Source organism: Neopelma chrysocephalum, unplaced genomic scaffold (genome assembly GCF_003984885.1).
Source record: "Neopelma chrysocephalum unplaced genomic scaffold, ASM398488v2 Primary Assembly neopelma1_59, whole genome shotgun sequence".
Lineage (NCBI taxonomy): Eukaryota > Metazoa > Chordata > Aves > Passeriformes > Pipridae > Neopelma > Neopelma chrysocephalum.
Genome location: NW_020897714.1, coordinates 9,933,418 through 10,077,596, shown reverse-complemented (window position 1 = coordinate 10,077,596; position 144,179 = coordinate 9,933,418). Strand labels below are relative to the sequence as shown.

At 38.2% G+C, this 144,179-nt stretch overlaps 1 protein-coding gene and 1 long non-coding RNA gene across 3 annotated transcripts; one reads left to right on the top strand and one right to left on the bottom strand.

Annotated features, from left to right (window-relative positions):
- Nucleotides 1–67,142: 67,142 nt before the first annotated feature.
- On the top strand, nt 67,143–123,982 carry KITLG (KIT ligand). Of its 2 annotated transcripts, none has more exons than XM_027680395.1 (10): nt 67,143–67,392; nt 92,364–92,477; nt 103,458–103,520; nt 108,064–108,243; nt 110,172–110,334; nt 111,219–111,314; nt 117,982–118,091; nt 118,584–118,660; nt 121,136–121,219; nt 122,405–123,982. In XM_027680395.1, the coding sequence occupies exons 1-9, from the start codon at nt 67,378–67,380 to the stop codon at nt 121,173–121,175; spliced, it is 858 nt and encodes a 285-aa protein (XP_027536196.1). In that variant the 5' UTR covers nt 67,143–67,377; the 3' UTR covers nt 121,176–121,219; nt 122,405–123,982. The 2 variants fall into 2 exon arrangements, with proteins under 2 accessions (XP_027536196.1, XP_027536195.1); XM_027680394.1 differs by having other exon boundaries at nt 122,402–123,982.
- A 6,220-nt stretch (nt 123,983–130,202) lies between these two features.
- LOC113965757 lies at nt 130,203–136,318 on the bottom strand. Its single transcript, XR_003533628.1, has 3 exons — nt 136,267–136,318; nt 133,430–133,608; nt 130,203–130,350 (listed from the first exon to the last, which is right to left on the bottom strand). It is a non-coding gene; the product is annotated as an uncharacterized LOC113965757 (long non-coding RNA).
- Between the last annotated feature and the right edge of the window lie 7,861 nt (nt 136,319–144,179).

The following is a 144,179-nucleotide window of genomic DNA, read 5'->3' as shown; positions in this document are numbered from 1 at the left end:
TTACACATAGGCTACGGCATCGAGATTAGTAGTATTAAAGCATGTCTAAATAAGAAATGGAAGCAATTAATTTCAAAACACTAAAGACAAACCACCATACCAAATGTTTCTCTCTATATATTTCTCTTGTGCTGTATCCAATTGCAGTTGAAACTATTATACTTTTAAAAAAACATTTTATAGGCAAGTAGAAATTATAGAATTCCTGAGTTTTGTAATCTTTCCTATAAAATATGTAAACACAAATAGTACTTTTCACTGGTCATTGTTTGCTAAAAAAAGCAAAAAGCAAATAACAAATACAGGCTTTCAAATCTGATTTTTAATACTTACCCTTCAAATCACGTTGAGCACACTAATGGAAATCTAATAAAGACATTGAAACAAACGAAATACAAACCCAAGGCCTCACTAAAGGTATCCATAGGTTTTTGACAGATTTGAATTAAATCTAAATGCAACTTAATACAAATCTTTCCTCAGTTAAGCAGCTGTATAGTTATGAAACTGCTGCTCTGCTGCAACAGCAACATATAGTAACACATGTAAAGTTTTATAACCATAAATATAAATACAGAAATATAAATTCATCCTACTTAATTTCAGGTGTTTTAATATGTCTCAGGTGAGTGTGCTTATCTCTTTCCATTAACTGTTGGGAATTTCTAGGAAGCCTAGAAATTTTGCTTAGAGTAGGTTTAAGCATTAATATTAGGTGAGATGTAAAAATGTAAAAATTTCCATCTCTATCCTACAAAAACCTTGATACAGGAAGTAATTTAAGGTGCAGGAACCAAAACTATTTTTTTTTTTATTTGTAATTTTTCTTACCCACTGATTGTAATATTGTTATAAAATATAAAATGACAATATGTGCTACAAAATAACAGTAAAGGAATGTTAATGTGTAGAAGAAATGAGAATGAAAATTCTAACTACTACCATCATACTCCTTTTGTGTATATATTTTATATTGTTATTATCATAATAGATCTCCAGTTTTTGAACCTAACATATTCTACTATTAAATATTCTCATGGTCTGTAAAAATATATTTTATTAAGTAAACCAGTGAATTACTCTCATTGCATATACCATTTGTTTCATATGCAATGAAATACATCTATTTCTTGTGCCTAATAAATTCAACTAGGGAAATGTAAATACAAAATACTTCATTTTTTCCCAGAAGTGGTACATGACTGGCAACTATAATTTAGTACAAGCTATGGGACTTAAATTTCACATTATCTATTCTTCAACTATTAGAATTCATTGCACTGGGCTTAGAGCTTGATGCAAATACTTAAGAATGAATAGCATTATAAATTGCTACTATAACTAGAATTTAAGATACATTTACTTAAAATAAATAACACTTATCCAAAGTCCAAGTTGACTAGCTTATTAATTAATGTTATTACAGAAAATAACGTCCACATCAATTTAATTGGAAACTCAGCAAATAGGAAACATACAGACACTCTTTTCCAACCTCTCATCTTTATAAGATGTACAGTTTCCAACACTTTTATTTGTGCTTTCTCAAAATTATGTCCTTTGCAACCTGAAAAAGAAGATTATTGTCGTCAGGAAGTTACAGACTCAGGTGGTGCTAGAGGCAATGTTTACAGTCCTAGAGCAGTTATAGAGAACACATATGTGTACAGGGAGAAGGGAAAAGAAAAGGAGTAAAGGAGGGGAGAATGTAAAGAAGTCAGCATTGAGGTCTCTCCTAGCAGCAGATGTGGTAATATGAAATTTGATAATACAATATTTTGTAGGTTTACATGATTTACAACATCCTAAACAGCTTCTGGAAACAATTAAGCAATCAATACAGACCTTAGAAGATGTGATGCTGCCTGCCTCACACAAATTGATGGCTCACTAATTTGGGTGCTTTTATTCCTTATCAGTTTCAGTCCTTGACTGCTTATATCAGCTTGATGCAATAGTGTAATTTCAAAACAGCAATAGAATAAAAAACAGTAGCAAAAAGCTGCTCTCAAAAGATGGCCAGTTACTAAGCAAACACAGATCATAATATTCTTACTGGGTAAGGATCACCAAATAGTAGTTAGGAAGCCTAAAATTGTCCTAAATTCCCATTTTCATGAATTTTAGCAAGCAATGGCAGATTAATTCTCAGTCATCTTCTGTTTCCTTTTTCTGTATCTGTTTCCATAACTCATTATTTGACATCTGCGTTCTGACAATCTCAGTCATGGTCTCAGTTTCAGACAAGTCACTCCCTTTCATGCCTCTAGTTCAGGTAGATGTACAGTCCCTTGTTGCAATGTCCAAGCCTCAGACACAGGACTGCATACAAGCAGTTCCCTGGTAATATCATTTCCTCTGCCTCCTAACATCTCCCCTAACAACCAACATACACACTAAAGACAAAAAGTGGAATCTATACTTGAGACCTCTCTTTGGATAGACTATTAACTGAGATTTCATTTAAGGGCAAGAATGAAGAATTATTCTGTTTGCTTCTGTCAAGGTCTTCAGGTGTATCCTAAAGTTAATCAGCAGAACACATCAGCAGACTTCATGAAGCATCAGTGTGGATATCTGATCGTTATCTGTTTTCCAGAGGAAAACTTCAATTGTCTATCTGACTTACATGTCTATCTGACACATTTTACTTGGAAATCAATTTTATAATTTCTGAGCAAGGAAACTACTCTTCTAAAATAACAACCAAACTTTAAGTATGTTTGGTTGATGTTGAGTCAATGTGACCTTGAGAGCTATGGGTATACTCTGAGAGCCACAATTTATAGCTGACAAGTTAATAATGGGGGCTAAGGCAGTTTTAAAAAAGATCAAGGCTCTTTTAAAACATAATTTATTGTTTAACAATACTGCCACAGGTAAAATAATAAATTGTTTGTGAGTGAAGCTATGATGAGTGATTGTTTGGTAGTCTGGCTGGATACCAAAATTTTTTTTTTTTACAGAGTATGATTAGATGAATAAAGGGTGAAGTGTCAACACATTTAATTTCTAAAATATCATGAAAAAAATGTAAGACTAATAATACAACACGGCATCAGTGGAGCCATAACTATTCTTACTATAGTCCTTGAGGACATGTAATAATTGCCTTTTGAGTTTTAATATTCATTCGCTCATTCATTTTCACAATGTATAACTATACTTTTCTTGCCAGGTTTAAATATCTAGGGTTGAACTAAACTTAACTGAATCAGTGGCTAAAGCCTTACCCAGAAATCTGGGAAAACACATGCCTCTTTTTGGAATCACAAAGAAAGCCATAAATCCTCTCTTAAAAACATTGCATCTGAAGATAACTACAAACAACAACAGGAGAATACAAAACCAAGCTGGAACACACAAGAACAAATCTACTACTTGTCTGTCTTACAAATAAAATAACTTCTTTGGTGATGTCATGATCCACTGCATCTGGTACCCAACCTTCCAGATTCCACGTCCAGTAGACCATTGTTTCTTTGAACATTCCTCACTCTTCTAACATATCACATTCAGAGTATACTTAATGTCTCAGAGATGCAGTGTATGTATGTCTGGCTACATCATCATGCTGCATGTGTTGATGTAGAAACATTTCAGATGAGGTACACTGTAGCCAATACTTCCTGAAGCAGAATGAGGGATCCTAGGAGTGCTGGTTTTTTTAAGTTTTGGCACATCATCCCATCACTCATCACTGGCAAGCCTGGTTTTGTTCCTTTCCCCCTTCCAAGCTAATTTAACACTCTATCAACAAGTCTCACTAGCTCCTGCACTAGAACTCTTTTTTTCCCTTCTGAGATAGGTGCATGCCATCAGGTATCAGTAGACCAGGTGTTGAGTAGATGATCCCATGGTCAAAAAACCTCAAATTTTTCTGATCACACCAACCTCAGAGCCACTCACTGACATGATAGATCTGCCTATTCTTATCCATATTATTCCTCATTACTGAAAGAATCGAGGAAATTACTACCTCTTCTCCAGATCCCTCTACTAACCGTCTCAGGGTCCTGAAGTCTCTTTTGATTGGCCTCATATTTCTCTTTGTTGTTTCATTGCTGTCAGTTTGAACAACAAATAGCAGACAATAATCACACCAACCTGGAGAGTTTTCCAGTAATGTTTCTTACTCGAGCCCCTGGGACACAGCAGACCCTTCCCTGTAGTTTGAGTCTGGCCTGCATATCCAGCCCTCGATTCCCCTAAGAAGGGAACCTCTTATTACAACTGCCCTTCTTTTCCTGTTAACAGAGGAGGTCTTGATGCAGGGTACAGGTGGTGTTGTTTTAGGAGGCCTGACAATCCCAGAAGGACCTTTGCCCACCTCATCAGTTGTCTGGTCTTCTACTTCCAGAGCCTCATACCTGTTGTAGAAGGTGCCAGTCCTACTGTGGTGAGGAAAAAAGTGGTTTTTCCCCCTGGAGTTGAAAAAAATGGTAACCCCCTAGGGGGTGGTGTCTCTCTTGGTGTTGACCCAATCAGTGCCCCTGCAAAATTTAAACATATCACACCAGACCAGAAAAGAAGGATGATGAGGTAGTTGGAGAAGAAGTGGCCATGTTCTGAGGCCATGAGGGGAAAAGGGGCAGGAGCCCCGCTGGGGGCCACGGCCCCCCAGCCCCCAGCTGGCAGTTGCAGAAACTCGGAAACAGTGTTAAACTGGACCGAGGTGTGTGACTGAGAAGCTGGGAGTTTTTCTCCACTGTGAGTGGGCAGCAGGAGCGGCGGCAGAGACAGCACTGAGCAGAGGCTATGGTAGAAAGCCAAGGAGATAAGAAACAAGCATGCAGCTAAGCAGAGAGACAGAGAGATGCCTGAAGGAGAGAGAGAGCCGGCAACAGAGCAGGACTAAGCTCTACAGAGAGAGTTTTGGGGTAAGAACTGGATCAATAACTCCCCAAAACCTCTTTGAGACCCCTCCTAGGAGGAGGGGTGGACTTTCAAACTCTCAGGGATTCCCAAAATGCAACATGCACCGGAGAGAGGAGCTGAGAAGCTCAGGCGTCCTGGAAGCTGGACCGGGACAATCAGATGGAATGCAGAGGGGGTGACCTCACCCCTGCTGCTGCTGCCAGGCTGGCAGCCTGAGACAGAGCACAGGAGCTCTGGTAGAAGTCTTGAGGGAAAGACTTTCAACTGAAAGCTGCCCTAGACGTTCTGACTCAGGGGTAAATCCCCTGAGGAAAGGGACCATCACGAAGACCCCTGCACTTTGTGATATGACGTGGTGAAGCGAACCTGTCCCTGCTTTCTCAGTCCACGGGAGGAGAGACCTTCAATTGGACTCGAAGGGCCAAGAGGGGTGAGAGGAGACCCCCCCCTTGTGTGTAATGGAAGGAGATCCAGCTACAACTTCAGCTATGACTGCTGCATGGAGGAGACACTGCTGCTCTGAAAGTGGAAAGGATGTTTTCCTTCTTCCCTTCTGGACTTTTATTGGAGGGAAAAGAGATTTGATCCAATGTAAATACTGATTTATCATAGGAGAAACAGTTAAGATTGTATATATAATGTATTATAATATTTATTTGTGTAGTGATTGTAATATAATTCCCTTCCCCCCATATTGAGGCTTGTGTTGTGTCTGGAAAACCCCTCTTACACTGGGGTGAATTGCGAGAGGGGGGCTTGGACTCAGGAATTGGATTTTGGGGGTCTCAAACCACCACATCTACCTGTCGAATTCTGAGAAGGAGGAAGAACCTTCCTCCTGGTACATGACTCAATTCTGGCCTTCATCTTTAACAGACTCTTGAGTAACAGTACTTTGACTAATTACCCTGCAGGGTTCTGAGTTCACCTGCTTCTCCACTGCAATGGAGGTTTGAGACTCCCAAGAGTCTTGAGGCTGTAGCATCTCTGAAAATAATTGGTCCTCTCTCTTGCTTGTTCGCCTGAATACTACAAAGCCTGTTCACTTCCTCCCGTAGCTCCTCCACCTGGTGACACAGCTCTTCATCCACAGCACACCTTCTGCAAAAGAATAGTTTGTTGGCCCCAGCCTCATGAAGAGGCTTCAGGCACTCCTCTGATCTGGAGAGCTGTGTCTACCATCAGCAGGTCTGTCTGTCTGGAGGCTGTGACACAGCTAGTTCAGTGCCTCCTGCAGCTACCAGGGACAGAGCTTTATGGTACGTCAACACTGTAACTGAGGAAGCTTAAACTAATATGTTTATAAGACTGGGGCTGAAAGGATCTCTTTGTTCTTCCTTACCAGCTACTGAGTCTGTTTGCTGTCTTTGTTGGCTGCTCCCAGATGGTCAGAGAAGAGCCCTTCCTGCTCACCCCGCCTGTATGAACTGTTATGCCACACTCTCCCTGCTGTGCTGTGCCCATTTGCCCACTCCTGTTTGCTGCACTCTGGGTTGCTTGAGCTCCCTGGAACCCTTTAAAAGTGTCCCAATTGCTCTCAGCACTGTCCCCTCCTCACCTGGTCAGCAGCCAAGGTCTGCAAACTAGTATTATCTCCAGGTTGCCTTTTTACAAGAAAAATGAAGGTATTAGGGATTCACGAACATTCAGAAGATGAGCAAAAGGCTGTGTTTAAAAAACTAAAGCATTAGCTAACCAAAATTTGTTAGCAGAAGGCAGAAGATATTTTTATTCAGTTCAGTGAAACCGATTCAGTAAATCAGCTATGCCACGTTTGCCCTCAGTTTAACTAAGGAAATATAGAGAAACGTCAGTTAACAAGACAACATTTCTGTTCCACTGAATCGCTGCTGCCCAAAGGTACAACAGCTCAGCTCCTACAGTAAAGCAACATAGGAATTAGATTTAATGTAATTGATTAATTCCATCCACATTGCTTTGACCATTGCAGACAGCTGATTTAGCCAAAGTTCCAAGAATTTAATGGTAGCTTTTACACTGAGCTTCAGGAATGGAAGTGGTTTCTTCATCTTCTTCCATGACTCTCATCAAACTAATCTTTTCATCCTTTTAGGCATTTTTCTATCTGTTCTGTGAAGCTTCAGATGTTCAAAGCAAAAAAAGATGAGTCCATTAACTCATGTCTTTAATTTTTTTTTTGCTTACAGCCTGTTCAAACAAGAGCCTCAGAAACAAAGGTACTGTTGTGAATGTTTTCTGTGCTTCTGCTCATTTTGTTAAAGCTTGCAAAACTCCCAGGTATCTTCTCTGAGACAAATAGGTAATAAAAACCAGGGGATTTGACTTGAAAATAGATAGATGTATAGGAAGAAGAAGAATGACTATGTTCAAAAAGAATCTTTCAGACAGGTATGTATGCCTAAAGATAAAAATAACATTAAAAATAACATCACCCCTTAATTAAAATATAATAAACACCACAAAAATATGACACATAAAATTACAAATTTGTTATTTGTTATATATAACATTTATTGACCTTGAAGTTGGCTTGATTCATCACTATTTTGCTTTTTAAATACCTCTTTTTTTAAAAAAAACATATTTTTTTTCCTGGAGTTTTGAAATCTGGACCATGTCACACTAACAATATCATATATGTATCTACAGTAAAAATAGAAAAGACTCTTGAGAGGCCAAAGCCCATATCCTGTCACCTCTAAGTGATCTCTGTCTAAACTCTACTTACATGGTTTTAAGAATCCTGATTTTATGCTTCTCCAATATTTCACTCTCTTTAGCGATAAAAATTTTGCTCCAAATGCAAACCAGACCTTTTCTTGGTGATTATACCCTCATTTTTTCTTCCATCCACCACGGATACAGAGAACAGACTGTGCTCTTTTTCTGAAGACACTTTGTATTTAAGTGAAACTCAGTGACTTATGAAAGCCCTACTGCACATTGCACAAGTTACACATTTTCTCGAGCACAGAAGTTCAAGGTACCATACTATGGCAACTTCTAGGACCTAGAAGTGACATAGGAATACATTTCAGTTCACTAGGGACTGGGTAGACTATAGAGGTGGGCAATCACTAACAATATGAAATTTAGAAAGAACTAATACCAGATTCTGCACCTGGGATGGGGTAATCCTGGTTATACATACAAATTGGGGGTGAGAGACTGGAGAGCAGTACTGTGGAATGAGATCTGAGGATCTGGTTAGATGACAAGTTGAGTATGAGCCAACAGTGTGAGCTGGAAACAAAAACAGCCAGTTGTGATCAGGGATCTACCAAGCACAACATAGTTGGTCAGTCTAAGGAGGTGCACTGGAGTGACCCCACCTTGGGCACTGTGTGCATTTTTGGGTGCCTCAATATAAGAAGGAAATCATACTACTAGAGTATGTGTAGAGGAGAGGAAACAAGATAGAGAAAGGCCTTAAGGGCAACGTTCCTGAGGAGTGGTTGAGTCACTTAGCTTGTTCAGCTTGGAGAAGAGAAGGCTGAGGTGTACCCTCATCACACTCTAAACCTTTCTCAAGGGGATCAGCATATGAGGACATACAAATCTCCTCTTTCTGCTGACCAGCTATGGGACACAAACTGCATCAGGGGAAGTTCAGAATGGACATCATTCTTCACTGAGAGGGTGGTCAGTCACAAGAAGAGGCTTTACAGGGAAGTGGTCACTACATCAAGCATTCCAGAATTCAAGAAGCATCTGAATGATTGTCTTAGTCACACCATTTAGTTTTAGGTATTCCTGAAAGGGTCAGGGAGTTGGACTCAATGATCCTTATGGGTCTCTTCAAACTCAAGTTATTTTATCATTCTATGATTAAAAGTGGGAAAAAGCTGCAGTACTGGATGACTTAAAGTGGCAAATGATATTTTGTATTAATGAAAGCTGAAGAATGGGATAAAAGCAATAGTAGTTTTGAGAGTAAACCCAAGTATCATATTTTGGTAAAGGAGACTGGGTTTTGGGCTACAAAGCAATGTGTGACATAGGCAGGGGTATATTCTTTACAACAGCACCCAATAAATGCAAGCAATATTTATACAAGCACACAGTTTTATATTAGTCAATGTCAGAAAAAGAGATGCAACAAGTCTTACTTGAAATTACACAATTTTTGACTGTATGGTTGCATAGAAAAGGTCTTGCAGGAAAAACTTCAAGTATTTTATAGTATGGGAGACAACTTGGGAATAATATTGACCACAGTGGGGATCCTTTCAGTTAATACAAATAACTTAAGGGTGGATATCAAGAAAATGGGGCCAGACTCTTTTCACAGAACCACAGAATGGATAAAGTTGGACAGGACCACAGTGGTTCATCTAGTCCAACCTCCCTGCTCAAGTAGGTTCATTCTAGAGCACATTGCACAGGATTGTGTCCAGATGACTCTTTAATATTTCCAGAGAAGGAAACTCCACAACTTCTCTGGGCAATCTATTCCAGTGTGCAGTCACCTGCACAGTAAAGTTCTTCCCCATATCCAGGTGGAACTTCCTGTGCGTCAGTTTGTGCCTGTTGCATCTTGTCCTGTTGCTTAGCACCACAGAGGAGGGCCTGGTTCCATCCTCTTGACACCCTCCCTTCAGATCTTATACACATTGATGAGGTCATGTCTCAGTCATCTCTTCTTGAGGCTGAACAGACCCAGCTCTGTCAGCCGTTCTTCATGAAAAAGATGCTCCAGTTGCCCAATCACTTTCATGGCCCTCTTCTGGACCTGATCCAGGAGCTCAGTATCTCTCTTGTTCTGAGGACACCAGAACTGGACACAGCACTCCCTGTGTGGCCTCTCAGTGGCACCCAGTGAAAGGTCAAGGGTCAATGGACACAAACTGAAACACAAGAATTTCCATCAGAATATGAGGGAAAACTTTCTTACTTTGACAATGACAAAGCACTGGAACAGACTGCCCAGAGAGGCTGTGGAATCTCCTTCTCTGTAGATATTCAGAACCCACCTGGACATGATCCTGTGCAACCTGCTCCAGATGAACCTGCTTCAAGGTGGGGGTTGGACTAAATTATCTCCAGAGACCTCTTCCAACCCCAACCATTCTGTGATTCTGTGATTCTGTGATTCTGTGATTCTGTGACTCTATTATTATTCAGCAACTCACAGTGGAATTCCTAACAAATAGCTGCAAGATCATGACCACATTTTTTTGATTTGGCAGAGTAACTTTAATTTCATTCAAATCACTAGCAAATGTACCTAACAAAAGCAATTCTTTTCCTTGTTATGTTGTTGGGTTTCATTCTTCCTATGCTACAGCATCCAGCACCCCAGAAAATTTTTCTATACAAATATGTGGAAAAAGACGATGAAGAATTAAAAGGTCATTCTATCTCTTCTGTTTACTCTCCATTTATTTGTGACTCATACACAAGTAATAACTTTTGCTAAACAGAAGAGTGGTAATATTTTCCCACGTAATATTTACCTAAGTGTTAGCAGAAATCCTTCTTGACACCACCAGATGCCTATCTTCCAAACTGGAAGGATATGCTTGTCCGGCTTTTTGATTCAAAGTAATTAGCACCAGACTTCCTGAATGAGAACATGTCCTGTGGAAACAGAAGGTGGGTTCACAACATTACTTAAAACGTTTGAGCTTTTTGCATCCTGGAAGGTCATCTTGCATAGAGAAGCTTTCTGAGAGGATTTCTATGCTTTTTCTTCTGAAATTCTTTAAAAGATACCTTTAGAGTTGTTCTTGGAATTAGAATCCAGTGTTCACCAGTAAAAGCTGAGTATGACATGTTCCAGTAAAATGACATTATCTTACTCTCCATATCTCTCCTCAATCATTAAAAAGATTTTTTTCTCTAGATACCATATTAGAATTTGGATTTCATAATGCATCTGCCCAGCGTTTTCCACAAACAGAGTATGAAGGCATGATAGACTAAAACATTTTCATTAATTAAATGTGAAAAACATGTTAGATGTATTTTCATTAAAAATTTTGGTTTGCTTCTGCTAGGTCACAATTATTACTTTATTTCTTTTACAGTACATGGATCAGTTTCAGAAAGTTGCTGGATAGAAATATCCGAAAAATATAAGAATTAGTTGGACAGGCCAAGCAACATAGTTTATTTGTGTATTGTTAGGAGGGAGTTGTAGAAGGACACATGGTACTTCTCGAATTTTTACTTACTGGGTGTGATGCTTTGTTTGCAGCTTCTATGATGCAATTCAATTTGTGTATAGTATCCCCAAATAACACATACAGAGAATTAGGTGTTCGACACTGCTGTCTGTAAAAGCAGTGCATTCAGCAAGGAGAAGCCTTCAGAAAACTTGAAACTAAAGGGTGTACTACGAATCTTTCCTCTTCTCCAGAATAATTACTAATAGAAGGCAAAGGTTCATAAGGTTCATAAGGTAATTCATGATGGAAGGGCTGATATCTGCCTCTTCGATCAGGGGGGAGAAAAAGACTTACATTTTCAAATAAGAAGAAATTGATCACTTGGACACCAAACCAGGCTAGTTTGAATTGCTGGACCCCCACAGAAGAGTCAGTTGTTCTAGTTTATACTTCCGCAGTGTAGCACTGATATTTAAAAGCTATTGTGTCACTCAGCAAATGCAAGCGCAACATGAACTGTCTCGAGGCATTCAAGAATCTGGAGGCATTCCATGTGAGCTTTGGAAAAAGACAGAGAGCTTGGAAGGATCACGAAATCACAGGACAGCCCAGATAGGAGGGGACCTTAAAGGATCACTTTGTCCAACCCTTCCTGGGAAAGGGAGTCTGGATGAGATTATTTAGCAGCCTGTCCAATCACATCTTGAAAACCTCCAACAAAGGGAGAATCTTCAGCCTTTCCTCATAAGACAGGTGTAGTGGACTGATTACGAGATGGAGCCTGCTTCGCCATTGTCTTGAGCACCGAGTTAAAAAGCCTTGATCCCACAGCTGGGCTGCTGCAGGAACCGAGCTACTTGCAAAAGTTCCAGGAGGCACCTACTAAGCCAGGAGAGGCAGGCAGATGAGCAAAAAAGATAAAAAGTTGTTACAATAAAAAAACATGGCAAGGACTTTCCCAAATAAGGTATGCCAGGCAGATCTGGCTTGGAGACTAGGCAACCAGCCAATGGACACTCAGGGCCCATCTTGGTACTAGACGACCTTTCCTAGGATAGTGGTGAACTGGCCAGTGGGTATACAGGGGCTACCACAGCAAGGGTATTTAGGGTCATGCCTGGGGCTGTTTGGGGACTGCTGCGGGAGCTGCTGCCACCCTGTTACCCTGCTGGTTCAGCTGGTTCCTTGGAGTATACAAGGTGACCAGGGAAGAAGCCCAGCAGAGATCTACCAGCTTGCAAGCCAGCGGCACTTCATGGTGGTAACTCCTGTCCTGTGCTTTTAACAGTTACCCTTAGCTTTTCCCACTTTTCTGTCTTCCTTCTTTCTCTCTGCTCTTTTGTGTTACAAAATAAAGTTGAATTATCATTTTGGGATCCAGCATCTAGCCTCATTTGTGTCTTAATCTCGCTTATGGGAATGTTTTTAGAACCTGGTTTCCCTCTGCATCTAAGCGGATTGGAACACAGGCTCTCTACCTTGCAGCAGAGCTGATTGGGCTTGGTGGTACAGTTTGTGCCACAGTGCCATAGTCTCCTAGTTTTGCTTCCTTTGGAACACAATCAGGGTGAGCTTGTGTCTATTGAAGTGGCTGTAGTAAGTATGCCCTACAGAGTAAAAGCAAAGGATTAGTTCCTCCAGGAGCCCTGAAAACCACAGTGCTCTGTAGAGAGTTCCCTGATGTAGGTTTTTGGTGCTCTAGAATTTTATTAGGACCTGAGGGAGATTTCTAGAATGTCAGGCTTAAGCACATACATAAATCAAGTTCTGGAACCCTGACTTCCTTTCTAGAAAAGAATCTAGATGTAGTCCCTTTTACTGTAATGAAGCATATACTGAATAAAATACTGGGTGGCCAGTTTTAGAGATATCAGCCATCCTACCTACTGAAGGAACATTAAAAATACGGAAAAAAGCTGTTTAAGCAGCTAATTTGAGACTACATCATCTGATATATGTTCATAGAGGAGGAAGAGAGGATGAATTAAATTTGTACTTGATCTGATGTTCTCTGTTTTCCCTGTATAATAAAGAACAAGTGAGATTCTAAAAGACGTTGTAGGAATAGGGAGAGAACTTGCAGCTGAGAAGCTGCACTGTTCAAGGTAAAACATTTAAAAAAAAATGCAAGGAAAGTCCAATACAGAAGGAATAAGGAAAAGAAGTTTAAAGCAGAAAATTATAAAAGCAGGAAATGATAAAAGAGGGGAAAGTGCCAACAGCTGAATAAAGAAGAAAGGTATATCTTTTTACTCTTCTCCATTTGAGTTGATAATTAATTACTGAAACCACATCTTATATGTGTAAAATTATGCTATATTTTGGGTTTACATATTTTATTATTTCAATATCTATCTGAAGAAAATAATAATAATGTCAACACTGTGGAAAATGTTTTCACAACTAGAGAAATGTTAGGATATCAAACGGTAAGTCTATTGTTTTAAGCACATATATATCACATAAACCTAATGTCATCTAAAAATAATAATAATAAAAATTAGCATTAAAAAGACATTTAATGATCAACTCTACATGTAATTTCTCAGGATTTTTTTACTGACTCAAATTTAGATGTCCCAACAATTATGCAGGTTCCCTCTATTAACACATTACATACTTCTGCAGACATCATAATGACTCATTAGTCATTATTGTTCCTCGGTAAATTTTATGCTATCTATCATCATGACTAGGCTTCGCGAACGAAGATTTGGGAAGGGCTCTACCCACATTTCTTGCAAGCGCGTTGGTGGCTAAAAAGGCCAATACAAGAAAGGCATGTCCGGTTGCAAAAGACACAGCAGAAAGACTCCTGAGGTGGTATGTTCTACAAGGCTTGATTCTTTCTGCATTGTCTTTTCTCCTCAAGGGTGATCCTGTGTGCTTTCTCAAAAGCATCAGCAGCGTTATAAATGGTCTGTCTCCAGGCCTCCCGATTGGAGGCCAGAGTAGACCAGTTATGGTGATCAATATGCCTGAGGCTGAGTTGTTGCTTCAGGGAGTCCTTGTATCTTTTCTTTGGGGCTCCTCTCTTGCGGCAGCCAGTGGCAAGTTCACCATAAAGCAAGATCTTAGGGAGGCGGTGGTCCTTCATCCTGGAGATGTGCCCTGCCCAGCGCAGCTGCGTTCTCAGTAACATGGCCTCAATACTTGTGATTGCTGCCTGTTCAAGAACAGATGTATTGGTCACATAATCTGACCAGTGGATGTTTAGGATTGTGCGGAGGCAGCGTTGATGGAAGCGTTCTCGGAGACGCAGGTGGTGGCGGTAGATGACCCATGATTCGGAACCATATAAAAGAGTAGACAGCACTATGGCTCTGTAAACACTGATCTTGGTACTTTTCTTCAAGTGTTTGTTATGCCATACTCTTTTATGGAGTTTTCCAAAAGCACTATATGCCTTTGCTAACCTGTTGTCTATCTCTCCGTCAGTCTTACCATCCGAGGAGATGAGGCTGCCTAGGTAATTAAACTGTTGGACTGATTTGAGCTCTGATTGGCCGATGGTGATATGGGGATGATGGAGGACTTCCTGAGGTGCAGGTTGATAGAGAACTTCAGTCTTCTTTAAGCTGACTTCCAGCCCAAAGAGCTCAGCAGCATCTGCAAAGCAGGATGTTAAATGCTGCAGGGCTGCTTCTGTGTGAGCAACAAGGGCGGTGTCATCAGCTCCTGGACAAGATGGTTTAGGGTCTTGGTGTTGGCCTCCAGTCCTCCTAGGTTGAATAGGCTTCCATCAGTACGATATCGAATGTAGATACCGTCCTGATCATCGAGGTCTGCCGTGGCCCTTTGGAGCATCATGCTGAAAAAGACTGTGAATAGGGTAGGAGCAAGAACACAGTCTTGTTTCACACCATTCTTTATTAGAAAGGGCTCAGAAAGTGCATTGCCATATCTGACTTGGCCGTGCTGATCCTCATGAAGTGAGATGATCATTTTAAGGAACTTGAGGGGACAACCTAAACATTCCAAAATCTACCAAAGACCTTTTCTGCTCACAGTATCGAAAGCCTTGGTGAGGTCGACAAAGGAACAGACCTCTGTTCTGTTCCCTACACTTCTCTTGCAGTTGTCTGAGAACAAATATCATGTCTGTGGTGCCCCTGTTGGCTCTGAAGCCACACTGACTTTCAGGTAGAATTCCTTCTGCTATAGCAGGTATTAGTCCGTTCAGGAGTATTCTTGCCAGGATTTTGCCAGCAATGGAGAGCAGAGTAATACCATGGTAATTTGAGCAGTCTGATTTAGTACCTTTCTTCTTACTATCTATAAAGAGATACAGATGAATGCAGTAATAATCTCTCTTTTGTAAAACATTAACGGCATCTCATTCTGAGAAGCCACCCATTCACACATCACAAAGGTTTTGCAAGAGCAACCTGTCAAATCAAAGGATTGTACCATTAAAGAGTATATTTTTACTGCTCACTCTTTTTGTAGAATGAGGTAAAGGTATTTAAGGGAAGCCAAAAACTGCAGGGTGCTTCTGCACTAATACATCCTCTTGAACAAGGAGCAGTAATGATGGCTAAACTTTTGGGCAATTTAGGCAATCAATAATTCAGATATTGTCATGTTCAACAACCATTTGACTTGCCTGCAATATACCAACACTGTCAAATTCATGTATAAGTACATCCAGCAGTTCTTAAATATGAGAATAATATACTTGTGGAGAATTCTTCACAGAATGAGAGATCTGAATCTATTGCTAGGAGATAATTATCTTAACAGAATTAAAAAATGGAAACCTTTGATCTTCTTTATTTGACTTCTGATCTTAGTCCAAAAACTTGTTATAAACATACGAAGCAGTTAATTTCTTCTAGAATATCTTTGAAACATCATGCCATCATCTATTCAATATAATTTTGAAAAGTGATTTACTCAGAGGGTTCAATATATTTAATGATGATCATTTAATAATTCAATAATTATAAGAAACACTTTCATATATGCTTCCAAATATTTTTGGAATATTCTTTCAGACATGTAGCTGTAATTTTTGAATACTGGGTCTATTTTTCCCTGCAGTAAATGAACTGTTTTGGAAACAGCTCTGTTTTTTTTCGTGTTGATATAATAAACTTAAATATTAAGAATGCACATTTCTGTTGGTTTGGATTTTCTAATAAACAACTTTGTCCCACACAATTGCAGTGTAACATGGGATATAGAGAAACAGAAAGAAGTCATAAGAGAAAGGAGTTATAATCCCTATTATAAATTTTCAAATTATTATAAGCTCATAAATGAGCCAAAGAGGAAGAGAAAAGTTTTACAAAAATGCGTGGTGACAAAACATTTTCAAAGCATAATGATGTGTCTTTCTTAAATATTTGAAGATTTTCCAACTTTTTCTAGGACATTGCTAAAAGCACTCCCTTAAAAGTGCAAAGGTGTTATATCACACCAAAATGAAGTCCTGCAGAGTGTTAGTGGTTCCATATAAAATATAAAACTGTGACATGCAAGTTCTTAAAGTAATTGGACAGATAAAAGTGGATTATTAGGTGTATGATTTTTTTTCTATTCCAATAATAATTAATGAAATCACTTACAAAAGGCTGTCTGAATTATTAGTAAACAATACAGTGTGATGCTGGGTTTTTTAGATAGTTTTTTCAAGGCAGAAATGTCTTGTCAATTAGATCAATATTAGATAGAAAATTAACTTCTTTCCCAAAAAGTAATGGTGTTATTTCATGAAAAAAGGCCCTTTTTTTTGTTTACATATTCCAAAACTTACGAAATATTTGTGAAAACTTTCTGTAAGGTGGTCCTGCTAGCTGACCTGTACCAAAAAGCACAGAATTTATATACATGCCCCTCTGCAGTTTCAGGATAATTTACAAACACACATTATACGTGTCTTCCAACATTCCAGAGATACATATCTTGATTTCTGAAAAAATACATAAAAAAATACATAAAATTGCTTAAATAGGATTTAACAGCAAGTGAGTTTTACAGCCTGGGTAAAACTAAGGAGAACATGGCTGCTGGATAGGGGTTCAAACTACTACACACTATAATCTCTCTTCCAATCACAGAGAAATTACTATCGAGCAAAAGGTGAGTCCACAGGCTAAACAGATTAAGGGAATTTCATCCTTGTGTCACCTGTTCTGACAAGTTTCTTACTCTTTTGTATCTACCAGCTGCTAAAATAAGTGTTGAAATTACTGGGAGCTAATTCTTGAGGGCTCTTCCTGCAAATAGAAAGAATGATTGCAAACTATATCTGGTTTTTTGGGGTTTTTTTGAATAGGTGTTTTCAAAGAAGATGGGGGGTCATGTTGAATGAATGATCTCATTCAATTCTGTTTGAAAAGAGGAATTTGAAACATGGCATCAACTCTGGAACTTTTTGGGATATTGCTTCAGTACTGTTTTAGTGAAATAAAGCTGTCCAACAAAATGCCCAGGTTTGGTGGTTTGGGATTTTTAAATTTTTTCTTCCCCCACAAGAAGTATCACAGTAATACTTGGGGTAGCATCCACCTAGATTGGAACCAGTGTGTAAAAGTCTACTATAATCACACACAATCAAATGAGCTTTGATACTTCTTTCTCAAAAGGGTATTCGTTGGGCTGCTCTGTTTAGGTCCTGGCCCACTAAAGACCCTTGAACAGTGCTAGATCTGATGAATCCTTTTTTCCATACACCACGATAGGATTATGAAACACTGTCTTCATCACTACACAGAGCAAAGACCACACAATCTCACAGCACTGCTACTGTTAGACTAGGATTGACTACCCAGAGGGGAAAAAAAAAAAAAAGAAAACCCATGAGGGATAATTCATTTCTTCAAGACAAATGATAACTACAGCAAACAGCCTTACAGGCTCTATGAGGATACCAAATCTCTACACCTCCGACATTAGGGTAAGTATACAAATCTAGATAAAACACCTACATGCTTTCCCTTGTCTGAGTTTCCTCAGCAGTTTGAAACACTTCTTTGATCTCAGATTAGAATCCCCTAGGGTGTTTTTGATCTCTGCCCCTGTAGCTCATGATTCCTGATCTGATCCCGTCTCACTTGTGTATCCAGTTTTCTGCTTTTGATACTTTCCCCTTCTTTTCTCTTAAGCATACGTTAGTCAGTAAAAGACTACTTCACACTGTCTTAATCAGCTTTCAAAATCATAGCTATCTTCCCTTGTAGCTTGATCTTAAAAACTGGCAACCATCTCCAAATGTCAAGAGGATTATGCAAGCAGGGGCCTTCTTCTGAAGACAGTGGCCCACTGTACAAAAGTGAAGAGGAAAAAAGAACACAAATAGACCCCAGTCAAAACAACTTCATTTTGTGTTCAACTTGGAAGCCTTCTGTATCTCATTCAGTTCATAGAAGTGATTACTTAGGCATTCATGGGCAGACATTTGAGATATGAAATACTCATCTTAAACTTGGGTGATTTTGAAGAGTTCACTTTCTTGATGAAAAGCTGCAAATTTCTAGGAATAGCAAAGTATGTTTTATGTTTTGGGGTTTTTTAGACAAAATTGTATTTCTACCAAAACCCACTTCCAATGAAATGCCCTAATAATTGGGAGAATTAGTTTCATAGACTTTGTTTGACAGAGTTGTAAGCTTATTTTTGAAGATATGGGCAAACATATAATGCTAAAAAGCAGGATAATCTTTGGTGTGAAGCACAGTATCATAACTTTTTGAGTAACCTTGTGAGGTAATTGTAAGGAAACTGAGGTAAAATGAGTAATGAAGAGTCAAAGTTATAATGTTTGTGGAGTAGGGTGGCTGGGAAACCTGATGAGATGTAAGATTTATTGTTTATTAATTAAGATAAAAATTTTGAAACGCATTCAGAATAAGAATGGTAAGCTTATTCCTGATGCTGTACAGTATGATGAGTTAATAATGGTACTCACTCACAGAAGAATTAAAAAGGCAAAACCAGTAAGCTTTGAGAATAACATTAACCGTATTTTTAACACATTTATATAGGGCCAAGAAGCAACTGCAGGGATAACAGCAAAATAAGAGTCAGGCAGTTAGACAGGTAAATTTAGATACTGGAAATAAATTATTGAAAAAATCACTAAAATTTCTATAAAGATTGTATACATAGGTGTATAGCAAATAAATAAATACCTTAACTAAAAATATTTGTGAATCCAAGAACAGTAGTATTGCCAAGAGATACAGAGAAAAAATAATGCGAAAAGGCTTGGAAAGAAATATAAATATCTACCTTTTGTTAACTTACTTTAAATTTGAGCAAGCTGACATTAAAAAAGAGAAGAAATCAGCATTATCACTGATAGAACAGAGACCACAGAACAAGAAAGATGAATTCAAGACTGTGTTCATACTGAACTAGAAAGAAAAAATGGGGAGAGGAAATCTGGCAAATTAAAAATACTCAGAAGTTTAGTTTCTGGTTGATCTGATTTCTTTTTCTTCCTTAAGACACTTAAGTGATGCTTTAAGTGATTCTTCCTTAGATGAGGTCAGTTTTGAAATGAAAGACACTATTTAACACAGGTTTTCCATATGCAGATTTCAAATCAGACTTCTGTTTTCTCTTGCTATGTGTGAGATTTAGGTGCCAAACAGTTTTCCTTATGAGGTCAAAAGAGGTATGATACAACCCTTCTTTGATGAGCTAGATCTAACTAATACTAAAACTGGTATAATTCCCACAATAACCCAACATTTTTTATAAAGTTCTTAATACTGAACAAGTAGAATTTCCTTCCTAGTTACCACAGGCATGTATTTATAAAAGACTTTTCTTTAAAAGACTTTTCTTTAAAAGTTGTGCAAGAATTTTATCCATTATATTTGTCTACATAAGTACATTTCAAAAGGCCAATTAAAGATTTTACCTAGATAGGCACAATTCCTTCTTTATTAAATTTCGAGAGGTAATCACTGCCTCTTAAGGTTTTTGTTCACTTCACAGATGTGTAAACTCTTGTAAGTGTGTAAACATTTGTACTAGCTGGTGGCTGCAGTAGTTAGCAGCAGATACTCCCATACTAGGGCTAAGGATGGGATACCCATTGGAGTAGATGGAATAAGAATTATTACTGGCACAGCATAAAATAATTTAAAGGCAGAGGTTTGAAAAATGGTTTCTAAGGCCATTTGCAAAATGCATTGACAGACACAGGTCTAATGGTATCTAAGGTAAATAAGAACATTCCTCGATGGGAATGTGATGACAGTGCTTCTAGTATGTGTGGGAATACAGACACAGGACTATTGGCTAACAGAAATATTTTAATGTCCTTTGATCAAAATGAAAAAGAAAAACAGTTAAATAATTTTTGAATTTAAAATACTAATAAAGCTGAAGTATAACAAAGATGTGGGGTGAGAATTCCCTGTGCAACAAAATGGATTATTACCTTGTTATCCATAATCATAAGCAACTGTTCACTACTTTGCCAGTCTGAACTCTTAATTTGGTTGAAAGAGTCTGAGATTTTGCATTTATACCCTGGAGAGCTAATTTTCTCTCCAGGATGCCCCTAAAGTTTTGGCAGTTGCTAGTGCTTTTCCTGCCCCTCCAGAAAATGAATAAGTTGATGAGGACTGATAAGAGGAACTATTTGCTGTTCCCTTGAAGACTGACTGGGCTGAAAGCTAGTTGTTTTCCTGGATGGGATAGGAAGATGAACCATTTTATGTATCAGTGTCTTTCCCACAACTATCTCATTAGACCTCCACAGCAAAATCTTTTTGGAAAAGCTTTAAACTCCCTTCTGACTTCACATCCAAGCCAGAACTAGCATGCCTCCTTTAAAGTGACAAACTGCCCCCAAATTCAGCAGTTGTTTCTCTTCAAGTCTTTCCTCAAGTCTCTGCAATCCAGACAGTTCTTCTCAACTGACAAGAAAACAAATTGTATTTGGTTTTATTTATGAATTTTAGAGTTGTTTAACTGACTCATCTTCATCATGGGAGACAGATTAGGCAGTTGAGAGCTCTTAAAGAGCACACCATATCTGTTCAGCCATTACTATTCCTGCTACAGTTATCTAAAGGTCAGTTGATTTCCCACAGCTATATTAGAAAAAATACTGCTTACACAGTGGTGCGAACAGTAGTAGAGTATTTGCATTTGAAACACTTGAAAACCGACATCATCAAAGAAGCTCAGATCCTTTTAGACATTTGAACAATTAACACTAAAAAGCTAACATCTGAAAACAGAATTGTTACCTAAATGCAAAAAAAAAAAATTAAAAGGAAAGAAAAATTAGACAATATACATATTGGCAATTACTACATTACTGCAAAATATTTTAAACAGTAATATTTCTAAAATGATCCATAAGACCATATTAAATGTTTTTTTTTAAAATCACAATGAAAGAAGCTAGTCTTGGATTGCCTTAATGAACCAAGTCTTCCCTTTCAGATCACAAAAAAATATTCTTAGTGGCTTTTAAAATCACTCCTGCTGATTTGAAACAATTGCTAAAATCAATTATTTTCATTCCTTGCCTATAAATAGCAATTCCAATGCCAACAAAACACTTTATCATACACCAAGTTCTTTAAAAATTAAGAATTATATAGATGTTTCTTAGACAGTATAAAGTTAAGCAGATTGTTAAAACACAGCATCTTTATAAAAGGGTTCTCTAAAACTGTTCAGTGGACTGTGAGAGATACGTCTCTCTTAAACTATCAAAATAATAATTTTTTTCCCCCACCTCTTTACAAACTAGAAAGAAAGTTTATGAAGAAACCTATAAGCTCTCAACTCTTGCAACATCTGTAGAATTTTTCCAGGAACTTTTTTATGTTTGAAAGGCCATTGCTACACCAAAAATCTGAAGCAAGGTCACAGAAATATGCTTTCCAACTTAGACCTTGGCTTTACTCCTTCTCAATACTGTTGACATTCCCTTGGCACTAGGAATAACAACACAATTATTGTATTATGCTGAAAATTGTGAGATCAATGTTGAATTTTAAAATCAGTTTTAGAAATTTCTGTTTTCTGAATTATTAATGCCTAAAACCCCTAAGATATAATACCTTGTGCAAATTAGTACACCAGTGGTTATAATTTTAGAGATAAAAATTCTACAGGAGACACAGCTGGAAAAATATCTCCTGGACACGAATTAATGAAAATATTGAAATGAATGATATAAACAATTTCAGTGGAGACCTTAATGTTATCTAAAAGCACAATCGTGAGCAAAAGCAACCACTCTTTTAAAATGAAGATTCACTTAACATCCTGAATATGTAGTACATAAGTCTGTTACAAGGGAAAGAAACCTGAAGGAAATTGCTTAGCCATGAAAGAAGGATGTAAGGTACTCTAGTTAAAAAATCAAAATTAAAAGGATTTTTTTTTAAATTAGGCAGACAGATGAAATATAAGGATTGAGTAGTCCAGATGCCAAAACAGGATGTATTTCTCAAAAACAAAAACCATCAAGGAAATTTACACTAGTCTGATTTCAAGGTGAATAGCTAATTATTAATTCCACCTCAGTTAAACACTTCAAGATATCAGCATAAATTTTAAATTAATAAATAGAAATTAAGATGCTTCTGTTTACCAGAAATACCATAGGAACAAGAGGAGATTGAAGAGCAAATCTTGCTCTCACACTTACTTTTGCATTGATTTTATTAAGATTAAATGGGGATAAGCAGAAAGTTCTTTTTTCTTTTCTGTTTTACAAAAAAAATTGGCATCTTAGATTAGTTGATACCAACTCATGAAAATGTACTGTTCTCTCATTTTATAAAAAATATTTTTCATACTATATATCCTCTACAGAAGCGTAGTAGCCATCATACTGCTTGTGAATAAATGCATTTGAAAACATTCCTGACATTAGAAAATTAAAGACATGAGCAAACAAACAAGTTATTCCAAGGTACGCTAATGTTTGAATCTTTGCCACATCAATTTCTCTTCAGGAACTACCCATATGCAATGTTCTTACCCTGAGGCGCATGTAGGTAAATGATAGGGAGGTTATTCCTCTCTCCAAAGGATAAGCTCTCTCATGTTTCCACAGAGTGGGAATATGCAGACTGCTCCCGTGGAAAGGCCCTGTTGTAAATTAGTACATAGTTTCACTTGGAAAAAAAAAAAGCCCACCCATAGTCTTAGAATTAAAGGAATTAATGCATCAAAGCATTAGCAGAGAAAAAAGAGAATGTAGAAAAACACAATGGCAGATGAATTAATGTCTGATACCTTGACTATTGTGTCACATTGGAAATAATTGGGATGCAAAGAATGAAGTAATCAGTAAAAAATACTTGAGATCCTTGTACATTTCCTACAGAAGTGTTTACTTTAGTTACAAAAATTAACTAAATGATACAATTTTATTAGATCAATGAGTCCTACAAGCTGCACAACTAGTCACTCCATTACAGGTATAATAATTGGCATTTATCTAGAGGATAATTGATAAAGGCATTCAGTTTTGGCAATAAGAACTCCAAGAGTTGGAAGCAGTAATAGTTTGCTACATTGTCTTCTAAAAACTTGAGCCTTATTCTTCCTTGAAAAATACCTCACCTCACATTTCAGTTAGGCACAGCATGAACCAGTCTCTTCCATGTGAGGAAAGTTTTATCAAGTCATTGTATCACCTCATTTTTAATAATGTAAACAGACTGAGCTTCTCAGTATAGAGCAGTTTTCTGATATTAGAGCATTTTTTTTTGTTTTGCTGCTATACCCTTCTCCAATTTTTACAGTACTTTAAAATTACCAAATATGATACTCCATCATGGGGCACAACTATGCTGTAAGCATAACTCCAACTCATTACTGCTTTTTTATATACTCTCTACATCTAAATAGAGATTTTTTCCTCTAACATTCATACTGGCAACACATTCCAGAACATCTGCCTAGCTTTTTTTGCAAAGGAGACTTTGGAGGACAACTGAGAAGAGGAAGAATTAGTTGAACATTCAGAAATTTCAGAGAAACAATCCACGCGTGCGTGACTGGCCAAGAAAAATAGACGTACTTCTTAAAAAGTTGAGAAACCATGAAATGGAGGCTGGCAGCAAAAGCTTAGCAGCGTCAAGAACCATCTATCAATATGATGTAGGAGGAGAAAACTCTGAAATGTACAGATAGGAAAAATAAATACAATCAAAGAGGCTGGAAAAATAGTTTTCACATGTGCTTAGAACAAAAAATGGTTCCACAAAGACCAAGCTAGGAGAAGATGGGAGGATAGATGGAGTGGAATACAAAAGTAGCATCAATGGTCTGTGCAAAAGCGAGTTGTTACCTTTTTCCAGTTTCTCATTCCACAGCTGAAAATATCAGAACATCAAAATTCTTTCCTCAATGCTTCTATGGTTTCACAGAAAAAGGTCAGCTGGATAGATGCAGAGCAAGCACTGTGACTCTCTGACAAGGATGAAGGATTAGACAAAGTTGTGGAACATTGATAACAAGTTAGAGCTACATACTATGTGCTGTCTCCTTTCTAAAGTTATTAAGCCTTTGATCTACAAGTTCATTAAACTTTCCAACACACTTAATATCCAGTCAAAGGTGAAAAGAAGTTTTATTCTGAATAATAAACATAAAATTAGACACCCTGCAATGTAATTAATACCATCCCATTTAGCCTCCCACCTCACAGAGAGCATGTTATTGCTCACAAGGTGGATTCATTTTTTTAACTCATTCTTTTCATGAGAAAGACTGATGGTAGACCCTTCCTTTCTTACATTGCTATGTACTTGAAGACTTACAGTTTTATTAAGTTCAAATAGGCAAGACAGCTATGCAAAATATGGTCTTCAAATACCAGAGATATTTTCACTTCACTTTTTCTGTAAAAATACTTTTGATCTGCTGCATTAAAATCACAATAAGCACAAATTGAGACACTGTATACTTTATGTAGCTAAGTCTACATACAATGAAGTCTCTAGGTTTAGTTTAACGAATTTCCATATAGAAGAATTTTCAGTATTATACTTACTTGCTATAAAACAAATTATATTACAAATTAATTGCATTTTTATACTGTGTTATTTATTACAACAGGTAGATTTTTTTAAAAACCTGGTGTTGACAGTCTTCTGAAAGCCATTGTACATTGCTTAAAACTCTTCTACATTAAATTGTGTAGTGATTTCTCTAGCCTATTTACTTTTTAATCCTACATTTAATTGTGCTCCCTTCATGAATTCAGGACAGTCTAGAGCCTCGGTAGATGATCTCAGATATGAACATGACAAGGTACTTAGATTTCCATTGTAGCTATACAGAAATATAATTTTCTACAGTTATGAGAGTCTGGCAATCAATAATGTACTTCAAAATTGACTAGGTCATTTGTCCTCTCTGTCTAAAAGCATTGAATACAGGGCTAATGATTTAGTGAGAGGAAACTATTAAAATGATGGGAAATCTTATTTTATAAAAGCAATAAGGAGATGCTTTCTAGATTCCTACTGCAGTTAATTTCTTTTAATTCTAAAACAAAACTTTTAATAAATTATTTAATTATTAATCTCAGTATTTTCATTTTTGGGCAGCATTGGTTTGGTTTAGGGGTTTTTTTGTTTGGTTTTTAAATACCTTCATGCAACTGTCCTGATAGGAAAGGACATTAAAAAAAAAATCCATGAAGATGTGCATCAAATTTTTTTCTGCAGGAGAAAATTTCTAATCTGTGGCATTTGAGTAAAGAGGTGAAGAGGGGGGGCTGATCTAGTGTTTTTATTTTAAACGACAGAATATATTTCCTGTTTCCTTTTTAAAATCAAATTATCAATAGACAAAAAATGCAATTCACTGAGCATCTGCTGTTCTTCTCTTAGATCAAATTGCTTAAAGAGAGAAAGTTATTCTGTATGTGGCAAAACAGAGGGAGCAGATGCCAATCAGCAGGAATGGCTTTTCAAGAAAATGTGTTTCAAGATGGGCAACAATTGTTGTCTCATTCTCCTCTGTTTGTCATCTTTGACAGGAGAACAGACAGAGAGCAGAGTCAATCTTGTATTAAATTTTGGTTAAATTTAATTTTAAAGCATTGGTCAGGACTTTGCACCTCAGAAATATCTTGCTAAGGACTGTGTCAGAACTCTGTACACAGTAGTTATTGTAACTAAAAACCAATTTAGCACATTTTAAACCAAATATATTGAAATTATACTTTATGAATACTCATTCACAAGTATGAAAAGAACCTAATATTGTAGGCCTGTTTGTTCTATCTTCTCACAGGAGCTTAAACTGGAGATATTTCCATTGTTGACCTTTAAATACCTGACCCTAATAACTTATTTCAGAGGCTCATTTCTCTGAGCTATTTGTCTAGCAAACCAAAAGGATGTGTATGGGAGCTTTAGCTTAAAAATCACAGAATCACAGAATATGTTGAGTTGGAAGGGACCTATAAGTACCACTGAGTCCAACCCTTAGTCCTGCACAGGACTGTCCCCAAGAATCACACCATGTGCCTGAGAGTATCATCCAAATGCTTCTTGAACTCTGGCAGGCTTGATGCTGTGACCACTTCCCTGGGGAGCCTGTTCCAGTACCCAACAACCCTCTGAGTGAAGAACCTTCTCCTAACATCCAACCTAAACCTTCCCTGACACAACATCAAGCCACTTCCTCGGGTCCTGTCACTGGTCACCACAGAGAAGAGATCAGCACCTGCCCCTGGAAGTTGCAGACTGAAGTGAGGTCCTCCCTCAGTCTTCTCCAGACTGAACTGTCCAAAACTGCACACAATATTCCAGGTGAGGCTGCACCAGTGCAGAGCAGAGCAGAGCAGGACAATCCCCTCCCTCGACTGGCTGGCAATGCTTTGCTTGGTGCCCTCCAGGACATGGTTGGCCTTCCTGGCTGCCAGGGCACTGTTGACTGAGATTCAGCTTGCCATCCCTAACTTAATCCAGTCATGGTGCCCAGTTTGGAGAGATTACTGTAGTCCAGGCATACTGTGGAAGACGAAGAGAATGGAACCCCAGGCCAACATCGTTGTTCTACATTTTCTGGTGCGACATGAGAAAGCAGCTGCATGTACCAGACTTCCAAGGTCATTCTGTCTCCAGATCTATCTTATTGTTCATATTTGGAGTGTTTTGATTTACTTTGTTCCTAGCAGAAGGAGAACCATCTACTTTCCATCATGGTAATACTCCTTGGCAGAGTAGTAGACAACGCGTTATTTCAGTTCATTAATATTTATGTTTGAGGGTCCTATTTAAAGTATGTTTTTGTGAACACTGTTCAGACTTGCATTCAGAAAATATTTTTAATTTAAATCCAGTTCTTTCTTAGAATATAAACACTCTTCTTTCTACAATGTACATAAGCTACATAAATAAAAGGCCTTTTCCCCCTTTCATATTTCTTGTTTTAATACATTTTTCATCATTATGATGAAAATGAAATATGGCTTACCATATGCTAGTTGCTAGCTATAGGCTGAGAAATGCCCTCATGTTCACAGAGACATATTTTTAAAAAAAATGTAAGGGAGAACCTTGCAGGTTGTAGATCTGAGGCTCACAGTGTTTATGACTAAACTTTCCAGTGGAAAGCTAGATCTGTCTTTACTTAACACCATAAATGAGGCCCTGATCTTGCTTTACATCATTTTCATCCAATTCACAAAATTTATTCCCAGATTAATGATGGGCTTGTTCTCATCAAATAAGCAAGAATTAGTTAAAAATGAAAAGAAGGTTGCTGCAGGTCAGGTTACAGACTGTGTTGTATTAAACAAGGGAGACGAAGCTTTTGCAGTGCCCATGCATATCATACTTCCATGAAACTTGAATTACAAGTCTTTTACTCCTTCAGTTATTAAAGCCAAAGAACTTGAAAAATGATTTTTCAAATAAAAATGCCTTTTAGTTTATGTGCTCCTTGCTCCAGACTGTATTTGCAGAGGCTAATAAATGCTGTTATGTTTAAGTATTTTCTTCTTGGTTAGATATATGATAACAGTAATAGTCTAGCATCAAAAGTGTATAGTAAATAAACACAGAGTTGATTTTCAAACACATAAAAATACTTTCAATTTTTTGTCCCTCATTAGGTATTTCATCTTTGGTTTAGCTAATTGTAGATGTCCAGAGGCTTATACAGGCTTATTGACTTCTTTCTTTATCAAAGGTTCTGTAAGAACTTGTTTTAAAAGGGTGTTGGTACTATATACTTGAAAGCTTTTTCTCATTTAATAATCCTGAACATGACAGTCAGCTTTGGTTATGCAAACAAAACTCTGAGCTTTGTTTCATAATATTTTCTTCTGGTTATTATTGGTAGCAAATAGCAACTGCTTCTCAAATAATTTTTCTACCCTTTATTTTCCTATGTGTTTCAATACTAAATCATTCTTTTGCATCTTTTCATATTGCTGTCACACGAGGATTTAGTCTGGAAGTTGATGTGGAAGGAGTCAGTGTTCTCAGCTGCTCCCTGATAGTACTTTTTTGAACTGTATAAATAAAAAAATGCCCAAATAAAGACCAAAACTATGGTTTTTTCCTTGCATTTTATTTAGAATAGGACAGCAGATATCAGAGAAAGAAGGAACCCTGAAATATCTTCTAATTCAAACTGTTGTCCCAAGGCCAAACCAACCATCCTTAAAAACATTTGTGATATATATTCTTCCAACCTGTTTTGGAGAATCATCAATGACATAAATTTTTCCATTGCTAGTAAACAGTCTCATTTTTTAGGTATTTATAAAAATTAACAAAATCTTTCTGCTTCCTGACGTTCTGCTCTTAATTCCTGCGCACTGGTCCCTGGGATCAAGTAAGGACTGTGACCTGTTTGTAGTGGAAGTGCAGATGAAGTATGGAACCTCACTTTTTTTTTAGAAAACCAAAGACATAAACCCCAAACAAATTTTATGCCCCTACTTGCAGTGGGGCAGGCCACAACAACATAACTGCCCCTTTTACTGACAACTTGATAAAATTCCAATTTGTCCTCCCTCATCCATCCACTCCACAGTAAGAACAGTAGACATGACATGAAAAAGACTGAGGACACTGGGGATGGGCCTTCTTCACCACCTGCAGACTGAGATGACTGGAAGCCCAGCATGTGGCTATTTCCTTACTACATTCTTCTCAGGATGGGCTCAGGGTAAGTAGGACAGTGCAGATCTATGGAACTCTTGCAAAATGAGTTGTGGTGAGCGCATGGCAGTATATGCTCTTGTACTGGGGTAAAAAGGTATTGGAAGCCGAAAAGTTAGTGGCGTGCAAGCTTGGCTTCAGAGACACCCACTAAATGAGTCTTTGAACAGGACTGGCAGCCAGGACATGAAAAGCAGCAACATCCTGCCAGAGGGAGAAGGCTTCAGGATCCTGTCCTCCCTCTCTTTCTCCCCATCACCCCCTTATCTCTGTTGGCTCCAAAGGGGCCTGATTAGAGAGGGCTTGGGGCACAAGTATCTCCTGATAATGAAACATGCCACATCCTGTCACTGTGAACTATTCTGTCCACACATGACAGATAACATTAAAGTGCACCTGGGCAGCTATCAGCAATTCATCCTGGAAATGGCCACCCACATCCAATGGTGTTTCCTGATGACTGTTGGATGTAACCATACTGAGTGTTCTCCAAAACAGCAGCCTTGACAGAATTGTTATTTAGTACAGTGATGCTACACCCCAGTGATTGCAGACCCAATTCTCCCTCATCATGGTCCTTGTGAGTGCCTTCTCCTTTTCATCCCTTCCCTCACCAGGAAATGTTTGCCTGTTGTTCTGGCTATCCTCTGGGGGTTTTCCCACTCCGCATAGGTCTGTTAGAGGATTAAGAACTGGGGTGACTTGTGTCATGAAACGGCTGCCACTCCAATGGGTATCAAGAGTACTTCACAAAATGACAGAATATGTTGAGTTGGAAGGGACCTATAAGTATCATTGAGTCCAACCCTTAGCCCTGCACAGGACTGTCCCCAAGAATCACACCATGTGCCTGAGAGTATCATCCAAATGCTTCTTGAACTCTGGCAGGCTTGATGCTGTGACCACTTCTCTGGGGAGCCTGTTCCAGTACCCAACAACCCTCTGAGTGAAGAACCTTTTCCTAATATCCAACCTAAACCTTCCCTGACACAACATCAAGCCATTTCCTCGGGTCCTGTCACTGGTCACCACAGAGAAGAGATCAGCGCCTGCCCCTTCTCTTCCCCTCACAAGGAAGATGCAGACTGAATTGAGGTCCTCCCTCACTCTCCTCCAGACTGAACAGACCAAGTGACCTCAGCTGCTCCTCATATGGCTTCCCCTCAAAGCCCTTCACCATCTTCATTTCCCTCCTTTGGACAATCTCTAATAGTTTAATATCTTTCTTAATTGTGGTGCCCAAAACTGCCACAATACTCAAGGTGAGGCCACACCAGTGCAGAGCAGAGAGGGACAATCACCTCCCTCAACCGGCTGGTGATGCTTTGCCTGATGCCCCCCAGACACAGTTGGCCCTCCTGGCTGCCAGGACACAGCTGACTCATCTTCAACTTGCCATTGACCAGGACCCCAAGGTCCCTTTCCACGCAACTGCTTGCCAGCATCTCATTCCCCAGTCTGTAGAAACATCGGGGGTTGCCCCATCACAGGTGTAGAAAGCAGCACTTCCCCTTGTTGAACTTCATATGGTTGGTAATTACCCAGTCCTCTAATTTGTTGAGGTCTGTCTGTAGGGCCTCCCTGCCTTTGAGGGAGTCAACAGCTCCTCCTAGTTTTGTGTCATCTGCAAATTTGCTTCATATCCCTTTCAGTCCTGCATCCAAGACATTTATGAAGAAGCTGAAGAGCACAGGGCCTAAGATGAAACCCTGTGAAACCCCACTAGTGACAGATTGCCAGTCTGATGTCACCCCATTCACCCTCTGTGCTCGACCCATGAGCCAATTGCTCACCCACCACATGATGTGTTTATCCAGCTGTGTGCTAGACATTTTGTCCAGAAGGATCCTGTGGGAGACAGTATCTATAGCTTTACTGAAATCCAAAGAAGATTACATTAACTGGCTTTCCTTGATCAAGTAGGTGGATTACCTTTGTCATAAAAGGAAATTAGGTTAAATGAGCAGGACTTTCCTCTCATGAAGCCGTGCTGGCTGTGACCACTGACTGTGTTGTCTTTCGGGTATTTTCCAATATTTCCTAGAATAATCTTCTCCATAAATTTACCAGGCACTGAAGATGAGACTGACAGCCTTTAGTTTCCAGGGTCCGCCTTCCTACCCTTCTTGAAAATAGGGACAACATTCTCCAGCTTCTAGTCAGCTGGGACCTCTCTGGATTCCCACGACTTCTCAACAATCATCAAGAGAGGTTTCATGATGACATCAGCTAGCTCTTTGAGGATTCTGGGATGAATTCCATCAAGCTCCATAGATTTGCAGGGACCCAGCTGAAGCAGCAGATCCCGCACCATTTCACGGTCAGCTGGGAGTTGATAATTCTTGCAGTCATGGTCCTCCAGCTCAGGGCACTGAGACCCCCTTGGTCCGTCATCTGTGTTGAAGACAGAGGCAAAGAAAGCATTAAACAACTGTTGTCTCTGTCCCTGTTTGTGAGGTGACCATCCCCACCCTGTAACAGGCTGATGATATTTCTATACTGGCTATTGCCATTAATGTATTTGAAAAAATTCTTTTTATTGGCCCCCCTCTTTTTTCTGGCCAGTTTCAACTCCAGCTGAGTATTGGCCACGTGAATTTTCTCCCTACAGTGCCAAGCAACACCTCTGCATTCTTCCCATGTCACTTGACTTGGCTTCCACTGGGCATAGATTTTTCTTTACCTTATTTCCAAGAGTAGGTCCCTACTCAGCCAAGCTGGCCTTCTGCCTCTCCTGCTTGACTTCTGACATTTGGGAATTGCCTGCTCCTGTGCCCTTAGGAGATGATGTTTGAAAAGTGACCAGCACTGGTGGACACCAGCATCTGCAAAAAATTTTCCCAGGGGACCTTACTTACTAATTCCCTGAGCAGCCTGAAATTTGCTTTCCTCATGTCCGGAGTTGAGGTTTTGCTGGCACTTTTCCTCCTGTCAATAGAGATTTTAAACTCTATCACCTCATAGTCACTGTGGCCAAGATGACCACCTATCTCCACTTAGCTTACGAGATCCACTCTGTTGACAAGCAGCAGATCAAGGAGAGCACCTTTCTGAGTTGGTTCCGTTAGGACCTGTTCCATAAAGTTGTCATCCATGTCTTTTAGGAATCTTCTGGCCTGGGTTGTACCAGCTCTATGATGTTCCCAGTTAATTTCTGGCAAGCTGAAGTCCCCCATAAGGACAAGGGCAGTTGCCTTGAAAGTGTCCCTTAATTCCTCAGAGAATAATTTGTTGGCATCATTTTCCTGGCTGGGAGGTCTATGGCATAGTGTCAGAGGCTGATTTTACAGAAATTACTTTTTCCAAAGCAAATGTCTTTAAGTGTAAATAATGAAAATTATAAAGAAAATAAATAATGCATCAAGATCTCCAAGTCTTCTTGTTTACTCACTGTGCTGCTTGAACACTGAGGATATTTCAGATTATCATACTGTTTTCCTGTTTGTGTCTTCTAGGACCTTATTATAAGTATCTAAATCTCTCCTAATTCTTAGTCCTGTTTATGCATTTGCCTTGTTAATATTGATGATGTGGTGTTATTTGAAACCACTAATCTTAGCTTAATGCCATTCTCACAAGTCTAGCTAATCTGTGGTCAAAGGTATTCTTCCTATTCTTCATGGTATGAACTCTGCTCTCTTTTTTAGAATTTGACTCTTGATTAAGGAAACCAAAACATTTCCCAGTACCATAATCTAAGAAGGCATTCCTGTTCTAAGTTGTCCTTGTCTTCTCCTAGGCCTTTTTCATCTGCCACCAGGGGTGGTGACTAGCAAATGACAAATATCGTCCAGTTGGTCCACGTAGAGAAGCTAGTCCACCTTCCAAGGTTCTGCAGCATTGCTCCTTCTAGCCAATTTATCCTTGGTGCTGCTTTGCCATCATCAACACTTGGCTGATTATGCCAACTATTCTCAAATGCTTTCCAATCGAACTTGTCCTATTGGTATTTTTATCCCTGTTTCCTGAGAGATTTGAGTTGGAGGCATGCCAGACAGTTTCCAATTCCCAGCTTTCACTAATAGAAACCTTTGGTTGTAGTGTTGAAAAGCAGATAAAAGACCAGGACTGGAATAGGTGAGGAGAAAGGGGGAGGAAACACTCATGATCTTCGTGTGGATGGAGTATTCGTATTAAGAAAATCTTTGTAATCATTGCTTGTAATAAACATAAGCTTTGACTTTTTTTTCCTCTCTGCAGACTTTTCTTTACATTCTCTCTCAAAGCTCCCTGATTGCTCATGGTTTATCTTCCACTATCTGTAAATCTGATATATATTGAGCTCTTTTTTGCTTACATCATATCCCATCCTTTTGCTAGGTATCACCAGTAACCAAAACCTGCAATGACAAGACAGCTAGTTACACCTTTTTGTTCTCCGCCTCCACGTGATACTCACTCAAGCAGGAGGCCTGATATTGCCAATCACACACATTCTTCAATATCTCTTTGTCCTCAACTTCTAAAAGAGGGTAAAGTGGGTAGATTTAGATTAGATATATGGAAGAAATTTATTGTGGAGGTGGTGAGACACTGGAACAGGTTGCCCAGAGAAGCTGTGGATGCCCCATCCCTGGAAGTGTTCCAGGCCTGGTAGGATGGGGCTCTGAGCAACCTGGTCTAGCAGAAGGTATGCCTGCCTATGGCAGGGCGTTGGAACAAGATGATCTTTAAGGTCCCTTCCAACTAAATCTATTCTATGACTCTTATGATTCTACCTTTGCAACAAAAATTACAATTTCTTACAGGACTCCATGAAAATTAAGAATGCTAATAGTACTTTAGTTTTTCATTTCCTCAGTAAATGACGGTTTTCTGCCTTGGCCAGGAAGTTATACTGTTCTACAAATGAATATTATGCCATAACATGCAGTCATAAGGGGAGAAAACAGTGAATTAAATTTCACAGAAACTCTTGAATCTATAATTTCACACCTTTTGAATACTACCTTTGTCACCTTAGATATTCTTAAAATTATTTATTAGCCCAGTTGAAATCATGGCTCTCTATTAAAAAAGTGCTGTTCTTTTACTGCAGAGTGGCTTCAATTACCTTGGAGGAGACGTTTTTTATTTCTTCATGAATGCACAGAGATTTTTTCAAATCTTCATCTCTGAACTTTACTCAAACAAGTATTTTGACACCTACTTTGCTCTAACTACTTTAAACACAAACACATTTTTTCCTTATCATTGTGATCTTTCTATGCCTACTCTGAATTCTCCATTGAATAAAATTCAAGTTGCTGTTTCTCAGCATCAAAGGTTTTATTCTCTCTGCCAATCTAGTGCCCTCAAATTTATTCAGCCATACCTCAAGCCACTTTCTACTCTTCCAGAAATGCAACATTTGATTATAGGTGTCTTTCCATTTTCTGCAATTCCACTTATAAAAACTGAATTGTTTTAAAATTCATTTAAATCATTAAAATACTTGAATATTCTTTAAAGAATCAATCAATGTTTTCCTTAAGACTACTCGTGATATCTTTAAAAAAGTGAACAACTCCAAAGTGGTTAAAGAATAGTCGTGTAATATTTTTTCATGTGCCTATAAATACAACATATAAAAATATGCCATCATATATCTAATTGTATATCTATTATTTTATCTGAATTCTCTAACTTTTCTCTATTACATCCTTAGTCTTTTGAGCTTTTGGAAAATACCATATACTGGAATATCAGCAATATAAAAAAAGTTAAAATGCAAATGTCACAGGTTATAATCACTTAGGAATTCCAACATATTTGAAAGTAATAGATTACTACAAAGACCTGAGTAAGAGTAGAAACATGGGCAGAATATATCAAGAAACAGACTATTAGACTTTCTGACACTGAATATCATCTTATATTCCTATCATCTTATATCTTATATATCCTAATCTGCTGAAATAAAATGCCAATTGTACCAGCTTTATAAGAACTATCAGAATCGTATTCAAATGCAAGTAACTGCAATAAATTTTGGAGAAGAAAATATAGAGACAAGATACTTGTTGAGATGTGTTATATGACTGAAAGATACTATGTTCAACAAATTAAATGTGAGAGATTTGGCAGCAAAAATACTAGTACCATCTAAGCTTCACACAGGGAAGAATTAGCACACTACAAGAAAGTATCCTCTATTACTGTGGAGACACATGGTGACACTACATGTGAAATAAAGGGTACGTCAGAAAAATAAAAGCATGGACAAACTGATAAGTGTTCAGAGAACCACAAATTTTTAAAGTGCTTAAAGAAGGAAGACTTACAAGAAGAAATTGATAAAACTTTTATTTTTTTTCTTTATTATAATATGATTAGAGAAAAAGACTATTATTCACAGTTATTATTTATGTCCAAATGCTTAGAACTAAAACCTCAGCTTGTATAAATCTGTGCAGTTTATTTGAGAACACAATAGCTATACTGAATTTTTAGTGGAGTGTAAGGCACTAAGAATAGAAGGAAAATTTAAGTTGATATGGGTATACAGTAAGAGAATTTTAGTAGTGTAAAATAAGAAAAAAATCTACTCTGAAAAGTACCATTGCATTTTAGAGCAGACTCACAAAATGATTGGAACAATGGAGACCGTTATGACTAAGAAAGTGAAAGGTGTCATAAACTTCATGATACAGTTTAGTGGGTATGGTGGTATTCAGTCAAAGGTTGGATTTGGTGATCTTGGGGGTCTTTTCCAACCTTTATGATTCTATGTTAAGTCTGGCATTGGGACAGGTTGAGATCCACAGCAACAATCAGGGGCATGTAGGACAGAGAAATGGGAACAACTGGGAGTTTAGAAATAGAAGACAACTCTCAAAGTGGTGGGGACAAGACAAGATGTGGTGGTGATTAGGAAGGTAAACTGAGGAGCTGAAGAAGGGTTGATGAGGTGGAGTGTAGAGTCCAAAAAGAAAGATTATAAGCAGAAGACAGTTGAAAGGAAGAGATACGTAGGTTAGAAGAAAGCCAGAAAGAAGTAAATAGAGTTGTCTGTGCCAGAAAAATGGGACCGGGAAGAAATCAAGGGTGGGAAAGAGATAGGAATGATCCTGGCTTCAAGTTAGAGAACACACAAAAAAGAAAGAAAAACAGGCTTTGAATGAATGGGCAGAAACATATGTATTCACAAGAGACATCTTTTCTGCAGAAAGCCTGTAGTGGAGCTGGCATGGCCTGAGTCTCACTCAGCTTAATTCTGGTAGTGTTTAGAATTAGAACGTTCAGGTTTAATCTTGCAAGTTTCCCATAATCAGAATTTCTAAAAGTCACTAACAAACCAGACGTATAACTCTCTGTTTGTTATTAATGAATTACTGTATCATGAAGTTCTTATGAAAAATCTATTTAATATGCTTAAAGAGAAACTGTAAAAACAAAATGTTGCACAATCTGCTTTGCTATATTCTTGACCAGAGTTAAATAAAATCCCATAATGAAATTATTCAGTTCTAGCAACGGAGCTCTAGTGGCTACACAGTAAATGCATCTTAAAGGTTTCCTTTAGTTTTGCTACAAAATGCACTGTTCTATGTGAGCAACATGGTAACAGAGGTAGAACTAAACATGGTTTTAATCTCTCAGGTGGCCAAAGGAGAGATCCACAGAGTCATAAATACTTTTACAGTTTTCTGTCTCTGAAGTCATATCCAGAGCGGAAAAACCAAAGGTGATTATATTATTCTTCCCACTACTAATAGGTGTAACTTCCTCCTCTGATATCTGGAGGTTATATATAATATTTTTGCCATTACTGTCCTAGGAGGAAGGAAATGAAGTAATTCCCTACATTGACATCATCAGGAATCTTAATTTACCCTTCCCAAAAGAAACTTAAGGACAGAAGCTCTTAAAATCACCTCAAACTCCTGCACAGAAAGATTGATTTTGTTCCTATCTATTCATAAAGGTGCATCTTTGGTCTTAAAATTATTATTCTGTTCTTGAAAAGTAAATTGTGGAACTGGCATCATGCTTCAAATTTTTTGTGTTGTATCAGTTCAGTTTACAAACAATAAATGTTCTTGTGATTGTGCCAACCTTGCATACTCATTCTGAAATGTCACATTTTCTCATGTGTATGTCAAAGAACTGGCACAAACACAACTTAAATATACTGAAATATATTCAACAGGCATAAGACCAGATCTAGAGATTCCAGTGACAAAATTTTAATATAAATTCCAGCATTTTCAGAGGCACATATAAATTTGAATAATCCCAGAATTTCACAGTGCAACATGAATTAAATTTTTTGGTCATGATACACAAGATAAATATCAAATATTGTGTATATCTGCTTAGGATACAATTAGTTCTCAATGAGCTGTCCAAGTGTCCAGAATAAACACAGAAAAATAGCAAATAGCCTGATGTACAAAACAGATGGCAGTGTATTGATGTGACACATGAGCCAGCTGTAAGCAAGAATCAGAGCATACTTAGTCACAAGGTCCAGTACAAACCAATATACTTTGTAAGTCAGAGATTTAACCATCCTGAGTGTCATGCCAGACTGTTGCTGATAGTCCTTAGAGCTATCTTAGTTATCCTCACACAGCACTACAGCCTGGGGTGCAATCCAATCCATAGCCCCTGTATAGAAGTGCTTATAATCATAGGAAAACAACATGTGAAAGGACAGAGGAGATGTTAATATATGATACGATTTTATCTTCAAATTTCCATCACTGAATCTACAAGCAAGATACTTAGTATGCACAGCAAGACTTATAAAAACACATTAAAAATGGCTTTGGCATTGAAATAAACGTTAGTTTCTAATATGCAGAAGTCAGATGCGTAGAGTGAGTGTGCTGCTCTTAACAATCTAATTTTAATTACAAATCTCTCCAACACCAGGTTCCAGGACTCTGTATTTCCAATATGATTACCAATACCCTAAACATGGTTAGGTAAGACAACATAACTATTACCAGTGTAATCCTACAGTAACATTAGGAAATCCAGAATTGAAATGTAAGAATAAACTTTCAAGCTTAATTAGAAAACCCCCCACAATGACCTGTTTGTAGTGACACAACTCATTAACCATTTATTGTTAATTAAATTTTTAGTACTCTCTATCTCTCTCTGTCTATGATGACCGACATCACAGAGAGAGATGGGTCTCCAGCTCAACTTAAAGACCAAGCCCAGTTCACTAGGAAGGTTGGTCATACAATTTGCAGGCTGTAAAATTGCTTCTCACAAGAACCAAGCCCTCCTCTTTCACCTCTTTTTCTCTCCTTACAATATCAGGAGTCACACTCCTAATCTACCAGGCTTCCACTCTCAGGTCTGCCCCAAGCTCTATGCACTAGCACTGTAGTCCCCCTCCTCCCAGGCTGTTTCCTCAAAATCACCATGGCCTTTTCCAAATTCTTCCTGCCTGCCACATAAATCCCAGTCACTATACACTTGCCTGGGAAGGTCTCCACTTGTCCTTGGCTCCAGCAGAAATCTCTGAAATTCACTCAGGAATCCAGTGAAACCTCTGAAACCAAGTGTTCAGCTCCCAGCAGCAGAAGACAACGGCTTCTTAGAACAGCAGCCACCTCCACCCCTGCTGACAGGTGTGGGTGCTGTGGACCAGCCTGCTCCTTCCTGCAGAATGCTTGGCCAAGCCAGAGAATTGCAAGATGCCAAAACAATTCTTTATTTTCAGAGGAATTAGGCAAAGAAATTCTTTGTGACCTTACCAATACTAATGTAACATGAGAGAAAAAATTTAAAAAAATATTCCTTTTTTTTACTGATTGAAATTCAAGCTGTTATGTTTGTCAGAATTTAGAATTAATTCATGTGGTTTTTAAAATATTGTGCCTTTATTGTCCATTTTGCCCTGCTTCCAAAATGAAACTAAATCTAATCTTGTTAAGAGATTTGAAGTATTCTAATGCATCTCCCCATTAGCTTCCTTCATTTAACACCTTCCAACTCCTTGCATTGCAATCATTAAAGTAGTACCAGGAAGGTAGTTTAGCTCAAAACTAAAAAGCTTTTCTTTTCTGGCACCATATCGCAAACTATCATTGTAGAAGATCATAATATCTTTGGACTAAACAGTCAAGCTAATCAAATTAAAATATTTCAAATGTTTCCCATAGACATCTTGGCAGCAAATTGGTCTCTAATGTGAATTTCCAATCCTAAAAACAAGAGGTTAAAGCAAAATGTTTAAAGACAAGGAGGGAAGATATCAATGAGTCAATGATATATATTCTCTCTTCACTGCACATGAAGATCCAATCCAAAACATTTGGGAGAGAAAGCAGCCAAAACAGAGCAGTCATCCAGATACGCGTGCTACAAACCAACAGGTAATAACCTTGGACATAGGTTTATTATTTCATGGCTCCATGCTTCAACTAGAGACACTGTACATCGAACAGTGCTTTTAATGCAACCAGTTTATGTCCTTTTTTTCAATCACTACTGTTCTTCAGCTGAAGCCTTATTCACCAAGAAAGACAAAGAAATCATCCACTAGGAGCAGGGGCAACATGCACTATTTCTCCTTAAGTGTTGACCCTCGTGAGGGAATAGTGGGAAGATGGAATTTTTTTGGTCAACTGTTCTCTCAAACACTATCTGTTGTTGGTAAGTAGCTGCAGCTGCAGTAGTCTCTGATCCAATGTGGTCCAGCCACTGAAACTGGGAACATAAAAAAATTAACCTTTTTTAATTTGTGTATATATATATATATATATATATAAAGAGAAGGGATAGGTTAAATAGGCAATAAGTTGAAGTGATACTGAGGAAACTGTCACACGCAATAACAAAGATAATGCATGATGAGAAATAAGAGGCATCTGATATTTACTCTCTGAGCTTTCCATCTTAGTCTACAGTCTCCATTTTCTGAAGGAGGATAGTTTCATCACAGGATAGTTTCTGTGGTAAATAGAAAACAAAAAGACATAAGTTCCAGACTTGGCAGCTAAATGCATCTCATCCTGGACAAAAATGTGAAGATTTCATAATCATCTGAATTGCACAACTTCTGGTGTGCAATTTTCTCATAGCTTGCCCTTTCATTGAAAGAAAATGTTTTTATTTTTTCTTTCCTAAAAATACAACATGCAGTGTAAACCATGGGTAGTGCCAATCCCTTCACCCAGATTTGTTCTAAAATGTCTTCTGCCAAGTGCAGCTACAGGGAAAATAACTGTGGTGTCTCAGTGAATGTAGCAGTTCTTACAAGGTTGTGAGAAAATGTAGAAATTGGCAAAAATTACAGTTTTATTAAGCAGGTGAGAAAAACCATAACTGAAGGCAAGGTAGTTTTGAATGTTCACTTACTCCTCTCTTCTTTTTGTAAAAAAATATATCTCTTTACCCTTCAAAATATTATTTTCTACCAGTCACTATGACAAATCAGGGTTTTTTTGTAGTTTCAGGTTCTCTTCCTTTGTAGTGGCTGCCGTAAGGATGGGTAGATGGTGTCTTGGAAGATGACAGTAAACAATTTCAAATGTTCTGCTAATGTCCCTTGCCACAAAGATCTAGCTAACAGTGAAGTCAAAGTCTTTATATGTTGGATATATAGCTTTAGAAACTTCTTTTGCTGTTTCCTCCTCTGACCTTACTACCAGTTCCCATTATTTTCGATCTCCATGGTGATCTGGGAGCTAACTCAGCATAAAATTAATTGCTCTAAATTAAAAAAAATAATAAAAAAATTTGAACTAACTTTCATCTTTCTTTTTTTTCCATAGAGTCAGATGACTGTAAGGGCTGACATGAAATGTGTGGAGTATGAAGAGGACAAATTAGCTTAAAAATCATCTTGCTGCCTTATGCTCCTCCTTGAAGTCCTGTGAATGAAATGCTTAAAACAGTAACTTAGACTAAACCCTCTATCATTTGTCCCTTCCTGGGGCTATATAGGGTTATCTAAGCAAGGGCTCCAACTGGGCTGAAGAAGACTCGCTAAAAATATGCAGTCATAGTTTGATTAGCTGAAGAAGAAACTTATAGCAACAGGACTAGGAAAGTATTAACATACCTACAGGGATTTATTTTGCTGTGTTATGCACTTAGAACATATTTGGGGAAAAAATGAAGCTATGCAGTTTATTTTTTAAATAAAAATAATAGAGGTTATTAATTCTGTAAGAAACAACAAGCAAAATAAGCTGATGTATGTTCAATCACCAGTGAATCACATCCCATACTAATAAAAATAGTCAGAGGTGGCCAGCACTACTAACACAATTGATTTTGGGTTAATAAGAGACAACGGCGAAAACTGCTATTATGGGGGATATCACAGTGCTTGCTAGAGTAAATTCAGCTGGTTATTTCATCAAATCAATTATTGGAGATAAGAGAAGATTTATAAAGAGAGGGTAACGGTAGATATAGTCAATCCATTTGAAAAATGTTCATTCTATTTTACATACTCTGAATATATGTTGCTAATTATATTAAAATAATAATTTTGAGATTGAATGCAGTGAGAGCAAAGGCCTGTAACTGTGTTTCAAAGAGTCTTATGAAAATTGTTCCAGATTCGGTGAATCCCTAGGGTCCGAGCAGCCTGTTTTATTCTGCTCTTCTGACATTTATTAGCATATGACTGTGCCAAGACAGGCGGGATGCTTCAGCAACAGAGTCTAACCAGATATACTAAAACATTTTAAAAATAATTGCCTGTATGTTTCACTTATGCTCTTAAACAGATAGACACTGATGCAGTAGATTGCACTACACAGAATTGTTTAGCCTGTTTCCAGCCTGGATTTTAAAGGGAGGTTTGAGTCCAAAATGAAGAATTCTAGGAAAACTTTTAGGAGAAGGAGATCCTTCAGGCCTCGTTTCAGTCCATTACCTTGAAGGAGTATGCCCTTCCACCCTGCCCCCCACCACGTGGCCCTGAGACCCCACAATGGAGCACTCACCGGACCACCAGGGGAGAGAGGACGAAAGAGAGTTTATTGTGGGAGGGGGCTTATATAGCCCTTGGGGACCAATCACAGGTGAGGGGGTGTTACAACCAGGTAAGGAGTTTACAGCCAAATAAGGAAAGGGTCAACAAAGGACCAATGGGAGCACCCTGGGACATCCTCCCAGGACACTCCTACCTGAGAGGTAGGGGGTTACACAGAAGGTATGGGAAAAGCAGCGACTCCGCAAAGAGCCATCTTAACACATGTTTAAACAACATTAAAAACTTCTGATTCACCAGCCCATCTTTGGCAGGACTTTTTCCATACACCCATTGCCACATTGTTTAGCCTGTTTCCAGCCTGGATTTTAAAGGGAGGTTTGAGTCCAAAATGAAGAATTCTTGGAAAACTTTTAGGAGAAATAATTGTACTTAAGAAACTGGACAAAAATTTGTTGTGTTTTTACCTTCTAAAGGTATGTTCTATTTCAATTCCACTCAGTTCTATTAATTATTTACTGACAAAGAACAACTCTATGAAAGTGATCACAATATGCTTTAAAACATTGGCAACAGCAACAAAACAATAGCAACAAAAGTAAAAAAATAATAACAATTGCAGACAACTCCAAAAAGAGTTATCTAAGAATTACGAAGCTTGTTAAAAATATGCTAAAGAGGGTAGCTAAAAGACGATAAAAAGTTGACTAAGTGAGTTAAATCCCTGACAGCAGTAGGAGCACAATTTAGTGACTACGCTGAAGGTAAAAAGGATATGCATGCTTCCTGTCATGAAAGATTTGAGAAAAGCTAAAGGAAGCCAGCATGGCTAAACAGTACAAGAAAGATTAGCAAATACAAGAAGGCAAGTTCAAAAATGTTGCAGTAGTGTCCAAATATGGAAACTAGAGAGGATGAAAATTTGGCAGATTAAATATAAAAACAGAATAAGACAAACCAGAAGACCACTTGAAGAAAGTTTGCAAAAAACCAACAATAAATATTTTTTCAAATATATCAGGCAAAGGAAGTCGGTCAGGGAGTCCAAAGACCCAGCCGATATTCAGAAGATAAAAGAAGCACTCAGGGAAGACAGGGCCATAAAAAAAGAAACAAAATTAAACTTGTGGGTTTTGTTTACTGTGGATGCAAATGAAAAGGCTTTCAGGCCAGAAACCTTCTTTACTTAGAACTCATTACAGGAGCTGACTCAAATTTAAGTTACGGAAGAAATAGATAAAAAGAATGATAACAGCCAGGACTAGATGTCATTCACCAAGGAACTCAAGGATAAAATAGCTTAGCCAGTAAGTGTGATGTACAACCTTTGAATTAGAAGTGCCTGAGTGCCCATGGACTGGAAGGGGACAGATGAGATGCCATTTTTTAAAATGGGTTCCAGGACAGAGCTAACGAGCTAAGGACTATTAAGCTTATTGTCTACACTGGACAAATTGGACTAGTGTGGTTGACACACCTGAGGGATGGGATGCCATCCAGAGGGACATGGACAAGCTCAAGAAGTAGGCCCATGGGAATCTCATGAGACTTAACAAGACCAAGAGCAAGGTGCTGCACCTGGGTTGGGGTAAACCCTGGTATCAATACAGGCTGGGAGATGAATACATGGAGAGCAGCTTTGCCAAGAAGGATTTGGGGGTGCTGGTGGATGAGAGACTGGACATGAACCAGCAATGTGCACTTGCAGCCCAGAAAGCCAGTTGTGTCCTGGGCTGCATAAAAAGCAGCGTGGCCAGCAGGGCGAGGGAGGTGATTTTGTTCCTCCGCTCCGCTCTGGTGAGACCCCACCTGGAGTGCTGCATTCTGGAGTGCTGGGGTCCCCACTCTTTCCAGCACAGGAAAGACATTGAACTGTTGGAGCAAGTCCAGAGGAGGGCCACTAAGTTGATTAGAGGGATGGAGCACCTCTCCTACGAAGAAAGGCTGAGAGAATTATAACTGTTCAGCCTGGAAAAGAGAAGGCTTCTGAGTGACCTAACTAAGGCCTTTCAGGACCTGAAAGGAGCCTACAAGAAAGATGGAGAGAGACTATTTACAAGGGCATGTAGTGACAGGACAAGGAGGAATGGCTTAAAATTGAAAGAGAGTAGGTTTAGATTAGATATTAGGAAGAAATTCTTTGCTGTGTGGATGGTGACACACTGGAACATGTTGCATAGAGAAGCTGTGGATGCCCCATCCCTGGAAGTATCAAGGCCAGGTTGGATGGGGCTCTGAGAACCCTGGTCTAGTGAAAGGTGTCCCTGCTTATGGCAGGGGGGTTGGAAATAGCTGATCTTTACAGTTCTTTTCAACCTAAGCCATTCTATGAAATTGGTGGTAAATACAGCAGTGAACCCACCATCAAGGAGGCTGGGGAGATTACAAGGCAGGGGCTACACAGCTGACACAATGGGCCACATCGACTAGAGGGATATTCCATACCGTATTGCATCATGCTCAGAATATAGAACTGAGAAAAGGATGGCCAAGAGGCTCCTGCTCAGGGAATGAATGGGCATTGGTTGTTTGGTGGTGAGCAATTGTTTTCATTTGTATCTCTTGTGTGTCTTGGGGTTTGCTTCTCTCTCTTTGTTATTTTCCTATTGTTGCTGTTGTTATTATTATGATTATTTTGTTATCCTGACCCATGAGTTTTCTCACTTTTACCCTTCCAGTTCTCTTCCCCCCCCATCCTGCTGGGGGTGGGGAGTGAGTGAATGTTTTCATGGTGCTTAAGTGCCAGTTCGGGTTAAACCACGACACAGCTGCTGCAGTCTACCTGAATTTCCAAAAAGCATTGAACGAGGTGCTTCATCTAAAGTTTTTGTAGGGACTTAGAATAAGAGAGAACATTTACCCATGAATTAAAGATATAATAAGGATAGACAACACAGTGTAGGATTAATTTGATCCCTGGGAGAGGGTCTGTGTGTATGCATACTGAGATTGTGCTGCTGAAAATTTTGGAAAATAGCCAGAGTACAGTGTTTCCTATGACTACTACATTATTGAAGGACAGTGAAGATAAGCATTATCAATGAAGTGTAGAAGGATAGCATGAGACATAGTGACTGGATGTTAAAATGGCAGATAAAATTCAGTGAAGACAAAGCTCTGCACAAGAGAAAACAAAAAGTGCTAATGGATCAGTACCCCACAGGAATGAGTTCAAGGATAGTGGATGTTTCTGTGCTCAGTACTCAGTAACTGTCAGGGAAAACAAACAATGTCGAAAAGTATTAAGAAGAAAACAGAGAACATTAAAATGTCACTGAATAGACTGTACCCTTCTTTCAATAAAAGGAGTCAACAAATACAACTAGTAATTGGCTGGGTCAGAAACAAGATAATGTATCTGAGCTAAGAAGCTTTATGCCAAAAAATTTCAAAGAGTTAATAAAAGACAAAATGATCAAGGGCAATCAAAAAATATCCTCCCTGACACAAAGAAATTTAGTCATCAAGCTACAAATTCTTGAAAGTCCAGAGAGTGTTCCAGGGTAGTAATACCGTAGGCTCTCTTTACTTTTGTATTTGTTGTCCTGGAGACAAGAAGACTTAGGACAGACCTAGTAACAGTCTTCCAATACCTAAGAAAAGGCTACTGAGAAGACACAGGTTGGACTAGAGGTCTCCTGATGTTCCCTCCAATCTAAATGATTTTGTATTTCTATGATGTATTAAGTTTCAGCAATGCTGGAAATATGCTACTAGGCTATCTGGGCTTTGGTCCAACGGAGTATACCAGTTGTATTAGACACACTGTTAAAAACCCATGGTCACACTCAAGCTCAGTAGCAACTCATCATCTCTGCAAGCTGAATGCATCACTTATATTTTCAGCTTCAAGAAATAAGACTCAACTTCTGAGTTTTACCTTTATGCTTTCAAGAAGAAATAATATTTAAGTCCTCACAAATAATATAGATTCAAATATCCTATTTGAGTCCTTTGAGAAAATTAGAGATAAACTCATCAACTGAATTTTTACCATTTTTTTGGTAAATAGCGAAGACAGAGGTTTGATTGGCAATTTAAAAGTCAGTCACAGGAGTGACATATTGCTGCCAAAAATGTGACATGTTCAGGAAGACCAAACAAGGAAATGTGGGAGAAGGTACTCTACTCTAAATTTAGGCTGCTATATGTTTTATAGAAATACAACATGTAAAGATGTATAAAATACATTACCTGGTATACAGGAAGAGCTGAAAAGCTGAATGAAAGAATGTCCACAAATGAAAATAAAAGAGAAAAAAGAATATGTGTATTATCAGTACATGAGACTCCTATAGCTACTTTCATTTGAAAGAAGTTTTTTTCTCCAGACTCTCCAACAAGATATTGAAAAACACTCTGGCTCACTTTTTTATCTTGGAGGTAGAGGAAACTATTAGGGGGCTACTACCTTAAAGATGACTATTAGATAAATGAAATAGTTGAGAATATGAAAATGGACAACAATTTGCATGCAACTGAACAGAAAATACTGCAGTACCGCTTCAAAAAGAGCAAGGAAGGGAAGGACTGAAAGCAACAAAATAAGGACAACAAAACAGATGTTATAAAATCTAACTCAGGAATGTGTGGGCTTGATCTCCTGGGAAGGTACAGGAAGGGGAAAGTAAAGCATAGAAGCAAGTAGTTACTGAAAGAAAGCTTATCAAACACACAACTAATCTGATACACAAAGAAGAGAGGAGGAATGGCTTTTGCTTCATTAGGCTCAACTGAAGCAGAAATGAATCATACAGGAGGTGAAACACAACAAAATGCACATCAGAAAGAATCAGTATAAAGGAACAGCAGAAGTGCATGGGGTAAATCAAGTGCTATTGTTAAGTTACTGAGAAGTAGCAGGTGAAGAGAGTTGGATAAGAGTAGAAAATTAGCAGGGGTGCTAAAAGACAAAGCAGCATGGTGCTAAAGGAAGGCCAACAGAGGAACACCCTAGCTCACAGCCCTTAACTCCCAATCCTACAGAAAATTGACTAAGGAGAATATGAGCTGGGATGGGAAATACTGAGGAGCTGTGTAGAAACTGCAGTCCTGGGCCATATTAAGGATATGCCATTTTTCTACCATTTCAGGATTTCTGATATTTTGTGCAGTAAACTAAATAATCTGGCCCCAAGTTTTCCTGAATCTGCTGAAAGTAGCTTTGGCTGGTAAATGCCTAGAGTTCGTCATGGAAATTACAGCACTGGCTGATGAGCCTTTTGGGCCTTTCCTGACTGAAAGCTGGAGCCACCAGGAATTACAATAGCATAGGCTGGGTACTCTGTGGATAGGGGCGATGATGTGATTTGTGCTCATATCTTGAAGAACGTACATACTGTCACATCACAGCAGAAAGCAGACATTTCTGTGCACATATACATCTTCTACAGGAAGGCCACACAACAGATTTATGTAGCAGTATTTCATCCAGAGTTACTTCAGCCCAATGCAAGACTGACTTAATCAAAATCCAACAGTCTTTATTTTGTTTTTACTTGCAGTACTCTTAATTATGAGACTTTTTTTGTAGACTGTTAGTCATATCCATGAATATGATTTAGTGATATGTGGCTTACTTCGTGGGCATATAGAAGTCTTTCATTCACATTTGTTTTATGGAAGTTGAGGATTTTCTGAATACCTCCTTGACACATAAGAAACTTGCTACTAAGATGTGTCATAGTGCAAAATCATAAGGTATTCTGGAAAGTCATTACTCTGCCTTACAGGTCTCATTCAAATATAAAATATGCAGCACTGTAAACAGCAGCATTGTATACACCTGTTTAGGAAAAGAAAGGCTTCTGGACTTGTTAGCATCAGGCAAACACAGTACTCTTACCCCTTGCCCTTTCTAAGGTCTTTAATGATATTTTAAAAAGCGGGAGTCAGTGCCTTGTCAAAAATGTAGGTCAACATTTATGTCCCAAGTTTGTAGATATTTCTCCTTTTTCTCTATGCTAATTATGAGTAACTATCTTGCTTGAATGTTTTTCTAAAAGGATGAAGCTTTTACAAAATCTATCAAATCTGAAGTCATGTAACAAACAATCCTATACAAAAGAACATTAAAGTATTAGGCTGTTCTATTTAGAATTTAGAAGTAAAGTTATATAGTTTTTTCCTATAACGTAATTTCTCTGTAGTTTTTCTATTAATTTACTAATATTTTTTAAATTTACTAGAACTCTATTGAGAATTAAATTCTACAACAAGTAGGACACCAGCAGTTTCACCTGGCTTCTTAACATGTCCCTCATGGCTCTGTATCCTGTTCTGGGAGATACTGGTACCACTCTTGCTAATATAGGCATGTCAGCAACACTTTGTACACAAGGAATTTATATTGAGATTCACACTTGCACTGAGTGGACAGGTGATGGAGAATGTTACCAGTAAATTCATCAGCTTCTTTATAAACTCAGAAATTACATTATTTTGAATAAATCTGCACAGTTTAGGCTCAGATAGTAAAAGAATACATCTCTCTTGTTTCCAGTGAGTTAGGTTTTCGTAGATAGCACTCATATTCTCTTATTCATTTTACAAAAAACACAGGATGCTAAGATCAAACACTATGAAGAATTTGGAAGAGAAACATCCCTTTTCCCCAAATGACTAACTGTTCTAGTGATATATTGTGATTTTTCCATTACCAAATAGATTGCAATAGGCTTGTGATTCTTTGATTGTCAAATCACTATGAAGTTGTCATCAAAAAGATCCATTTAGAGGAAACACAAGTTACTGGGCTATAGTAATGTTACCAGTTAAAATTTTATGCTACATGTGTATATGATATTACAGCATGTGATTCTCTTCTTATCTGTGTGTAGACTGCAATGATGAAACTTACATAAAACATTATATATATAGAATATATCTAAACCCAATATGTGTATATATAGCATATAATATGTAATATTTAATATGCAATTTGATATATATGTATATAACGATATGAATTCTATAAAACAGATTCAAAAGAGAAAAACTTTCAAACATAGAAAACAATGTCTAATTAAATGCATAGTATAGCATGAGAAATAAGTGGAAAGACTATGAAAACATCTGGAATTCACTCTCTGGATACAACAGAAAATCAAAACAAAGAAGCAAAAAAAAAGAAATGTAAGAGTAAGTTTGTTCTTCCCCATCTGAGTTTCTTCTTTTTTATTTTTTTTAATATGGACTATGCAATCAGAATTTTATTAAGCAATTATAACAGAAATAATGTAAGCAAAAAATTATATTTGTTCTCATATGTTTAAACATTTGTATAATTTAAACAAGTATAATTACTTTCTAGATAAGGATAGAAAAATGGCATTATTCATGCAGCTATTCAGGAGTGAAGCACCACAGCCAATCAGAAACCAAGCAGAAGTCAATAAAAATATTGTCTTAGAACTTATTGTCTTTTATATTCTGTGACATGGATTTCTTCGCTTTCGATAAACAAGATTCCAAAGGTATGTAGAGTCTATGCCTCTGAGCTTTTTTTTGCCCACTGACAAGTTCAAGAACTGATCAAAGTTAGAGCTCCCAATGTGGAATGAAACAAGGGCATCTAAAAAGGCATCTATTTTGTGTAGTTCTTTTTGCTTCCCAGGAAATGAAGGCACAAAGTATGAATTCCCACCAAACAACTTTATAAAACTTAAGCCTCTAGGTGTTCCCATAGACATCATCTACCACAGGCTATTTAGCCTTTTCTCCTTCTAGCTCTGGGCTAGTTCCATAGAAATTCTGAAGAGCCCACAAATCTCTCTTCAGGCATCTAAGCCTACATCTACATTAACATGTAATTTAGCAAACAAAAGCAGATTGGCAGACTGAAGCTACTGATGCCCCTACATCCACACTATGTATGTTTCAGGGCTTGTCCTTCAGACTAGATCTGGTCTTGATGCCTTGAACTGAACATCTCCATCATGTATGTGATTCATAGCTGCTGCAAGGACTGGTAAATGGTTTGGACCCACACTAGGGGTTAGAGCACATCTGTAAGTTCCTGGAGAAAATCTTCTGTTTAATTTTGCACAGATAAAAACTAGCACAATGCACAAAAGCTGCAAGCAGCAGGGCTATGGCTGACTGTTACTGGAACAAGAAAAATCACTTCATCCTGTCTAAGGAGGACAAAGTCTGGAGAATCACCCCACTGTAGCAAGACATGATACTTCAACTTCTCTTAGCTTTAGGCACCTAACCCTAAAACAACTGTAAGGGTGTTGCCTGTTATCCTTAACTTATTGTGTGATATAACTCTGTGTGCTTTTTTTTGTCACCCTTTGCATAGAGATGACTGTGCTGTGAAAACAAGGCATAGGCAGAATTAATCTGGATTACTACTGATACTGGCCAAACAGAGCTGACCTGGAAATGAAGAGGACAATTTAAATGCTGTACAAGTTAATAAAGTGAAAGCACCAAACCTCCAAGTCAGGCAACTCAGTTTGTGTTAATGGGCAATAAAAATTTTCAGACGTACCACTGCCACTGTCAAGGAAGAATGGTGGGTACTAAAAGCCAGATATATGATAAAATGATTGTAACTGGAAAACCTGATGGAATGAAATCTAGGGAAAGACAGCGTGTTTGTTGAGCAGTTTTGTTTCTCAGGTTGAGCACCATGATTAGAAAAACTTACAATTTATCTGTGAATTTTTTTCTAGGTCAACTGCTCTAATGTTTTATTCACTCACTGCCTTATTTAGAGACAAACACCAAAATACCTTCCTTGGTATATGACTTCCTCTATTCCCCAGAGCAAAGTTAGCTTAGCACTTGCAGGTCTAACCTTGGCTAAAACGAAATTGGAGAAGGTGTCAGAAAACAAAAAGAGAAAAAATAAGAATGTTGTTAGCCCCACCAATGTGCTCAACGTTGGCCTTGACTATTTTTAAAGCACTTGTTTAAATTTTAAAGCAGTAAGGGATTAAGAACAAACACGTGTTTCTCTTGTCTTGCTTGTGCGTAAGTAATTGTAAAGATTGAGCACAGCTCTTTTGGTCCCTGAAAAAGCCCTCTGCATTTTGAAAGTTTAAAAACATAGGCCAGATCATCAGCAAATGTAAATTAGCAGAGTTTATCATAGTCAATACAGCTAGCTAATTTACACTGGTTGATATTCTGGCTGCTGTTTTGTAACATTCCAGGAGAAAAAGATTACAGTGTTTTTAAAGAAATATGACCTGAAAGAGGAGAAGCAGATTTCCCTGCTGAGTCTCTGCCAGAGGGAATGAACTCATAAGTAACATAAATCAAGACAATGAAAACAGGCAGTTAAAGTCCAGTTCTGGTGATGACAGGTATATAGTTTCTTTAGGTTTTCAGTAGAAAGACGGGTTGTGCATGCAGGAGCTTTCTACTGAGGGAAAAGGAGCACCATAGCTTGAGGATTCCATTCCAATAATTCCAGTAAGCGTGTTGACTTAACAGTCATTAGAAAAGAATCACATATGCCTCTAACACAGTAGTTCTCTTAAAACATTTTACAAGCCCTGTTGGGGTTCCTGGCACAGAAGAAACAAGTCAGCAGCCTGGAGCTCCCAAGAACTAAATCAGGTGTTTCTGAAAGCTGACTTTAGCATATGGCACTGTTTTCATCATAATGTATACAAAGTGTTTCTTTTGAGATATCAGAGAGGAGCTTTGTCAGTTTTTTAAAAAAACCCATCATAATTCACTTCTGAGGTGCCTGTTTGCTGATTCTTCCTGTGATAATGAAAAAAAGAGCAGAGTGGTATCCCAGAGCTCTCCTTCCAAATATGGCACTAGTTCAGATCTGAAAGATGCTTAGAACCTAATCCAAAAGCCAATCAAATCAATGATCAATAGAGCAAACAAAATCAATATTACTAACCTTATACTGCTTCCATGGAAGTCAAGGAAGTAAATTTTCAATGGCAACAACATCAAATAGTACTATTAAAGTTCTGCACGAATAAAGCATAGAATCATAGAATCATAGAATCCCAGAATCATAAAATCGGAATGGTTTGGATTGGAACAGACCTTAAAGATCATCAAGTTCCAACTCCCTGCCATGGGCAGGGTTGCCTTCCACTAGATCAGGTTGCTCAAAGCCACATCCAATCTAGCGTCTTGAAAGATTGTATGAACAAAATAAGTAGCTCCTTGTTAAAAAATTTTGCTAATAAAATCAGGCTTTTAATCATTTTTCCAGTGCTTCACAAGGACACATTTGCAGCTCTAGGAGAAGGATTTTTGAATCTATCTTTTCTTCTCTGCTCCTATGCTTTAATCACTGCAGAATTTAAAGAGTATATTCATGTGAGAATACTTTGTTTTCTAAATATGGACAACTGGTATGTTCAGGTGATTATTTTTCTGAGTGAATTTCTGAAAAGACCTGATCCTTCTCAGAAGGTATTATAGGCTTAGGTCAAAACAAATGTTTTCTTTCACTGTTTCTTTCCTATTTCAGTGTTTGTAAATAATACCTAGGTTGAAGTAAGTTTTGAACTTATTTCTATACCAGAACTGACTTGTAATCACAATTCAAGAATCTAATACAATAAACAATTATGTGATTACTCTTAACAGAAGCTTAACAGTAATAGAATAGTTAGGTAAGGATTACTCCCAATTGATAAAAATTGAAAATTATAGAGAAAACTACCCATTGTAGTTGTACCCTGGTTGTTTGAGAGGTTTCTAATGCCAAATTTAACAGCAAACAGGGCCAAATATTAAGCTGGTCTTTACTCCACATATAACAACTCTTTCCTAGTATAAGCATGGTTGAGTACGGGGATTTAGGCCACCTGAATATAAACACTCAATAAAATTCTTTAAAATGTCAAGTTTTAGTATTTTGCATTTTAAAAGTTGAAAGAATTTCTACATGAGGACCAAAGTGTAAGATTCAAAACCAAATATATGAATATCAATATACAAGCAAGACTTAAAATACATTAATTGAATAATCTTTTGCAAAAGACCCATGCTCAGGAGCCATTTCAAACTTCATTTGACACACAAGGCAATGAATTCCCTTTGGTGCCTTTATGTTATCATATTTTACTCTGACATCCAGTGTGGTATAAATTCTGCTTACGTAAAAATTTGTAAAATGATGGGGTTTAGCTTTGCTTCCTGGGGATATTTATTCTAAGGTGACTCTTTTCCCATTCTCCTCTGTTTTGACTCTGTTCAAAACCACTAATATATTTCTGTGATAATTAATACACTTTAATTTTTTCATTTGTAGAGAGTGATACATACTTAGAGACTGGATTAAATATTATAAATACACACACAGGGAGTGAAACTATGTTCTGGATGAAGCATCTTTTTTATCTCTGCTCCCTCAAGAAACAGTAATATAAAGTGTCACTATATACGGAACCTCCAGAATTACAAAGCTTATCTTTTTAAACCATATGCAGAGATTACAGCTGTTCTGGCATGCATTTTCCAGCCTGTGAAATACTAAAACCAATGCCATCCTGCTCATATTAAAATATTTTTAGAAAACAAAAGGACTAAGAATCTGAGGAAATGCCAAATCAATATTTAGTTTTGCATTAGTTAGTCAGGACACTTTATTTCTTTATGTATCTGTCCCACACATTAAATGAAAGGAAAGCAGAAGGTAGACATGGTTTCGACAGACACAGTATATGTACAATTTATTAAATTAAATTCTGGAACATTCATAAAATATGGTCTAATGGTTACACTTTTTCTGTTAAGAGTTTCCTATCTTTTATTTAAAAGGTGGGAGCGGGTGAGGAATTTTCTGATTTGTAAATTAAGTGATGTGACCAGGGAAAACCCCTAAACTCAATACTTCAGCATGCAAGCAGACCTGAACTTGAGCTGCCAGTCTCATTTGAATAATTAACAGCCAAGGCCAGCTTCTTCTCCACAGCAGAAAATGAGCCGCCATCACCACCGCCATTCCAGAAAGCCAAGTCCATCCTGTTTCCTTTTCTTTCCCATCATTAGAACCTTGTGCTTTGTTGAGTCTGGAAAGCACAGACAGTATACCTATCTTTCTCCTTCACCTTCCACTTCCATTATCACGGCCCTGAAAGCTTTAGGGCAATTGCAGTTTTCATGTACCTCTACAGAGCAGAACAGGTTCACTCTCAGGTTGCTCATGTTCAGCTAGCATTTTGGCAGATTGCCAAAGTTTTGGGGAATACCAGTCCCAACTGCATTTTTTGCAGTTTCTAATTTAGACAAACTTAAAGAGAGTTTCATGAGACAAAGGAAAACATATTTTTCTGGGCTAAATTTTTGATTTGCAGCAGCCTTAGAGGAGGTATTAGAACATTTAACAGATACAAGAAAAATGTAAAATGAAAATGGAACATATTAGGCAACCACACTGTTTCCAACTCCCTGTATAATTATTATAAACCTGTTTCCACTCATCCTGTAGAAGTTCTGTACGTCTGGAGACAGAGCGGAGCCTCCTTCCAATATGAAAGTTACCCTTGTATATAATTCCTTTTCTGCTAAGTAAGAAACCTAAAGACCTAAAGTGGTTACTGCATGCTCCTGCGGGCCCAGAATTCCAGAACTGAATGCTGCCATTTGTCTTTTCCTAATTACCATAAATTCTTCCTTTGTGCATTCAATGAAGATTGGATTAACACAGCTATTCTGCTTAAAAATCAAACCTCAGAATCATCACTTACAGTGTTCTAGTAGCTAAATTTATAGTATCTTATCTTGCTGAGGAATCTTTGCTGTGTTCCAGGATCATTTATTAATGTCAATGCAGCCACTGAAATGGCGCAAGTTCATTATATTGTTATTGTATGCACAGCGTAACAAAAAACTAAACAGCAGGTCAAATTCTGATCATGTGACTATATATATAAATCAAGACTATTTCCACTGAGTAAAATGAAATTGTTGGAATAGCTGGTCAAAGATCTAATTTGTTATTATGGCTCTCACAGAAATAGCAATTAGAAATAAATACATAGGCACACATAAAGTGGCTAGGACATATAACACTATCTCGCTGTACAGTTAGATTTCTCCTAAAAAGTAAATGGGAAAAAATAAAGAATATGAAGGAATTTTCCATTAGTTTGCAAGAAAATCCAATATGGACCCTAAATTGCTCAAAATAAAAACTTCATTTGGCTAAAGGAACTTTTCAATAGGATGAATATATTTTGCTGTAAACCACTTAGTTTAATTTTTCAGCCTTTTTTGACTACTCCAGTTAACCCAGGAAAACTGGCAATTATGAAAATAGATTTTTTTAGAATTGAGTGTGGTCCTTTATAATCCTGTGTTTTGGCCAGTGATTAGTGCAGGTTTTGTAAAATTAACAGAGGTAAGATTCACTGTTAAATCTGTCAATAACATTTCCCCTGGGTCAGAGATAGGATCAGTTTCCAACACCATTCTTAGTTCTTCAGCTTCTAGTACCCTTCCACCCCCCCAGAGAATTGAAATAGGTGGGACTACTTGAGGACACCTGAACATGTCTGAAACATCCAAAGCTGACATGTCATATCTCCCCTACACAAATGGAAAGCACAGAGAGAAGGGGTTTAGATTGCTGAGGATCTAGCTTATGTCACAGCACCAGCAAACGATCAGTCTCTCTTACTATAAATTATGGACACATTCATACATTTTTTGGAAGATCACTTCTAGTCAGCATTACTGTCTTGTAAAAGACAAGTTTAAGATATTCGCAGCTCCTTCCAACATAATTTGTTTCATTTCTAGCTTACCTTTACTGTGTAATGAGGTATTTTTCCTGATTCACAGCATAGCAACATATGACTTATGAAGAATTTAGAACACATACTGATCCCTACAGTAACCAAGATATATGCCGTTACCTTATGCAGGCTAGGAAAAACTCTCAGACCTTATATTCCTGTATCACTCACTGCATCCCACATAAAATCACACCAGGTGGTTCTATTTCTGGAAGAACAAACACAAGATTATAAAGGACATTGGTGACAACGCTTGACAGGGAAATGCTTTTTGTTGTAAAGAGGCATCACATACCTGTCTACAGGGGTATACTTGGCTATTAATTTTTTTTGAAAACTGGATATTAAAGAATTTAATGCACTAACATTCACCAGAAAGTTATGATTACTATCCCCCTTCTGACAGCAAGAGATGGCACTGGTTTCCAGCTTTGTGCAACCTGCAATTCTTTCCTACAAGCACAACATATCATCCCCTTCGTAGAATCATAGAATAATTTAGGTTAGAAAAGACCTTTAAGATCATCAAGTCCAACCATTGCTCCAGCAGCATCATGTTTGCCACTAAACCATGACCCTAAGTGCCACATCTATGTGTCTTTTAAGTACCTCCAGGGATACTTACTAAACCACTTTCCTGGAGAGCCTGCTCTAGTGCTTGAAAACCCTTTTGCTGAAGAAATTTTTTCTAATATCCAATCTACCTCCCCTGGCACAGCTTGAGGATGTTTCTTCTTGTTCTATCACTTGTTACATGGGAGAAGAGACCAATCTCCACCTGGCTACAACCTCCTTTCAGGGAGTTGTAGAGACCAATAAGGTTCCCCCAAGCCCCCTTTACTCCATGCTAAACAGTCCCAGCTCCCTCAGATGCTCCTCAAAAGTCTTATTCTCTACTGCCTTCACCAGCTTCACTGCCCTTCTCTGGATGTGCTCCAGCCCACAAAGTCTTTTTGTAGTGAGAGGCCCAGAACTGGACACTGCACTCGAGGTGTGGCTGCACCAGTGCTAAGTACAGAGGGACAAACATTCACCTGGTCCTGCTGGCCACACTTTTGCTGATACAAGCCAGGATGTCACTGGCCTTCTTGGCCACCTGGGCACACTGCAGGCTCATGTTCACATCAGATCATGTTGACCAGCATCCCCAGGTCCTTTTCTACTGGGAAACTTTCCAGTCATTATTCCACCAGCCTGTAGCTCTGCATGGGGTTGTTGTGGCCCAAGTGCAGGACCTGGCCCATGGCCTCGTTGAACCTCATGCAATTGGCCTCAGCCCATTGATCCAGCCTGTCCAAATCATTCTGTAGAACCTTCCTACCTTCATATGCTGATTAAACTACATGTGGGTACGATTTCTTCCCCCTGCTCCTTTTGGAAGGCCAATCCAGAATATCACTCCTGTGTGGTTTATGTGTTTCCAGGTTTAAGTTGACTATTAGATAATTTATATCTACACATCCTTTTGTGAATATTACCACATTACTGTTCCTTCTTTACTTCTATTTCCTTTACTTCCACGGAAAAGTATGTCTTAGCTTTTGATCCACAAGACCAAGAAAACCAAGATCTTCTTATACTTTTCCACAAAACAGACTCTCCACTCTACAAAACAAACCTTCTTTACAGATGTCCAAGATTAATAATCTTTTCTTAAGGTGATCTTAACAGAATTCTTCCTCTATTATTAAAGGTGAGAACTTAAGAGAGCCTCATGTCTCAACAGTACTGTATTGCTGCAGGCTGTATGGTGGACCAACTAACACATCTACATTTTCTACAGCTACAAGTGTCTCTGAAATATTAAAAAGCACAGCTGATCTTACTTTTTTTCCTTTACAAGGAGTTTTTTTTCACTGAAAAAACTTCATTTCAAAAACTAAAGAAAACCTCTGCTTTCCAGATTTGTGATTTTTGTCTTTTAGGCCTAGACTAAATATTTCATTTTATATAGAAAATGAATGCGTTGAAAAAATAAACATCTTAGAGAAGATGAAGCTTGAAGCTGTCTATTTGTCGCTAGCTGCAATACACAGCTGTAGAGCTCCAGGATCACACACTGCCAAGGGAAGAGCAACGAAATTCAGGGCCAGGGCTAGGAGGCAAGAAGCTGGCAAATATACACTCCTTCTTCTCCTATACAAACAAATGGATGTGCAGGGAAGGGGGGACAGAGAGGGCTCAGTCTGAGGATGAGGAAAGGCCATTCAAGCACAGAGAGCCAGGGCTACTGAGGAAAGGCTGTCATTAGGGGCAGCAGAATTTGTTGATGGCAATTTTTAGCAGCTGGATCTGGTCAGATTTAACTACATCATTTCCAGTACCAACCTGAAGTGTGTTGTCTGCATCACTACATAACCTCATTTCCTGACTGACAGAACAAGCACACACCTTCTTTCTTCTTTCAGCCTCTTTTTAACAGGGTAAGCTATGATAAAAGGTAGATAACAGAATTTATTTGTCATTGTATGGTTTTTCTATAAAAAGGCACTAAAAAGGTTAAATTAATAGTCTAGAGAAAACATAAACAGATATGTGTTAGATATGTAACAAATAATGAGGCACCAAAAGTATACTAAGTGCTCTTCTGCAAATTCTACAATAATTAAAGTACACAAAGTAACTAAGTGATACTGAAAGGCAGTTTGTTTAAAATAAATCACTTATATTTTACAAGATGAATAGTTAGCTTGTGAAATTGATACCAATACAAAAATTGAGGAACAACTGAAATTTTAAGTAAGACTAAAATTAAGTGAGTAACAAAAATATTTGCATTACATGTCCTCTCTCTCTCTTACTTGCTTTTCTAATGCTTTCTGAAATATACATTCACTAAATCTAGGACTATGTGAGAAAATATGACAAATTATCCCTCTGAAAACAGTTGAGGATGGTAACTGTTAGATATTATTGCACGATGCAGAGAAAAAGAAAGAAAATGAAAATCATTTTGCACATCTTCCAGAGACGGAAACTCTGGGGAAAGAGTTGTGACGTGATTCTGTCCTTCTAAAAATAATACTTTGAATTCAAAATACTAAGTAAGTGAAAGCTGACTGAATTACATATCCTTGTTTTTAACCACTCTTCAAAATTAATGAAAGACTTAACAGATTGAATTTATTAAATGAAAATTACCGCTGTTAAAAAAATATTAAGAAAAATAAACAGGAAAATACATCACCATTTCACCACAGATGTGTTACTTTTTTATGTCCAGTGGAAGAGCAATATAGTGGTTGACCCCACATGAAATTCATCTGAGGAAGGACTCAGGCTTATGCATGTATCACAGCTCTCCATTTTGCATTAATTGCGAAACTGAGAGGTGGGAGAAAATCTCATCTTCACATTTCTTGAGGATGTATCCTGTCAGATCACGTGCATGGATTAGCATCTCAATGAAAATGAAAATCGAAGTAGGATAGCTTAGTTCTGTATTTTCTTATGCAAATAAACACAAAGTAAAATAAACTGAACTGTCAGTTTGGGGATTTAAACTATCACTCAAAAACCAATTTCAAACATTTCTCACCATTCCTGTGCTGAACAGAGTCTCTCTCCACAGCAGCACCGAAGACATGTTAGTGACACTGAGTCCTTGTAAATGGAAAAAAATCATTAACTTTATACCTTTTCTCTCTCTTTATCTTACAAAAGGTCTGGATTCATCACCTGGTCTCCCCATCCTCCCTTCTTCAGAAGTTCAGAAGCTTTAGCTGAGTGTTTCCCTGCAGTAACACATAAGGATAACAGTTTCTCAGTGCACCATAACCTCTTGTTGGCACAGCAAAATCTCACTCACTTGGAGAGCTCCAAGAGCAGAGAACCTTAGACAGGGAGAGAATACTTCAGCTTAAAGTCATTTCTGCATTATCCCCTTTGTTCATGTTAATAGAATGCTTTGATTGCATTTCCAAACCTCAAAAGGGATGAAATTTCAGAATTAAGGTTGACTTTTACTGCACAGGTGCTGTGGTCGGGCATTTCCTGAACACCTGTTTTACCAAACTTTTTTTTTCTCAATATAATTTGCAAATACTATTTTTAGTGTGTACACTAGAAGAGGTAGTCCAAACCACAGCTTTAGGCCTGGACTCATTCTCTGGCCCCAGGGTGAGCAGCAGAGGATGGTTTTCATTCACGCAGCAAAACTCTCTTCCTTCCCCAGAACATGGAGAAATTGCCTGCTGGAAACAGGTCCTGGCTTGTATTCTTCGTCTGGCTAAGTTCAGGTGTGGACATCGTCAGGTGGCTGGACCAGAATCATGCCAAACTGAGTACTAAAAGTTAAGCTCCAGAGATCATTACATGCCAGTACTTGAGCTCAGGCCTTGTTTCTGTTTCATTTGTTAGTGTATTGTCAGTAGGCTGGGCAGGAGGATCAAAAAGCAGTAGGGAAAGGAAAAAGCTATTTATGGTAAAGGATAACTTCAGCTCAAGAACAAACATATAAATTACCAATGAATATATCAGGCTTCAAATTAAAATACAGATTCCAATGACGAGGTGAGTCAAATTCTAAAACAACATTCCCATAGAAGAGCAGGAGCAAGAAACTTAACTCATTTTATGCTGGAAATGGATAAATCTTCAAAAGAAAGACTGAATGATCCAGTTTGTCTTTGTGGCCAGGGGCCTCAGCCTAGAAAGTCCTTCTACCTCTACATACGTTTTAGTCCTTGCAACACTCATAACACAATCAGACTTCATAAAATAAAGAGAGAAAGGATGACATAATATGGCTATGAAGTCACTGTCCCCGACACTCTACCTTTCCCTTTATTCAGAATAAATGCTTTATACAAAAAAAAAATCAGTTTTTTGTTGAAGAGGAAGTGCCTCAGTTTTTCCTGTAAACAGTGAATATTTATATCCAATACCACTTACACAGGATTTTGTTTTCAAATGAACCCATTTTATTTTGAAATTCCCTAGGGTTGTGACTAGGATGACAAATACTAATGGAGATCAAGATGCATAGGCAACAAATCTGGGAACAGAGATATTTATCTCTCATACATTTATCATCTCCAAATTACTGGAATCAAAATATGAATATAACAAAGGGCTAGTTAAGTATGGTACAAATTATAAACTGCTATTTTCTTTGGAAATAGAATTGTACCAGCAAAGTAACACTTTTTTTTTTTTTTTTTTTTGTAGTTTGTATAACTATAATTAACACATTAGGCATGACCTCATGAAAGGCAGAAAAAATGAATTTGAGACATAATAAGCAGTCTGTCTCTTCCTGTAATAAACATCTAGTTACACTGTATTTGTTCAAGGGCATGTATCAGCTCTAACCTGCTTACCTCCAACTCTACCTGGCTTGGTGACCATAGTGTATATTTGTCTTCTTTTCTCCCAAAGTAGAAAATGGGCAAAATGAGAGGAAAGTTAAAAATCATATGAATGATGGGAAATAAAGATTATTTAATATAGTAAGTATAATTCCTTGCAATTGCTGTAAGCAGTGTGTTTTACTCTCTCCTTGGATATGCTCCTTGGAATCATGAGCTCCAGTACTTTTGATTAGTCATGCTTGTGCTTCTGGTATTCCTATTTAAGCAGTAACGACAAACTTCCCTGTTCCTTCATGACTGGAAGCCTGGGGATACTGAAATATCCCCTAGTATAAATGTGAGGATAAATTTCATCCTTAGAAGTCATACCAACTACAGGACCTTGAAAAAATCAATATCTGATAACTGCTCTTTTTTCATTCAACATCTCGGGTGACACTCCACAACAGATGGCTGGTGGACTTCAGCAAGAGAATATTCTTCAGAGTTAGGACTAATAACTGCATCTGCTGATGAGAGACTTAAGCACTGCTCTCCAATCCTTCAACCAAGCCAAATACAGAAACCTGTGCACGTAAGAGTAAATTGTCCTTGTGGGTTGGGTATTCCATCATTTCAGAAACAAAACAAAGGTTTGTACTCTGGTAAATTGAACCGTTCTGAACACTGTTGAACATAACCAGTAGCAACTACCACAGCATGGTGTACACAAACTTGAGGCTTGGAAAACAGCCGATCTGTCCATTCCCATGTATACTCAGGTCTCTTTCTGACTGAATGCCAAGACCAGAGTTGGATGGGCACCATTCATCCCTGCAACCTCCCTCACCATAGAAGGAAACAGAAGCATGCAATCAGAGTAATCACAACGCACTCCAGCAGGTCTCCCTGATCCTTCAAAATCACACCATATAAGTAATTCCTCAGAAGAAAACATAGTGGTTTTGAGTGCAATCCCAGCTGAATCATCACAGACGTGAAAAAAACCCTGTGAGTTAAGACCAAAAAAATCTTTGAAATGCTGCTGTCCTCTGATCTTCTGGAATCTTAGTGGCTGCACAATTTTACGAGAGTTTCAAGGAACCTCACATTTCTACTAATGTCCATTAATATTTGGAGAGTCATCATAAGACGAAGGGGCATTGCCAAGGATCACAAAACTCCATCAGCATCAGCTTTTCCCAGATTGTCTTCTCCATGTACTACTTCTCTTCTATCTCAGAATTCTCCCATGCCAGTGAGATCTTCAGAGGTTCATTTTAGACCAGCTTAAAACTATAGTATATGGAAAGAATAGTAGAAATAAGCTTTCATGGAAGTCAAGTAATGGTCACTTTTTAGCATCTGGAGCTATATTTTTACAGGCTCTGATTGAGTTTTAACAGCATCAGTGCAGCTTCCTATTTTGGACTTGTCTTCCTTGCCAAAAACTTTTCTTAGTAAAACAGAGTATCCTTTGCATGTTAAATTGGCATTTTACAGCAAAATAAACCGCTAAAGACAGAAGAACTTTTAGGCTTTCAGTAAAAATCTATCATTCCTTCACTCCATCAGTATTTCAGATCAGGATGGTACTCGGATGAAATCCACCTTCCTTCTAGAGATAACAAAGACTACACTCTAGGTTTTTCTACCTGCTTGTCTTCATAGCTCCTTCTGGACAAATAAATCTTACACATAACTGTATAACTCTAGCCTCCTTCACTGGCACTTCTTGAACAGATTTCTAGTAGTCTGAAGCCACCTGGCTCCACTCTTATGCTGCACTTCTTAGTTCTTTTTCTATTGGTCAAATGATTCCCTCACTTCTAATGCTAATTAGTTCACATGCTCAGTCTTTTCTCTTGAGTCGGTAGGTTTCTTGAGTCGGTGGACCATGAGTCGGTGGTCATGATCTCCTCTTGCCAGAAATACATTTTACTCAGTCTGAGCTGATTTCAGCACAGTTGCTGAGTTGGCTTTCTTCGTGGCCCATAAATTCTGCATTCTTTGTGTTCACTATCTGTGCTACATTTTTCTCCCTGAGCTTTTTAACCTCCCCCTTGATCCAAGATAACACACAGGCAATAGTACCACCTTTATCTTATCTCAGGTTCCCACTATGATGGCTTAACTTACAGTCCAAGTTCCAAGTATCCACGAAGGCATATTCAGGGGGACTTCAGTGGTTTTTGGTGGTCACAGGTGGCATCTGTGCCATAACTTTGGATGACCTTCGCTTGACCGGTGATATGTGCATGAGCAGTTGCTTCTTTACACAATTTGCCACAGTGGGAATTTTTGTCTGGATGTGTTAACCAGGATGTACTAACCAGATCTTGTCTCTGGCAGGCTTGGAATTAGCATGATCCTGTTGCTGTATTCTGTGCCTGTCTCATGGCAAAGTCCTTCTGTGGCCCTAAGTGTTTGAGACAGACAACTGTGCTTTTTAGGTCCTTAGAGCTAGTCTGCCAATTAGTCTGCCAAATGAACTGGCCAGCTAGTGATTTTATCATATAATAACATCATTATCCCTAAAAACCCAGTCTGTACTAATACATTATGAAGAATCAGTTATGTAGAAGCTCCTTTTGCAAATCAAGCTTTAAAGCCAGGTCACATGAATGAAAAAAATGCACCTGAATCCTGTGCTCTTATGGCAGTCAAATAACTAAAAGTGGCTCCACACACAGTGGTGTATCACTTACTGATTAGTGATATTGAATAACTGCAGAAGTTCTGTTGTTTGTATAAAGGATGTATGATGCTCAAAAGAAACCAACAGTCACTTTGGTAACCATTAAGCATAAGAAGGCTCAATTAGAAATTCAAAATATGTTCTTTGATTCAATATTAAAGTATTAACACTCAGTTATGCTTGTGCTCTGAGATTAGAATAAAGGAGTTCTCAATCACAGAATAACACTAGAACATTTTATGGTATCAAAGATAGAGAAGATCTCCTAAGGAGATAGTTATCCCTATGTACTTCCTCAATGTCAAAGCAACTCACATAATTTTCTGTAGATCTTACAAATTTGCAAGATTTTTCTTTTCCATGGAGAAGTTTTCCCCTCTATAATTAGGTACTTTTGTAAATAAAACCTAAAAAACTTTGAGGGCATCTTTTGAGTTTCTTGTCTCTACATAACCAAATTTTAACACTTATTTTTTATTTCTATGTGCCTCATGTAGGTTAAGAAAGCTGGTACTTAGTACTCCACGTCCTTAAAAGAGACCAGGGACAGGGGAATTAACTGAGCTAATGCTACAGACTGGGCCTCTGTGCCAGCAAAGCCTCCACATGCTCAGAATCTGTAACCAATTAGATTGGATTAGTGCTCTATCTTTCTAGTACACACACACTGGTGTTTACCTTCACAGTTTAAATGGTTTCATAGAAGAAATTTTTCAGTTTTCCAAGCTGATACAGAACACTTTTTAATCCAGCAATTTCAGTGGCCGAGGCTGGATGTGATTCTGCATATTCCCAAATTCCAGCTGTTCCAGCCAGCAGCCAAGCTATCAACAGACTGAGTGGGGTCATTCTTTTCAGAGCTAGAGCTATAGAAAGCACTGCAGATATTCCATAAAATTCCAGAATAAGCAGCACTTAACAGCCATTTCTCAGCTGGAAAAGATGGTGAGGGTCTCCCATTCATGCTAGACCGGATAGGCTTAATTTTCAGTTGCTGGTATTTCCATGTATGCTGAAGAGCATTCCTGGTGAGGACAATCCTGCTGAATGGGTGAAACTAAATCCTGCGAAGAGCTGGAATGACCAAGACTGTTTTCTGTGAAGGAACAGGTTTTCAGAAAACTATGACAGGGGCCTGTACTCACTCTCAAGCATTTAGAAATGCAAATGAGGTAGGCCATAAAAGACAGAATGAAGTTTGCAATTGTGCTTTGGAAGCCTACCGCTCAATGCACTAATAGTCTATGGCTAATTAGTTCTCACCTGGTAAGTCAAAAGTTGGTACTATGTTGGAAATGGGCAAGACTAATAAAATCGTGCTTTCTTATGGGTTGTGGACATAAGTTATTAATGAGTTTAAACTATTAAATTCTGAACTTCATAGAAAAGACTTCCCAAATGAAACTGAGGACAATGTCAGCAGTAATACACTTACAAATTGCCAGCACAAAGAACAAATGAAAAGGGCATTATTCCACTATAGCTGGGCTTGGTTAAACATAAGGGCAGGTTCAAGAAGTTGGATCAGGATAGAGAGAAAAGGTGCATGATGTCAGGGTAGTAAAGAAACTTAATTTGGCCCATTCTCTCAAGGCAGAGAAAGACCAGAACTGTTTTCCATAAGGTAGGTATCTGCTATGACAGACTGCTCTTTCACACTTTCCAGGGCTTCTCCCCAGGAGATTAAACTGGTCATCTGTTCTAAGGAGGAATTATGCCATAACATTTGAATTTCCTGGCCCTATTTGCTAAATGTGTAGACTGTGGAAGCTGCTTTGATTGATCACTACTAGGTGATATACAAACTGTCCTTTCAGTGAGTGAAGTCCTTGATGTTTTTTGTTGTTACAGGCTTCCTCCCTTACACTGGTTGTGTATTGCTTTAGAAAAAGAGACTATTACTATATATGTATAAAACAGTCTGACAAAGCTCAGAGAGTAACACAAGAACTCCAAGGTAATTCATCACAGTAATAATCAAGAAATGAAAAAAAAAAGAATTAATCAGTACTGTCATGCTTTAAAGAAAATTATCGACCTATTTTTCTGGATTGGATGTAAAAGCAAAAAGAGATTAGTTGTTTATCTGCTCTACTATGAAACTCAAATACATAGCAGAGTTGGGGATGGGTTTAAAATCTTTCTGTACCTGAACAGCTCACCTTTACTTTGGCAGAAATATGGCCTTTTAAAAATTTATCATTAATTCTAGGTGAAAATTAGACAAACTTTTCTAATGAAATCTCTTACTGTGTACTCCGAGCATACCTAATCTCCCTTAGGAAATGACCATTGACTTGGGCAGACTATTCTTTTTGTTAATGTTCTTTTAAATTTTCACCAAGCATCACTGTCTCAGGAAATACTAGTTCCATAAACTGCTCTACTTTCATTCAATGCACGCTTAAGATTTAATTCATACTAACCTCGGAACTGTTTTCTGTAAAGAAGATTCAAATTCTGTGGCTACTGCTGTGATGGATTTGCCAGAAGACCCCACGTAGTAGAAGTTGTGCGTGTAAAAGTTGTGCGTCGCTTTTCCACACCCAACACTAATACATTATTTACACAGGATGCAAACTGTAATAGCATGTGAAAAAGTCTGCAAGATCATCTTTAACGGAAGCGTTAGGAGGCACTGCTCAACAATTTTTTCTGTGGCTGGAGCAAGTAAGAGGAGCTTCTAAACTCCAGCTGAAACGCTCATCCCAGTACCTAACTGCATTCACCGATTATGGGAAGGCAGCGTTGAAATGGCCATAGCAAAGCCGGGACTGCCTCCCGGCTCTGCGCGCCGCTCCAGCGGCTGCTGCGCTGAAGCACCGGGCAGTGCTGGAAGCTCCGCCAGTCTCCGAGCCTGCTGCCCTCTCGTCCCGGGCCGAGGTGGCGCCCGGCGGCGGGTCCCGCCAGGGACACCCCTCTTCTTACCAGCGTGAGTGGGGGGACCCAGTCCAAGGGCTCGGCGCCGCCAGCCTGGCTGACCTCGAGTGCCGCGGCGGCTCCTCTGCGAGCTGCCACAGCCCACCGCGAGGGAGGTCAGAGATCCCCGCCCCGCTCCGCCGCGGTCGGCTGCAGTCACCTCTCGCGGGCACCACCGAGCCAACGGGGCACAGGGCGGGAGAAGCCCTCTGCACCCACCCCCACGGGGCCTGTACCCGGCGCTCCCCGCCCCGCACGCTCCCCGCCCTCCCCGCATCCCCGCCCGCCGCTACCCGTGGCGGCCCGCCCGCGACCCCACTCCCCTCGGGCGCTGGCAAGGGGCAGGCTCGGCTTGTTCCTGCCTCCAACTTCGCCCAAGTTAACTCGGGTTTCCCCCGCCCCGCAGGGTCTGCCTGGCCTCCCGGTCCTCCGGTAGGGAGAGAGGGAGGGAGGGTGGGGAAAGGCGTGTCCTGCCTGGGCTGCCGCCGCCGCTGCTGGAGGCAGATCGGAGATATAAAAAGACCTGGCCGGGGTCTGGTTGTGCTTTCAGTCAGCGCAGACGTTCAGGTCGTGGGGAGGGGGCGCAGCGGGGCGCGGAGAGCGGCGGCGGGACAGGCGGAGGCAGCGCGGGGCTCGCCGTGGGCAACCCCAATGCGTGGACTATCGGCTGCTGCATTATGCTGGAGCTACAGTTCCGCTGAAGGGAGTTTGCACACGGCCGGCTGGGCTGGACTGCAGCGCTGCCGTTCCTTATGAAGAAGGCACAAGTGAGTGCGGCCAGGCTTCGTCGGCGGGGGGAGGCTGGGGACACCCACCTGCTCCGCGGCGGAGCGGGGCCGGGGGCGGCTGGGGCAGAGGGGCTGCGCGACCCGGGGCAGCCGACCCGTAGAGAGTGCGCGTCCGCGGGGGTCGGCGAGGGCTGTGGCTCCCGGGCTGCCCGAGAGGTGAGGGACGCCGAGGTGAGAACCGCTGCAGTGGGTGAGCAGCTTGGGGGAGCGAGCTGGGGGGGAGAAAAGAATTTATCACTCGGTCTTGCCCTCGGCGCCCGCAGCCTGTGGAAAAGTTGTAGCAAGCGGCCGAACCGTCTGCCGAGACTTAGGAGACCTCGGAAGGCAGCGGGGAAAATTGCCGTAATAAATCAGTTGTCTGTGTTACCCGGGCGAGTGCGAGAACACGAAATAATCGGGGGCAGCAGCGCCGTGGCTGCGGTGTTCGGTGTCTCCCCGCACGCTGCCCCAGCGTGCGGCGCCGGGTGGGTGTTGTAGGAACCCTGGCATTCCGTCCCTCACCCTCCCGCATCCCGCCGGGAAGTGCCGCTCAGTGCCTCGGCGTCGGCCCCTGCCATTATTTCTCCAGGTTCTCTAGAGATTTCAGTTGCTATGCTGTCCGGTTTTTAGAAAGAAGTATAGAGACAGACACGAGTGGAAAATTGTAACAAGAAGCAGCTCAGGGAAACTCTAAAGGGAGAAAGTTTAAGGCTGGTCTTTGCAAGGTGCCGATACCCTCAATCCTGGTAGACCCTAGCGAGAGCCAGGACTGCTCCGGGAGAGAACAATGCATGGACACGCACACCGCTGCCTCCGCGCTGGAGGTTTCTGCCTCCCCCTTTTCTTCTTGGTTAGAAGCAAGATACTTTTTGCTTCCGTCTGTTTCTTGACAACTGCTGGGTCGCCTACACACCAGTAGCCTGAAGATACCTCAGCATGCAGTCATTGGAAAAGACAGAACATATTTTAAAAGAAAGTGAAAGACCTTTCTGAAGTATTTTGGGCAGTTAAATAATTTATCAAGAGATGACAGGAATTAGAAATAGTCACTTTCTGAAATATTTAAATCTCAGCTGGCCAAAGCACTGGAGAATGTACCCATGTTTAAGGAGTTATTACCAGAAGACTTAATTTCTGTGATGCTGAAGTACAGCATAAATTTAAGTTTTATCTTAAATTATCAGCTCTGATTTTTAGCAGTGTATATGCATTGCTGTTATTCCCACTAGATTACTAAAGATGTCTTGTACCTCAAAGTTGTTGTTTCAGACCCTATATACAAGTGTATTTAAATATGCTGAATAGATTATTAATTGTGAAGGACCTCTTAAAGTCTGAGAGCCATGTTTATGTGTGTTTAGTTATATGCGTTCATTTAATATTGGAATGGATAGCAATAAAATCACAAGATTGCTATCCTAGCCCATGGAAGCATACAAGTAGGGCTGTTTCTTTCATGAAAGAAAAATGTTCAGCAAATGAATGAGGATTTATGAGTGCAAGCAGTCAAGTGTTTTATTATATTCAAACTGTAAACTTTTAAAAATCAATGGAGTACTTCTGCAAATTTAGAGCAAAGCAGGAACAATCCCTCTCTCCCAATAAACTGGGAAAGAAAGGCAGTCTTGGCATTCAGGACCATATGGCTTGACTCAGGGGCTCACAAACCGTAGCCTATGGAACAGTTTCTTGTCATGGTGGTGAAGCATCTGTCAGCCTTCAAGCAGTTACACTTCCTGCTTTTTGGATGCAGTGACAGACTCCTACTTCTCCAAAGGGTTATTTCCTATATTTTCAGGATTAGCAAACAAATGTGATACCAAACCATTAATTGTTCCTAGGGGATCAGAGCAGGAGATACTTCAAGAAGACTTTCCATTAAAATCATGAAGACCCTATGCAAAGAGAGAGAGCAAGTGAAGTAGGCACAAGAAGGTATACTTAAGCACATGGGGGCACTCGACACATTAAAGTAAATCTTAATCTATATGCTGTCCTGTGGCTACTTGGGTCATTGTCTAGACTCGTAACTGGCATAGTGAAAAGAACAGGATCAGGAAGCCAGGAAAGAAGTTAATATTTCTTATAATAAAATATTCTGCAATAGACATAGTACAGAAAGCAAAAACCACAACAACACTGAGTCTTGAAAAGACTTGGTAATGCCTGGATAGTGCTTAAAATAACTCAGGGATTCTGATGTTTAAGGTAATGTTGCACAGGGATAATATATAACTAGTGCAGCTGAAGGAGTAGCTGAGTCATACATCAGTGCAATGAAAGCACTGAAAGAAAAGTTGTGCTGAATGCTAGACTCAAAGTGAGCCGGTTGGTCCCTTTGTTTAAATCAGTCTTAACTTGAGAAACCACTGGAACTACAGAAGCATGTTCCCCAAGTGTCAGTTCTAGAAGTGATGTTTTTGAAACTATGTAATTTGATAGACATATAACCCCCCTGTTTTAAACATACCAACACCTGGATTTTTTTTTTTTTAAAGTTGTAATGTCTTTAAAATGTGATTAAGCATTTAGGGTCTAGTCATACAAATCCTTTTTCAATGGGGCTATTTCCATGAATTAATCTTATTGAAGGATTACTTGGATGAGAGGATTTGCAGGCTTATATACTTAGTAATTAAAACTATTATCAGAAGTGAGTTTATGTCCTTTTGCATGCTAATATTAAAAAAAATAAAATATCACTGATGTCTGTACAGCCTTTTACATTTTGTATAAAACAAGATGAGTGATGCTAGTATGATATGATCTTGCAAAAAGGTGTAGCAGTTTTCTGATTTGCTTGTTCATTGTTTGATTTGAAGACAATCTAAATAGGATTAAGTTACTAAGAAATATGCTGCAAAGAGGGGTCACCTATGGGGTAGCTCTGAAGGCTGCTGATGTTAAGGTATCACAGATACATGGTTCAGGCACTTGATCTGCAGTGACTTAGAAGCACATCCTCTTAGAAACATCAGTATTAAAAACGTCTTTGATCTCAGCTCAACTTTTTACCTCTGAACGTGCACATTATTGCTAGTTGTTCTTAGGCTGTCTTGTCTGTAGTATGCTTGTGTCACTGAGGTGGAAGCCTGTGTAGAAATTATTTTGGACCAGTATCTGGAAAAAGAATTAGACACAAATTGCCCATTCCAGTTTCATATGAGCAGGCTAAATCAGAAACGCAAAGCAGATACCTGATACCTTGGTGCAAGCTTACTTTTAGGGGAAATAATGTGCTCTGATCACCATTCTTTCTTGCTCATTCTGCAAAAAAAACCCCGAACATTAGGCACTGGAAGACATTTGGAGCTCATTTCGAGGTATAGATCTGCTGCTCATTAGATAGAAAAAGAGAATTTGCTGCAGCCAGAAAGATGCTGTGCTATTCACATTGAGCAATGGACTACGTCTCCTCTGATCCCTTTATTTTGACTCTGCTTAAGTGATGCCAGTTTGTGAGTACTGCAGCTGGAAGGAAGATCCTGGAATAAAGAGTCATATGGGGAATAAACAGCAGATGACCTGGAAGACTCAAGGAGGGGGGGAGGGGGGGGGCATTTTGTAAGGCGTGTTTAGTGATCTTTCTATTTATTTTTTTTCTTCACCTGCTTGTATTGTGAGCCTGCAAGTTTTTATCTTTGTGAACTATTTGGCACTTGGCTTTGTAATCTAAACTGAGGCCACTGACCCAGTTCTGCCATTGCACTGAAATCTAGTTTCTCCTTTTATGCACTGAATGTTAGTCCTTAGGTACAGTTCTGTAAGCTGACAGTGTCATTCTCCAAGCTTTGTTGTGTGATTTAATGGTATGCTGGCTCATGTAATTGCCATATTGTACAAAAGTTTAGAGTTGGCAAGATGCAGCCCTTGGCTTTGGACGGGCAATGCTCAGTATGCAGTATATAAACACAACACCCATTTATTTGAAGCAAGGCAGGAAAAATCTCTCTACGGAATTCCATTTGAGTGTTGTGGGAGCTGACATGAAAACGAAAGTGCTTGTTTTCGCCCAAACCTGAGGTTAGTCAGCCTTTTAAACACTGTAAATCTGCTTGGGGTTTTTTTTTTTTGGTTGGTTGTTTTTTTCTTCGTGTGTTTGTGGGAAAAGGAGATGGACAAATGTAAGGTAAGTGGAGAAGGGTAACATTTCTCTTTAATTTTATTGTTTGTCCCGTGCTTGTATTGCCTACCCAGTCATATGTAAACCTGCAAAACCGACTTTTGTAAATATCACCGATGCTGAAATTACTGGCTGCAGGGAGCACATGAAATACAAACTTCTTTGCTGGATGGTTTTACTTATTGACAAATGTAAATAGTGTCAGACATCTATTAGTGTGTAAAGGAAAAGATGAGAAAACAAAAATAGTGTTAAGTATTTTATTCGATTCAAGCTGGTAGCATCCATAATATCAAGAGGTCGATGACAGTACATATACTAATGAAGACATTATTCCTACTGTATGTCTAAATACAAGCCATTTTAGGAATTCAGATTAATGAACACTTTGGATCACATTAATATAGGAAATAAATTTTCATCTAATTTCCTATTGTTATCTAATAACGACTGAGTGAACAATTGGTTCCTGTTTCAGTTTAAACCATGTTTAAATTATACAAGGTAGAAGGATGTGGTAATGATTTTAAATCTGATTAGGAATTTTCTGCTCTGTATGCATTTTGCCATTATTGTTGCTGTGTGGAGCAGACCTAATTTTGAGTGCAAGGTGAAAATAGCATCAGGTCTAAGATGTCACTGCAGGTATTGCCTGAAGAAGGCCCTTGTGGTTCTCACAGCTTTGCAGCCGTGCTTTGGAGCACACTGTTTTGCAAAGTGGGTAAATCCTGAGCTTCCAACTATTTCATCACCGCTTGAAGTGAGACCAGCTGGTGCAGGCTTGGGGGATCAAGTGTAGGCTTCTCCCTTGTAGACCCAATAGCTGATCACTAGTTCACTGTGGCCAGTGCTCCTGGAAGGATCTCTCAAGCAGGTTTCTGTAGACCCAGCTTTTACTTACCTCCTAGCACTAAACTTTCTCTGCTGCTAAAGAGCACTTGTAAGCATACAGGGACTGCAGTACTTGGTTACTTTTCTCCATTTTTTGCTGTAAAACCCACTGGATGGAGAAGATCAGGTTCAGGACACTCAAGATCATATTTAGCCCAAGCCACAAAACCTACCCATTCTCCTACCTGTATAACAGTCATTCACACTGTATTTCTTAATGTTCCAGTGAAGCGTTTCTAGGAGTCCAGCTGGATATCTCAGTACTATTCTGAGTACTTCACTGACTTTTCACTGATTTTGGGCAGCAGAGCTAGAAAGTCAGAGAGGGGGGAGTGCTAGCAGTCTTGGAGTTGGGGCAGGGGTGGGCTACAGACTTTAGCTTAGACTGATGCTCTGCAAAGCCTGTAGGTTTAGGCTGCGTTGTCACAATAGGATGAGTGTACAGAGATCACCTCTGGGTTTGCGAACATCTTTGATTCAATACGGACAGAAAAAAGCTAATCTAGAAGAATTTACATGAGCATACTCACTGAAGTGAGAGAGAGACAGGTTCACATCTTTTTTTGAGTAGCCTCTTAGGTCTCTGGGAAGGTTCTACTATCTAGTTTGTCTTGTTGAAGCTGTTATGTTGAAGGTTTATTTGTTCAGTCTTGAGGGTGGCTTACATATGAGCTAGGAATGTGGGGAGATCTGTATTTCAGACAACAACTCCGAATTCACAGATTGTGAATCACGCCACCCTCTGAACCTCCATTCGGAAAGATTTAAGCATTTTCAAGTTAGAGTCTAAAAATATCAGTCTGTCAGTCCTGTCTGTTCATGTAGCTTTCCCAGTCCTATGTGACTGAACCTGGCTTCCATGCAATTACCTTAACTGTCTCAGTGACAGTAAACCCTCATCCAGTGCCTTATTTAGCAGGTCCTCTGCTTTTCATTTGTTCTGTTAACATCAGTTCCAGGGATATAAGTTCACTGACAGTTAAGGCCAGGGATAAGTTTAGTCCAATTAGCTTTATCATCTCTTCTTTAGATATACTTTAAGAAGCACCCTAAGTATGGCTTTAGAAGCACCCTAAGTATAGCTTTAGAAATATGTTAAGAATATGAGTGTATTTATTGTGGACCTACATTCTGCATTTGCTCAGTCTGGAATCTCTCTACTCGGTGTAGTCAGGATTACTTGTACTGATAATCTTCCAGTGTCTTTCCTCCAAAATGAATGCCACTATTTTGTAATTTTTCTCACTACCTTGCGCTTCCTTGATAGGAGCAGACCAAGGTATGTCTTCCATTTGTGTTTGCGGCATGATACATCATTGTTGGATGGATTCTTTGGTCTGTTTAGGAACACATGACTTCTAATTACTTCTGGGAAAAAGTTATTCAGGCAGTATAAGTCAGACTGTGAAACTAAGTTGTGCGTGTCCTGACAATCTGTCTCTGTTTAAAACAGAAAATGAACTCTGCAAACCATGCAGCAACTTTTTTTGTTAGAGTTGCTTCTGGAAAAAAGAATGAACTTAATGATGTGTATACAGCACATACTGAAAATATGGAGTAATACACTGATATAAAAGGTTTGTTTAAAAAAAAGTTAATGTGATATATAGATAAACTGTAGTATATTAATATATAGTATTAATATAAAATAATAAATATTATTATGTTTATTGTTGTACAGTGCTTGTAAATGTAGAAGTTTTAAAGTGTGTAGGCAAGTTCCTTCCTCTGTTTCATGTTGATCCAAAAAAATTCCTGTCTCTTTATGGAGATTTCATAATTGTGTATAAAATGGGAGTAAGTTATCAAGGTGCTGACTTTTGTGGTCTAACTGAAGTATGGCACTAAGGAGTCAGGCATGATACATTTAAATTAATAATATGCTGTATACGTGCAAAATAATTCACTAAATTAAAAGAAGTGCTTAGAAATTTAGGGAGATTGAAATTTAAACATGCTAATAGTCTATTGTAAAGAAGTCCTAAGTTCCAGCCCTCTAATTTCCAGCCTCCATTTGCTTGTTATTAAGTGAACTCAGCAAAATTTGTCTTTTGCATTAAATGGCAAGCAGACAATACTATGCATTATGTCTTTAAACTGATACAGATCTGAATTTCAGTTCTTCCTGAGATTTGTTTTTCTTTTACTACTTTGAAGCACGCAGGAATAGGAACATTAGTCAGCCAAATGAAATTAGGAAGCTTGTATAACACTGCTTGGCACCATATTTCATTTAGATTAAAAAATATGTTCCTGAATAAACAGAGCTTTTTGGTGGTTGTTTTAAAAAGGAGCAAAAATATATCCAGTATTCATAATTGCTGCCTTTTTCAAGTTACTGTGGTTCAGCAATGTGTGGATTGCATTTGCATCCTAATAACAATAACTATCAGCACTGTAGCTGACACCACTTTAAATGGTTCTGAGGGGTATTGCTTCATTTTCAAGGAAACACAAACCTTTCTTATGAATCGTAAATTTAAATACTGTCACTGAAGCTGCTTTGATCTTCTGTATTATAATCCCTGGCTAGATTTGCCGTGCAGTCTCTAAAAATTGTGGCCATCACTGCAGTCTGTTGTAAACTTTAGATATATTTCTTCGGTATTTGTTCCACTAATAGCATAACACTGGGCAGTGAAAGCCCTTGTTTCAGGCTACTAAACAGGATACTTGGTTATCCTCCAAGCTTCTCTCCTCTCTCCCTTAGGATAAAAAATTAACTTTGTTTCTTTGTGCACCTTTCCTGGCCTCCACTGTGTTTAAGTCAGCATTCTCACCTCTTACAAACTTCAGCACTTCTAGCATCTAAAATACTGAAGGTGTGTATATCAGCATCTTTTCTCCCATACAGTTTAAGCTTCATCTCCACATAAGCTTCATCTCTACATATTTTCATGGGAGTCTATCCAGTGGCCATTTTTATTTCGCATTATCTTTTTGAGGCCCACTTCAAATATTAGTCCTCTGAATAACCTGTTGTTATTGTATTTTGTCTCATCTTTAAAAACAAAGTGTCTCAGGATTAGAATGAATCCACTGTTCTGTGGGATGTGTTACATTTTTGCATTATGACACTCACCAGCTATTACTACAGTTTGGAGGAGCCCTCTGAAATATTGGTCTACCATTTCTAGAAGTGACAATACCTTTTACTCTGTAAAGGCAGTAATTTTCTTAATATATTAAGAAAATTCTAGCCCCCCCCCCCTTTTTTTTTATTTAAGTCAGATACTTATTGACACCAAAGGCAATCCTTTTAGAAGTAATTGTTATTGCTTTCTGCTGTATCTCGCAACTTTGTTACCTAACTATGTCAGAAGTACCTGATTCGGTGATTTCATTTGACCTTTAAAAAATTCTGGCCTAAAAAGTTCTTTCAATCAACTGAAGTGAATTTCCTGTCTTTCTTCTTTTTCTCTTCTCACACATGGGTTTTAGGGATCAACTAGATATTTGCCAGTAATAGTCAGATTGTCTACAGTACTCTTGGTCATTTTCCACTTTAACGTAATGTTATTGACATTTACAAATGGTGACATATGTGAAGTTCATCTATTTTATCCTACTGAAATTTCTGTTGAAACAAGTCCATTGCATCCAAGAACATTATTTCAGTTACCGTCGAACTAGTACCTGTTTAAAGTGCTAATTAGCAAACAATTATATTCTTTTTGGCTTTATTCACTATGATAGTCGTCTTCTCAAAATGCATACTCCATTACTTATTTCAAAGTAAATGGCACAATTCCTACAAAATTGGGAAGAATTTTTTTTCTGTACAAGTTGACAAATATCACTCAAGTAATCTTGCTAAGAAATGACATCAGTTATGAAAATACTAGTCTTACTGGAATTTTACAGTATATACATTAAAAAGTGTATGTTCTGTGGAGACTTACACAAATCTTTTTAATGATGGCTTATATTTTCTGTGACTTTGATATTTTCTTTTCCTAATTAAGGAAGCAAAAGAAATTTTATAATAGGCCAGGCAACTTAATGTGTGTTCTTTAATAAGAGTGATCCAAGGAAACATTTGAGAACTAGGTGTAAAAATAATCTAAGAAATCATGTCATATTGTGTCAATATTTGTATGAGTTTCTCTATCAGCACATCTGTAACACGGATGCTGTTGAAATGTACCAGAATAATTTTGCTACTGACAACTGCATGTTCTAATTCACATGAATACTTTTGATGAAGTGTAAAGCTCTATAGGGTGTAATCACACTACACACAATTTACAACCCTATTTTTTTAATAAGTAACTCCTATGAAAATTATCAGTAAGATTAAAGTAAAATACCAGTTTTTTCAAGATGTTGCATTCTGTTGTATTGTTGCAGATGCTGCAAGGATACCTAACATTTTGATTCAGTGTATTTAACTGTGTTACTGATTTAATGGAATTATATTTTATAGGCATGTCTATCTAATAGGCATTTATATTTCTTGAAAACTGTACAGACTTGGCAAGCTTTTTTTTCTCAGATTAATTTTTTTTCCAGTTATATCTGCATCTTCATAGTCATACCAAGCTGCTAACTGAGTGACTCAACTTCTTTCAGAATGTTTATCCCACAATTTCTGTGTTTTTTAAGGAAAACCACAGGTGGAGATTCAGGTTTAAGATTAGATATTTACAGTTCTCTCTAGTTAGCATAACTCAAGCATAAACATCCAGACAGCATTTGAATTACATTCATTTTAATTCTGTGGTCACAATTCCAGGATGACAAAGATAGCCGGGATATATCCTGTCTCTTTGCTGTAAGCTGAGAGCACTTGCATGTTGGTATATATCATGGAATGTGCCTGCTCTTCCTGGAAATGTAGGAGAATTATGGGGAAACACCGATACCAGAAACGCTTTGAGGGGGTTTGTAGTTGTCAGCCTATACAAACGCCAATCAAAACCAAAAACAAACTAAAAACCACCGAAAGAAACACCCTAAACCCACTCACAAACCCCCAGGATGTTAAAAATACAGTTTGTGTGAACAGGTCTAAAGTTTGGGGGAGGATATAAATTATAAGTCGGGATTATATATAAGGTTAAATTTAGAATAAAGGCAAGGTGTTTCTAACTTCATAAAAAAATGTGATCCTGGTGTTTTTATAGTTTTTAAATTTTCTTATGTATATAGTAACTCTTAACACATTAACTCTTAGTTTTTGTCTTTAGAGTCAATGAATATGTTTAAAAGAATTTTTCTTACCAGCTTGCCTCTACTGTTGTGTTGTCAGCAGATCTTGCTGTATTTAAATCAGCAACCTTGGTAGAAAGATTATAGGAACTCTATATTAACAGAGTTCAATGAAATGAGTAGAAAAGCCCAGTTCCTGTAAAAGAAACGTTTTCAATGCACTAAAAATCTTTGTGTATCAAAATGGATGCATAAGAAGAAAGAATTGAAATTACTTATTTAGATTTTTTTTTTTTTTTTAATAAAGATCTAAGAAGAAAATCCTAAGTAGCCCCATACTGTAACTCCCTTATCATAACAGTTTGAGGAAAAAACTACTTAGGATAGAAAGCAAAGTGTAGGGATAAGTCATTAATTTGTAACATGGCAAAAACCTAAGAGGTAATATTCTCTAATTGTCACTAACCTCATATAGTTCAATCTGGTAAGAGGGTTCACAGATTGATGACAATATGTGCAAGCTACATAAGTTACTCAGGTTAATTGAAACTAAAAGAGATTCTGAGGAACTTTGTTAAGGTTTAGAGAAGATAGGAGAACAGATGGCATGATGGCAAATGGAGTTCGTTGTGTTGAAGATCAAGGGGATGCATTTTGGAAGGAATGTTTTGAACTAATTGTAACTACATTAATAATGGCAGTTTCAAATAGTTATAAAAGCTACTTACAAGCTCTTTTTTAATGTTCCTGTAGCAATGCTTGGTCAGGAAAAATGAGTGAAAAATCCCTGTGCTGTACCCATAGTAGAACAAATCAGCCAACACAATGGGATGCAGTAGGAACAGGAAGAAATTTGAAAGGGCAATGCTTTTATGGTGGTGATCATTAGCCACCCTGGAAGAAGTTCTGTTTTCCCCATTGGAAAAAAGAGAAATAGGGGTCCTAAAATAAGCAAAAGTAGTATGTGGGAACAATTTGCATATGAAGAGGACTGAAAGTTGATGGCAGGAAACTACTGGATGATATGCAAGAAGAAGTAGAGAGAATGATGGCTGGATATTACTTGGTACAAGAACAAATAAATATTTAACGCAGCTGAAAATCAGAAGATGCTGAAAAGGGCAACCTTCACCCACAATTACCACTCTGGAAAGGTTTTTGACACTAGATATAATAAGACTTGAAACAAAGCTTCATATACGTTAGACTGAGCCTGAGGGTCACTTCTAGCAAAAAAGGTAGTCCTAATATTCTCATTGTTGCACGTCTCATTTCCTTCTCCCCTCATTCCTCAGGGATTACTTTTTGTCTCTGAGCTGAATTGGCTAGTCACTGTCTTTGAATTTACTGACTTGCTTAGGGGTTGGGTGAATGTCAGAGGGAGGGAAGCTGTGGAGAAGAAGATGCTGAGAGCCCTCTCTCAGCAGCAGGAACATGTTAGGTTGCTTCAGACCATCTCATTAACCTCAAGTGAAGAAAAAGGGATTATACACTTAAGTAGGTAAAAAGCCATGGTTACTTGAGTTTACACTCTGAGCATGAAAGGTTGTTTATCTTCTAATTCATGTGATTAGGAAGAAATTTTCATATAGGCAATATATTCTGTAAATGTCAATGATCAGCTTTCTTCAGATTTTGTTGGCCACCAGACCGATCATGTACTGATCTGACACTTATTTTCCAAATCGTCATTGCCTTAATTGTACAAGTCAGATTTGGCCTAATTATAAACTCAGTTTTATATACAATCATCTGCCAAAATTACCATCTGTAACAATTCAGCCCTTAGCTTTGATAAAAGTAAAATGCTTTAAGATGTATTGTAGCTGAACTCAAATTACATGTGAAAATAATGACAGCTGACACATTTATACTGAAAGATCGTTCTTTTAGCAAGTGACTATGAATGGTGAGAACTCAAAATTTTCTGCAAAATTGTCATGTTGCATAGCTCTAATCATCAAAAAACAGTGGAGTTTCCACATACTATCCCTGAAAGATACTCATGTACAGCACTTCAGTATCAACAGGAAAAAGCATTTAAAATTGTGTTGTCCCCTTTTAGGGGTGCATAGGAATCAAAAATATACTTGAGTTTCTGATGCAGTAATGCAGTCATTGGCTTTTTGTGTTAAAGGAAGCATTTTGATGAGTCCCATCCCATTTTTTGCCATCTTCAACTTACATTGTCCTGGGAAAAAAAAAAAGGCCATTCTTACAATTGGCTTTCTTAAAAAAAGAAAAAAAAAGCTTATGACTCAGGAAAATAATTTCAGAAAGAACTTTTAAAATTAACAATGGCATGATACGTTTTAGTAAATATTGAAAAACAAGGACATTTTTACCATATGAAAATATTTTCAGTTTAGATCAAAAACTTGAAAAAAATATAGTAGATTTTTTTTCTTACTCATATACGAGCGTAATTAAGACAAGGCAAAATGTGTTTGTAATTCCAGCTTGTTGAGGTAAATGGCTTATTGGCTACCCAGTGCTTACATTGTCTTGGAAGCATACTTAAATGTTTTGAAGATTAGTTTCTAATTTGATGTGTCACTTACCTGATTTGTCAGCAGTCCCACAAGCTTCAAGGCATTTGAGATTAATCTCATCCATTGGTCCATCACTTTGGATAAATATTCTTTTCACAAAGAAATATAGATCCATTCTTAATATACTACTTTCTAATAACAATGTAAATGTAAGATTGTGCTATCCTTTTACAGATCATTACCTTAAAGCTAAATCGTTCACTTTGTTTTTGAGTGTGTATAGGAAGACATACAATTCAAATTATGTAGGTAATAAAATGCTGTCTGAGAGCTTAGAGCATTTTTGGAAGTAAAATTATTTATTGGGTAGCCTTCATAAAAAAATATGAGAGAACTGAGCTGAAATCAGGATCTTGAAAAAGTTGTGGTCTTTTTTGTTTGGATTTTTTTCCCCAATCAGAAAATGTTTCAAATCTGATTTTCTTTTACTCTGTGTTATTTGGAAATAGATGAGATAAACTTGCATAATTCTCACAAACATCTCTTGGGGCACTACTAGCATGTCTAGCTCAGCTGGCCAGGTACAGTGATAAGAAGTACAAAATCACTATCTAGCGAAACCTCAAAAATATATCCTTTTAAATAGGTTTAGGGAGAATCCAAGCCTAGCAATGTTGTTTCTGAAGGGCTCATTGAAACTTTATTTGATTATTGACAAATATGGAATCATAGGCTCCAAGTTTTTGAGTGGTAAGGTTTAAATTTACACATTTCCCTGGGAAATAACCTAACAGATGTTATGCTAGCTATTAATTAGCTAACTACTGTACTAAGAAATGCTATGTACAAAGAAGAACAGAATTTTTGTTGCGACAAATGAATTCAACATGTTGAAAGTCCTCAGTGATTTTCCTGTATCTCCTGATGAAAGAAGATGAAAACTTAACACCAAAGTCAGAAGACGCAGGTTTCATTTTTCACTTTTGTTGGTTTTCAGTATGCTGGCTTTTAAGCAGGTTTCCTGTAGGTGCTTGTAATCTTTTCCGCTGACAACCTGAAACTTTTTGCAGTTTTTGTAAAAATTGACTATAGATTATTGTTAAAATACCTGCAGTGGCTGTTTATGGGGCCAGAAGCTGACTTCATTGCCTAACAACATGTGTTGTTGGAAACAGAGCCTGGTGTGGAAAGGGTTATGTATTTATCTTAAAACTCAAACTGATTCTAATGAATGAGGCACTGTTATGTTGAGTTTTCCTCATTCATTCTCTTATGGCACATACTAGGTCTTCTGTCTTCTATTGACTTAGCATTTACAAGATACTTGTAAAACGTTGCATTAAATCTGTAAAGCTATGTTTCTAAATCATGAATAGCACATCATTATTAGACATTGTGGAATACATTAAATTTCTCAATGAAATGAAAACTAGTGAGAAGAAGCATGGCTTCACTATGGAATACCATAACCTGGCCCCATTTTTGCAGCTGAGTTATGTAGATCAGTGTGTGTGAAATACTTATCATCCATGTTACATGCCCCAAGGTAATCGTTTTTGTTTACAGTAGTGCTTGCAAAAGTATGTTTTGAATTCTAAAAAAACTACTAACAGCTTTTATTACTTATGTTCAAAATTTTAGGTGTCACTACTGATGATAGAAGGAAACCTGAAATAGCTCTTAAGTATTTCCCAAAAGATCCAAGATTTAAAGCAGTGGAAAAGCAGAATGACCTTCTTTCATGGATGTTATAGTTGGTGTTGAAAACTTTTTGACCACAAGCCTGGCTAACTATCTATTTGTTTTTTGGTTTTTTTTTTTAATATCTCTTTGTCCTGGTTTCAGCTGGAATATAGTTAATTTTCTTCCCAGTAGCTGGTATAGTGTTGTGTTTTGGATTTAGTATGGGAATAATGTTGACAACATGCTGATGATTTTAGTTGTTGCTAAGTAGTGCTTACCCTAAGTCAAGGACTTTTCAGCTTCTCATGCCCTGCCAGCAAGAAGGCTGGAAGGGCACAAGAAGCTGGGAGGGCACATGGCCAGGACAGCTGACCCATGCTAGTCAAAGGGATATTCTGTGCCACATGGTAAGCTACCATATAAACTGGGCGGGAAAGCTGGCTAAGGGCAACTGCTGCTTGGTAACTGGCTGGTCAGTAGGTGGTGAGCAATTGCATTGTGCATCACTTGTTTTGTATATTCTAATTATTTTATTACTACTGTTACCATTATTATTTTCTACTTTTTCTGTCCCATTAAACTATTTATATTTGAACCAATGAGTTTTCTCACTTTTACTCTTCCAATTCTCTCCCTGATCCTGCTGGAGAGGAGGAGTGAATGAGCAGCTGTGTAGTGGTTAGTTGCCATCTAGGGTTAGACCATGACACTCTTCACAATACAAACTCACTTCCCTCACCAACATACATGTTACATCAGATTTTGAAATTTATCAGCTGAGGTTTTGGGGGATCAGAGTGAAAACTTCTCATTTCCTGTTTTGAACATTTCTAAGTTGATGCAAGTGCTACTGTCTGGAATATATCCAAAGAAGCCAGCTTTTATGAAAGTAAATTTGGAATACCTTTTATGCCAGCAGTTACTTATCAATGGGAGAAACTTCTCTGAATAATGAGGAGGGATCCTATATAAAGGTTACTTGACTTACTGTTGATTTGCTCATCTTCACTTTAGAAAGCAACCACCTGACTGGATACTGCATCCATTGTGACAATTGCAACAATACTCAGTAAAGGCTTAGGGTAATCTTCTATTTACATTTGCTGAAGCGGAGAGAGGAGAGCCTGTGAAACTAAGGTATTGCAGAGAATAAATAAGTACGATTTGTAATCTGAGAAGAGGTAAGAGAAAGACAATGTTTTGTTTATTTTCCATGAATTATTTTTTGGGGGAAGGGTGTTTATGCCACTTTTGTGTCATGAAGAAATGAAAGTTAAATAGACTTTTTAATTATGCTTAAGAAAGACTCAGATAGCAGGGTTGATCTTAACAAGTACATGAAGAGAACAAACCAGAAAGATGGAAGTAAAAATATATAAGCAAAGGAGCAGCATTGCCACAAGAACACATTGATATAAACCACTGTCATACACTTAGATTGGATAGCACAAAGCTTCTAACCATCAGAACAGTGAAGATCTGGGACAGTTTCCAAAGATTCACCTCAAACCCTGTGTTCAGTTCTAGGCCCCTTACTACAAGGAAGACATTGAGGTGCTGGATGGTGTCCAGAGAAGGGCAATGGAGCTGGTGAAGGGTCTAGTGCACAAGTCTTATGAAGATGAGCTTGGGTTGTTTAGCCTGGGGAAAAGGAGGCTTGGGGAGACCTTATCACTTGCTACAACTACCTGAAAGAAGGTTGTAGCCAGGTGAGAGTCAATCTCTTCTCGTAAGTAACAAGCAATAGAACAAGAGGAAATGACCTCAAGTTGTGCCATGGGAGGTTTAGATTGGACATTAGGAAAAATTTCTTAACCAAAAGGATGGTCAAGCACTGGAACAGGCTGCATAGGGAAGTGGAGTCTTCAACCCTGAAGATATTTAAAAACCATGTAGATGTGGTGCTTAGAGACATGGTTTAGTGGTGGACTTGGCAGTGCTGGGTTAACAGTTGGACTCGATGATCTTAGGGGTCTTTTCCAACCTAAATGATTCTGTGATTATTACCTCCACTCCCACTTTACTCCTCTCCTCTATTTGGTTTTCTCCAGTCCTATTAAAAATGTACGCTATCTTATCAAAGGAGTAGGATATAACAGAACTGTTATTTGGAGCCTACCTATTTCAGGAATTACCTGAAGCCCACACTGACTCTGAAAGCTGATACCTGCTCTGGAGTGGTGGCAGATAAAGTCAGTGAAGAGATTTATGCTCCAAGAATACCAATCTTCTGAATGCCTGTTGAGGAGAACTGCCCTGTATGTTGGAATTCAGGTTACTGATATCATTTGCCTTAGTAGCAGATGATGCCAGAGCTTTTCTGGATGGACTACAGAGTACCACATTTGCCTGATGTTGGTCATAAGATCTTCACAATGACAGAGGGACTGAAGAGAATGGCTGGTGCTAAATCCTGTGATCTTTATCATGATGCTATCTATATCATTAGTGTACCCTCTGTTTCTCACCTTACCCTGAGTGCCCTGCTAGACCACCAATGTAGACAGCAGCTGTCAAAAGTCAGTATATTAATAGTCTCACAATATAGAGTGTAATACTGATGTGAAAAATTATCACCCATCAGCACTGTCAAAGCTTATACTGGTGTTGGCATATCCAAGAGATTCAAATAGTGTTCTGTAATCACGTCTAAGCTTGTAATTGTAAGGATGTAACACAATTAAGGTAGGTGGATGAAACACACTTAATCTCAACTATACTGGCATCTAGTTTTAATTTGTGTTCAGAAATTATCCTCTTGTAATGAGGTGTCATATCAAGCAGGTCAGAGAAATTAGTTCTGAATTTATATCCCTATAAAGATACAGCATCAATTGGGGGGTCTTATCAAAAAAATTTAGTGTTCAGAAACAGAATAGAATGAAGTACCAGGGAGGACATTTTCGTCATGTACATGAGTTTTAGTGTATGCCCAGCATCAAAATGGCTGTTGTTTTCACTCTTCCTGATAATTATATTTTTTTCATTTATTTTGTCAGTGTAATAATTCTTCCAACCTGAATTCCATGTAGTTTGTAGCAGATGGAAAAGATCCAGTGCAGAATGTCTGTAACAAAATTTCCTTTACTGGTGCTTGAAGGTCTAAGATTAAAAAAGGTTACTTTGTATATATTTTCATTATAATTCAAAAGAATATTCAGCATAGTGGACTTTTCTTGCATGAACTTGGCAAAGATGCAAGACCTCTGAAATAAATCTTTAGAAACAATCTTTAATTAGGTACTTTATTTAAGAGAATGTCTTTTCATTCCCTGAGGAAGTCAGATTATCCATCTCCATACAGTGTGAGAAGCTTGTCCTCCCTGCAAAGATAATCTTGTACCTTACATTGCCTTCCCCTTTCAATTACTTAAAAATACCTTTGGATCTATGCTAGAAAACTCTTCAATAAGTTGCCAGGAGGGGAAAAAAAAAAGACAGCTTCCTCTTTGGAGTTTATGGAAGGTTTTGTTGAGTCAACTGAAGTCTGATCTTCTGCTTATTTCTATTTTCACTGTGCATGTATTTTGAATCTCAGTGTTTTTGTTAACAGAACAAGTAGGTATTGGCCTTTATCACTCTAAAATTGGATAGAAAAATTAAAAATTTCAGTAGCAATCCTGGATGATTGTTATGGAATTTTACAACTGAAATGCTTTTGTCTTTTAAAACTCCTGGTTATTTTATAGAACTAGAATGCCACCAGATTGATTATTATATGTATTTACTTATATGGACGCCATTAACACAAGTTCCAAAGGCAACATTCATGTATAACTACCTCTCTCTTGGTAACTTCACTTGCCAGTATTTGGAACTAAACTAACTGACTGTCATTCAGGACAGATTTAGGATGCATGGAAGCTGCCTTGCTGTCAAGTGAGATTAAAGAATGGACAGAATTTATTGGGGATCAGATAACATTTTTAAAGAGCCAAAGCCTACATTTTTAGAACAGCCAAATATTTTGCAATGGTATCCTTGCAGGGATTGAAAATAAATATGTTAATTTACACATTAAGGAGACTGTTTTGTAGTTTACTGAATGTAATTAAAAAATACCTGGATTGCATTGATTTGCAAGGCAAACTCTATATCAATTTGCACTTCTTGCTTATCATGTTCATCTTGGCTTCAGCTGAAGTGCACAAACCAAACTCAGCAGGAGTTTCGGTGCACTTCACCAAGTACAACAGTAGCACACTGGCTGGAGCAGCCGGCTGCTTCTGCATCTGTGGAGAAGAGCTGCAAGGGGTAGAGGATGATAGCAGTTGGCCTGAGGTTGCATGAAATGAAGTTGGCATATAGTCTAAGCAGCTTCCTAGTTTTCCCAAGATCTGGATGGTGGGAAAGAATGGTGTGATTCATGATTTTCTCAGCACTGTAAGACTATATGTCTTAAATTTGTCTGTCTCGGGAAATAGATGTGCATAACTTGGCAGAACTAGAGAATTGTTTCTCCTTCCAGCTGAAAAAAAACATAAAATTGAAAAAGTAATTCCGTGTTAGTATTGAACATCTTTGGGACTATCTTTTGCCCATTGACCTGAATAGAATTATTTCCAATTCACTAACAGTGTACTTTTTAAGGGAACATGGTCTACAAGGATCTGAATACAATTGGTTTTGCTTTTGCACATGTGGCTGGCAGAGTCTAGCAACTTTAGCATTCTGCAACCAAATGAGCAATTAGATGAAAAGTCCTGTTCTTGTCAGTTATCATTAGGCATTTTAGGAGTTCCATATGGGTAAGCAAGTTAGTGAAAAGGTGTGGGAAAAGAGGTTCTGTGGTTGGGAAAATCATGGAAAGGCAAATACAGAATTGTCACAAAAAGATCAAACAGCTGTGAAAGCAGGTTGCCTGTCAAACTCATTTGAATGTAGGGAGCAATGGCACCTTTCCCTGCTTATATTTGTAAAAAGAACTTGCTTATTTCCTTCCCCTTTACCCCTTGAAGTACCCTCATATTACGTGTTGGAGATATTATATAATGAATTGGGTAGAAAAGTATTATGTTTTGTAAATAACTGAATATATGTTCAAGCATATCTCATCTAAACCACTCCAAAACTTACTCTGAGAAAGAGTGACTAGCATTTCTATAGTCTGTGTTTAAATCAGAACCTAAATAAATCACTCTAATACTACATTGCTTACTTTTATCATCATACTCCCTACTACATATCATTGTTAAAAGAAATGGAGTGGTATCAGTCACTAGAAAAGTATGCAACTGTATTTTGTAATCATAATAAAGCATGTAGGGTGTGATCCAGAGATTTTTAGGTGTCTCACCCCAGCAGAGTGACTCACTGAGATGAAGCTAACCAACGTTTTGTTCAATGTACTGCTAAAATGTTGTTCAAGAAAACTCACATAGTGACTGGGGAGCTTTCCAGAAGTTAAGGGGCCCAATGGGAGTGCATATGTGGGACAAGGATACACATAAACCTTCTGATACCTGTTCAGTAAACATGTATTTTTTTTCTTTGTTTTGGCTTGATAGTATAAAATGCATAAATGTTCTAAAAAATAAGGGATGGGAATACCAGTGTACACCTAGTTTACCCCTTTTATCCAGAAAACCATCATAGATAGGAAAGTAGCTTCAGTGGTAGATGTGTAGATGTGGCACTTAGAGATAGGTTTAGCAGTGGACTTGGCAGTGCTGGGGTTATGGTTGGACTTGATGATCTTAGAGGTCTTTTCTGACCTAAATGATTCTATGATAATAAGAAGGTAGATACCAGAGGAAAAGAGCCCAACTCCCATGAGTTGGAATTACCTTAGTTATAGGAATCTTAACCCAGGCCTGACACTTGTTAGTGAGCACCCTAGCTGATAGTCTATTATATTTGGTGAAACCAGTGCCAGTCTTTTGATGGACAGTGAATGTACACTAGACTTAATGCTTCAGCTATGTGTAACTCAGTGTTAACACAGTGATTCTTTCAGCTACTCTTCTGGGTACTTGAGAGTGTGTAGGGACACTGCCAGTTCCAAATGTGGTTGCCAAAATACTTCACTGTTTCCAGTGGTCATGGGTGAGTGACTTCTTTTTCCAAACCTAACTCACTTCTTGGGGGACTTGAGCAATGTCTAGCATTTAAGTAGTATTTAGGCACAGGCTAAATGTATTAGGTTACCACTGTCATTTGCAAGTGTGAAGGTATCACTGTATACCATGAAAACGGGAATTGGATTACATTCTGTATAAATACTTTTCTTTCATTTTAAGATTTTTCCATGCTGATAGTTAATTTCTTAATTGGATAAAGACAGTTCTTTCATGACTTTTATTATTTAATCTCTATCATAGCTAAATAACTAAATAGATTAATAGGCGTAGGAAAGAATTACTATGTGTTTACGCATCTCAGTGCTGTGTAGTTTAAAAAAAGAAGATGAGAAATATCTTTCTTGCTATTTTCATTTTCTCTGAATCTCCTTACAAAAGACTTTTTGAGGCATAAGTATGAACATTGTTAGCTATCCATGACTGATCAACCGATGTTGTCTGTGGCAGAAGTTCACAAGCTGTGCCTCAGCAAAGCAGCGTGCAAACACTTCCTGATGAGCTGTTATTAAGAGATTTTTCTACCCCAGCATTAACAAAATTGAAAAATAAATTTAGAAGCCTGACCCAGGCTAAATGTTTTTCTGCATTATCAGCTAACCCTACTGCAGCCATGGCTCGGTTGTGGTTAATTGGGTGATCTGCTCAGAAAACTGGGCTGAAAAGTTCTGTGGCTAATATGACTTAAATGCAAGAAGTTTTATGATGGAGAACACATTCATCTGTGTAGTTACTACCTTTCCCTATGTTTAGTGCTCTTTGCGGTTTATTATTTCCCTTTTTATATGATTTCTCCCTAGTTGTGATTAGAATCATTATCAGAACAAACTAGATATTTGGCAATGTCCAAACTTTCCAATATTTATCTTATTTAGCAATGTGGTATTCCCCTTGTTACTTCCCACTTAAGGAATTAGCTGAACATTAACCAGCTGATTGAGTATCTTTGATAGCATACTATGAAAGAGATGCTAAACCACTCATTCAGCAGCCTTTGTCAACAGTTCAGATGGTAAATGAAGAATATAAATGAAAAGGATGTTGTTTTACATCTGAAAGGATAGCCTTCAACATATTGAATGGCTAGCTAAGCTTCTAAAATGCTATTTCCTGAAATTCTAGATTGTGGCTTACAAGCAATAGTGCAAATCATTTTCAGAATTATCAAATGTGTATATTGGAAGTCTTCAGTTTTAATTATCCTTTTCTGTTTAATCATGATTTTTTCCCTTTCACAAACTGAAATATGCAGTATTTAAGAGATTACAGAATCTAAGAAAAATTAAATAATTTTTGAGCCGAAAATAGGAAGAGGCCCTTTGATATACGGGTCTGCCTCCTGTCTGCCATAGTTCTTCAATTTAATGCTAATATATGATGTGTGATTAAATCCTGAGGGCAGCTTTGAAAAATTCTATGTTAACTTAGAGGTAATTATATATGGAAATCTGTTGTGAGTGCTGTGTGGGTAACTTTTATTTATGCTTAGTAAAGTATGAAACTGGCATCTCTATTTATAAAGCTATTGTTTAAGGTTCCCTTTTGTTCTGTCCTTTATTTAATTCAGTCTATTCAAGTTTTGCTCAAACAGCAGGTTTGGTCATTAGTAAATAACGCAAAAATAGCTTAGCTCTTTGATCTGTACCGTCTTTACGTACAATGTGCCTGAAGGCATGTGTAATATAAATATTTTGTAAGTGCAAATAAATAAAGGATTTTGGATAATAGACATGTTGAAACTAGCAGTATTTTGAAGATTTTCAGTTCCTGTTGGATGACACAGGGAGCAAATAAGCAAGAAAAACCTCAAATCTCAAAATTTACAAATCATTTAGTTTTAATAGAAGTTATAAAATTACTATGTTTTTAAATCCCATTATTTACATAGGGACGAAGTGTATTCTTATTGATTTGCATAATTATAAAATGTGTAGTGATTTTAAGCTTCATGTATGGACTGTCTTTAGATTCAGAAGTATAAAAATTTACAAGGCACATCAAAGTTTTGGCTTTATTTGGAGTGTGCTACTGCATTTATTAATATTACTCAGTTGATTGGTGAAAAAGTATTTCTAGTTAAAGAGTTTTGTTACTTTTTGATTATTTGATTGTTAAGTTAAACATCATCCTATGACTGTGACATAAGTCAGAGAGCAAATCCCATCTTTACTGACTAGTCAATATTGAGGAGCCCAATAAAGAAATTGCCAGTTTCTGGTGTGAACTCCATCTCCAAGGAACACACCAGGGCAACTGAGTGTAACTGCTAGTGTACTGTTTAACTCTGAAAGTAGAACTACAGGGTTTTTTATTATTGAAAGCAGTGTAGTTAATTTTGGAACTGGTTGTCATTAACTTCTTACCTTTTTCCAACAATTTAGTTCCAAAAATCGTGAATGAAGAGATAGTCTGTCAACTTGAGGTCCCCTTTGGTTTCCTCTGTGATTCTGGATCTCATATGAGGAGAGGAACGTGCTTCTCTGACCACTTCAAGGTAGTTCTTAAACAGCTTTGACCTCTTATACACTTCAAGGAGGTCTCAAAGATCCTTTCAGAGACTAGCAGCATCTTTGTTGCATCTCCCCAGAGCTCAGATTGTTCATATATGTATAAATGCAAAGCTTTGCATAGCATAAGATACAGAGGTTTTGTGAGAAAGACTGTAAATTATTCTCAATTCTTCACACAGGGAATTATGCTCAGTAATTATTTGTACAAATATTAAAATAGAAGTATTTCTAAATGCCAAGTTTGTTGAAGCAAGAGACATTCTCAAAAAACATGTTGCACATTGAATATGCACTTTGCTTGGAATATTTTTGATTTCTTTCTGTGTATGTCCTGTGTATGCCTGCAGGTAGTTTAGGGAAAGCCGAATGCAGACTCCACTGTAATAGCCAGTTCTGGCTTGTCTCATCCTTAACAGAGAATTTTGACTGTCTCAGTTACCTGGATCAGAAAACTGGTCTGTCTGAAAAATACTACAGGAAGATAAAAATGGAAGTTGTCTGCCTGCTATAATTGACTAAACCATCTCACTAGTGCCAGTGAAAGAAGTAGGGAGAGGAGGCTGTATTGTCTTTTCCACCAACAGCCCACAGTGGTTTTAACTAAAGGAGTCAGGAAGCTGTATTCTAAGAAAGCAAATGACCAGTTTTACTTGTAGAATAGATACAAGATTTAAGAGATACAAGAGAGATTACTCTTGTAATCTAGAAGCTCTTTTAGGTAAAGTGCCTGGCACTGTTCTGTGAAGTTTATGTAGTTCCTGACCAATCTTTATTATCACACTTTCTTAGGCCCTCTAGGTTACTATAATGATACTTAATCTTTTTAAGCTGTGATTTTTTTCTTGTTTTCCTAGAAAGTTTGTCTATGTTGTTTCATTTGTTTTGGTCTTAAATTGAAAGGTTGGATAGTGTATGAAGGTAAGGCTAGAGACTTGGTGTTTTTTACCTGTCACAGGGAACAGACGGGACTGAAATGTATCTTAGTTTGTGTAAAAGCAAAGCCTGATCTCAGTCCTTCTCTCATGGAGGCTGAGGAGCCTGCACAGGCAAATTCCATACTTGCCATAAATGTACACCATCATCCGCTTTTGCTGACAGCTTCAGTCAGCTGGCACAAGAAGCTTCACAACCTGAGGCAACTTTTGATTATCCATAGCTTAAATGCTTTAACATTCTGGAAATAAAGATCTGCAGCTTAAACTTGGCACAGGACTCTGTGGGAAACCAGTGAAGCACAAGGAACAACAGAAGGCAAGGAAACTCAGGCAGTGTAGCCAAGGAGACACCCAGGTGGATCACAGCTAGTTATCTGGTACTTTTCTGGCTGAGTCTCGCAAGCCTGTGTGAGTACATTGCATTGCTGTTTCTAATCGGATTTAGGAGGGGAATGTAGTGCCAAAGCCAAGCTGGCACTTCTGAGATGCCAGGGCACGTCACTTGGAGAAAATGTACTGTAGTGCTGCTTGAGATCTCAGTATTTGGGCAGAGTCCAGTTGTGGGTTTGCTTACAGTTTAAGTACTCAAATGAAATGGCTATGATTATGAACTTTCTCCTGTCATCTTGCTGTGGTCTGGTATATTTTTGTTCCTTATCAACTATTATGGCATTAGAGATGCAGATTTATCGAATACATTGTCAGGTGAATGACAAGCATTTAGTCAACTTTATTTTGTTGATAAAGAATATTGCAAAGTTTATATCTTTCTCTTCTTTAGTATCTGAAAATTTTACAAAAACTCAAACTAAGCAGGATCCTGTGTAAGTAATCTGATGGCTTGATACCAAGTTTTCTATTATTACTTTAAAGATTCTAAAGATAGTTGCTTCTAGAAAAGATCAGTTAAGTGCATTTCCATGGATTCATGCCATGAAGATTATAGTACAGAGTTATGAGTATGTTCTTGTGAAAGATAAAGAGTATTGTTGCATCTAGATTACATATATGAAAAACCTTACTACAATCTCTAGTTACTTCACGTTTGGCAATTGCTTACTTGGGGTTTCTTGTCTTTTTTTTTTTCTTTTTTTTTTTTTACTAAATAGACCTGGATTATCACTTGCTTTTGTCTTCAACTACTCCTACTTAATCCTCTTGTCAAAGCCCAGAGTTCCTGCGGGAATCCAGTCACAGATGATGTGAATGACATTGCAAAATTGGTAAGTAGCTTTTATTTTAAATTATTCTTTATGTTAAACAATAATCAGTGTCTAATGACACTTATATTTCTAAGTGAAGTTAGTAAATCTATATTAGAACCAGTGGAATATTAAAAGAAAAACTAATCCATCAACATCTGTCACTTGAACAAAACCTTTTTTGCGAAGATTTGAGAATAGTTTCAGTGTTCATTGAAGCAATGACCTTGATCGAGATGGAGTATATGTACATATGTGGTTTCCTGACTCCAAACTTCAATAAAAATTGTCAACAGCCTTCATTTCATCAAACATTCTTTCAAATCAGATTGTTTCCCATGCAGATGAAAGATGATTGTCTGTGTGCTACTGATTTGTGTGGAGCAGACTGGTGGCAAACTAGCTGAATTGAACCAGAAGTCTTCATGTGTATGAGACTAGTGCCATATGTAAAACTAGCGTGATGTTAGACAACATTGTAGCAATCAAGACAATAATGATTGAACAGCTTTTGCAGCCTTTAGGTGTGAGTGGGTTACACTCGTTAAGTGTTTCTCTACTTACTGTACCCAGAAGTTTAAGTCTAAAGGACTCACAGCTTCATATAAGAACTGAATTCATTTAAGTAGATTTTAACTACTTAATTGACTGCTATATTAACCTGAAAACTACATCTTCTTTTGATGTCAGTTGGTATTTAACTCCACTGAAGTCAGCAATTATGCTAACTTGCAGTAGTGTGGGATATAATACCAAAGTTTTTAAGAAATAACACAACTGAACACTTAAAAAGCATATCTTTACCTACATATTGAATCTAGCTGAAAATTTTTGTTTCATTATGGGAAAAGAGTTGTGACACCAGTGTTATTATTATCAAACACTTAAATTGGAGTCCCTAGCATTTGTTGCCAACTCAGTGTTCTTAACTCTTCTTCTTTGAGCATTTTAATACATATTGGCACATACTGTAAATCTCTAGGGGTGCTCTATAGTCTTACTCAAATGCTTAGTGCTTCAAATTAGTCTCTTTAGGCAGAATTTTGAAGTATTGGCATATTTATTCCAGATAATATTTCATCTGTTAGAAGAGTATTAAGCTTTGATGTAAACCTGCTGAAAGCATGCAAGAACAAAAGAGCTGTGAGAGCTGGTGAAATTGTGCAGAGTTATCAATAACTTTTTGTCACTTAAGTGTCCTCAGAGCAAGTGCTTTAACTTTCCCTTTAGTACAATTTAAACTTGAGAATATATAAATACAGGTTACAAAAAATTTGCATGCAGCTTGAACAATCATGCTTTGCTTTTGAGATAAATTCTAAAGGAAACCTAATCTTATAAAAATTAGATTAGTCTTTAATTTGACTGTGGTTTTCCATATCATCTTCCTACATCGTCTTCTGGAGTCCAGCAGCTTCACTTCCTGCACATATCCCCACAGCATTATTTTTCCATACCCCTACCCTCCACATGCCCTCTTAGTTCTCCACATGCAGCAAGGTGACTAGTTCCCTCCCATGCCCCCAAGGCATGATGCCTACCAGTGCTTGCTGGATTTATAGCCCCTTTTGCTTGGGCTGCTGGCTGGGCAGAAAGGACTTTGTGTGGTGATTGTTATGATGTATGTGCTGCATATCCTGCAAGAAAACCACTGCCAACTGTCCAGGTTGCACTGTGCTTCTGCTGCCAAGCCTGAGCAGAGTGGGGTAGGGCTGAGCTCCTCCAGATGCTCCTCCATGAGGATGCTATATGGTCCTTCTCCTGACTTAGACCCATACCTTTCAGATCTTCCTACCAAATGCAAAATTTGGGTGAAGTTAACTAGGAAGTTCAAAGGTATTTTGGATTGGAGAAAGAACAGAGAGATACAGGAAATACAAAGCCCAGACACATGGATTGTCTTTGTTTTGAGTTGTTAGAGAAGGTTTTGAGGAAATACTGTCTCCCTGTTTTGTCTGTATTAATATTTGCAGAAACAATTTCATTAAAGCCACTTGAGAATTGAAAGGATAAGGTGAAAATAAGTTTAGTACCTTCAGTTTAGTATAAGAACTCTTTATTTCAATTAATGTGACTATAGTACATATTGGTCATTCTCTTTTGAAATTCTACACCATGAAAACTTGACATGGAGAATGAAATGAAAAAAATATATAATAAGATTTAAAATACTTTTAAAACAAAACATCATTAGCCAACAGTGTAAATACAAGAAGGGAGAAGTACACAGAGAATACTGACTGATCACATTACTTTGCAGCAAGTACAATATTTTATGCTATATGGACTGTTTCCTTAGTACATATAATAGGGACTCTAACATTGTATTGCTTAAAAACATGGTTCAGGAGACCCTACAACTCATGTTAATTACAATAAAAGTTTTGTACCACTTCTGCTTTTCGAAACACAATATACTCATTGAATTAAGGAATGATATTCTGATGATGTGTATCTTCAAAATTAGATATTGCACCCATATGTGGTTGGGTTCTTTATTAGAATCCTAGAATCATTAAGATTGGAAAAGATCTCTTAAGATAGAGTCCAACCACCAACTGAACACCACCAAGCCAACTAAACCATAACACTTAATGTGGTATCCAGATGTTTCTTGAACACCTCCAGGAATGGCGACTCCACCACTTCACTGGGCAGCCCGTTCCAATGCCTAACCACTCTTTCAGTGAAAAAATTCTTCCTTATGTCCAACCTGAACTTCCCCCTGCGCAGCTTGAGACCATTTCCTCTTGTCCTGGGAGTTGTCTGGGAGAAGAATCTGACCCCCATCTTGCTACAACCTCTTTTCAAGTAGTTGTAGAGAGCGATAAGGTTTCTCCTGAGCCTCCTTTTCTCCAGGCTAAACAAACTCTCAGACACTTCTCATACGACTTACTCTCTAGAGCCTTCACAAGCTTCATTGCCCTTTTCTGGACACACTCCGGCACATCAATGTCTTCCTTGAAGGGAGGAGCCAAGAACTGGACGCAGCACTCAAGGTGTGGCCTCACCAATGCCAAGTACATGGGCACAATCACTGCTGGCAACATTATTGCTGATACAAGCCAGGATGCCATTGGCCTTCTTGGCAGCCTAGGCACACTAGTGTCTCATGTTCAGCTGGCTCTCAATCAACACCATCAGGTCCTTTTTCTCCAGGCAACTTTCCAGCCACTCTTCCCCCAGCCTGTAGCTCTGCATGGGATTGTTGTGACCCAAGTGCAGGACTTGGCAATTTGCTTTATTGAACCTCATACAGTTGGTATCGGCCCGTTAATCCAGCCTGTACAGATCGCTCTGCAGAACCTTCCTACCCTCCAGCAGATCAATCCTGCTGACCCGACCACGTAGTGTCGTCTGTGAACTGACTGAGAGTGCCTTTGATCCCCTTGACCCAATCATCAATAAAGATACTAAACAGGGCTGATCCCTGGAGGACACTACTAGTGACTGGCTGCCAACTGGGTGTTACACCATTCACCACCACTCTCTGGTCCTGGCCATCCAGCCAGTTTTCACCGCAACAGAGTGCCATGACCTGCCAGCTTCCCGAGAATAATGCTGTGGGAGACAGTATCAAAGGCTTTACTGAAGTCCATGTAGACTAGATTTACAGACTTTCCCTCTGACTGGAGATCCTATTGGCCTTTGAAAGTCTCATTTCTTTGCTGATCCAAAGAATCTGTGCTAGTGGAACATAGTGTCCAAAAAATATCCTCCCCTTTCGCACTGAGAACAAGTTGTAGTGCAGAGGATTTCAGAGAAGGTAATGTTATGTGTACAATTACTGCCCATAATTTATTGTGATGTTATCCACAAGCTCCATCACACTTGCCAACAGTGATACAATAGTTGTTTCTAAACGCTTTATTCTCAGACAGTCATGTTCTTTAAACCTTTTTGTCCACAGTCATGAGTACAGTCCCATATCTGCGTACAATGAACTATCTGTTTGGCAGCAGTATGCAAATTGCATCATTTAGCTTAGGATATTGGCCTCTCTTCCTCCTGTCTCATCACAAATTCTTAGATATCAGCCTAGATTCAGTTTGGTCTGAATTCTCCACTGAGGTAGATTATGATTTCTTTATGTCTCCAGAATATTAGTGTTCCCTGGGCCTTTTCTCTTGATGTTTCATAGATCTTTCTGAGTTCACTTTTAAAACCTTCATTGTTTTTCCTGTCACAATAGGAAAAAATGTGAGGTTTTTTGTAGCTCTCTGTCCATATAAGTACGTTTTTCTTCCAAATTCTTGGTGGATAAAAATCCAGTCCATGAAAAGTCCTTTTCCATCTTTGACTTCTGTAATTTTGCCCTTCTATCTGTTAACATGCTGCTCTGACCCTTTATCTTCTTATTTCCTGCAAGCTGTTCCTCCCTTTTTTATTTTTACACTATCAAGTGGCAAGCTTCTTGGGTTTATCTTCAAAGGTACTATTAACACTGCCTGTGTTGTTGTAACACGTTACATCCACCGCCTGGTGGATGAGGGGAAGGCTGTGGATGTACCTGGACTTCAGCAAGGCCTTTGACACCGTCTCCCACAGCATACTCCTGAAAAAGCTGGCAGCCCATGGCTTGGACAGGGGCACTCTCTGCTGGGTTAGGAACTGGCTGGATGGCCAGGCCCAGAGAGTGGTGGTGAATGGTGCTGCATCCAGTTAGCAGCCGGTCATTAATGGTGTCCCCCAGGAATCAGTGTTGGGCCCAGTTCTGTTTAATATCTTTATTGATGATCTGGATGAGGGGATTGAGTCCATCATCAGCAGATTTGCAGATGACACTAAACTGGGTGGAGTGTCGATCAGCCAGAAGGCAGGAGGGCTCTGCAGAGGGACCTGGATAAGTTGGAGAGTTGGGCCGATTCCAACGGAATGAGGTTCAACAAGGCCAAGTGCCGGGTCCTGCACTTTGGCCACAACAACCCCATGCAGTGCTACAGGCTGGGGACAGAGGGGCTGGAGAGCAGCCAGACAGAGAGGGACCTGGGAGTTTGGATTGACAAGAAGCTGAACATGAGCCAGCAGTGTGCCCAGGTGGCCAAGAAGGCCAATGGCATCCTGGCCTGTATCAGGAACAGCGTGACCAGCAGGTCCAAGGATGTGATTCTTCCCCTGTACTCAGCGCTGGTGAGGCCACACCTGGAGTACTGTGTCCAGTTCAGGGCCCCTCAGTTCAGGAAGGATATTGAGGTGCTGGAGCAGGTCCAGAGAAGAGCAACTAGGCTGGTAAAGGGACTCAAGCACAAGTCCTATGAGGAGAGGCTGAGGGAGCTGGGGCTGTTCAGCCTGGAGAAGAGGAGGCTCAGAGGAGACCTCATCACTCTCTACAACTCCCTGAAAGGAGGTTGTAGCCAGGTGGGGGTTGGTCTCTTTTCCCAGGCAACTGTCAGCAAGACAAGAGGGCATGGTCTCAAGTTGTGCCAAGGGAGGTTTAGGTTAGATATTAGAAAGAATTTCTTTACAGAGAGGGTGATCAGACATTGGAATGGGCTGCCCAGGGAAGTAATGGATTCTCCGTCCCTGGAGATTTTTAAAAAGAGACTGGATGTGGCACTTAGCGCCATGGTCTAGTAACCACAGCGCTAGTGGATCAGGGGTTGGACTTGATGATCTCGGAGGTCCCTTCCAACCCAGCTGATTCTATGATTCTATGATTCTATGTTCAGTTTGCCCTCTTATACCAGCTTCTCATCATATCCATGGTATCTGTTACACTGTGGCCGCAGGAAAGATGTTCCTTGATGTACTCCAGGCAGATTCTCGTGCTTTTCCTATCTTTTGCTAAAATTCTTTGCAGCATGAATCCATGTCCCTCATTTCTCTTATTCCTGCTATGTTTTTCTCTATTTCTACTGCAGTGTACCTACAGTTTTCAAAACAGTGCCACAATTCCCTACAACCTAGCCTTCCTTTATTTGGTATTGGGCTTCTTCCAAGTACTGTAACCCTCCGCCATTGCTTTTAGAAAACTTTTGAGCATGGCTGTGGCTGTGTTCTGCTCAACTGTATTGTATTATAGGGATATGAGAAGTACATGCCTCAGTCAAGATGCTCTGTGAATATAGACCAGGGATGTCTACTAAGCCTAAGCTATTGGAGAATAAATAAGGCATGCTGTGCAGTGCCTGAAAATGTGGGTCATTTGCCTAATCAACTTTGTGTTGAGTAATAAATTGAGGACAGATGTGTGACGTAACTTGTTTTCAGTGGTCTTAATCTGGATTTTCACTAGCATCGTGCCAGACTTACATCAGAAGATAGAAACATAAAGAAGGAACAAATTCAATAACAATAAGGTTTACCAAACCAGACTGGTATCTGTTCTTAAAAAAGTGACTTGTATTTTCTGTAAGATTAAATTTATTAACACCTATGTAATATAATTTTGTCATATGAAGAATATGCCCTAAGTAAAATGATTTTAAGAAGCAAAGAACAATTGGACAATCATTTTTGTTTTTTAATAATGAGAACTTTAAAAGAGCACAATTTCATACCCATACAGAATGAAAGTATTTAGAGAGTATTCATTCTGCACTACTAATCATTTGAACTCCTGCTTCTTTTTTAATGAAGATGTCTGGAGGGAAACACATTACTTGATGAACAAATGTTCCGTATTATAAAACTGTAATTGCAGCACCTGTCAATAAAGCCTGTCCCCATTGTTCTTTTCAGCACAGTAAGTCAGCAGAAAGCTGCATCACTGTAATTGTGACTTAGATTTTGCATAAGAATTAGGAATCTGTGGTACATATATATTGGTAAATATGAATATCAAACCTATATACAAATAGAATTGTCACTGAGCTCTGCAGTATGTATAGAATATATCTAGATATTTTGGTTTTGTCCATCAACTAAATCTAAGATACCTCTTCTTCCATGATTTACTTCTCTAAAGCAATTTTCTACTTTTGAATGTTGGAAGCCCAAATAACAGTCAGCATTTACTGACCAGGTTGCTTGTTTGAGACATGCTCTTTCAAATACTTTGCTCTCACATTACATCTTTGCTGTAAATATGTACTTTACACTCCCTGCAACATTTGATATTTATTTTAAAATGGATCTAACTCTCATGCATGAAAGGGTTATAAAAAATTATCCAGTGTTGTTATCTTGCAAATAACCTGCCACTGTGACTGTAAGAAGTGTGAACGGAAATCGTTAGCATGTTGTCTTAAGCCAAATGATGAAGATTTTATTAACTCCTTCATTAACAGATGAGATGGAGTAGATTGCAGAGACGATAGAAGCAGAGAGAGTGGAAGCTACTGCAGGAAAAAAAAACCCAGGGATGCAGTAAGGAAGACAGAGAAGTGCAAAGAACTGGAGAGGCACTTTTGACAAGGGCATTTAGAGATAGAACAAGGGGGAGTGGCTCTAAAATGAAAGAGGGGCAGGTTAGATTAGATATAAGGAAGAAATTCTTTATTGTGGGGGTCGTGAGGCACAGGAACAGGTTGCCTGGAGAAGTTATGGATGTTCCATCTCTGGAAGTGTCAAAGCCAGGTTGGATGGGGCTCTGAGCAACCTGGTCTGATGAAAGTTGTTCTTGTCCATGACAGAGGGGTTGGAACTAAATGATCTTTAAGGTTCCTTCCAACCCAAACCATTCTCAGATTCCATGAAAAGAATAGGAAAAGGGAAACAAGTAGAGAGAAATAGGAGGTAGAAAGGATATTCAAAAGCATAGTATGTTTTTTCCCATCGTAATGCCTCAGAGTAAAAAAAGAAAGCACTGGCAATGGAAAATGGTAACTTCTATTTTATTTACTTCCTTTATCTTTGAAATATGTATAAAAAATAATGACATCTATGCTTGTCTACTTATAATTTTCAGAACAGTCACAATAAAGAGAAGTTGCAAGAACAGTAGCCCTCATTTCAAAGCATGTGACTGCAGAGATAGGTCATCTCTCTTAAGTCTGCTGTTGCGATGAAAGAGTAGTTTACGGAACCCAAATCACTTTTGTATCCTTTTTTCTTTTCCTCATCTATGTGATTGTGAGCATATTTTTAAAGTATATGTGGGTTATGCAATGTTAACAGTGCTGTATTAAATATTCAGATCTTGCTATGTCAAAAGTAGTCTTACATTACCCAGTTTGAGATTTTGTTACAGCTGGGAATATAGCACTTAGTGTTGGCTTTATATGTATTTGAAGACATAAGTGTAGATTCCCTGCTCTTCACCTTTTCTCAGAGCCTAATAGGATTTCTACAATCACACACACACACTAAATCAGATAAAGGTATTGTGACATTTTAACGGCAATGCAGAATTCCTTTAGTTCTATGCATTCCTTTCCAAGGTTATCAGTTGATGTTCTCTATAATCATCAAAACTGTTACTTCTGTTTAAACCAAGGTAAGTCATGCAGGCAGGAGTTTTATGGCCCCCAAAATTAGTCACTGTACTTAAAAGAGTTGAGTAGAGAAACTAATAGGAAAGCCATTCAAGGATGCAGGGAGTTTCAAGGGACAGTCGTATTCCAACCACCCTTGCTCCAGCAGGTCAGAACCCCCTCATCATCTGCTCCTTGTGGAAGCCTCAGCAGTCAGGCACCTTGCACTGAGTGACTGTGCAGACTGCGTTCACTCCTTTCAGGATTATTTCAGCAGCTCGCTAATGATGGCTAGTGTTCAACAAAATGTCAAGATTCATTTCAGGAAAGCAAGAGAGTACAAAATGCGCAGATGTAGTATAGACATATCCTTCACTCTTACATCAGGGGCTTTATCCTATTTTCTGTGTATGAGTTAGGAAGTCCAAGAGAGACACAAGTATAACTCCCTTGCTTTGACTGAGATCCATCATTTACCAGCAGAGCACCTGACGTGGAGTTTAGTCAATAAAACTAACAAGTTCTGTCTTTAGTCAGGGCATATATTTTGTCTTTGACATGCTCTCCCCAGTGATCTTCATTTTTAGTAGTAAATTCAAAAATATCTTTTCTGATTCACAGTCTGTCAAGGAAAAAAATATCTGAGGCTGAGCTGTATTCTCCAGCTTTGATTGAGAAGTTGAGTTCTTGGGCAGTTAAGTTTTTTAAACTATGCATGGAAAGTGTTTCACAGGCTCTCATGCCACGAAAGTGGATTGTATACATAATGCATATCAATTCTTGTGGTGTTCATTGATATGGAATAAATTTAATCTTCCAGTGACCTTTCTTACAGAGCAGTGGTTTTGCTGATATTGCTAAGTATGGAATCCCTCTAGAGTGAGTATGGGAAACTTTGCACATAGAGTAGCATCTTCACTATCTATGCTGCTTGAAGTGCTGCTAATCCTACCTCTCTAGGCACGCGAAGGAAGCTAGGAAAAAAACTGGATTACCCATTAGTATGTCATGATGCCATATTTTTAGAGAAAGGAAAAATAGACAAAAAATTTGGATGAGGATTTAGAATAAATCAGATGCTCTAAAGAGAGAACAAATTTATTGGAATGTTTTTCAGTATTTATAGCATGTTGAATCAACTCCTCAAAATTCCAGGTAAATAGAAATACAGAGAATTTTAGTGACACTTCTGGAACTGCTGCTTTGGGAATCTGTAGGTATAAAAAAAAAAGAAAAAATTTGTCTCTGGAAAGGATTTTACCAGGATCATTTGTAGAACAACTGTTTTTTTTAAAGCTGTAAGAGAAAGATAAATGAGACTGAACTGAAAGGTTGTGACTTAGCCCGAATAAATTAAAAAAAAAAAATGTTTGGAATTCACTTGTGTTTGACTATGCATAAGTACTGTCCTTGATCATTTCTGGAACCATAATATTTTGAAATAGCCATTTTAATTTTTATTTATTTGAAACTAAATTTTAATTAACAAATAAGACATTATATTTTGTAAAAAAAAATATTACCTAAAAACTACACAGGGAAAAAAAAGATCCCTGTGTTGGTTGCTATAGCAGCAAAATCAAAACCAGCACCCTAACAGAATGATCTTTAACCTGAAGTAAAAATGCTTTTGCACCAAAGGATCTATGTCTGTGCATATTGTTTTTGAGTAAATGGATTTCAAACAAGGATGAGAAATATCAATTGAATCTTTCACTGATACAAAAGAAAATAGATTTACTCTATCCTTAAGCATCACATTATTGATAAACCTTTTGAAAAAATACTTCAAAAGACTGTGGCAGTCCAGTGACTGTTGGACTGTTCATCTCCCAACTCTTCACATTCCACAGATGTTCAACCATGTCTCACAGTAGTGTTGGATCCCATCTGTGGCAGATTGGTTTGTATAATTCAATGAGAACTCTTCTTCCACTCCTTGTCTTTGCTGCACCACACTCCATGCTCTCCCACACCTGCAAAGCTGCACTCAGCTAACGTGTGGAAGTTCTCCTTTGCCCCAGGACATTGCTATGACATAATTATTTTGCTCATCATTAGTAGGAGGAACAACTTCAAAGTTAATTGTGAACAAGTGTTTTTCTCACCTGATACATAACTAAGCACAAGTAAGTATTTCTTTAGGTTCAGATGCATGTTAAAGTTGGAAATTATTTAAAGGAAAAAGGGTTAGATACCTCTGTGTCCTCTACTGTCTACAGCAGTTGGGGTTATGTAGAAATTGTCAGGTAAACGCTTCAAGACATGCCATTAAAAGATGAAAATGCAGTGGAGTTTCTCTAGTAATGAATAACTTCAGATAACTACTCCTCAATACATTTTTGACTTTAATTCTGCTGGGAAGTGGAAGCATTGAACATGATCAGATCAGATCTGGGCGTATTACAGTGGAGAGGTGGTTCACTTGTGAACAAATAAGGGTAAATAGCGGATCCACAGGAAACTGAGTATGAAAGTAACTTTTTTACCTGCACCTTTACTGGAGGCAAACCTTCAACTTTACCTGCACCTGGCAAATTACTGAAAATTTTTGTTAAATATTTGATAGCTTTTGTTAAATACGGTAGTGGAAATTGTGTTGTTTTATGTAGCCAGTAATAACATTTTTATTATCTTTTTATTATAGGTTGGAAATCTCCCAAATGATTATTTGATAACCCTTAAATATGTCCCAAAGATGGATAGTCTGGTATGTACAACCACTTCAAGTTAATTCCAACAAAACAGCCCACTGGAAGCAGTGATGGCTGTAACATTTTGTACCTAGTCCCACTGCTTAGTAAGTTACAGTTAAATGTTGGTTATTTAACTTTTCATATGCTTCCCAAGTATTTATTTTAAAAAAATGTAGAGAGATTCCCACAATCCCTTAAAACCTTCTAAATTACAGGAATCTTAGAAAAATGTTTCTTCATATTAAATTTTTTAACCTTTTTCTCTGGAAAAAGTCAAACTACAGTATTATTTCATTGTGTCAGTTGAAAATTAATATTTCTTACCAATAATTTCCTGCACAGGTTCTCTCTAATTGTACTTTGCAACTACTACATAATGGCCTTCTTGTTTCAGCCAGTGGAAATGCCATTAAAGCACAACAAATAGTGAGTAGCCAGTAAGGAGAACCCTAAGTTCAGCAAAAGGTAGCGTCAGTAACTAAACAAAAACAGTAGGGTTTCAAACCTGCTTTGAATTATTCTTTCTGTATAATCCCATATTTAATACATAATGATACTTTTAAATAAGCATCATCTATATACTTTAAAATTCTATAACATTTTCTATTAAAATCATATTATCTTATTGCTTAATCTAGTAAGTATTTTTTGTTTTCCTCAATTTAACAAAAAAACCTTTTTAGAATGATGTATTGTAAATACTCACTTGGTTGTTGCATGCACTGCAAGAAAAAGGAGAAAAAGAAACAAGGTGAAAGTACAAGCTATGCTAAATGTTATATTGTTTTAAGGAAAGGAAAACAGTAAGAAAAGGATGATTTTGTCAGTTAAACTTAACAATATTGTGCCCGTCTTAAGAATGAATCATCGTACATACATCAGTAGTTGAAAATCATCTGCTAAATATAAGAAGCTGGTTTTGTGTCCTTACAAGGTTTTCATTAGGAAAGTTCAGTTTGTGTGTGATACACATCTAAAAATGCATCCTATCCTACAACATTATAGCAAATCTAGCAATATTCCATAGTGATAGTGGAGAATGATGCCAGAAGTAATATTCAGTCCTGAATAACAAGAATATGGAAGGAGGAAAAGGAGGCTGAGGGATAGTGAAGGGCCCTGAGTTGTGAGGTTATGAAGGGTTATGCCAGCTGTAGAAGTGTTAAGAGTTTTGTTGGAAGCTCAAGGCTTTTACTAAAACTTAGAGTACTTTAGAAAACCCAGTTTAAGCTTTTTTCTTTAGAGAGAAAAACTCTGCAAAACAAAAGCTATGGAAGTCAGGTACTAGATCCTATATAAATAAAACTAATGGAAAAATTTCCATTTCTTATAATGGCCAATATTCAGAGAAAAAGGAAGTAAGACTGGCTGCCACCATCCCCTGGCTGCTGTGCTTTTTGAAATCCAATGATTTTGGTGCCTGATGTGATGAGATTCACGTCTGTGGAGGGCAGCCATAGCCTGAGTGCTGTTCCCCCAGCTTCCAGAATGAGCACAGTAGCTGTTGGGCTGGATTGAGGCTGCTCCCTCCGCTGTACTCCTGGAGAGGTTGTCACTGAAGAAGGCCAGGCAACCTGCTTGAGCGATGAGTCCTGTTTGTTCTCACTGTCTAATTCCTATCTCTCTCTGTTGTTCAGTTTTGACTGCCAATATGCAGATTCTTTTCTGTAGTTTAAATGCCATGTCATCTTGATGCGTCATATCCAGAAACTTAGATCCAGTTTACATTTATGACAAGCAGCCAAGAAATAAATAGGAAGAAGTTCAGAGCTGAGATTTCCATGTTCCCTTGACTGGTACACCATTTTCAGTCATCACAATGGGAGATGCGGCTCTTGGGCCCTTGGCCACATGCCTTTGTAGGGGTATTCACATCCCACTTTGCCAAATTTCTCTCTGGGAATTTCAGGTTGTGTTATGCATACCACAGCAAAGTCTGGCTGAATAAGTAGGCTTTGCTCTGGGTTCTGCAAGGTCCCTGCAAGCTGGGAAACCCACAGCTTTACCTTAAATAAATGCCCTTTTTTTGTCTCTGAAGGGATTGAAATGGTGCTCTGCAATTTTTTTTCAATAGATTTCAATCTTCTGTGCATGCATAAAGTGGGTAGTGTACCCGAAGTAGCAAGTCTCAAATATAGATGACTAGAGGTAGAAAGGCAGGGTGAATGCAAAGCAGATGGGAAGCCAGTGTAGTGCATGTAACAGGAACAGACTGACCCATCCATTAATGAGAAGGGTTGTTGCATTATGCATGAGCTCAAGGCAACTGAGCGGCTTTAAAAGTAGTCTTCCATAGAGTGAACTGTGTAGTCTAGCCTGAAGGTTAAAAGGCAAAGATGACAGCAGCAGAGGCTGAATTCAGAAGATGATATAAACTTCAAACTCTTACATAGGTGAAGAAAGTAAAAGCTAACTGAGGGCTACCTGGAAGTAAAAGAGAAGTCAGGTTTGCAATTGCCCTAAAATGTAAATCTTGGTCAAAGTTTACACAAAAAATTCAGAGTTAAATCTCCATTTCTCCTAGCAAACAACATCAGATTTTTCAATTTGAGCAGTTTCATCCTTGTTTTGGTAGGTATTGAGGTAGCAAGTGATTGCACAGCTTGATATTAGTGAAAAGAAAACTTAGAGCTCTCATGAAATACAGCTTTGTAGGTGAGAACAGTTCAGAGGAGATGCCCACACAGGTTAAACTGCGGGAGCAACAAAACAGACCCTGCTGGAATTGCCAAATGCTCCCTAGGAGAAGCAACAAGCTTCTAGTTCCTGCCAGAGGAGAATGCTCACCCTCAAAACCTCAGAGGAAAAGAGTTTCCAGTTCAGGGAAGCACAGTAGTTCTGTGTCGGTGTTCCTACCAAAGCAGAAGAAAGAAAATGCATTGTCTCTCTCGTGGTGGCAGTGGGACATGGCACAACATATGCTGCTTGAACAGAGTATGTTTCAACAAGCTTTCTCTAATTTATTTGCTTCTATCTCTCCCCTCACCTTGTTGTGCTTGAAGGAAAAAAGGGAAGCTGAATCAGGCCAAATGCCATCCATTCCATTTTTTGTTTCATTCTTAAAGAAAAAGTAATTGTTGAGATAATTAGAGAAGGTGGTATCACTGATTTTCCACTTGTTATCATTGTGTGAGAGAGTCATACACAGAACTGGAAAGTAAAATGGAGCTGAACAATGTACTTACATTTAGTTCTCTAAGCCTGAAAGCCTAATAGTCTGATTATTCTTCAAAAACATGAAGTGTATTTTTTCTTGCCGAAAACATTTACACATCAAAGCAGAACATCATCTGTGGATAATTTTTTTTTTTTTAATGAAGAATCTGTGTGAGGGTTTATTAAAGAAATTGAGTAAAATGGGATTAAACCTAGAAGTGTATACATCACCAAACATTTGCTATGCATTGCAGGAGGTGGATTCAGTGGATGATGCCCATGCACTGGGCAGCAGTTGGAAACTGGTTTAGTGATACTGAGAGTACTTAGGTTTTGTTGGGCCAAGATTTTTGTATCTGGAAGGCTTTGATGATCCTGAGACATTTTCAACAATGGAAAAAATAACTTCACAGATGGAATAAATTCCCATAAGATTTACCAGTAAAAATTCAGCATTTATTGGGAAGGGATTTCCAGGCAAGAGTTGCAGTGTGACTAGTGCATTACCTGTACTTTTGCTGATCATATTGACTTAGGGTTTTTCCAGGGCTGGGCCACTGTTTTATCTATTTGCCTACTGTTATGTAAATCTAAGTAAAAGAAGTTAATGACTCCCTCTAAGACAGCAAGATGAATTACAAGGTTTCAGTCATGTGAACAGCTGTACAAACTTTTTCTGCAAACTAATTGCATAGGTGTCAGTGAAAGAATTTGAACTCTATTCCAGTGGCACATACAGCAACAGGCTGCACAGAATGCTTTTGTCATTGAAAACCTTTTGTCAGGGAAAAAAGATCTAGAAACTGTTTAAATCTAGAAACTGTTCCCAGTAATGTCATTTAGTGAAAAAGCTGAAGAGAAGAAATTAACTAAGCTAACTAGTTGAAAGGTACATGAAAGCACACAAGGATTTCATGCAAAATATTTATGGAAACCTTCCTGAGAAGAAATTTAAATCAAGGATCTTTGGGGTTAACTGAGTCATGTAAGGTAACAATAATAAAATGAAAACTGATATTGGTTTAAAGAATTGTTAAAGCAGTAGGTGTTTGAGTAAAATAAATAGGTTAATGAAACCATGAATTAGGGTTCATAGTAACATGTCCCAAGGCTCAAATTCTCAACAGACTGATACTCGGCATTCATTAAGAATTTTAATGAAGGGATGTCATTTAACAGACAACCATAAATACGTCAGTATCAGTGAGAATAGAAATTTTAACAAAAGAACTGAAGAGAAAGTTGGCCACACCAAAGAAGAATAATTTTAATTTAGACTCTTGAGATAATTTAAATTGGAAAGAACAGTCTAATCTACTTTTGCACATTGAGCTGCTTAACCAGTTTTTACAAAAGTCTGATATTTAATCTACATCTGTTTCTCCTTTTTTACCCTGACAGCCTGATCACTGTTGGTTGCATTTGATGGTGCCTGAATTTTCAAGGAGTCTACAAAATCTTCTCCAGAAATTTTCAGATATTTCAGATATGTCAGATGTTTTAAGCAACTATTCAATCATCAATAATCTCACAAGGATAATTAATGATCTTATGGCATGCCTTGCTTTTGATAAAAACAAGGTAATCTTATACAGAGTTTCTGCTTTTATACTGGATATTTTTATTCTTATTTTCTGTTACACAGTACTCAGTAGTAGTTCAAAAATGTCCAAAGCTTCCTTAGATTTGTTCTTATTTCTATTCCTGTACCTCTGAAACCCTACTTTGTTTAGAAACAGTTTACACTGTTCTAACATTGGCTTGATGTTATCTCTTGCTTCAAACAAAAATGGCTTACAAGGAATTACAGTGTATAAAATGACCTGTATACAGTTATTTAAATAGTCAAAAATGCAACAATCATATTTAGGATAATTCATTCATTCTGGACTCTTTGAAACGAGCAGATATCTTCCTTGTGCACCCAGCTTGAAGTGATCTTAATGTAAATTTTGCTAGTGATCTTAATGTAAATTTAAAGATGATGTGGTTGAAGCTAATACATTCTTAGTATGTACCACAGTGTGTGAAGCTCTGAAAGCTTCGCCATGGTTTAATGAACTTTTTTGTACAAAGGCACAGCAAAAACCATAGTATATCGACCCATTCAATGTGTTTCTGGATTCCTACAGCAGCTGGAAGAATTCCAGGTGTCTCACTCAAGAGATAGCTGATTCTCTTGTGTGAAGGAGGGGGGTAGAAATTAATTTTCTAGTCCCTTATATATCTGTAATGAGACTATCAGTAATTAAAAGTAAGTTCAGTAGTTGAAGTTTTTGTTCCACTGAATAAAACAGGCAAAATCTATCATGTTCTTTAGTGCAAGGATTTCATCTTCCATATGTGTTTATTTTTGTCAACTAAGTTCTTAGCTGTTGTAATTGTACCTTTTCAACACTCAGAATGAATCAAATGAATTAAAACACTCAGGTGCATTTAGAGTGGAAAAACTGTGTAACCTTGTCATGTATTTGCATTACATTGGTGAGAGCATTTAGACATTTCCTACTTTCCATTTCAAACTGAATTCTGTCAAATCTTCAATGTATATATAATTTTTTTAAATTTTTTTATTTTTGTCCTGATGATTCAAAGCACTTAGCTTGGATGTGGTTGGGGAAAAGGAATTTTATTTTGTAGAATGGAGAAGTAAATATTCTGTAATTCAGAGAAACAACTAGCTATTTGTTTTCTCAGTGAAAAATGATCTTTAGTCTAGTACTTTCAGCATTAAATATAAAATAATTTTGGAGCCAAACCCAGGAATTTTTCCTTAGGACATATTTAAAACACATTCTTACCGCTGTCCTCCTTCTTGGGAATACAGATTAATCCCAGGCCAAATTTGACCTCCTGGCATAAGAAACAGCTGTTATTAAAGCCAGAATCAGGTAAAAAGAAAAAAAAATAAGATAACTCTCAATCATCTTAACATGGATCTCAATCTTATTGTTTAGTGTGGCATAACACACTTGTCTGTTAGACCTCAGAGTGATTGGGCTTCCTTGTTTATAGTCCTGCTCTTATTTTTAGGTACATTATCAGAGATCTCAGCCTGCTTCTGTGCAGTGGTGTATTTCGGCTATTGTATTCTGTTCCCTGTTCTCTTAATGACAATACTAATGATTGTGTTGTTTTCATGTGTTCAGATTAAAAGAATCATGTGAAACATTGCAAAGTAATGTGAAATCAAGGTGTTTTTTTTTAATGAGTGGAATTAAAAAAACATCTCTTCATTTTCAACGTAGGATGGGAGACTGTCTTTCATTCCTTAGCAATTTTACAATGCTACATTAATAATTAATTTCTATTTGCAAAGCTAATTTGAAATCCTCAGATCAGAAGACTTGTATGTTTTGTGAAGATTGTACACAGTCAATCTGGTCTTCTGCAGGTTAAAAATTTAAACTATTTTGTGTCATCATGGGATATTTTTATCATCTGTTGAGGTGTTGAAATGAGCATCTCTCTTGACCTTCTTTCAAGCTGAATTCTGTATTTTATGCTAGGATTTTGTAAAAGAAAATGGTCACCTTTATGAAGAAGGTCGCTTCATTCCTGAGGATTTTTTTAGGCACTTTAATAGTACCATTGAGGTCTACAAGGAGTTTGCAGACACACTGGATAAGAATGACTGCATTCTGCCTTCAACAGTAGAAACACCAGAGAATGGTAAGATGGCTCTTGTTTTGGGGAACAGAATCTAAGTAGATATAAATGGGTGATTTTCCTTGAATTTCAGGGATACTAAGATTCTGATACTGTACCTCCATGTCACCTTTTTTACTGCAAGTTAGAATTACTACTGACACTGAAGGTTGTATTTCTGTTTGAAGGCAAATTCTATGTGACAGAAAAACTAGTGTCATCATTCCTAGAGACATCATTCCTTGATATAATCCAAATAACCTCACAGTACACCGCTCTGCTTCTTTTCATTCCAAATATATCCTGGATTGTCTTTTTACACTGCTCTTATCTTCTTTTAATGCTCTATTTAGTTTTTATAAGGCATCAAAGGAGCCTAAGATTGCACTACTGAAAGGACAGGAAGACAGGACAAGCTGCAAATTGCAGCAACCTCAAGTCACCTTCATATTCATCTCCCCTCTACTGAAAGGGGCCATGTTTACTTCATTTAAAAATTTTAACAAGCTCAACTCAGGCTCCTGCAGTTTTTTCTCATCCTTCCAGTAAACGGAAGTTTTTTATTATCTTTTCTTTTACACTCTCTAGTGACAACTGTTAGCTTTTTAATTAGGGCAACATATCCAATTGCACAGTTACACCACTAGTAGATCAGTGCCATAACCTAAGAACTTGTTTGCAGCAATTGCTTTTCCAGATTAGCTATTCAGCAGCACCTCAGCGTGTAGACACTACTGCTTCTAAATGAAACTGCCTTTTTTTGCTTAATCCACTTTATAAACAGCTCTACATCCAATTTTGAAAAACAGCCCTATAGCCACATCAGAGTAGCCCTATAGCCCATCATCTTTTATAGAGGGAACTGTATTTTAAGTTTCATAATGCTGACACACTCATTTTCTATTTAGATTCCAGAGTCGCTGTCACAAAAACATTTTTGTTTCCTCCTGTTGCTGCCAGCTCCCTTAGGAATGACAGCATTGGCAGTAGCACTAGCAGTAACAGTAAGTACAAGTGCTTGAATATATGTGTCTCCATTTTGTTCTAGTAGCTGATTTTTATGAGAACTCAGAGGAAAAGAATGTCATTAATTGTGGAAATTAATGGGAAGTTACATGATCCCAATGGTGTACCGTGTGTTTCTCAGCTGTCATATTGAAATGCAATGAACTTATCTAACCAAAATGTATAGATGCTATCGAGTTACAATGATGTGACAGCTCTCTACAACTTGGAGAGGGCAGACCTCTTTGTTTTGGCTGTCGTGAGGTCTCACGAGTCATGTGGCCTCAGCAAATTTGGCTGTCCCAGACATTTTGTTTTAACTCTCTGAAAAGGAAGTTGCTCCAAATGAACAGAATAGCTATTATAAATCAGCTGAGGATACTCACATGGACAAAGAGATTGCCTGTACATTGCGTTTGGTAGTACTGTCAATCTGGTTTTACACCAGACCTGAAGACAGTCCCCATGTTTGCTTGCTGTAGTTGTAGTAGGGCTGCCTCCACGATCAATGTGCTTTTGGTTGGGGTCAATGACAAAGTTACTACGCTTTTGGCAGGCTGTAGTTTTCTCTCTTGCATAATCATCTCCACGTTTCTCATCTGTCTTAGTCACTGTATTATATGACTGGTCACTGACAGATAAGAGAGCCCAGAATGGTTGATGTAAGAGCTTCAACATTACCCATCATGAGGTCAGAAGGGGTATAGAAATCTGAGGTGGGAGGAAACAGTGAAATTTCAGGGGCTTTTAGTGACAACACGTACAACAAGGTGAATAATCTCTGGAGCTTCCCATGTGAAAAAAAGAAGGGGATTTTCCTTAGAGATTTCTGAAATAGTGATCAAAGCTCAATCATGCTATTGTTTCCTTGTTCCTGTTTCCCAGACACGTGAGGATAACGTGTGTCTGTCTCTCTTTACAATTTCCCGTTTTCACTTCACGAACATCTATGTCATCTTAATGTGCGACGATGAAGCATGTGGCTGGTAATCCCTGTGCATAAGAAATCATGTGCAAGGAGACAGCCTGATGTAGCCTGTTGGACACAATTGTAGCTCTTGTTGGTGGGACAGATACTACTAAGCCGGAGTTTCTGCTCATGCTCCTTCTCTTGGGAATGTGCAATCTAGTTACTCTCTAGGCTTTTAGCACCATGCATGCTATCTCTTAGCTGGCTCACAGCTGCTATCAGATTTGAAGCCCTTCCTGACTGCTTTCTAATTAAGAGAAGGTCTTAAGTCATCATATCCCATAACCCTTAGAGTAGAAGGCTGGAATAAAAAACCACCCTTGACTCCTGGCTGCTAGCCTACCTCTCTGGAAAAGAGAAGCCTCCTTGCCATAGATTCCCTGCCAAGAGGTCACAGAGCTGTGACCTCAGCAAGCAACTTGCTGAGCTCAAGGCCAACTGTGAGGCAGCAGGAGGGGGTTAAAGAATGCATACCTCTTTCTCTCTCGGGTCTGAACATGTGATAATTTTTGCTGTCACTGCTAGAGGAAAAATATTCAGCCACAGCCTGAAGCAATGGGAATGGATCAAGGAGCCAAAAGAGACAGATAGATTAGAGGAGCAGTTCAGATAAAAGGATTTGGACCCAATACAATAACAGAAGGGATGCCAGGCAGTGCAGTGAAGTGTGGCACCTGTGTCTGTACTGCAGAGGAGAGCACAGAAGCAGGATTATTAATCTTGTTTTATAATTGGAACTGATAATCAAGTAGGAAAAAATCCTAATTAAAATAATGCAGTAAGTCAAAGAAATTGCTTGGCTGCCATATGCTGTACAGGTGTGTTTTAACTGATTATCATTCTCTTAAGCAATTTATTGGAAAATTGGATATCAGTTAACAGCCTTATGTAGAAATTACATGAGGACTGCATGTCTGGGGCTGGGGACAGTTTGAACTCATAATCAGATTAAATTACATTAACTTGAATGCTGACTGGTTACACTATAGTTATTTGTTTGAAGTTTTTTGCAGGGAGAGAGCTGTGAAATCTTTATCGGCATCTCCGTTTTACTCCCTGAAATGGCCTTCAGTACTGATATTAGTTTTGTCTTGACTTTATTGCTGAGGAAGTTTTGGTTTTAGTTAATCCTTATCTTCTTGGAAGGAATAACAATGAATAAACCTTATTATTTCCCATGTGAAGGCTTCCCAGCACAGGGTCCCCTGGCTTCAGTACTGTTCTCAGGACAGCACCACTAGATTCAAATTTCTAAAAGGAAGACATTTGGAGAAGAGGGGAGGCCTGAAAAAAACATCTTCAGACATGAACTGCAGTAATTTTTTTAAAAAATAACCCTCTTTAATTTTAAATAGTCTTAAGTTGAGCTATTCTTTAGTTTAATAGTTTCTAGAGCATTTAGAAACATTCAGTGTTTGCAAAAGAACCTCTCCAGATTAATAATAAATTTTGAATTTATTAATAAAATCTTTGTAGTCAGATGATTTGGACTGCTCCTCATTCTAAATTCAACTTAGACAAATCTGAAGTGCATAATCTAATAAAATAATTTGTGAAATAATTATCATATAAGTTGTATATAAGTAAGCTAAATTATGTGTTTTAATGTTGTTCCTGCTTTTGTTGAAAGAGCCATTTTTCATGACTCTGTTGTTTTTACACAACAATAAAAATGAAGTACGATAATATAGTAGAATCTTAATTAAATCTATGCCAAAAGTCTTAACCCAACTAAGTGTAAAATAGAACAATTATGCTATTCTATTTTTTTTGAATGACAGTAGTGTTGTTTTCATTCCTGTAATATTGAATGTAGATTTGTGGCATGTTCCCACTCCATATTTTCCTCCATAGAATTCTCAAGACACCACCACCAGCATTCCCAATTTATTTAAAGAGGTTTGGTTTTTTTCTCTTTGTGTTCCATGACTGTAGTCCAATTGAAATTCCATTTAACTGTTTAAGTCCCAGTCTTGCTGGTATTTCTCTGGATCATTATACCTCACATAGAGATGGTTCCTGTGTAAAGAACAAGTATTAGGATAGGAAGACTTGAGTCCTGATCTCTTCTTTCAGTGGTTGAACCAAACACTAAAGAGTAGTCTTTTTTTTTTCCCCATAAGATGAATCTCATATTGCTCTGATCAAAGCTTGAATTTAGTAGCTGTTACTAACATTTATTCCTCAATTTAATGCTGTGATGTTCTTTATATTTTCATGAAAAGTTCAGTAGTTCCTTCTTCCATTTTTGCCTATAATTTTCTCATAATAATTTAGCTTTGTTATTCTGTACCAAGAAGCTCAAAGAATGTGTAAACACAGAGATCTCTATGATTGCTTTTAGGAATAAGGTCTCCTTTTTTAATTAAGCAAAGAATACCATAGTTTAATTCAGTAATTGCACTACAATTTGAAAATGTTCACCTGTGGCTTAATGCAATTGGTGTTGCCTCCTGTGCCTTTGTTCCTTTGTTCCAACTTCATAGTTAATGGAAAACCCTAATGAACAGGTGAGAGCTGCTCTGCATTTTTACAGATAAGATCTCGTGGTAATTGTGTTGGAGCTGAGCAGAGGTAAACTGGAAATTCCTTTGAGACATATATGGCAAAAAAAAAACAAGTCAGTGCTTTGAATCATAATCACATATGGCTCAAGTAGGAAGCAGCTCAGTAACTTTATTGTGTAGCTGAGTGGCTTTTAATGTAAATATATTTTGTTCACAGCTTGAACGTCCCAATGTCCATGAAGACTATACATAAATCAGCATCAATTGAGCTCGACTCCTTAGGGAATCTTCCATGAGATGCAGAGTGAGAGCTCTAAGAGGTGGTGGCCTGCATCCACTCCTCTTTTGTACTTTGCTGGATAGGGTCTTTTTAAAGTAGATAATATACTAACCGCAAAACCAGGACTTTCTCTGGTATTGCCCGAAGAGTTCACAGAGTTCCTGTTACACCTAGTTTCCTCCTATTCCTTCTCCTGCTATGTGTTTACAACTGATGGGAGTCAGAATCTTTCTGTGTAGAGCTCTAAAGTTTCTAACAGAGGAAACAGTCCCTATGGAAGGAATAAAAACTTAATGGTAGCCAGTTTGCTTTCCTTATCTCCCTTTTCTTCATTAGGATACAAGTCTCTGTGACGTTCTCCAGACAGAAATTCTCCAACCTGTTCTGTTTTAGATATTAATATAAATAAAATGCAATGAAGGAGCCTGTCATGACTCATTTCATTCTCCCCAGATCTTTCAAGAGACTTTTTTCAGGACTTCAGTGTAAAATTAAATAATCTGTTGTTGTTTGCTTTTTAAGGTAGTTATGGGTTACTTAATTTTCAAATTAATTCATGCATGATGTATCAAGTCATGAAAAAAATGAATCTGTTGTCATTTTTAGAATGTGGACTGGGAAGGGTGTCACAATGGGACTGTATTTAGACTCTGTTTCTGGGTCCCCACATGGAAACCTTATTATGAATTCCTTTCAGCTTTCCATAGATGATGCAGAAATCATCTATATTGGAGATAACTTCTCAAAAATCAGATTTTTTTTTTCAGTCTTAGATACCTCATTTTAAAGGGTCTCTTCTGTTGTGTAAGATTCCATTAAGTTTGTGAAAGGTACTGTTAAAAACAAGGGTGCTAAACTATCACTGGTTGCCATGCATACAGAACATTTCTCTAGAAGTTCATTCAGAAAACACCATGCTTGCCATGACATGCTGCCCAACATTGCGGGTAGGCAGAGGGGGTTTGAGGTTATACACTCTACCATAACATGTTATCAAATACATTATCTTCTAAATGACCTGAAGAGTCTTTCCTTTGATTTTTATTTCACTTTTTAACTTTTTTCTGAAGTTTACAGGTTAGAATCTGGAAAACATGACCATCTCCATATGATTTACATAATTTAGTTGTGTAACTCTCTCACTGGGAGGAATGGCATTAGGCAAATGAGGGTTGCACTTTTCTTGCCTAGAGCACAAGAGCAATGTAGGAATTTTCTTCTGAGAATACAGTTCAGATAAAGTAATGACAGGAAGGCTTTTTTGAGTTGTTCAGGCTAGCTCTACCCGACCTGAGTTTACCCAGTTTTTCTGAAGATCAGTTCTGCAAGCAAACATCCTCTGTGCCTAATCTGGGATAGAAAGTTAGAAAAGATATGTCCCCCCAATTATTTTCTGACTTTGGCTTTAATTTCTGAGCAGGCAGAGGCAGACTAATCAATAGCCTCTCTTTTTCAGTTGATGTTCACCTCTGTAGAACTTTATCTGCTATCTTTCCCTTCTCCTCTGTAGACAGATTTCTTTCACGGTAAGCTAGCATTGGTTCTGCTTGACTGATGCTTCCTTTTAGTGTGCTGAGTCTTACCAGATTTAAGTGAAATTCAAGCCACTAGAGTCAGAACCTATACTTTGTAAACAGTGTATGAGATACAGAGAGCTATGTATTATATGAATATATAAGATACAGACTTTATGCTGTCTTACTTTTTAGTTCTGTCTGCATTGAGCCTAGAAAACACAGCTGAATTTCAGGGATTAAAACCATATTTGTCTAAAATTTACAAAATGTCAACCAGAAAATATCAGAAAGTTGAAAATGAATTGTTAGATAATTGTAAGAATGCTCCTTTCTAAACTAAAGTGTTTTTTGGAAGCTGTTTAGTAATGTACTAAACACATTGTTTGACCCAGTATATCATACTGTATGTGCTTAGACATTTATGTTTGCATAAGTCACACAGATTTGGAGTGCTGTCAGTTCATTTTCCTTTCCATGTATCCAATCAGTTATACTTTTCCAGTGCTTACAGTTTGGTTCTTTTCCTGTCATCTCACAATATACCCACCACTGGAATTGCAGACTCCCAATCTTAAAATGAAACAGAATGGGGTGGATGGTGTCTAAACTGACAGTCTGCTGTGGCTCACTTTGCCTTTCAGAAGGAGGATCCCTAGGTGACTGTCTAGGACTTTTCACATCCTGCTCTTGATTAAATAACTGCAGGGCCAAATTTTAGTCTCAGGATGCGTGCAGGTCCCTGTGAGGGGAATGGAAAGACTAAGATTGCTGCTCTTCCATTCAAAATGTTAAAAGCTATCAAGAAATGGTTATAACCAAATAGCACACAGCTAGACCTCAAGGTACCAAGGGTTTCATATTGCTGAAATCAGTGGCACCTTTCCAAGAAGATGTTAGAAATGGTCAGGCTTTTGTTAAATTAACCACCTTCAAGTGGCCTCATGTTGGTCATTCATTAGTGGCAAGGAAAAGTGTCTGTCTGCATTCAGTGGGAGGTCTCTGATGGAACTTAGGAAAATGCACAAATTGGCATATATTGTTTTCCAAATAATTACTTTGTGTTTCAAAATAAGACCTCCAAAAATTAATAAATCCAAAACTTTGCAGTGTGGGAAAGAGATAATTCTCTACAAGTGACAGAAAGAGAATTAGCATTGGTACTTTTCAACACGGTTATTTCAGAATTGGGTGAAACATCTTTGTGGCCAAAAACTTCCTGTAAGATTTTATATGAAGTGCTCTTCATGTACATAGCACTTTGAAGTATCTGTTCTGCTATTTAAGATGCTGTTATGTAGGTGGTGCTTGAAAGTGCTCTTGCTAATAGTGTTGCCCTGAAGATAGTTTTCTGCTATAAATCTGCCTTCACTAACAGAGTATCTTTAATTACAGAAGAAGCACTTGGCTTCATTAGTAGCTCCAGCCTGCAAGGGATCAGCATAGCATTGACATCATTGCTGTCTCTTCTTATTGGCTTTATTTTGGGAGCCATATACTGGAAGGTAAGAAATACTACATTTAATTGTTTACCTAGTGATACTACATTTCTTAGCTAGGGGGAGGTAGAAAGAACAGAACCATTCTGCATTTGAAAACAAGAGACACCTCTTCTGATTTTCACTGAACTGTGGAATGCAGATGTAAATAAAATGCAGATGTCAAATTCTTGAATTCCACTGTCAAAGTGCAAATCCTGTCTTATCAGCATGATTGCTGTCTAATTGGAAACTAAAAATGTGGGATTCACCTAATTCTTCATTTCTCCTATTGTATATTGAGAATAGATTTTTTTTGCTTTTGCCTCTACAATACAAAGACTTCAATAGTAAAATTATATCAGTAGCAGATGTATGTTAGAGGGCAAAATTTGACCTGCATTGTGCAAGCTGACTTTGATACTGAAAATATGAAGCAAACTGAAACATACTGCAATTGTTTAGGGAATTACTAAAGAAAGCTTTAGAATATTTATATTTAATGCATTTTCCTCCTAGAAAACACATCCCGAATCCAGACCAGAAAGTGTTGAAACTACGCAGTGTCATGACTGTCAAGAGGAAAATGAGATTAGGTATAGCATTTCACTTGATATTTACATTTGAAAATGTGATTTTGTCTCTGAGAGCTACTTCCTGTTACTCTCTAGCTCTATGACAAACAAAAAAACCTGCAAACAAGGGGTCTTGCTGCAGAGGTAAAATATGTGCTTAGAGTGTGCCCTTTAAAGGACCTTCTGGTGTAAATATAGAAATTGATATGGAGAATATTTCTGCTTACAAAATTTTATAAAGAAGACACCTTTACTTTGTCTGTTCTTACTCCCACTGTGAGAAAGGATTGCTGAGACCTATAGGGGAAGCAACAAAATAAAATGAATGTTGTCATTTGCTGTGCGGTGTAAAGCTAGGCTGACACTACAGTGTAAAGCTAGGCTGATATTATGGAAATAAATAGAAAGCAGTGTCTTCCTGGTTGTGTTCCTAAATCCTTTTAAATACTCTTTACATTAACATTTTTTGTGTTCTTTTACTTTTTTGTATTCCCCAGGGTATTATGTTTTCCAGGGGGGGTTTTTAGTGCTTGTAGAAAGTTAATCATCATGGCTAGGCTTCGCGAACAAAGATTTGGGAAGGGCTCTATCCCCTTTTGTTGCAAGCACGTTGGTGGCTAGAAAGGCCAATACGAGATAGACACATCCAGTTGCAAAAGGCACAGCAGAAAGACTCCTTAGATGGTATATTCTGCAGGGCACAATTCTTTCTGTGTTGTCTTTTCTCCTCAAGGGTGATCCTGCGTGCTTTCTCAAAAGCATCAGCAGCGTTATAGATGGTGTGTCTCCAGACCTCCCGATTGGAGGCCAGAGTGGACCAGTTATGTTGATCAATATGCCCGAGGCTGAGATGTTGTTTCAGGGAGTCCTTGTATCTTCTCTTTGGGTCTCCTCTCATGCGGCAGTCAGTGGCAAGTTCACCATAAAGCAGGATCTTAGGGAGGCGGTGGTGCTTCATCCTTGAGATGTGCCCTGCCCAGCGCAGCTGTGTTCTCAGCAACATGGCCTCAATACTTGTGACTGCTGCTTGTTCTAGAACAGATGTATTGGTCACATAATCTGACCAGTGAATGTTTAGGATTGTACAGAGGCAGTGTTGATGGAAGCGTTCTAGGAGACGCAGGTGGTGGCGGCAGATGACCCCTGATTTGGAACCATATAAAAGAGTAGACAGACCTTCATGATGCATTATGATGATGCATCATCACATTTTATAAGAAGAAAGGTATTAAATCAGACTGCTCAAATTACCGTGGTATTACTCTGCTCTCCATTGCTGGCAAAATCCTGGCAAGAATACTCTTGAACAGACTAATACCCGCTATAGCAGAAGGAATTCTATCTGAAAGTCAGTGTGGTTTCAGAGCCAACAGGAGCACCACAGACATGGTATTTGTTCTCAGACAATTGCAAGAGAAGTGTAGGGAACAGAACAGAGGTCTCTATGTAACCTTTGTCGACCTCACCAAGGCTTTCGATACTGTGAGCAGAAAAGGTCTTTGGCAGATTTTAGAAAGTTAATGAGGACTCATTAAAATCCTAATCACTTCCTATGGTCATCCTGAAACGATTCAAGGCTCTGTTCATAGTTAAACTCATACTTAAACATGGCTTTATCTGACTTTTAAAAGTAAGAAGTTCTGTGTAACTCAGTCAATCAAATATACCTTAGAAATAACAATTAAAGATTTTGAAGTTGCTTGGATATGACTTGGGCAAAGAATTCTGTGAAATTCAGAAAAGGACTTAGGGATATTCATGCTATAGCATTTTGAGAGTATTGTTTAACTTCATATTTCATGACGTTTTGTCAGATTTTAAATATGAGGGACTTAGGGAAAGATCTGATGCGGATGGTAGAAGGACACATACTGTAGTCCTCTCACGCTGTGTGAAATGTCCGGTGCTGCCCGCTGTTGAATGCAGAAATAGGCAAAGTTCTGATCTAGCAGTCTGGTTACAGGAGCTGAAATTTTCAGTGTTTAGGCTTGCTAAAATAATAAATCTTTAAAACAAATTTACTTCATGTACAGTATGTAGAATGAAAGACTGTATATTCACCAATTATATTAGTTGCTACGAGTAACTCGTTCTGCACCTCATCCTCACAGATATTAAAACCTGTGAAATGGAACATACATCTTCCTTTAAACTTCACAGGAAATATAAAACATTTTTTTATATGAAGAAAAGAGGAAAAAATTAGTTAAATGGAGGAGAGGGCCTTAGCAGGAAATTTAGACAGATTGTGTTCTCCATCAGATGTCTTCTTAAATATGTGGCATATGTGTTGGCATATATGGCACAGATGAGTAGTAGAAATTTCTCCTTCCTGAGAAATTAGGAATATTCATCTACAAATAGGAAGAACTAATAGCAAACATAAATTATAATACTTTGGGTTCCCTTTTATTTCAACTAACTTACAGACCCTTCTATTCCATTGGAATTAAAACCCTAGTATTATAGTAATAAAGTACCTTTTTTTTCTCCCAGTATGTTGCAGCAAAAAGAAAAGAAACATCTACAAGTGTAGCTGTTGCTTTTTTTCCCTCAACACTGTTACTGTTTCATGTACTGGTAAGTTTTTCTGGTAACAGTCTTACCATAGACTTAATTACTTTCAGCTTCTGCAATTCAGCAGTCCATTTTGGGGAAAAAAGTACATCTTGCTATCAGTAGGCTTGATTTGTGCATAAGATCTTTAGCAACTACTTTAATTAATCCTGTACCATTACTTTAGACACTTGACTTTTAACTTGAATGCTTCAAAATGAAATGTGCAAGAATTCCAAAGTGAAGTACAGCTACTGCTATTCCTTTTTGGCTCAAGAGCTGATGGAGAAGCCTTCAGCTGTTGTCCTACAGCAGTTTGAAAGCAAAGTGAACTAAAAACACAATCTGCTAAAAGTAGCTGGTGAGCGCGGGAGAACAGGTCAAGCAGAGCTGAGCTTTTATTAATTGTTGCTTGGTCAGCACAGTTTGCAGTCTCTGTAACCTCATCAGGTGCATCATTCTCGCTTTAGTATGCAAGAGTGAACAGCAAAGGCGAGTGAGGTTTCTCAGTCACAGCTGTCCTCTGCAGAATGGTGTGCTTCTCTGGCAAGAGGCTTCTTACCACAGGAACTGTGTACTTAACCCGTGGCATCTATGAAAGAGTCTGGAAGATTCAGGCAGCACTGAATGGTTCATTTTATATCACAAGTGGAAAGAGCAATGTAAAAGTAAACAGGCAATCCAGGTTTTGCAGTTTGTCCTGTAGCGGTTACTCTCAGGTGTTTGATGTGATCACGTTAGCTGCAACTTCAGTGAGTTTCAGACTCCTTAACTGTTTTGTTCTAACACCTGCTCAGTGAGAAGGTAAATTGTCATTGCATTGGACAAGTCATTCAATTTTTCCAAACATGTAAACTCAGTTTGGTATTGACTTGTCCAAGATGACTTCAAAGGGAAGTTTGCTGCCAGAGACTGCCGATACCAAAATGCACAAACAACACTTCTATAAAACCATGAGGGTTGTTTCATCACCTTAGATGACTTCAATGAGCTTTTGCAGGCAAGGATGTTATTGACCAGGAAAGTATATCTTATAACATTTTTCTTTCTGAGTAAAGAAATGTCTATACAAGTGTCGTTAAATTTATCTAGTTCCAAAATTATAAGGAAAAATGTCTCCGTTATATGTCTGTGAAAAACTCTACTGTTTAGTTATACAGGGAGGAAGACTAACCAGCAAAATCAGTTTCTGTTTTTCTCTTCAAGCAGGTAACAGTTCCATGTTCGCTTCATAAATGAAGCAGCTTTAAGCACATTCGTATTCCTTCTGGAGTGACAGACTGAGTCTGCATCTGTTGTTGCTGCCCATGACTTCGTAGACATGATATAGAAATGAGGACAATTTGTGTTTGTTACTGTGAAACCAAGAGTGAATTGAACAATTACAAGAAGAGTGTGCACTTAGCAGGACTGTCTCTTATATGAATATCTACCTTGTGTGACATTTGAGGATTTCTAATTGCATTAATACTTTCATCTGACTCTGGCAAACAAAGTATGTCCTGAACAAAAAGGATTTTTCAAATGCCTCCAACTATGTATAATCATTGCAAGTCATTCCATCCTTAATTTAAATTTTGTGTCCTCTACCTTACATTGATGTCTTCAGATGGAGATCTCTGAACTGACAGAAAATGCAGAAATGGATACAGATAACATACTGTTCAATATTGTATATAAAACTTGAAAGTAAGTTCATGCCATGAACTAGAGTTCTAGACTTTTACTTATAAGGAGCTGTGTTTATGCCTGGCAAAGGCCGTGTGTACAGCAACATGTGGTCTCTGTCGGGTGCCAGGTGGCTGGTTGCCCACCCTAGAAAGCCTCAAGAATTTATCAGTGTTGGTGGTCTCTGTTCAGGAGAAGCAAATACTGGATGAAGACAAAGTAAACAGGAGGTGAATTTACCTCATAGAGCTTCGAAGCATTCAGAGTAACTGCTGGGGATGTGAACACTGGTGAAATTTCCAGCCATGCTAAGGGAAAGTAAAGAGTCTGAATTGCGTTCAAACATCAGAATAAAGACAAATCTGTGAAATGTGTTTTAAATTCTGATAATGTACGCCATTGATACTTTGTCTTTAAATGTCTAGCGTAGGAAATCTGAAAGATACTGAGAGTGTATTTAGCTTTTACTTACATCAGCTATAATTAATGTTTGCATTGTGTTTTAAGTGATAAGTAAGCTTTAATATCCTGGCATTCTCCACTCTTGAAGGTTAATTCTTTTGAAACAAAAGAGAAAGGCTTTGTTTCCCACTTGTCTTCTGCATCTGTTGCTGTTATAGCATCAATGGAATATGTACAGGACTGATGTACAGACATGTATTTTCAAGTAAATCCTAAAAATATCATGGTAAAAGTTACAAGTGTAGTTGTGCATCTTTTCATCTTGGCTCTTTCTGGATAATGATTGTGATTATTTATCGGTATTAAGGGGGTTTACTCCCAAAAGGTAAAGGGTAAAAGCTCACTTCAGATGACAAACTGTCATCTGTCATCAAATTGACCAGGTCAGCAAGAGTATTAGTTTAAGCCACTTCAGAACTTAAAAAAAAAAAAAAAATCCCTTTTAATATTTTGCATAAAGTTGGAGTTCTCTTTAAAATGTATAGTTACTAAAGTTTTTAAGAGTTCTGTGGAATTTTTTTCTTCTGCTGAATTTTCTGAGAACCACGCATAAAAAGAATATGTCATACATATAATACATACATATGTGTGCGTGTGTGTGTGTGCATGTGTGAGTGTGTGTGTATTATTGGTAAAACTGTCTTACATACTTATTAATAAAACCTCAGAACCTTACCATGTTTAATTACAGAGCTGATGTGTGCATATAGCCACTCTGCATGGAATTTTTACTCTACTGAGGTCATTGTTAAAACTTCTCATGAATTCACTGATGCAAGGATTTGATCATGTGGAATTTTTATTTATACTTGGGCCCTTTTTGCACTTCCTGGATGTCAGAAAAGGGTCCTCAAGTCCTACTCAGCTGGTATAAATTAACATAATTCCATTAAGTATAACAGAACTTTGCATCATCTGAGGAACTTCTCTTAGACAAGATCAAAAGAAGCTTAGTGTGAGAAGCTTCATGTTTATTCAGAAAGATGCTCCTGTAGAACTCAGCCAATTAATGATCAAGATCGTTCATCACGTCTAAAAAGCAAGTGCATTCCTCAAATAACAGAATTCCCCATCTGCGGTTAAGTTTCTTTTGACATTGTGTCGTTCTTTACTCACAAGGCCCTCAGACTCTGAGTTTCAAACCTATTTAAGTTACCCTAAAAAAAATGTCAGTATGACCTATTTGATGGAAATTTGCACCTTATTGGTGATGCAGAGAATAACTGTGTTTTGGGTTTGACTGAACGGAAAAGTGTCCAGAAGCAATTATCCTTATGTATTGTAAAAAAAACCTTAAATACTTCATGCAATATGATATTAAGGCAAACTTATGCATTTGAAGTTTAAAAAAAATTTTCTTAGATTCAGTCAAACAGGAATCTTGTATTTATTAATGTTCTTGTTCCTAAATGCATTCTGCCCAGAAAATCAAATACATAATGATGTTGCACATTGGTGTGCCCCAAATTATACTTCGATATTCAGAATGTGCAATATTTTAGGCTTCTTAGTCTGCTATTCAATACTACAGAAAATATCAGCTATGAATTGAAACATGCATTAAACACAGATTCGACAAAATATTCACCTTCCAAGAACGATATCTCAAAAAGGTACCTAAATCACTTTCAAATAATGTCAGATGCTTTAATCTTTCTGTGGAGCAAAGGAAATTTAAGGCTATATGAGAATAGAAAGAAAATTTATGTACAAACTTTCCACCTTCACATCACAAACTTTGTTCTTTGAATATGCACCAAAGTCGTATGACACATGGAGTAGCAGAGCTGTTGTTCGGCCTCATTGTTTTCTCGTTCTCTGCAACCCCTTTTGAGAGACCTGAACATAACATCAGGTGTTCTCAGTCCTCTTGCAAAGCAGAAGGACACTTCTAGACATTCTATAGATACAGTAGATAGCATGGTATTGGAAATGGGATTGTGAATTTATTGGAAACTTTCTGTGTCCACTGAGAAGATCTTTACTTTGGACATAGTGAAATTTTGAAAGACAACTGACTTGTGAGACATCTTTGAAATAAATGGAAATAGAAAAATTACTGTTCAGTGGAAGTCGGGGATGCAGAAATAGACTTTTAGTTCCCTCTGTATTCCATTGTAAGCTGTTTAACTTCTGGACAGTGATCAGTTTTTCAGTTTTCTTTTTGGGTAGGCAGAGCCTATGCATTAACACAGTTGGAAAATTAACACTCTTCCTCTTAAAATGAAATTGGGGGAAAATGGGTGTTGTGGTTTTTTTATACAAAAGTCAGCCAAATTTGGCTTTTGGATATCTGTGGTTCGGTGAGAAACTTTACATTTTTAAGTTTCCTTTGAAATAGTTCACTTTTGCATGCAGTTATTAAGGGCCTTGTGAGAAAAGAAAAACGGATAGTGATATGCTGAGTAACTCTGTTTAGGTTTGTGTTTACTTGAATGAATTAATGGTACCTATTTCATCACAAGGTCATTTTATAAGCTTTCTTATAAAATGTGCTTGACTATAAATGTGCTTGACTATGGAGTATGTGTACAACCTGCACATTTTTTTGGGTTCTCATCTTCACCAGCTCTGTTTTCTCTGTTGCTCTCTCTTGTAATATGCTGAAACTGTTCAGTACACACAATACAACTACTAAATTGAAAATCTAACTGCATATATAAAATACTGATATTTTGGGTTAGATTTACATTTAAAAATTATCCAACATTCTTCAATTCAGGAATCTGATTCAACTGCCTTAAATGCAGATCTACAGTAATGGTGACATGTTGCTATTATGTTATCAAATTGATGGAACATGGAAATTTCAGACTCTTTAATGACAGAGACACAGACATTTGCTGGTTGCATCATGGGCAAATTCATTTATTTAAATGTAACTGTCAGCACAGTTTTGCATAGTTACATTCTGACTGAAGGTAATCAACAAAGTTTATAAAATGTGATGTGTGTACATATGTGTCTTCTTGAAGATAGATGTTTTCCCACATCCTTTTTTATATCAGTTCAAATTTGGAATTTACATTATATACATATACTTTATTGTTCTAAATAAAGATATTATGCACTGCCAAATAATTACTATATTGCTTTGTGTCAGTCCCATTTAAGACCTTTCTTTAAATCCTGTATCGCCTGGAAGAGTTCTGTCAGAACCTATGCTACTAGATGCAGACTCCTTCATAATGCATTTCATGAATGTTGCCGGTACACTTCTTGCGCAGTAAGTAGCATTCACCAGGGTTTTTCAGTAGAAGCCAGAGCTTATCCTGTGAGAATGCCATCCTTTTTTTCAGGTTTCAGCAGTTTATTGTGGCTTTTCTGTAAGAAGTCCAGGATAGGATGAGTTTGGGAGGAAAAAACTAAGCTGCTCAGGGAGCTTTGGCACATCATTCCTGAGAGAGAATGAAAGGATGCTGGCCTAAGAGGAAGAGATAAGCCTGCTGAGACTTTCAGCCTTCCTTGGAGAGCATTAAGGAGCCTTGGAAGAAAGAGAGGTGAAGCTGCAGTAGTCAGATACAGATGGAAATAAGATTGAGGTAAAGACAGGACTGGTGAGGAAGGGTAGAGAGCAGGATTAGTGGACTGGGACACAGGGCAGCAGGATTTGGGGATGGCAGAATTTAGGGTATGGACAAGAATGAGAGCTGTGGCTGTTGGTCTGGACACAGCCAGAAATGCAGAGCAGATGGACTTGAAGGAGGCCATGGAGCAGTGGAGTAGCACTGATGCTGTAGCAGGAGTTGTGCCCTGAGGAACAGCACTGGTGGCTCAGGTGGGTCAACAGTATGATGGACGCTCAGTTCAGCTAGGGCTACATGAGTACCACGTAGCTGCAGAGTTGGCAATGAGTATACTTCATGTGGAAGCTGCAAACTTCATGCAACAAAAAGGAGGTAGATTTGACTTGGTATTTCAAGATGGCAAAAGTGACAGCTAGGTACCTGGAAATGAGATGTAAGAATTCTTAGCCAACAAAACAACTCTCACTGAAGTCAGGAGCTGGTAAATGATAATGTGCTTCGATGTCCAGATTGACTGTGGTGTGGAGATTTTGGTGAGGGGTGACCCTCAGAGGAGGGAACAGTGGTGTTTAATATCAATGCCACAAACATTCACAGTGGGATCAAGTGCTCTCTCAGCAAGTTTGCAGACAACACCAATCTGAGTGGTGTCAAATACATCCTGGGCTGCATAAAAAGGGACCATGGCCAGCAGGTTGAGAGAGATGACTCTGCTCCACTCTAAGACCCTACCTGATATACTACATCCAGCTCTGGGGTCCTCAGCTGGATGGACCTGTTAGAAAGGGTCCAGAGGAGGGACACAAAAATGGTTAGAGGGATGAAATATGTTCCTATAAAGAAAGGCTGAGAGAGTTGGGGCTGTTTAGCTTGGAGAAGAGAAGGCTCTGAGGAGACCTTATTACAGCCTTCTAGTACTTAGAGTTGGTTTATAAGAAAGATGGGGACAGACTTTTTAGTAGGGCCTGTTGCAAAAGGACAAAGGTTAATGGTTTTGAACCTAAAGAGGGCAAATTCCTTCAAATTCCTTCAAATTCCAAATAAGGAAGAAATTTTTTACAGTGAGGAAGGTGAAACACTGGAAGAAGTTGTCCAGAGAGATGTTAGATGCCTTGGAAATATTCAAGGTTAGGTTGGATGTAGCTCTGAGCAACCTCATCTAGTTGAAGATGTCCCTGCTCATTGCAGGGAGGATGAACTAGATGGTATTTAAAGGCCTTTTCCAACCCAAACTAATCTATGACTCTATGAATTGTAACATGTGTAGATGGAGTAAAGAGCGAGAGGGAAAATCTGGGAAAACATGTAAATCTTCAGCCAAAAGAAACACCACCATAATATTTTGATGCCTTACATAATGCTGACTAACTACATACCACCACCACCACTGCCTAATTTGAACCCTGAAGACTTAAATATGCTAAAGGATTGAGAGAAATATTTACCTTCAGTTTTCCAATTTTAGTTTCTCCAAAACAATGAATATAAACGTCTCATTTAGTGGACAAAAACAAAGGCTATCTTTGTCTGAGGCATGGACAGCATTAATAATTGTGCTGGATAAGAAGACAGACTGGGAAAGATATGTTGCCTGGAAAAGCATAAATGGGATCTAAAGGGACCTGTTACTTGATAATTTACCCACCAGACTGACAGTTTTTCTCCAGTCTATTGTTGTGTGTTTATGAATTCTTATGCACCTCAGTTTATTGTTAAATGTTATGAATTCTGTCCTACCTCCATATTGTCTCCCTTTCTCCCTCAGATTTTCCCTCCAAAAGTTGTTTGTCACCCTGTCTCCCCAGTTTTCCCGCTCCTCTGCTGCTCATTGGTCACAACCTGCCACCATGCAGAGAGAGCTACTATTGGCCCAATCCCTCGGATACCCGGGAGTTCCGCCCACCTTTCCCCTATCCCCCTATCACGTTTTTCCCTGAGTTGTCAATCTCTTGCGCCTCCCCAGGTTAGAATCCACCCCTCAAACCTACGTTATTTAAACCCTTGTTTCCCCCAAATAAACGGCATTGCTGCACGAGACCTCAACTGTGTTAGAACCCTTATTGCAGTGCCCGGTCCCATTTCCCTTCCCCCCGTGGACCGCGGCAAATAATGGTGTTTTCCTACTTCTGTCATGCAGAAAAACAACATTTATTATAATAAACAACTTTTTCTTGATAGCAATACATTTTAACAGCTTAACGCTTCCATGAAATGACTGTATTTTAGATGAGCTGGATATATGCCCACTCCACATACACTCCATGTGTAATTTTATTCCATGTTAACAAATGTGTGTTACTAAACATATTTTTTGCCCAAAGTTTCTGAATGGTCATAAATAAGATGTTTTTAGTCTTAACAAAATGGGTTGTTTCGGTATTTCACATTATATTAACAGCTTATAGAATCACTTGCTTAGTACTCTTCACATAGCTGTTGATGATAATTTTTTTTCCAAAGTTCAAACATTTCTAAAATGGATTAAGTTTCCCGATATCTACAAAGAAGCATGTGCTAACACAATCAAGTCTTGTATTATTATTATATACTTAAACGGAATTACTATGTGCTGGTGTGTAATAGAAAATAAGGTTAAATTAAAGCAAACTGACAGAACTGCAAAGAGGGAGGGAATGGAAGTTTAGCCTCTTTTTTCTCTGCCATATCCCAAGGTAAGTTATTGCAACATGTATCAGGAAAAATCCCAATGTGATTATAGTTCCTCTGACTTCTGGCCTTTTCTGCAAGACCTCATGATAAGCAAGCAGGAACTGAAAATACAGATGAGGCATTTTGCAGACAGACATGAGCCTTGGGCTTCTGGCCAGTCACAAAATGTAGGGACAATTTTCATTCTTTTTTGGCAAGATATTTCTTGAGCTCATGAAAAAATGTTCGACTGAGATCACAAAAGCTTCTTTGTTTGTCACCAGTTCTGCTCTGCAGGATAATAGCATGATAGTAAAATTGGCCCAATTAGAGTAAAGAAGCTGCAGAGCAGAATGTATAGCTTTTGTCAGTTTAAGTGACTACCACAAGTGACAAAATGTCATCTTCGAAATTTCACCTTGTCATCTCCTACATTGTGAATGATGCTTATTAGGACTCCCCAGGTTATTTAATCTGTCATGTTCTTAAAGTTAAATATTTTAGACCTTCCTTTTTCTCAGCAGTGCTGTCATCATTAACAAAACAGAGAACAGACTTCACCTTTAGAAGTGACAAAATGAGGATGTGTCTCAAAACCAATTAATAGCATCACTGAAGGCAGAGACATAGCATCTAAATCTTTTGTATCTCATCCCCGAGAATAAAGCAGGGAGTTCTTTGTGGCAATTATTCCTCCTTTACCAGAAGTTGGGAAGAAAGTAACCCACTGACATGGTGGTACCACTCAGCAGTTTGTTGTTAAGTCTTGTTTCATATTGTTCCAGAGGAATCCAACTGCCTCAGTCCGTGAGCACCATGTTTTCTTGATTTTATTTTAAATGCTCTGACCTTTGGATCAAAAAAAGAGTTGTGCGAATGAAGAATGCTGTTACATGCTACAATTCGGTGCTCACTACATTTCAGATAGAATCGCTGATACACAGCAAAGTTTTAAACAGGCATACTAATGCACGTGTAATGTAGTGTGGGATGGCAGGTGCTGATGGGGGTGGAGCAGGAGACAGTGGTTGAATTTAGCAAATTTTACAGGTAACTGCTGTGAACTTCAATCATATACCCTGAAGGAATGGCTGCACGTTACAGAATCTCTTCACAAATCCAACCCTTGGCAAGAGTGAGCCTCAAGATTGCCAAGTCCCATGTGCTGATCAAAAGGCTTGTTGGGCTACCCACACTGCACTGTATTCCCCAGCCACTGGCTGCTCAGTACCGTTGCTCTTCCTGCTCAGTGGCTGCAACTACCAGAACCACATGCACCTACCATGTCCCTGGGGGTTCCTGAGATGAATCCATCTATATTTCCATATAGGCCACCAACGTTATTTCACTGAGAGCCAAAAATCTGGCTCCACGTTGCATGACTCAAACAGGTCTTCTGCATTTCAACCTGGACCAAAACTGGAAACTCAGCAAAGCCCCAGGTTTTTTCTCCTGCATACATGCACCTTTATGTTCTGTCATTATCCAGTCCCTCCTTCAGCCCCCACCCAGACTCCCTGTACTCTCCTCTTGAGTCATACTCTGCAATTAAAGCCTCATGTATCCCACTTGCACTTAGCAGCCCTACCATTAGCAGTTTTATGTAGACAGTAAACATTTGAGTTGGCATTTAGGAAGAAAACACTTCAAATTGTTTAGCAAAAGATTAGACTTCTGGGGTCAGCTATAACTGGAATACTGCTAGTCTCACTGTAAACTGCACTGCACAGCAGTATGCATGCTGGCTGCAAGCAGAGAAATTCCCACAGAGTTTTTCCTCAGAGGAACAAACAAAGTTTATGCTGCATAAATATGTTAACCCTATTTTCCCCTAAAAATATTTGCCTGTCGAATTTAAGACAGTAAGAGCTGGTCAAATTAATCAGATACGTCTTTGTGTGGTCCTCGCTCACAGGGTTCCTGTCAATAAAACCTCCTGAACTGACTGAAGTCTAACCTTTCCCTCTGATGACCCTCTTGTTGATCTTGCTCAGGCTGATTATAACTTGAGCTCTTTTTGCTGTGTTTCATCTTGCTGCATCACCACCTCCTGTGGTCCTTGCCTATCCAACCATGAGTTGACTCAATCCCCATGCTCTTCCCACCTCTGACTCTGTGTCCATTACAAAACCTTGCCATATTGACCAAGGCTGGGGAGCAGCATGTGTTTTCAGAGTCAAGACATACAACACACCCATCCAAACACCTCCTTCACCTTCTTATAGTAATCTGAACCAGGCTTGCATGTTCTGATGGGTCAGACATCAAGGCATATGTCTTTGGATAAAAAGAATGTCCACTGCCTCTTCACCCCACAAGAACAGTGCTGCTCCAACGCTGTTCCACAGACTGTGGGAAGCCAGGCAGTGCCAGCCTTTAGCTTCCATCTGTCCTGGTTCCAGGAGTACTGCGTTACACTTTGCACAACAACACAGATTCAACGGGAGGGAGAAGCATGGTCTTGCATCCAGCCTGGTGAGCAGGGGATTGAGAAGCCCTTTATTTAATTTTCCCTCCTTCACAGGCAAACACTTTAAGGATCAAGCTATTGAGTAATAGGAGGAACATATACCGTTTTCCTTGTGTGCACTGATGGGGTGACAGGATTCCCAATACTAAAAATAAAAGCAGCAAAATAAAAGCACCATTTCTAAAGAAAATGTAAAGGTAAGCAATAATGCAAGTTAATATGACTGCATGCAGTCCGAGATTGTTGTCAAATTCCCTGATGGTTTTGTAAATATCATGTCTACATATCATCCCAGTGGCTTAAAAATAAACTGGAAATCTTGACTTTTTTATATTTTTAAGATTAGAAAAATGTAATAGCTCTTAGAAAGGGTACATCAGCAAAAAGGATAAATAGCCTTCACAAAAATAGTAATGTTTTAAATTCTACTAAATCTGCCTGACTGTATATAGTGACAGTAAGCAACCCAAAATCAAGAAAACAACGCCCAATAAACAAGTTCATGTACAGCAGCTCTGCACTCAAGAGATCAGGTTTTAGAAGTTTGTAGGTAATTTATTTTTTTAGAAAAAAATTATTTCCAAGTTCTGAAATTCTATGACTTCTTTGGAGGGCAGAATAAGCATAAAAAAAAAGGAGATCGTAGCAAATTATTAATTCAAATTAAACAGATAATTATATGTAACTCTCATGCATAAACCATGGAATTTCACACAGGGATTCCTGAATTTAATCTGCCAATTTAAAATGGACATTTTACGTTGCAAATAACCGTTTAATCTGAATTGAAAGAGATATGAAAGCAAAGTTACTATGCGGAAAACTATTAAGTATCATTATGTAAAAAAAAAGTTTAATTTCCACTTCAAACTTTTCTCTGTGATTCTATAAAGTGGTAACAGTGCTCTGGCAAGGGCAAAGTTCAACTGCGGGACACAGAGGGAAGCATCATATGATTTTGGCAATTAAATAAAGTATCTGAAATATCAGAACATGCCATCTACTTGATAAGATGTTACTTTTCATGGAAATGTAAAAACATGTTTCAGGAGTAAGCAGCAAAAGAAGAAAATATAAGTGTGTATTTCTTTGAAAAGTGTAGGATATCCTTTCTTTTCATAACCATTTTTATGACCTGGAATACTTCTCTGCTCTATCAGCAAGGTAAGCAACTTGCTTTCAAAGCCGCCAAAAACATTTTTGAACTGAACTCCATTCACAGGATTTTTCGTGAATTGTTCCCAGTCTCATTACAAGATTCTTTCCGTTTCAACATGTTTTGGATCTTAGCGCTTCTGGAAATCAACCAAATCTACAGCTCTAGCAAAAGCTTATCTGCACAGAAGTCTCTAGATGTAGTGTGTGTTACAGTTTCCCACCATTTACCACAGCTTCTCTGCCTGAGGTTAATGCTTTCAGAGCAAAGCTGGCAGAACAGCTCAGGTAAGACTTCCTCACCTGTTTCAGTACCAAATCAACTGGGCAAACTTGAAACAATTTAAAAACTTCTGTTATTTAATAAATGAATATGAAATAGGTGATAGAGGACTACAAGGGTTGAGGACCTCTCTTATCACACATTCTGCCAGTTCTGGAGGAAGAGGCAACGTTCGGCAAAGAAAACTGCTAATGGACACCTGAAAATGTGAAAAAAATCACGTCACAGCCAATGGCAATCATTTGTCTGCAGTCTGCTACTAAAAATTAACACATAATCATGCTGACAGAGTGGGCTGGCAAATGACCCATCCTGAGAACAAATCGAGCATAGCAACACAAAAGCTGATACTTGGTCATACTATAAGATCTTCAGAAACATCAAAGGACAAGCTTTGGTTTTGAAGTTATTCTCTAGAAACTAGATTTACAACAATCAAGAAGATTAAACCCTCCCTTCTTTCCTGGTTTCCCATTATATGAGGCACACTTTTCTCATTCCAGACAGTTTCGCAATGACAGCCAGGACCTCAGAGCACCAGTGGGGCAAAAATAACCAAATCCACTGGCTGTTGCAGCTGGAAAAAGATATGGAAGGGAAATGGTTTTTAAGAGCTTTTGCTAAAACATTACATTTAAAAAAAACCTTGTGTGTTACCCAGTTTGTTTGCTGCAAGCACTGATATGCATCATTTGCTTTCTGCTGTAACCTTGAGGACAAAGACTCCGTTTTTGCCCTAGAAAATAACACCAGTTACGTTTTATCCATCTATTGGGAATATTTACTTTACCATGTACAAAATCGACTAATGTCTACAAAAATTTTCCATTTAGAATTCAGCCAAGCATAGTATATGCATTGCTTATTCTGAGGAGTATTGCACTTTTTTCTTTTTTTTCTTCTTCACAATCTTTTGCTCTAAAGCCTAATTCACGTCTTTTTGTTTCTCTCTTCAACTCTTTTTTTAACTTTTCTACTTACCTCTAGGAATAAAAAACTAGAACATTTCATCAAACATAAGCATTAAAAAATATTAAAGCATTTTCATTTAAAAACCTTCACTAATTTTTTGAAGGACATAGTATTTAATCCTATGTGAATCTAGCTCAGGATTGGCATGATAAGGTGGTCTAGATAAACCTTATTATATTAGTAGGTAGCATAGCAAAGATACAAAATATTACGAAGCCTCACAGTAATAAAAGGCATATTTCAGGTTTTGAGACATTACCTGTTTTCTTTCCACTACTTATAACTATCTGTAAGCTCTCCTCTCCCATGTATGTAGAAATACAAAATTAAATGTTTTATCAAAAGTTCCTACTATGTTGTAAAGCTTTAAAATTGATCAGTTTCTTATTTGGTGTTTTAGGAAAATGGGCTGGAAGAATAATCCATCCTCTTTCCAGTACAGAGTCACTGTTATCTTTGTCACTTCTGAAGTAAGTGGTTTTAACCTGCTGGTACTAAAGAGTAAGTTCCTTAAAATTAACATCTCACTCCATGAGGATCAATGTGGCCAAGTCAGATATGGCAATGCACTTTCTGAGCCCTTTCTAATTACCAATGGAGTGAAACAAGGCTGCGTTCTTGCACCAGCTCTATTCACAATCTTTTTCAGCATGATGCTCCAAAGGGCCACTGCAGACCTCGATGATCAGGACGGTATCTACATTCGATATCATACTGATGGAAGCCTTTTCAACCTAAGGCGACTGAAGGCCCACACTAAGATCTTAAACCATCTTGTCCAGGAGCTGCTCTATGCTGATGATGCCGCCCTTGTGGCCCACACAGAAGCAGCTCTGCAGCGTTTAACATCCTGCTTTGCAGATGCTGCTGAGCTCTTTGGGCTGGAAGTCAGCTTAAAGAAGACTGAAGTTCTCTATCAACCTGCACCTCAGGAAGTCTTCCATCATCCCCATATCACCATCGGCCAATCAGAGCTCAAATCAGTCCAGCAGCTTAATTACCTAGGTAGCTTCCTCTCCTCGGATGGTAAGATTGACAGGGAGATAGATAACAGGTTAGCGAAGGCATATAGTGTTTTCGGTAAACTCCATAAAAGAGTATGGCATAACAAACACTTGAAGAAAAGTACCAAGATCAGTGTTTACAGACCCATAGTGCTGTCTACTCTTTTATATGGTTCCAAATCATGGGTCATCTATCGCCACCACCTGCATCTCTTAGAACACTTCCATCAACACTGCCTCCGTACAATCCTTAACATCCACTGGTCAGATTATGTGACCAATACATCTGTTCTAGAACAAGCAGCAGTCACAAGTATTGAGGCCATGTTACTGAGAACACAGCTGCGCTGGGCAGGGCACATCTCAAGGATGAAGCACCACCGCCTCCCTAAGATCCTGCTTTATGGTGAACTTGCCACTGACTGCCGCATGAGAGGAGACCCAAAGAGAAGATACAAGGACTCCCTGAAACAACATCTCAGCCTCGGGCATATTGATCAACATAACTGGTCCACTCTGGCCTCCAATCGGGAGGTCTGGAGACACACCATCTATAACGCTGCTGATGCTTTTGAGAAAGCACGCAGTATCACTCTCGAGGAGAAAAGACAACACAGAAAGAACCGTGTCTTGCAGAATATACCACCTAAGGAGTCTTTCTGCTGTGCCTTTTGCAATTGGACATGTCTATCTTGTATTGGCCTTTTTAGCCACCAGAGTGCTTGTAACAAATGTGGATAGAGCCTTTCCCAAATCTTTGTTCGCAAAGCCTAGCCATGATGATGATGATGACTAAAGAGTCCATAACAGAGAACTCAGAAGCTTTCTATACATTTTTTCTATACATTGTGTCTTTTCAGCCTTTTCCGGATTAAACAAACCTGATGACCCCAGACCTTCTTCACAGGCCATGCTTCCAGCAAACTCCACTTGCAGCTGTCCTCTGCATCTTATTAAAATATATCCAAAAGGTGTTGTCTATAAATTAGAGGTACATTCTTGAGGTGGTTGCTATTTGAAATAGGACGAAAATATTTATTACTTCTCCAAACTTGATCAGTAGATGCCAAAACACTCAAACAGAATCCTGCAAAGACTTTATTTTTCTCTGTTGCAACACAGATATGAGTTAGCTTCTGCTACTTATGTTTTTTATTTGTCAGAGTGCTTTCTGTGAACTCTATCACCTTTTGAAGAACACAGTACTAGATGTTTTTATTATTTAAAGTTCCATTATCCAGAATAATGGAATTTTTTTTCTTAAAACTAGCAGTGGTCCAGAAAAAAAAAAGTTGGAAACTTTGCAAATGAGAAAATACAAAACTAAATCAACAGTCAACAAGTGAGATCAGCTATATAGTGTTTTAATCAACAAAATTACTCTGTATATTGAGAGGTTTTCTATTTTGAGTGTTTATGATAAAACTAGACATAGCGATTTCAGATTTGTTTTTCGTCTAGGAAGTCACTATGAGCCTGAGCAGCCGTACTGCAGCTTCTCCAAAAGCTGAATAGTTGATTCTGTTGATAGAAGTTTTCTGTTAAGAACCCGTCATACATATTAAACAGAAATGTTAAGAAGTTTTCCACAGACATTCTGAAAAATGGTAATTGTACATCACTTTAAAACATGAGCATTTTTCACATAGTACAGCATTTCCCTAATGAATGAAATTCCAGCTCTGTCTCTGAAGGAAGATAAAAGTTTGCCTACATGAAAAGTATTCCAGAGTAGCTATTTCTGATTAAATACAGGAGTGGGCCTTTTAAAACTGAGCTAATGCTGCCTGCTTCCAAATAAGTAAACTTATTCTGAAAAGGGATTAAGTTTATTTGGTACAAACAGTCTAATTTTCAGTCAAGATGTCCAACATCATATACAAATTAATTGCATAATGTGAATAAAGAGGAAAAGGGTTTTTTTGCTTTAATTTAAACTGTGCTTTGATAGAAATTAATTTTGCATCTAAGTCATAATTCCAACAACATTTCTGGTGCAGCATAAATGCCAGCAATGGAAAAGTGTCAAAACCCTCTAGATCAATGGGTTGTACACAGCAGGGAACAATACATTATCTGGGAACCAATTATTCACCCAAGTTTTTAATAGATTTAATTATTACTGGAATTTTTCAAAATATTAGTATATATTATTTAACTGCCTTCAATAAATGCACATTATTTAAGTTATATAGTAATTTTATCTCTAAATATGTTTTCAATTTAACAAAAATGCTATGAATTTTTGGGCCTCAGTCATTAAAGCCATCCTAAGTCATCAAGTTTTATATTTTTGGGCAAATTAATCAAAACAATAAAGACCTCTCTGAGTCATATTAGAATAAGATCAATAGGTGCTAATGTTTCAGCAGCAAACTGCAGTGAAAACCCTATGATTTTAGACATGGGGTTTACTCTCAAGTTCTTTCTTGGTTAGATGAAGAGTCACTCAGTATCAAATGATAGCATCAGTCTAGCACTCTTTGGAGCTCTAAATTATTCAAAGTATGTTAGAACTGCCTGTAAACCCCTGACTTGTATTACCAATGGACATGCATAAAAGGTTTGCTCTTCAGAGAAAATATCTGTATCTCTGCAGCCAAATCTGTGTTACAAGCAAAAAGCACAAAAGAAGCTCCTTTTGAGCAGAATTTAAATCACACTGAAGTATCAATATGTATTTGAATTGTCTCCTTTTTTTCTGGCAAGCCTTAAGTTCAAGGGAAGGATGTAATATTTCAGAATGATTTGTATTTGCTTATTTACCATGAGGCACCTGAAGCTGATTCAAGACATGGGTGACCCACTGAACAGGTCTGCAATTTCTTCTTTCCTGTGACTTCTCCTCAAGAATCTTGATGTTGTCTTTTTTTTTCCCTTAGAACCACCCACTTTTGCCAGAAAAGGTTGGAAACAAACACTCCAAGTGTGAGAGATCTAGTGAAGCACAGACTACCTCATCACAGATCATCACCTTCACTGTGAAGACCTATCTGTGAAGGTTTCACGTAGGGGAATCCCCAGTGGTCATGTATTTGTTCTTATGCATGGTGAGAACATTATGGGGGGAATATTTCATCCTTCCTGCCACCACACTAAACCCAGCTTTCTCTGAATTCATTTGCAACCTGCTCTATCCATTTCTTTTTCATCTCACCTAGCGAGACGCAGCCATCTAGCTGCTAGCAGTGACGTGAGAACGATACTTTATGTAAATAACTTGAAAGTGGAAGTTGTCATTAGTGCAGATAGTTCTGAGAGCAAGTTAAACAGCATTTTGCAGTAAGAACCATTAATGAGACTTTTGCTTAGGACTGTAGTCTGATTCAGAATATGCCTTTCTGACTTTCTTATTTTTCACTACTTTTCCAGGAATACAACTCCCCAAATGGTAAGGCTTTCTCCTATTACAGCAAAGATTATTTGGGAAGCTGTTTACCTCCTCCTGCCTGAGCAGGACAGACACTCGAGCACAGCAGAACACACTAGAGCATATTTCATCTGAACATGCACAGCCCATGAAACATTCTTGTGCAGATGCCAGCTTCCAATGGCTGGACACAGCAGATTGGTCTCAACTGAAGATGAACAAAGAAAGAGCTAGCTGTTTCATGTAAACCATAGTAGAAAGGCTGTGTGGAGATTGTCTGGTCCAACACCTGTCAACATTTAGCAGCTCTATCACCAATGTGATAGAGGGTATTCTAACATTCCAGAGAAAGTTAGAATACTTTTTGGTGTGGGAAGTGGGATTTCTAAACGTAGCACCTGAGTCAGATGTACAGGATAACTACAAGGAGAAGGCACCTAAATGATGTGAAGAAAAACACAAGGGAGAAAGGAAATTGGAAATGGAATGAGATGTAGCAAAAAATACAGAACAATACTCATACTTCCAGAAGGATACCATACCCACACTGTGTGTTTTTTTTAGGACCTGTTGCTCTCTGCCTCATACTGTGTATCCCTGTCCCCTTTATTAAATGCAGTATAACGAAATACACTCAGTGATTACATTTCTCCAGTTTAATAGGAAAGTTGTTGGAATATGAATCACTACCTAAATACTTTCACTTCACTCTTTTGAAGAATAGCTGTTAGACTGAGACCAAATGTAGAATCTGCTTTACCCTGACGTAAGTTTTCTGGTTTTTTGTTTTTGCGTAAGGACCAAGACATAAAATAATTTTCTGTAATTTCCTAGGAAGACTGAGAAGAGAAAGATCTTTCAGCCTTTTAAAGGAGTGAGTTAACATGGCATTGTGACAAAGTGTTATACTGTTTGTATGACAAGTGAAAGGACTTGTAATGAATCAGAAACCTGAGCCTGGAAACTCTGTATTTTTTCCAGATATTGCCTCCATTTTCCCAAGGAGAAAGCATTCCTTTCTGGCCCATCACAGTGTAGAAAGCACAGAAAAGTTTAACTCTGTATCCTTACAGCAAAAATATGTGTTCTGCCTTACTTCAAAACTACTCATACACTATGCTTTCAAATGTATGAGTTTAATCTCTGTGGAACTCAGTTTCCATTCCTTATTTGTTACTGGACAGTGAAAAAAAACCTGCAAACCACAAACCCACATGACAATTGTAAACAAACACTATGACAGATGATGTGGAAGAGAAAGGAAGAGCTAAGTGAAATTATTTACTGATTTCAAGTAATAAGAAAGACTAACATTACTGGACTGAATGAACTCTAAAGAAAAAAAGATGGAAAAATGTGTAGCATATGAGATGTGAAATTTTCCTAGAATAATCACTGTAAAATTATTTTTTCTATACCAGAAATTCCATATATTTCATACAAAAGTGTGTGTCCTGCCTCTACACTGGAAACTATTGGAGTTTCCAATATTCAAAGAGAGTGTCTGTATAGAAAGATACTCTAGAACAGCCACCATGGAAGACCTCTTACCAAAGTTTATATAATGGTCAATTTTACTATCTTACACAAGATTCAGAGTAGTATTTCTAAGTCTATGTTTATTTAGAACATGTTGTTTTTCAGAAGGGGGCAAACAGCTGCAATATGATATGAGTCTTGAACCAAAAGGAACAACTCATACAGTCAGTGACTTTCCCAGCCACATGTCATCAGGCTCAACAAAAGAACAATTAAGGTCTTTTGAATATTAAAACAACAACTAATTTGGAAGGAAATTCCAGAGTAATTAGATATTAGACATTAACACTCAATGAGGATTTTCATAAGTCTCCATTTAGTTTGGTATTCCATCATGTCTGCAAAACAAGCCCATAATAAATTAAGCTGCAGATGAAAGGGGCTACTGTTCAAGCATTTAATCATGAGCTTTTTCCAAATCTAATCTAGGATCCAGTGTAGGGTTGACAGTATCAACACCAACTGTGGGTTTCTGAGAGGACAAAGGCAGATGGAGTTAAAACATGATGCTAGGAAGAAGGAAAGAAGACAAAGCTTTCTCAGCAGTAAGGTTACTCAGGTGACATATCTGAGTATTTCTGAGCAAGAAAAACACTGGTTTGTTGGTATTTTTATTTCTCTAGTTATGCAAGCAAAACACTGTGATCATAGCGTGAATAAAAATTTTACTAAAACTACAGCTGTTTCATATAACAAACTTTTCATCCTAATTTTAAAAAAAGTAGCAGGGGCCTATTTTGACCTTTAATAATGTAAATATACTTTAAAAACATTAACTTGTTATTAGTTTCAAAGTTTGAGCAAAATTTTCAGGCACAATATTATTTCACAAAAGATTGAATTAACCTATTTTATTTTGTACTGAAGTGAACTAGAAGCACATTTATAGATACAATTTATCTATACATACACAAGAAATTATAACATCTGGGTAAAAAGATGTTTGTCATATCATAACTGCCAAATTTTATTACAAGACCCATTCTTTGAACCTCACTTGGCTACTGAGTATCAAAAACAACCATTGAAGACCATAGGTAGTGTTCTTCATAACTTTTGAAAAGCAGACCCTGATATAAAGCCCAGGTTAGAGGCTTGTAGCTGTGTATCTTAACTCTTTCTATTCACATTTTAATGTGCTTATAAGCATGCCAGTAATTTGTCACTTAAAGTTTGAAACTTCTCAAGCAAGAAGTTGTTTTTTTTAAAAATAAAAAGTGTGTACAGATCAACTATTGCTAGAAGTTACTACAAGCATTGAGGTAGGGTAAACTCTGAAACAGCAGTACATTTATGGGTGAGATAGGTTGTAGACCCGGGAATCTACAAATCGGCAGTCTACTTAGGTAACACCCAGGTATCAAGAGAAAACCAAGACCTTTCTGTAATTCTGCCCTATCTTCTCCCTTCACTAAGCTTACAGGATCAAGAGTACATTTCAGGGCAGCTTAACAGTCAGCAGACTTAAAACAGAGAGAAATATCCATTCAGCTGATGTTCAGGCTCTCATTGATCTCAGTGAAAGCTGGGACAAAATAAAACCTTTGCACAGCAAGCAGATTATAGTGGTGGGTAGAAGAGAGCCAGCACAGCTCTTGGGTGGTAGGGACAGCAGGTAGCATCAGTGTGCCCTAGGCTCCCAGCATTGCTCCTTTCACAAGCAATTCCTAAAGAGTCTCAGAGAGTTTCTGACCAGTTTTCCATGACCATCTTCTGTCCCATCCTTGATGTGGTGTGCCCAGCTCTCACCCCTATTCTCCTACAGCCCCTAAACCCACATCCTGCACGTGTCCATTTCTCTCCTTGTCCTCCTCTCCTTTGTTCATCCCCACCAAACTGTTCAACACAGAATGTCTCTGTTATGTCCTTCCTTCCACTTAACTCTTTCTAGCTCCCAGAAAGCTTTTCCTCCTCTCATGGAGGAGTAGCTAGGTCAGCAAGTGCAAGGGTGTGAGAAGGACCCAGCAAAAGGGCCCTTCCTGGGCAAGACTGGGTGTGAAGAGCTGGGAATGAGGAGGAGGGCTGGATGAGGCAGGAGCTGACTTCCATCTGCTCTGGAAGGCTGTAAGAACAACTCAGCTGCTCGCAGGCATAGAGCTTCAGCCTAGGGGGATGCAGATATAAGGTCTGAGTGTAAGATTTTACAAGACTTATTATAGGCAACAAGAGGTATGTGACATAAACAGATCAGGTAGGAAAAAAATGAAGAAAAAGAATCGTAATAGGCTGGGTGGAATAGGAATGCCAAGAGCCATTAACTAAGACTGTGACACATAGCCTTCCACTTAAAATCAAACCAAACTGATTTACAATGGAATTTAAGTTTAATTAAGATATGGTGTTAATGCAATAATGACTATTGTCTGTAGGAGACTGTTTACATATGGAATTACTCCTTTATTTACAAACTCCAAATATAAACATTAAATCTATATCATCTCATTGGAGAAATACTACAAAATAATTTTAGGAAAACAACCAGAAATGTCACAAAGGCAAAAAGATCTCTACCCCTGCAATAGTATTTATTCTTCAAAAATTTTAGTGTCAAAGACTGATTTCATATTTTTTATTTTTCTGATTCTCATATCTGAGCCTGATAGTATTACTGTCATCTCTCTTTCCTCCCTAGCATTCCTTCCTAGGAAACTTATTTTTTCTCTTGGCAAACTTGTCAAACCTGAGGGACCAAATGCTTCTAATCATGACAGAAGATTCTATGTCTTTTTTCATTCTCTTATTTTTTGGTTCCCTCCTGAAAAAACTTATCAAATCTGCTTCCTTCCATATGGAACATTTCTGAAATACTGTGAGGAACAGCCAACAGTAGCCGCTTCAGATATGTTTAGCTTGTTAACTCTTTTTTTCCCTTGCTCAACGCAAGGATTGAGTACGTCAACACAATAAAAGTATTTTGATTTTTAAGACTGCAATTTTCCAGTTTTCATAATTGGATCCTTTTTAAGTGAACAAAATTGTCATGTGAATCCATAATGTGTTAAACTGATCATTACGGACAGAGAGTAAAATATCTTAGTCAGAAAGGAAGCCCACAAATAACTAAGGAGTTACTACTACACTATTCCCACCCTCCCATTCCCATCCGCCTTCAGAAAAACCTTTAAGAACTTCTCTTGAGTGAAAGAAGCTGTATAAAGTTAGATTAGAGTGAAAACAGACTAAAAATAACTAGATCTCAAACAGAAGTAGTTTTTCTATTTAAGCATTACTTGCTAATAAGCTGAATCAGATAATTTTCATCAGGAGGAGTATAAGGGTTGTGTTGAAGCTCTTTATTTTTGCAGAGTCTTACCTGATTAAAAAAAAATCACCACATCACAGTAATCAAACATGATATCATCTTTCACTAAATGAAGCAGCATTGAAATGTACAGAAGCACCATTTGATATGAACTCAGACTATGAAATTAGTTTCAGTCATTGCTCGAATAATTCTGCGTTTGAAATGCAAAATGTACTTCCTGTTAAAGTATGTTGGCTATTATTTTGAAGATGCCAGATGGAAATAATTCCCTCATAATCTTGTGAAAACTCAGAACTCTCATCAAGTATTCACATACGCATTAAGCTAAACCTAAGAAATTGATATCCATAGAAGTTTTATAAGATTAAATGTCACATCAGCGGTACTGAAAATGAGAGAGAAAGAGAGAGAACATCCTGGCCCAAATCCATTTCATTAATGCCTGGGGAAGGAAGCATTAAATGCAGCTATTCAATTTAGCATACTTGATGTTTTTCACTGAACAAAATTGCCTCTCTCATGCCTTTATTTACTAAAATCTGAACCAAATTCTCCTTTTCTTTCTGTCTGTCTGTATGTCTGTCCGTCCTTCATGTGAGAGCAAGAGATTAACAAAGTTT

Coding starts and splice junctions, on each gene's coding strand:
- KITLG (XM_027680395.1), top strand. Junction 108,244..110,171: donor TTGCTTTTGATAAAAACAAG/GTAATCTTATAC, acceptor ATTTTATGCTAG/GATTTTGTAAAAGAAAATGG. Junction 118,092..118,583: donor TGGGAGCCATATACTGGAAG/GTAAGAAATACT, acceptor TTTTCCTCCTAG/AAAACACATCCCGAATCCAG.